The sequence below is a fragment of the Bufo bufo genome, chromosome 6, assembly GCF_905171765.1.
Source record: "Bufo bufo chromosome 6, aBufBuf1.1, whole genome shotgun sequence".
Classification (NCBI taxonomy): domain Eukaryota; kingdom Metazoa; phylum Chordata; class Amphibia; order Anura; family Bufonidae; genus Bufo; species Bufo bufo.
In genome coordinates this window covers 369,684,234-369,828,412 of record NC_053394.1, presented here as the reverse complement: position 1 = coordinate 369,828,412, position 144,179 = coordinate 369,684,234, and the positions used below count along the sequence as shown (strand labels likewise).

General features: G+C 46.0%; 2 protein-coding genes across 3 annotated transcripts; one reads left to right on the top strand and one right to left on the bottom strand.

Moving 5' to 3' along the window:
• Positions 1-25,027: 25,027 nt before the first annotated feature.
• Positions 25,028-83,584, bottom strand: GPS1 (G protein pathway suppressor 1). The gene is given in 16 exon segments (XM_040435856.1): positions 25,028-25,728; positions 27,064-27,198; positions 28,144-28,281; positions 42,794-42,874; positions 47,912-48,017; positions 48,103-48,197; positions 48,281-48,366; positions 62,044-62,104; positions 62,836-62,913; positions 64,530-64,592; positions 64,594-64,666; positions 65,096-65,260; positions 69,791-69,972; positions 77,784-77,876; positions 77,984-78,142; positions 83,508-83,584. Coding segments are annotated over 16 exon segments (1,623 nt in total). The 5' UTR covers positions 83,541-83,584; the 3' UTR covers positions 25,028-25,653.
• A 94-nt stretch (positions 83,585-83,678) lies between these two features.
• On the top strand, positions 83,679-98,729 carry RFNG (RFNG O-fucosylpeptide 3-beta-N-acetylglucosaminyltransferase). 2 transcript variants are annotated; one of them, XM_040436885.1, is made up of 9 exons: positions 83,679-83,867; positions 84,778-85,208; positions 90,040-90,088; positions 91,860-91,962; positions 93,895-94,048; positions 94,514-94,599; positions 94,684-94,849; positions 97,792-97,877; positions 98,396-98,729. In XM_040436885.1, the coding sequence occupies exons 2-9, from the start codon at positions 84,831-84,833 to the stop codon at positions 98,466-98,468; spliced, it is 1,095 nt and encodes a 364-aa protein (XP_040292819.1). In that variant the 5' UTR covers positions 83,679-83,867; positions 84,778-84,830; the 3' UTR covers positions 98,469-98,729. The 2 variants fall into 2 exon arrangements, with proteins under 2 accessions (XP_040292819.1, XP_040292820.1); XM_040436886.1 differs by having other exon boundaries at positions 83,679-83,887.
• The last annotated feature ends 45,450 nt before the right edge of the window (positions 98,730-144,179 follow it).

The window sequence follows — 144,179 nt, the reverse complement described above, 5'->3', positions numbered from 1 at the left end:
TTTATTTAAGCCACCTTCTTATCAGTAAGATAAGAATTGAGTTATGATGAGTGTGTAGGAGATCAGAGATAAGGAGCTGTCAGCTGAGCTGCCTGATGGAAAACATCATACAGATGTTGCTACAAGAGAATCTCAAGGCTGTACAGAGAAAGGGGCTCAACATTTTTAATAAAGGCAATTAAAAAAATTATTTTCTATCTATCTATCTTTATCCATCTACCTATCTTTATCTATCTATCTATATATCTATCTTTTCTATCTCATATCTATCTATCTATCTGTCTATCTATTTATCTATTTGTGGTGAAAGTATAGCTTATAATTTTACGCTTGAAGGGGTTTTCCGGTTTGCGTCAACACATGTAACATAATCATTTATGAAGGTCGCTGTAATTTTGCACTGCAGTTCTTTTACCTTTACTGTTCCTATCTCTTGCATCATACAAAGGAGACCCAAAATATCCAAGTTAGACTTACCATTTCTGATCTGTATCAGGGGTGCACACAAAGTCATGAGGTTAAACCCCCTTTGCTCTTTAGTCTCTGCAGACACCATTAGGAGGCAGCTTTAGAAATCCATCTGCAGGAGAGCTCCCTCTAGTGGTGGCAGTAAGCAGACACTTTTAATTATTTACATTTGATATTATTTTATTAAAGCATAGAGTTGGGTTAGGAAAGCAAGAAGAGTTGCTAACAAAGAGCAGAGACTGCTCTGAATGGCCACTATGTGATGCTACATTTCTCCTGTATCAGCCACTGAAAGTGTTTCCAGCATGGCAGCGTTATATCAATGCACTGTATGCTGGCGAATGTACGAGAACCTAATATTCATCTATAGCTCGAAGGAAGAACTGTGATTTTTATGTTTCTTGTAAATCTAGATAAACTGGAAGCCTCTTACTAAAGAGCAGACGTTTCTAGGTCTACTACAACCCCCACTCTCTTTCAAGTGCCAGAAGCTTTGGAAAACTAGAGATTTTGTAGTTAAAGTAATTTCTGATTTGAAATGGCGACAAAATACAGATGGGTGACGGTGACCCGTTTCCAGCCAGATGGTCCTTAGTCATGGATTCTGCTCATTTAAGCAGTTACATGCCAATTCTAATCAGTGTCTGCGCAGGAGGAGGTGAAGTATATGGCAAAGTATGTTGGCAAACAGAGTGTTCATGGAGCATTATCCCATCATCTGCGCAAACTAAATGATGTACACTTATGGTCTGGACTATACTCCAAAGCTGTAGTCACTGTTTTACAGACTTCATAGCTGAAATTGTGCAGCTTCTTGTTCAGTGTCTCTATAAAATGCTCTGTTAAGAAGTATATTCTTTACACCAGGCTATATTACTGATCCATCTGAAGACAAGTGTGTTGATGGTTTTCAATAACAGCCAGCCAAAATGTGAGTGCAGCTCTGGAGTAAAATACAGGATGCAACTCAGGATCAGTACAGGATTAGTGATGTAATGTATGTACACAGTGACTCCACCAGTAGAATAGTGAGTGCTGCTCTGGAGTATAATACAGGATGTAACTAGGATTAGTACAGGAGAAGTAATGTAATGTATGTACACAGTGACTCCACCAGCAGAATAGTGAGTGCAGCTCTGGAGTATAATACAGGATGTAACCCAGAATCAGTACAGGATAAGTAATGTAATGTATGTACACAGTGACACCACCAGTAGAATAGTGAGTGCTGCTCTGGAGTATAATACAGGATGTAACTCAGGATCAGTACAGGATAAGTAATGTAATGTATGTGCACAGTGACTGCACCAGCAGAATAGTGAGTGCAGCTCTGGAGTATAATACAGGATGTAACACATGATCAGTAGAGGGTAAGTGATGTAATGTATGTACACAGTGACTCCCCCAGCAGAATTGTGAGTGCAGCTCTGGAGTATAATACAGGATGTAACTCAGGATCAGTACAGGAGAAGTAATGTAATGTATGTACAGAGTGACTGCACCAGCAGAATAGTGAGTGCAGCTCTGGAGTATAATACAGGATGTAACTAGGATTAGTACAGGAGAAGTAATGTAATGTATGTACACAGTGACTGCACCAGCAGAACAACGAGTGCAGCTCTGGAGTATAATACAGGATGTAACTAGGATTAGTACAGGATAAGTAATGTAATGTATGTACACAGTGACTCCACCAGCAGAATAGTGAGTGCAGCTCTGGAGTATAATACAGGATGTAACTCAGGATCAATACAGGAGAAGTAATGTAATGTATGTGCACAGTGACTGCACCAGCAGAATAGTGAGTGCAGCTCTGGAGTATAATATAGGATGTAACACATGATCAGTAGAGGGTAAGTGATGTAATGTATGTACACAGTGACTCCCCCAGCAGAATAGTGAGTGCAGCTCTGGAGTATAATACAGGATGTAACTCAGGATCAGTACAGGAGAAGTAATGTAATGTATGTACACATTGACTGCACCAGCAGAATAGTGAGTGCAGCTCTGGAGTATAATACAGGATGTAACTCGGATTAGTACAGGATAAGCAATGATATATACATATACGGTGATTCCACCAGCAGAATAGTGACTGTTTCTCAACTTTATAGGTGCAATACGTCTATATATATATATAACCTGTAGAATTGTGCCCAGAAATAGCCATATTGTGTGAAAAGGTGTTTTTTATGATTACTACATAATTGTGCTCCATGTATAACGTGAATACACTCATATATCTTCATTAGGGCTCATGCACACGACCGTTGTTGTTTTGCAGTCCGTTTTTCAAGGATCCGTTGTTCCATATCTGAGTTTTTTTTCCTCTGATTTAAGTCCTCTTCCGCTCTGTTATTCCACAAAACATATCTGTATGGTTTGCGTATGCGATCCGTTTTATGAAACAGTAACTTATTAATCACCAAACACATGAGCAATATGGGCTGGGCATAGCATTTCTACAGTATGGATCAGAAAAATACGGATGACATACAGATGCGTTCCGTGTGCGTTCCGTATTTTTTGAGGACCCATTGACTTGAATGCGGCCTCGGACCATAATTTGCAGACAATAATAGGACATGCACTACTTTTTTGCAGAACGGAAATACGGAAACGGAATGCACACGGAGTACCTTCCGTTGTTTTTGCGGACCCATTGAAGTGAATGGTTCCGCATAAGGTCCGCAAAAAAAACAGAACGGAAGCGGAAATAAAATACGTTCGTGTGCATGAGCCCTTAAACATTCACATCTGGTCACTCACTAAGGCCGCCTGCATACAGCCTACAAGTCGGCATCCAGTAGCCACTGGCTCTATGATGAGCATAGTGCGAATGTATGTATAAACCTGGGCTGGCACTGGCTGGCTCCCATAGGGTGCTGTTCTGGGTGGCCCTCTGTATATTGGTCCAGGGCCAGAACAAGGGGCAGGTATACACACATAGAGCATGTATCAGCACATACTGTCCTGACCCTAGAACAGGAAGACCCCCTTATTCCATGGTGGAGCTCTTTAAAAGCAAGACAAGCCAAGCAGCTTTCCTGATGTCATCTTCCATTGAAACCTCCGAAGAATAAAAGTCACCAGGGACTTTTCATCCGTCACAATACCCCACTGAGGGAGAGCGTCCTATGCTCTTGTAGAAAAAGATGTCTGTTATGTAAGAAGTATGGGCAACACGGACAAATAACACCTCCTGCCGGGAGCCATTACATAACTACAGGGATAAAAGAGAACCCCGGCTCCCACAGCTGTTTAAAGACAGAAATACAAATTCCACATCCATCACGTCCAACTTTTTCTAAAAAGGTTCAGGTTGGAGCTCATGTATAGGGGTCAAGATGGACACTAGGACCTGTGACTGCTACGTGCAAGGTTGTGGGGTGGCGACAACTCATGACCCCATTCACTTCCATCATGTTGTGTGGCTGCACTGCTGCACAGTAATATTTGGTAACCCTTTGTGGCCCCAGCCTAAATTTCCAACCATGTAATGCACGGACGCGCAGCAGGATCCCTTAGGCCTCATGCACATAATTGTATTTAGTAGCCTGTTCCGATACACATTTTTTGCAGATTCCACACGGACACAGATTCCATGTGCTATCCGCACCCGTGTGTCCGTTACACAAATAATTGAACAAGTCATTCTTGTTGCAGAGAGGAATAGTCATTTGTAGTAATGGGAGTGAAAAAATGCAAATTGCACATGGAAGGCGTACGTATTTTGCGGACTGCAGTACAGACACAAACGTGTGCATGAGGCTTTATGGAGAGGATTCCTCATCTGGACATCCCTGTGTAACATCCATATGGACACCACCACCAGAAAGTCTAGAACAGGGATGCCCAACCTGCAGCCCTCCAGCTGTTGCAAAACTACAACTCCCAGCATGCCTGGATAGCCTAAAGCAGGGATGCCCAACCTGCAGCCCTCCGAGTCCAGCTGTTGCAAAACTACAACTCCCAGCATGCCTGGATAGCCTAAAGCAGGGATGCTCAACCTGCGGCCCTCCAACTGTTGCCCATCTAAGCATGCTGGGAGTTGTAGTTTTGCAACAGCTGGAGGGCCGCAGCTTGGGCATGCCTGGCCTAAAGTTATCAGGGCATGTTGGGAGCTGTAGTTTTGCAACAGCTGGAGGGCCACAGGTTGGGCATGCCTGGCCTAAAGTTATCAGGGCATGTTGGGAGTTGTAGCATTGAAACAGCTGGAGGGCCACAGGTTGGGCATCCCTGGTCTAGAATGGATACAATGGTAGCAGACTCTCAGCTGTGAGAAGTATTAGTTTTGTGAAGATTTTCAGCTTCCAGTATAATAAAGAACCTTTCTATTCACATACAGCAAGCAGAGACCTCATATCCATCTAAACATATATTTTTTGACAGATGGTGAAAAGCTCTGCACCAGTTTTATAAACAGAGCCCCCGCCATGTACAGCTGCTGAGTGAAATCAGTGGGCGCAGGGTATCTCAGCCGGTCAATGGCTTGGATACATTAGCTCCTCTTTTCATACTGTCCTGATGACACCAGCGGACCTGTCCCCAGGGAGGTTAGGTTCACGTGTACGCATTATTCCTACAATCAGAACGATTGTCACTACTGTCCCCATGATCCCTGCAATGGAGGCTGCTGATGGGAGGGGAGGCACTATGCATCCGTGTGCTGTCAGCATTCATATGTCTGTTCCGAGGCCCCACAAAAAAGGTGTCTATTTTGTGTACAAGAATAGGCATTGTTACAATGGGTCCGCAAAAAAAACAAAAAAACGGATGCACCACGTATGTCATCTGTATTTTTTGCAGATCCGCCTTTTGCAGACCACAAAATACATGCGGTCGTGTGAATGCATCCTAAACGTGAGACAATAGTGTGATGTGAACAGCCCCGAAGACAAAACTGTGCGGCCGTCAATGAGCAGACCCTTCCCGGCCACATAAATTTTACCTACAAAACCACACGGCCACTAACAATCAATTTAAAAACTGCGCCAAACATCATGCGGAGCGCATCATGGACGCTTGAGAGTCACTCCTTGAGGGCTCTACTCTCATCGATGTGAACACAACGCACCCTGAGTAAGGCCCCTTTCACACGGGCGAGATTTCCGCGCGGGTGCAATGCGTGACGTGAACGCCTTGCACACGCACTGAATACGGACCCATTTATTTCTATGGGGCTGTGCACATGAGCGGTGATTTTCACGCATCACTTGTGCGTTGCGTGAAAATCGCAGCATGCTCTATTTTGTGCGTTTTTCACGCAACGCAGGCCCTATAGAAGTGAATGGGGCTGCGTGAAAATTGCAAGCATCCGCAAGCAAATGCGGATGCGGTGCGATTTTCACACACGGTTGCTAGGAGACAATCGGGATGGGGACACGATCATTATTATTTTCGGTTATAACATGGTTATAAGGGAAAATAATAGCATTCTGAATACAGAATGCATAGTACAATAGCGCTGGAGGGGTTAAAAAAAATAAAAAAAAATTAAACTCACCTTAATCCACTTGTTCGCGCAGCCGGCATCTCTTCTATCTTCATCTTTGCTGTGCACAGGAAAAGGACCTGTGGTGACGTCACTGCGCTCATCACATGGTCCGTCACATGATCCATCACCATGGTAAAAAAAAAAGATCATGTGATGAGCGCAGTGACGTCATCAAAGGTCCTATTCCTCAAAGATGAAGGCAGAAGAGAAGCCGGCTGCGCGAACAAGTGGATTAAGGGGAGTTAAATTATTATTATTATTTTTTAACCCCTCCAGCCCTATTGTACTGTGCATTCTGTATTCAGAATGCTATTATTTTTCCTTATAACCATGTTATAAAAGGGAAAATAATACAATCTACACAACACCTAACCCAAACTAAACATGGGTACCAAACATGCCGATTTTTCTCACGCGCGTGCAAAACACATTTTCCCGTGACGCACACGCATCTTATCCGGGCCAAAAACATGACGCCCGTGTGAAAGAGGCCTAAGTATTAAATCTCTCGCTGGCTCCTGGGATTGGTCCAGCCCTGGTGACAACTCTTGCGTGAGCTGTAAGGCCCCTTTCACACGAGCGAGTTTTCCGCGCGGGTGCAATGCATGATGCGAACGCATTGCGGCCGCACTGAATCCGGACCCATTCATTTCAATGGGTCTGTGTACATGAGCGTTGTTTTTCATGCAAATCGCAGCACGTTCTATAATATATTTGCATATATGAAACCATCATTTTTCTCAGCAATGCAGGCACATATGAACATGGGACCAGCACAGGTGTCTTCAGCCGCCGAGCGCACATGTAACAGGTCAGCCAGTTGTGACTAAAGCCTCATTCACACGTCAGTGTTCTCTACGGACAGCACACGTCCCCATTAATGTGTGTATTCACACATCAGTCTTTTAGCACAGTCTGTAGGTCCATGTTTTTAGCACGGATGCATGCTCTATTTTGTCCATGTTCACGGATCCATCACGCCCATTTTAGTCTATGGGTTCGTGAAAACCACGGATGCCATCCGTGTTTCATGGATCATTAGGAAGAGATGCTTTAAAAATTATTTCTCATCTGTGTAGTGTCAGTGAAACACAGATGAGACACAGACAGCAAAAAACGGACACACACACCAAACACGGATCCATCACTGACCACCTTTTCACAGATTTTTGCATGGACACAGATGTCTGAATGAGGCTTAAGGGTGTTATATACATCGGAAAGACATCACAGGAGGTGTGTTTTTCTGTGCACTACTGGGGTCATTTATCAAACTGGTGTAAAGTAGAACTGGCTTAGTTACCCATAGCAACCAATCAGATTCCACCTTTCATTTTCCAAAGAAGCTGTGAAAAATGAAAGGAGGAATCCGATTGGTTGCTATGGGCAACTAAGGCTACTTTCACACCTGCGTTCAGGTGTCCGCTCGTGCGCTCCGTTTGAAGGCTCTCACGAGCGGTCCTGAACGCAGCCGTCCAGCCCTGATGCATTCTCAATGGAGGCGGATCCACTGAGAATGCATCCGCCTGCCAGCGTTCAGCCTCCGCTCCGCTCAGTGAGCGGACACCTGAACGCTGCTTGCAGCATTTTGGTGTCCGCCTGGCCGTGCGGAGGCAAACGGATCCGTCCAGACTTACAATGTAAGTCAATGGGGACGGATCCGTTTGAAGATGACACAGTATGGCTCAATTTTCAAACAGATCCGTCCCCCATTGACTTTCAATGTAAAGTCAAAACGGATCCGTTTGCATTATCATGAACAAAAAAAAAAAAAAAAAAAAAATATTTTTTTTTGTTCTTTATAATGCAAACGGATCCGTTCTGAACGGATGCAAGCGTTTGCATTATAGGAGCGGATCCGTCTGTGCAGATACCAGACGGATCCGCTCCTAACGGAAGTGTGAAAGTAGCCTAAGCCAGTTCTACTTTACACCAGCTTGATAAATCTCCCCCTACATGTTTGGCATACGTGGATTTTAGAACTATTCTTCAATAAAGGATTCCATTGTTTTATCCAGCGGCTGGAATGGACTTGTTTCGTCAGTTTGCAGGTCAGCCAGTGTCACAGATGCCCTTTAAATTAACCCTTTAGGGGAGATATGTCTAGTGTAAGGATGGAGAGGCCAGGGCACGACACAGGGTTTCATAGACAGAATATTCCAAAGTCAGGCTCCACCCCGAGGTCCTGCAGGAGACATTCACTCAGCGCGTCCATAAGAAATTCCTATCCTGACACGTAAAGAGTTAAACAGTCACAAGAAATTGTTACTAGACTTTTTCAACGGCTTTCAAGACGTGAAATGGCGCCTGTACCCGAAGCCGCTAAAAGGAGGAATCAACCAATAAACCTCTTGCACCACGGTTCTAAATCATTACAGTCAATTTCCCGTAGCAAGAAGAGTGAAAAGGCGCGATTGACTCGTGCCGCCAGGCGTTTCAGCTTCGGCTATTCACTCCATCTAAAACTCCACAAGGGATGGACTGAGGCGAAAACCGGAGCAAGCCATTGCAGGGATGGTAAATTTAGGCATGGTGTGAGGAGTACGGGGAGCGGGCGAGCGTACACACAAGCGCGCAACTCTGACACGGACGAGGCAACTGTGCGTATAACGTCTCCACGGTAACGAGCGCGGCGTCTAAAAATGTACAGAACAGACAGCAGGAGGTGATCGTTTGATGTGGAAACCAACTGGAAGCCCCAGAGGCTTATTTCTAAAGCGAGCAGAAAGGAGGGTTATTTTTACCTTTATCGCATCCATCTGGAGGGATTGTTACAGCAAATAGGAAGGTGCGCGAGGAGTGCCGCTAAGTTTCCGAAAGACTTAAAAGCCCCGATTGACTGCATTAGGGAATTGCAGTATTTGTATGTAACATTTATTGAGTTGGTTGCAGGCCGTGTTAAAGGAGTTATCCCATAAATCATTTTCATATCAGAAGTCCTGAATCACTCATTAATCCTTTCAGGACCAGGCCATTTTCTACTCCCAGCCTTCCCAAAGCAATAACTTTTTTATTTTTCCATTCACATAGCCATATCAGGGCTATTTTGGTCGAAGTTGTTGATTTACAGATGTATACAATATAGTGGGAAGTGGGAAGGGGGGGGGGGGGGCCTAAAAAAAACTTCAAATTGGATGAATTTATAAGGGAAAATAATAGCATTCTGAATACAGAATGCATAGTAAAATAGCGCTGGAGGGGTTAAATAAAAAAAAAAAAAAATTTAACTCACCTTAATCCACTTGTTCGCGCAGCCAGAAGAGAAGCCGGGCAACGCGAACAAGTGGATTAAGGTGAGTTAAATTATTTTCCTCCAGCCCTATTGTACTATGCGTTCTGTATTCAGAATGCTATTATTTTCCCTTATAACCATGTCCTAAGGAGAAATAATACAATCTACACTACAACTAACCCAAACCTGAACTTCTGTGAAGAAGTTCGGGTTTGGGTACCACAGTCGGTTTTTTATCACGCGCGTGCAAAACACATTGCACCGGCGCGATAAAAACTGAACATCGGAACGCAATCGCAGTCACAACTGACTGCAATTGCGTACCTACTCGTGCGGGTTTGCCGCAATGCACCGGGACGCATCCGGACCTAATCCGGACACGCTTGTCTGCAAGGGGCCTTAGGATTTGGAGTTATTTGAATACCCAGATATTTAACGGGTTCATTGCTCTTCTTAATTTCCAATGCTCCTGGTATAAAATTGTTCAGAGGATCAATCGGGACACAAGCCCATTTAGACCAATTTATTTTAAGACCGGCATGTTTACCGTACTGATCAAATACCTGGAAAATCTTTGTAAGTGATCTATGTGAACCTACATACAACATAATATCATCCGCATACAAAGCAATTTTTTCCTCGTGCGCACCAAACCTGAAACCCACGATTTCTTTATCTTGCCTAATCATATCCGCCAACGGCTCCAAAGCTATAGCAAAAAGCAGGGGGCACCCCTGTCTAACCCCCCTACCAATACCAATATTATCAGAATACTCGTTCGCTGCAATTCGTGGGTTCAAGCTGGGTGTTCACAAAATAGCACATAACATTATCGATTGTAGTTTTGCCTGACATAAATCCCATCTGATCCTCATGAACAAGTCCCGAGACCACACTTTTAAGTCTAGCTGCCAAGATCCTGGCCAAAATTTTATTGTCGGTATTAATTAGTTAGATGGGACGGTATGAGTCCGGAAGGGTTGGGTCTTTCCCCGGTTTTAGAATCAATGTAATTAGGGCTTCTCTCAATGAGTCTGGCAGCTTCCCTACCTTCCTCGAGTCCTCCCACATCTCCAGTAGTTTGGGGATTAGTATTTTTTTATATTGAGCATACACTTCGAACGGGATGCCGTCTATTCCTGGGGCCTTATTTTGGGTGATGCTAGACAGTATTTTATCCACTTCCAGGGCATTTAGGGGGGCCTCCAATTTTTCACTTTGCTCTTTTGTTAGCGTAGAGATAGTAGTAACCTCCAGAAAGTATTGTATTTGTATCGAGTTCTTATTTGTCTTACTATTATACATGTCTTGAAAGTATTCTTTAAGCAGTTCTATTTTAGCCGCTTGTTCAGTGGTTTTATGGCATAATTTATCTGCTAAACAGTGAATATATATATATATATATATTTTTATCTGGGTCCCCACCAAGGCCGCTAACTTTTTACCCGGTATATGTGCAAAAACATAATTATCCCTCACATAGTTTTCTTTCTGTTGTTGGGCCAGTAGAAGCCGCTCACCTTCCAATTTGGATTCTACCTCTATCCATTCCTTATAATTTTTATCTGTGGGGTTTCCAGTATACTTATTTTCATATCTTTCCGCCTCTTGTTCCATGTCCAGTATTCTTTTCCTTAGCCCTTTTTTATACCCTGCTGTGTATTTTGTGAAAATCCCTCTGATATATGCCTTTGCGGCCTCCCATACTACAGGGTGGGCCATTTATATGGATACACCTTAATAAAACGGGAATGGTTGGTGATATTAACTTCCTGTTTGTGGCACATTAGTATATGTGAGGGGGGAAACTTTTCAAGATGGGTGGTGACCATGGCGGCCATTTTGAATCCAACTTTTGTTTTTTCAATAGGAAGAGGGTCATTTAACACATGAAACTTATTGGGAATTTTACAAGAAAAACAATGGTGTGCTTGGTTTTAACGTAACTTTATTCTTTCATGAGTTATTTACAAGTTTCTGACCACTTATAAAAAGTGTTCAATGTGCTGCCCATTGTGTTGGATTGTCAATGCAACCCTCTTCTCCCACTCTTCACACACTGATAGCAACACCGCAGGAGAAATGCTAGCACAGGCTTCCAGTATCCGTAGTTTCAGGTGCTGCACATCTCGTATCTTCACAGCATAGACAAGCACCTTCAGATGACCCCAAAGATAAAAGTCTAAGGGGGTCAGATCGGGAGACCTTGGGGGCCATTCAACTGGCCCACGACGACCAATCCACTTTCCAGGAAACTGTTCATCTAGCTGGCACGTTCCCTGAGTTTTTCCAGCAAGATGGTGCACCACCACATTATGGGTGTCAGGTCCAAGCATTCCTAAATGAACAGTTTCCTGGAAAGTGGATTGGTCGTCGTGGGCCAGTTGAATGGCCCCCAAGGTCTCCCGATCTGACCCCCTTAGACTTTTATATCTTTGGGGTCATCTGAAGGCAATTGTCTATGCTGTGAAGATACGAGATGTGCAGCACCTGAAACTACGGATACTGGAAGCCTGTGCTAGCATTTCTCCTGCGGTGTTGCTATCAGTGTGTGAAGAGTGGGAGAAGAGGGTTGCATTGACAATCCAACACAATGGGCAGCACATTGAACACATTTTATAAGTGGTCAGAAACCACCATTGTTTTTCTTGTGAAATTCCCAATAAGTTTGATGTGTCACATGACCCTCTTCCTATTGAAAAAACAAAAGTTGGATTCAAAATGGCCGACTTCAAAATGGCCGCCATGGTCACCACCCATCTTGAAAAGTTTCCCCCCTCACCAACCATTCCCATTTTATTAAGGTATATCCATATAAATGGCCCACCCTGTATATTGGTTGCTGCTGAACCTTCATTCCAATCAAAAAACTCTGTTATCTCTTTCCAAACCTTTTCGTGTATGCCCATTATATTTATCCACCCAAAATTTATGTGCATCCCTCTACTTTTTTTTGTTTGTTTTTATATTTGTGATGATAGGGTTATGATCCGACTTCCCACGCTGTCAATATTTGACCTTTTCAATTTCGGACGATCCCCTATCATTAGTGAAAACTAAATCAATTTGTGATAAACTTTTATGAGTCTTTAAAAAACATGAATACTTTTTCAATTTCGGGTGCATTACCCTCCAGATATCTATCCAGCCCAATTCCTCTGTGATATTTTTTAATTTTGATCCCGTGCTAGCATTTTGAACGTTCCCAACTCTGCATCTATCCATTTTGCTCTCCATAACGTTATTGAAATCACCCACAACTACAAGTGGTTTATCCCCTACCTTAAGTAAAAAATTGTGAATTTTTTATAAAACCTCCAACTTGAAAGGTGGCGGTATATAGACATTTGCAATTACCCATGGTCTTCCTTCCAAGAGACAGTCGATCAAAACATATCGCCCCTCCCCATCTATGTCTAATTCCCCTATTTTAATATCCACATCCCGATATATTAATACACTCACCCCTCTGGCATATGATGAGTAGACTGAGTGAAAGGATCCACGATCTAGCCAGTCCATTTATCGTTTCACAAACTGTCGCAGGTAAAAATCTATGTATTGCATCAAAAACTGCCACTCTCTTTACACCCCTACTCAAACCCCTAATATTCCAAGATATAATTCTCATAGAAGGCTATTTATATATCTGCCCATCTCAAGAATGTACTTGGAAGGCCCGAAGGCCCCCGGGGGGAGAGAGAGAGGAGGAGAGAAGAGGAGACAGAGAGAGAAAAAGAAAAAAAGCCAAAAAAAAAAAAGCAGCACTTCGAAATTCCGACCCCCAAACCCCCCGCCCACCCCCTCTGTCCTCTGAATGAGCCAGAAAGTACAATCCTGGTTCTCTATGTTGGCATTACCCCCTCCCAGCCGATCCTATGCCCAGTACCCCTCAACTTCGCCTCCACTGTATCAAAAACCCAGTTTTTATTTTCCCATTCAACCCTCAGTTTGGCGGGGAACATCATTGAATAGTTAACATTATTTAAGCGTAAGGTTTTTTTCACCTCTATAAACCGACTTCTTTCTTTTGCCGTTTCTTTTGCATAATCAGGGAATAACATTACCGTTGCACCCGAATATTCCATTTGCCCTCTCCTCCTAGATCTACGCATTATCTCATCCTTATCCCTAACCGACAGTAGATTGAGGATTATAGGTCTTGGTCTCGCTCCCCGTGGGGGTTTCTTTGACGGGAGTCTATAGACTTGATCCACAAAGTTTTTATAATCCGAGATGTCCTGGCCCAGCTGTTCCTTCAGCCAAGTTTGTACAGGTGAGGTCTTGCCCCTCTGCGATCCCCAGACATCTCAGATTATGCCTCCTGGACTTATTTTCTAAATCCAGTACTCTGCTCTTCAGTTCCCTATTTTCCTCCTTCAGGGAGTCTTTTTCTACCCTAATTGTCTGTAAGAGATCCTCAGAGTCAGACGTTCTTTTCTCTATTTCTGTTAACCTTTCTTTATATTTTTGAACGTCCGCTCTGAGTAATCCCACTGACTCCCTGATATTTCCAGTCTGGAGAGAGAGAGGTCCTGTATTGCCAGGCTACATTTTTTTTTATTTCTTGGAATATGTCCGGCAAACTAGGAACCTGCTCCCCTTCCGTTGTCTCTTTTCCCTCCTCCCCCACCCTCACCTGTTGCCCTCCCCCATTTCCAGACAGGAAACTCACCTCAGTCACCTTCATTACAGAATTTTCCTCCAGGATAGATTCACCCTTTTGAGAGCGAGTCAGCTCCTCTTTTTTCTTTTTGGGGGGGCTACTTTGTACTCGCCTAGTGGTCAAAAGTAATTGCCTATTTTTTTTCAGTTTTTTTTTGTCATATGGGAAATTGAAGTGTTTCTCAACTTGGCCCTTAGCCCTTTACCCGCCCCCTGTCTAGCCATCCATAGAGTTTCCTCTTTCACTTAGTCCGTTATACTGCAAAGAACTTGATTGAAGATTGCGTTATTTTAGAGCTCGCACAGTTGATGGCCTAAAAATCATCAGCAATGACTCAATTGTTTTTTGAAAGTTTGTTGAATAAATTTGAGCCATCCGTTCATCCAATCATTGCGTATTCAACCACAGCTCAAAACAGTTAATACCATAAAGTCAGTGGCAGTCGCTCAGTTCATTTGTAAAGTTAGTTGGATTAGTTCAAACCCTCAAGTCATCCAACCATCCCCTGTTTACAATATATATAGCCTATGGAAAGGCTGTCATGCTTTTAATATTCACAGCAGAAATAGTTAAACATGGGGATCGGTAGGACTCGCTTCATTTGCAATATTAATCAAGTTAGTTCAGCCCTTCATTTCATCCAGCCACTTCACTTTGAGCCGTATACCCAGTGTCAGGCTCCAATACTTATAGTATTAGCAGCTCATACTGTTAGTATCATGCAACCAATAGCAATCACTTTTCATAGCTCTGCTAGTTTGGAAAGTTCTCCACCACCTTTCCGCAGACCTTCAGAGAGGGGGGGGGGGGGGCGCGCCACACAGATCCCACATACACTCACCTAAAGAATTATTAGGAACACCATACTAATACGGTGTTGGACCCCCTTTTGCCTTCAGAACTGCCTTAATTCTACGTGCCATTGATTCCACAAGGTGCTGATAGCATTCTTTAGAAATGTTGGCCCATATTGATAGGATAGCATCTTGCAGTTGATGGAGATTTGAGGGATGCACATCCAGGGCACGAAGCTCCTATTCCACCACATCCCAAAGATGCTCTATTGGGTTGAGATCTGGTGACTGTGGGGGCCATTTTAGTACAGTGAACTCATTGTCATGTTCAAGAAACCAATTTGAAATGATTCAAGCTATGTGACATGGTGCATTATCCTGCTGGAAGTAGCCAGAGGATGGATACATGTTCTCATTCTGTTTACGCCAAATTCGGACTCTACCATTTGAATGTCTCAACAGAAATCGAGACTCATCAGACCAGGCAACATTTTTCCAGTCTTCAACAGTCCAATTTTGGTGAGCTCATGCAAATTGTAGCCTCTTTTTCCTATTTGTAGTGGAGATGAGTGGTACCCGGTGGGGTCTTCTGCTGTTGTAGCCCATCCGCCTCAAGTGTTTGCGTGTTGTGGCTTCACAAATGCTTTGCTGCATACCTCGGTTGTAACGAGTGGTTATTTCAGTCAACGTTGCTCTTCTATCAGCTTGAATCAGTCAGCCCATTCTCCTCTGACCTCTAGCATCCACAAGGCATTTTTGCCCACAGGACTGCCGCATACTGGATGTTTTTCCCTTTTCACACCATTCTTTGTAAACCCTAGAAATGGTTGTGCGTGAAAATCCCAGTAACTGAGCAGATTGTGAAATACTTTGACCGGTCCGTCTGGCACCAACAACCATGCCACGTTCAAAATTGCTTAAATCACCTTTCTTTCCCATTCTGACATTCAGTTTGGAGTTCAGGAGATTGTCTTGACCAGGAGCACACCCCTAAATGCATTGAAGCAACTGCCATGTGATTGATTGACTAGATAATTGCATTAATGAGAAATAGAACAGTTGTTCCTAATAATTCTTTAGGTGAGTGTATGTGCCCTTTAGGATCCGTTCCATGGCCCCCTTCCGGCAGTCCCCAACCTGCTCCCTCTCTCCACTGCCGTCCCGGACCACCAAAAGCAGACCACAGGATCTCCAGGCAAAAAAGAGAGGCAGCAAACAACTCACATCCCGTTCGCAGGAGGAAGAGGCACTCACGAACCACCAGGTCGGCCCAGCAGCAGCGGCAAGGCAGGTCAGTAGTGCGGGCCAGACCGTCAGATGTTAAGCGGCGGTAAGTCGGGAGGTTTCCACAGCGTGTCCAGGCAGCATGCGGGGTGGGAGGGGAACCAACACAGCAGCAGGCCAGCCTCGTCAGGGACTCAACTTCTCATCTGGCTGGGAGGGAGGGAGGGAGGTGCGTGCGTCACCTACGTGCGCCCGCCCACATGCCTGTTCCAGTTGGCACCATACACCTTAAAGGGTTTCTATCACTTTGTATGACATAATTAGCTCTCAGACACTAGCGATCCGCTAGTGTCTGCTCTGGCCAACCATCCTAATATAACAGCTTTTGGGGCAGCCGTTTTGCTAAAAAAAATAACTTTTATAAATATGCTAATGAGCCTCTAGGTGCTATGTGGGCGTCATTAGCACCTAGAGGCTCCGTCTACCTTCATACACAGCCTATCTCCTGCTGAATGCGATCCTCCGTGTGACGTAACGGACGGATTCTCGCACATGCGCCGTGCGCGGCTGTATTCGGCGCATGCGCAGTGAATGTCTGACCGCTTCCCTGCTCAGACATCTCCACTGCGCCTGCGCCGATGACGTCATAGTGCTCCAAGGAACAGGCGCAGTGGAGATGTCTGAGCAGGAAAGCGGTCAGACATTCACTGCGCATGCGCCGAATACAGCCGCGCACGGCGCATGCGCGAGAATTCGTCCGTTGCGTCACACGGAGGATCGCATTCAGCAGGAGATGGGCGGGCTGGAGGGACGCGCTGGGCGGTGGCTGTGTATGAAGGTAGATGGAGCCTCTAGGTGCTAATGACGCCCACATAGCACCTAGAGGCTCATTAGCATATTTATAAAAGTTATTTTTTTAGCAAAACGGCTGCCCCAAAAGCTGTTATATTAGGATGGTTGGCCAGAGCAGACACTAGCGGATCGCTAGTGTCTGAGAGCTAATTATGTCATACGAAGTGATAGAAACCCTTTAAAGGGCGTCTGTCCCCCCCCCATTGTGCAATTTTCATTAGCCGACGTTAGCTATTTGCTAATGTCAGCTGAGTGCAATCATACATGTCCTACCTTTGTCTGTGGCTTATTTCTTGTAAAAATCATACTTTTATCATATGCAAATTTCTTCACTACCAGCAAGTTGGGCCTGTACTTCCTGGTAGCAGCCACATCTGCCGCTTCTAGACACGCCCCATCTCCTCTTGAAAGACAGGGCCAGCGAGCGCTCTCCTCCTCCCGTTGGCCCCGTCTGCTGCTGGATCCTCACGCCTGCGCCATAACGTTCCTCGATCGGCGGAGGCGTACTGAGTGAAGGACGTGCGCTTGCCAGCTCCTTCCTCAGTGCGCCTGCGCCAATAACGTCACACTACACCCGGAAGAGAAGACTGCCAGCATCAGCGATAATCGGCAGTCTTCTCTTCCGGGTGAAGTGTGACGTAATCGGCGCAGACGCACTGAGGAAGGAGCTGGCAAGCGCGCGTCCTTCACTCAGGACGCCTGCACCGATCGAGGAACGTTTCACATCTAAATGGCAAATATCCTTCAGATTTTTATGACTTTAAAGAGTCGCTGTACTCTCACAATTTTATTTAATAGAGAAAGGTGTGAATAACACGGCAGAGAGAAAGTGGGGCCGTGTCAGAGCTAGCTGAGATCCTAATAAAAGAACTGCTTCTACTTTGCTTCTGAAATCACAGGAGCCTCCTGTAAGTGTGATCTCCCCTTATCTGTTCAGTGAGATCTGGAGCTGAAAACAAACAGTGGAAAGTAAGGGAAAAGAAGTCACAGCAGTACAGTGCTGGAAGATTCCACATAAGGGAGCCTTCCCTGCTTGACATGTATCTAGCGGTGCAGCTGAAGGAGGGAATAATGAGGCTGAAAAAACTGAATTAGATTTACCGATAATTCAGTTTCCATGAAATCACCATGACTGCCACAAGGAGATTGACCCATGACCTCTGTGGGGGCAGGAAACAGAGAAGAGGTTAAATTGCCCCCTCCCACCTCCACACCTCAGTGTTCCAAAGATATCAAGTGGCAGAAGTGTATTAGTATTTACCAGTATTACTTCATACCAGGAAAAATAAAGGTGAAAACTTCATAAAAAGGGAGGGAATATATGGGCCGTCATGGTGATTTCATGGAAACTGAATTACCGGTAAGTCTAATTCCGGTTTTCCCATATCATCACCATGACGGCCACAAGGAGAGTTATAAAATTACTTCTTATGGATTATCAAAATTAGGGTTATTCACGTTAGAAAAAAGACGACTGAAGGGACATCTAATTACTATGTATAAATATATCAGGGGTCAGTACAGAGATCTATCCCATCATCTATTTATCCCCAGGACTGTGACTATGACGAGGGGACATCCTCTACGTCTGGAGGAAAGAAGGTTTGTACACAAACATAGAAAAGGATTCTTTACGGTAAGAGCAGTGAGACTATGGAACTCTCTGCCTGAGGAGGTGGTGATGGTGAGTACAATAAAGGAATTCAAGAGGGGCCTGGATGTATTTCTGGAGTGTAACAATATTACCGGATATAGCTACTAAAAAGTGGGGTCATTGATCCAGGGAGTTATTCTGATTGCCTGATTGGAGTCGGGAAGTAATTTTTTATTCCCCTAAAGTGAGGAAAATTGGCTTCTACCTCACAGTTTTTTTTTGCCTTCCTCTGGATCAACTTGCAGGATAACAGGCCGAACTGGATGGACAAATGTCTTTTTTCGGCCTTATGTACTATGTTACTATGTATGGGGGAGGGGCAACCGCCTGAAGAACCTTCCGACCAAATGAGAGGCCAGAGGTTCCAGATAAATCTAAACGGTAATGTTTCACAAATGTGTGAATGCTAGACCAGGAGGCAGCCCTGTATATATCGTCCAGGGAAGCCCCTGCTCTTTCAGCAAAAGTAGTGGATACAGCTCTGGTAGAATGTGCCCTAATATTGGAAGGAGGATCCAGATCTTGATTCCTATAGCATAGGGTAATGGTGTATTTTTATCCATCTTGCAATGGAGGATTTTGAGACCCTGGATCCCTTATTTTTTACAGCAAACTGGACAAGCAGGCTGTCAGACTTCCTGAAATCTTTAGTGGCCTCTAAGTATCTAAGGACTGTACGCCTAACTTTAAGGGAATGAAATTTATTTTCCTCCTGATCCTTAGGATTGTTGAAGAAAGATGGAAGAAAGATCTCTTGGCCTCTGTTGCGGTCTGAGGCTACCTTTGGCAGGAAACCTGGGTCTAATTTTAGCACAATCTTATCATCAGTGATGGAAAGGTATGGTTCACGAATAGAGAGAGCCTGAATCTCCCCTAATCTTTTACCGGAGGTAATTGCTATAAGAAAAGCGGTCTTGAATGAAAGTAATTTAATTGAACAGTTCTCCAACGGCTCAAACGGGGAACACATAAGGTTATTGAGTACTAGATTTAAGTCCCAGGTCGGGGTGCGAGATCTTAAGGTGGGTCTAAGTCTACGGGCAGCTCTTATAAACCGTTTAATCCATCTATGGTCTGCCAGGTCGGTATCAAAGAGGGCGCTTAATGCTGAAATCTGAACCTTTAAAGGTAGATGGAGAGAGACCTAGTTCAAGCCCATTTTGTATACACTCCTGAATCTTTTGAATGTTAGGCCCTTCAAGATTTGGATTCTTTTCACCTGACCATGAGCAGAACCTTTTCCAGATCTTCAAGTATATCGCAGATGTCACTTTTTTCCTGGAGCATCTCAAGGTGGCTATGACCTTGTCTGACAGGCCCTGAGACTTTAAGATGGAGACCTCAGGATCCAGGCCGTGAGTTTCAGGAATTCCGGATGAGGATGTAGTAAAGGACCTTGGTATAGGATGTCCCCTCTGAGTGGGAGTCTCACCGGGTCGTCTATTGCCAGTCTTAGGAGCGGAGCAAACCAACTCCTCTTGGGCCAGAACGGGGTGATCAATATCACTGTGGTTCTCCCTTCCAGAATCTTCTGAATGACCCTCGGGATGAGAGGCAATGGAGGGAATGCGTACGCTAGATCCCAACACCATTTCAGAGAGAAGGCATCTATTCTCCAGGGATGGTCTCCCGCATTTAGGGAGCAGAATGTTTGTAATTTCGTATTCTTTTTTGTTGCAAAAAGGTCCATTGTAGGAAGTCCCCAACTCTGGGTTAGCATGTTGAAGACCTCTTGATTCAGAGCCCACTCTGTGTGATCTATCTCTTGCCTGCTTAAAAAGTCCGCTTCTAGATTTTGGGATCCCTTTAGGTGCATTGCTGAGATGGATCTTAGCTCTTTCTCTGCAAAGGAGAAGATTTCCTCTGTGATATTCTGGAGTCTCCTTGATCGAGTACCTCCCTGGTGTTTCAGGTAGGAGACCACGGTCGTGTTGTCTGATAGGACCCTCACATGCTGTCTTCTTATCAGCTGCCTGGCTGAAAGTAGAGCTTCCCTTACCGCGTACAGTTCCCTGAAATTTGAGGATTGGACAGATATGAGATGCTTCCAAGTTCCCTGGAAGTAAGCTTTATCGACTTTCGCTCCCCATCCAGATTTGCTGGCATCCGTGAAGATCGTTATTGATGGCGATTTGATCCATGGAACCCCCTGGGAAAGATTCTTCTCCTTCGTCCACCATGAGAGAGAGACCTTTACTGACCCTGGAATCCAAAGCTTGGAATCTAGAGAGCCCTTCTTCTTGTTCTATTGGGACAATAGCCAGTTCTGTATCACCCGACAGTGAGCCTGCGCCCACTCGACTGAAGGTATACAGGAGGTTAGGAGGCCGAGAAGGCTCATCGCTTCTCTCACTGAGCATTTTTTCTGGTGTTGAAAGTGCCTCACCTTGCTTACCAGAGACTGGATCTTGATCTGTGGTAGGAAGGTCGACTGTGTTAGGGAGTCTAGTGTAACCCCTAGGAACTTCACCTTCGTGGATGGCACTAACATAGACTTGGGTTGGTTCACAATCCATCCTAGCTGTGACAGACGGGATAAAAATATTTCCAAGTCTGACAGTAGGAGCTCCTTTGAGTCTGCTATAATTAAGAAATCGTCCAGGTACGGCACTATATTTAACCCTTCTTGTCTGAGTGGAGCTATCATTTCTATCACCAGTTTGGTGAACAGCCTTGGTGCGGCTTAAATCCCGAAGGGTAGCGCTATGAATTGAAAATGGAGAATCTGATTGAAAGGGTCTAGGATCGCAAACCTTAGGTATCTCTGGTGATCTGGGTGAATGGGAACATGCAAGTAAGCGTCTTTCAGGTCGACCGAGCACATAAATGCTCCTAGCTTTATCAGAGGTACTATGGATTTCAGAGACTCCATTTTGAACTTCCTGTAAAGAATAAACTTGTTCAGTTGTTTCAGGTTTATAATAGTTCGAGAGTCTCCTTCCTTCTTTTTTACTAAAAATAGGGTTGAATAGTACCCCCGACCTCTTTGAGATGCGGGAACTGGGATTACTGCTCCCTTTTTCACCAGGTCTTGGACTCCCTGGAAAATATTCAGGTTGGAGGATCTGGCAGGCATCTTTGTTACGACAAATCTTGGAGGGGGGAGGGAGGTGAATTCGATCTTGTATCCTTGCCGAATGATATCCAAGGCCCAAGGATTTTTTGATATTAGCGCCCATGGACCTAGGAAATCCTTCAGTCTCCCCCCTACAATGGCGTCATTGTTTGTCTTCAAATTTAGATTGGGGCTTAAGAAGGAAACCTCTTCCTTTACCCCCCTTGGGATAAGCCCAGCGGCCTGACTTGCCTTTCCCCCTACCAGCCTTATTTTGTCCACCGTATGACCGAAAGGACTGGTACCTTCTAAAAGATCTTTCTTTAGGGAATCCTTTTTTTCTATCAGCCGCTTTCTCAAGTATCTTGTCTAGAACCGGCCCGAATACATATTCTCCTGAAAAGGGAATAGATACTAACTTCTGTTTAGAAATCCTATCACCCGACCAGGACTTTATCCATAAAGCCCGGCGAGCCGCATTGGAAAGTCCAGCCTCTTTAGCACAGAATCGAATAGATTCAGCCGACGCGTCCGCAAGGAATTCTGTAGCTGACTTAAGTAGCGGGATAGACTGCAGGATTTCTTCCCTAGAAGTCTTGTTACTTAGGTGATTTTCAAGCTCTCCTAGCCATAAATACATTGACCTAGCTACTGACGTTGCTGCAATGTTGGTCTTCATGTTATACATCGAGGCCTCCCAAGACTTTCTCAAAAGGGCATCTGCCTTCCGTTCCATAGCATCCCTTAATTGAGCAGCATCGTCAAAAGGCAGGGCAGTTTTTTTTGTTTACTTTCGCCACCTGCACGTCGATGTTAGGGGTCTCATCGAATAGTTTGGACTGAGAAGGGTCAAACAATAACCTATTTTTGAATTCCTTGGATATTCCAAGTCGTTTCTCTGGTTCTGACCACTCTTCCAGAATCATCTCTTTTATATTTTCGTTTATGGGGAAGACCTTAGATTTCTTCACTCTAAGGCCCCCAAACATTTTGTCCTGAATAGATAGAGACCTAGGGGGCTTCTTCAATCCCCATTGTCGCTCTGACTGCCTTTAATAAGTCACCCATTTCCTCCGAGGAAAAATCTAATTTTCTGTTGCTTTCATAGATCTCTCCCTCAGAGAGAGAGAGAGAAATCATCTTCCCATTGCATGGAAGTAGAAGCCTTATCATCAGCGTCATCAGATCCAGAGGAGGAAATGATCTTAGAACGCGGACGTTTGCGAGAGGGCTGGCCTTGGGAATCAGATGGAGCGGCTCTAGCGGCCCTAAGTTCTTCCTGAATCACGGATCTAATACTATCCATAAGGGAGGGTTGCTCCTGCTGGATCACATCAAAAATATATTCTTTACATAGCTTCTTTCCATATTCATCAGGTAATCTTTTAGCGCAAGAAATGCAGCGAGGAGGTTTTTTTTACCTTTTTTTGAGCCTCTTTAGCCTGAAATTAAATAAATATGGAATAGAAGCATCAGTAAATAAGCCCAGGTAGAAACTTCAACAGAATCAATAAGCGGACCCCCAAAGGGATACTTACAGGAGGCAATGAGGGAGCATCAGGCTCCATAGCAGTTTGCAGATCGGGACCTGACATACTCTGGAAGTAGGAACAGCATACACAGTACTTACAGACCTCAGATCAGCGTTCCATGGCCGTCCCGCCTTTTATTCAAACAGCTCTGCCTTCTGCGCTTTGCTTCCGGGTTGCGTCACATGACCGAACCCGGAAGTGACGTCACAGACGTCGGCGTGCGCACACGCCGGCTGCTACACAGCCCGACCCACCGGGGAGGAGGAGGAGGAAGTTGCGGCCCGGGAGCAGGCTCCAGACCAGCCAGAGCGAGCCCTCCCGATACCCCCCAGCCCAGCATAAGCACGCGGCAGCCGGCGGACTGAGGGAGCTCCGATGAGCTTCAGGTAAACCAGGAGACCGTCCTTGGACCCTCCTGGAGAAGAATAAAAAAAAAGGGTGTAGGAAACAATTCAATTTTCCATCTTCATCTCCCTGCCAGTCCGCAGGGAGACTCTTCTCGGACCCTGGCAACAGTGGGGACAGGAACACTGAGGTGTGGTGGTGGGAGGGGGCAATTTAACCTCTTCTCTGTTTCCTGCCCCCACAGAGGTCATGGGTCAATCTCCTCGTGGCCGTCATGGTGATGATATGGGAAAATTAATTAGGGAAGCCCAAAGAAGCACAGCCATTATACAACCTTTTTTTGAAAACTCAGGTACACTTTAAAGGGGTTATGTCAACATACAAACTTATACAGCCACAGGAAAGTGGGCAAGTATCTGAGCAGTGATGGTTCTACCACTGGGACCTCCACAATCATATGAACATAGTGCTAGGTCAAGCATGTGCTTTGCCATTTCTGGTATTCCCACAGAGAATGAATGGAGCAGCACAAACATGCTTGACCTGCCACTCCATTCATAGGAGGACATGGGAACCCCATTCTCGGGCAGATGCTAGGTGTACCATGACAGTGAGACAATCCCGGGTAGTCTAATCATATGCACAGGAGGCCATAATTGGTAGGAAAGTGGTCAGGAATTTGAAATATGTAATTGGATGAATGTTTTTTGTACTAGCCCGGCCTACTATGGCCCTATGGAACCCATAGACCGTGGCCCATGCTCAGCTCCCCCCATGACCCAGAATTTAGAGCCACACTGAGCAGCCACAACATAATAATGCATTTCATAGATTGTAAGCTCTTGCGAGCAGGGCCCCGACTCCTAGTGTTTCAGTTGCATATAAGCAAGTTACATTTGTTTTGTACATGAACCCTATGAATTTCTAAAGCACTGCGGAATATGGTGGTGCTATATAAATACATTTTTTTATTTATTTTATTATTTCTTCTGCAGGAGGCCTAGACATTCCTAATGTCCAATTAACCAAAGCACCTATAAATGTGCTATAGGCACCTATGTTTTTGTTAATGAATCACATTTTCTCCTTGAGCCCTCATGGTTCATAAAGGGTTGCCCAGGCTCTAAATACTGATGAACTACCCTTAGGTCATCAATATCAGATCGGTGGGGCTCTGACTCCCAGCACCGTATGAGCTGTATGAAGAGAATGTGAACTCTTAGGCCTCTTCCTAAGCCATGTGACGTCACTTACATCGGTCAAGTGAATGGGGCTGAGCTGCAATACCAATCACAGCTGCTATACAATGGCTGTGCTTGGTAAGCAGTGAGGAGCCCAGAGCGCCACGGGTTTCCCAAACAAATGATCAGCAAGGGGGACGGTAGTCAGACGCCCACTGATCTCATATTGATGACCTATCCTGAGGATAGGCCATCAATATGAAAATCCCAGAAAAAACCCTTTAACGGTGTGGCGCATAGAGCGCATCACTCAGTGCTGCACCCTCCACTACACAGTGTAGCTCCAGTGGAGACTTCTGGCACTGGAGCTACACCTGAACAGCTGGGGTGTGGGGTGTTGGACCACTGCCGGTCAGCTAGTGATGGCCTATCCTGAGGATAGGCCATTATTTAATAAAAGCTGGACAACCCCTTTAAAGTTAAATACTGAAGTAATAAACCCTGAAAAGCAAGTAAAACAGGTCACAGTGAGAAAAACGCAAAAACAGGAACATGTTTAATTCCAAACCAGAAGAAACAAGGAACTTGCAATGCTTTATGCTATGGGATTATAATGCAGTCATATGTCCTGTCTTCACAAAGGAAACATGGAAAGAGCCGGCATTTTGTCTGTAGATTGACTGCAGTGTTAATGTCTCTGGGGCTATGGGGGGGAAGGAGGGGGGCAGCCTGGTTCAGAACATGAGTCGGGTGAGAGGTGGATTTGGGAAGCCATATGTGGGGGGAGAAGTGAGCACCTGAGAACATGGTAGTGTCTAACATATAAGCTGCTGAATCCATAACATCCACAAAGAAGCCGATCCACCACCTACATCACAATGACTTTTGTTCTGCCCCTGTGCGGCCACTACCTCCAGACACAGCATTACATCACTACTCCTCTAATCCACCGAGAGAGAGCAAGGCGATCATGTCCAATAAACGGAGACCACTGAGACAAACCATGCAGCTCCTGTCAAGCTCTCACACAAACAAAGCTGAGGCAGCCTATGGGAAGGTAACGTAAGCAGGTGGTTAATGTCTCTGCAGTATTAGCTGATCGCTCTGCGTAGTTCTGTGCAGATGACAGGGCCGATGCAGAAGAGCGGGGTGGTCACATATTGGTGCTGAGTCGGGACTGACTGTTAGCTGGTGTCAGTTCTCCTTGGCTTCCTTCCCTGGGAGGAGACTAAATGGGAAGAGACAGAAGTCTGGTAAATGCGTGCCAATGGACCTACTAATAAATGCATCTAATACAAACAGGAGCACTCAAGGTAAACCCAATACACTTTGCTATGTCAACCATGCATGGGAGCTGAAATGGCAGCATTACTAGCGGTCCTCCAGCTTTACTAGACATCTAAGTAACTTACAAATAGCTCAAAGAAAAAAATTCTTAAAAGGGAACCTGTCTACAATCGCAGGCAGTATGAAATCCCAACAGGCTCCCTGTTGCATGTAGATAAGAGTCATGGGTCAGCCTGTCGCCCCGCTAAGCTTGAGAAGAGACAGATCAAGACAAGAGGGTAGAGAGGCTGCCCTCTTGACTCTTCTCTCCAATCCTGGCTCAGCTTCAAATCACGTTTTCTCTCCCATGCTGCAGCATTTCAGAATAAAACATAGTTGTTTGTTACAGGGAGTCTGGCGGTATTTCAAGCTACCCGTAAGCAGGACCAGCATGAAGCTCCTGGCAGGTTCCCTTTAAAGTGTACTTCATCTTTCTAAGAATTTCTGAAAATATAGAACCAAGCCAGAAGATCTCATTAGGGGGCTATGCACTACCACTGAAGCCTAAGGCCAGACTCCGACAAGCGTGATTTTCCGTTCTGACCTCTGCTCCTCGGACAGGATCAAACAGCATTATATCGATTTATAATGCTGTGTGTCCCTGCCAGACTTGTATCTACTGAATTACGGCATTATGTCAGAACCATTCAGAAGATCTGAGGTCTCCCAGGGACACACAGCACATCATTATAATGCCATGCATTCCTGTGAGAGGAGTAGAGGTCAGAATGGGAACTCATGCAGCCACGTGATTGAACTTGCTTGTCTGAAACTAACCTAAAAGCTACCATGGTTAACCAAGGACCTGGGCCAGAGACATCTTAAAGTGGATATCTAGGACTACAAAACTGATGGCCTATTATTAGTATAGGCCTGTGATGCTAACCTCCGGCACTCCAGCTGTGGTAAAACTACAACTCCCAAGATGCACACTTGCTTGGCTTGCATAGAAATAAATGGAGCATGCTGGAAGTCGTAGTTTCACCACAGCTGGAGTGCTGGAGGTTAGCCTTCACTGGTAGAGGCCATCAATATAAGTTTTTTGTGGGTCCGAGTCCCAGCAGCGAAGGCGCTGTGTCCCACTCATTGTTCATTGTGTTTGATAGTGCCTCATATTATGGCTCAGTTTTATTCACCTACTCCCAAATGATGGAACCTTGCCTATTGGCCAGCAATTTTCTGGTCCCGGGTAAACCCTTTAAGTCATATTTAGTCATACATTCTCAAACAGCCTTACCTTGACATGGATCTGGTTACGCAGGACAGCAGCTCGTAAAATCATTGCTTTAGCTCTTCTCTGAAACTCTCTCCCCATCTGTAATGACTTCTCAAATGTGGTGCTGCGCTGGTCAACGTCTCGTGCATATAAGATCTGCAGGTAAACAGGCAATGTCATAAAAGTGACGGCTGGAGATCCCAGAACTATGACTTTTAAGGCCCCTTTCATACGAGCAAGTTTTCCGTGCGGTGTCTGTGCATCACTTCTGCGTTGCGTTAAAATCGCAGCATATTTTATATTCTGCGTTTTTCACGCAGCCCTGGCCCCATAGAAGCGAATGGGGCTTCAGTGAAAAACGCATTGCATCCGGAAGCAAGTGCGGATGTGGTGCGTTTTTCACTGATGGTTGCCAAGAAATGTTGTTTGTAAACCTTTCGTTTTTTATCACGCGCATGAAAAACGAATCAAAGCGCATTGCACCCGTGCGGAAAAGACTGAACAACTGAACTTGCTTGCAAAATGGTGTGAGTTTCACTGAAGACATCCGGACCTAATCAGTCACGTTCGTGTGAAAGAGGCATAAGGCTTTGTTCCACAAAAAATACTTTACATTTTTCAAACCAACCCCTGGATCTGAATACTTTTGCAACTGCACGTAATTACAAATTTACTATAGCCTGAATTAATTCAATAAAACAAATCTGTATGGCGCCACCTACAGTTTTTTTTTCTTTATTTCTCTGTCCACCACTCTGAGGTGGTCGCACAGGCTCAGCTCCATTCTTCAACTGCCACCAGCCCCATCTATGGTCAGAACTGTGACACTTACTGGGAGAGAGCTGCTTCAGAAATGACACACCCACTGAGCTGTGACTGGGACACAGCTCAGCTGAAAAGATGCATCTCCTGAAACAGGACACGCCCCCTGAGCTGTCAGCCTGAAATAAATCTAGCAGAACAATTGGAGCAATAAATGTGGAGATCTCTGGATCCATGTGAGGTACAGGGCTGGTTCTAGCTGTGTTAGAAAGAGATTGCCATGTTCTATATTTTTAACAATAATCATGGGATAACCCCTTTAAGTTCCAGAGTGCCTACCTTGCTATGAGAATCAATGCGAGCATTTATTAAGCCTTCCAGGATGAGTTGAGTCAGTTCGTCCTCGAGCGCAGACACAGTTGTGTTAAACGCAGTCGCCATTTTGCACATGTCTGCCGATACATATGGACTGAAATACTGAAACATATATGAGAAATCAGTAAACAGGTCAGAGAAATACACTACAGAGCTATAAAAGCACTATAACGTGTGTGTAAATATATATATATATATATATACACACACACACACACACACACATATATACATACACACACACACCTCAGTCTGTCTTCCTTGACCTTCAAGGACCGGAACACGAAAAGGCCAAAAGTACTTGCCAGAAGATCGCTATTATATCAGTCATGTAATATCCTCCATCTAACAATCTCTGATTTCTTTTCTAGTGGGTCCTCAGAAGAATTCCGATACCTTATTTTGTAAATTTCTTTCTTTTTTTTTTTACTGTCTACAGGCCGGGCGATGTAGGTTACTTTATATACAAAAATATTTAGAGCACAGAAGACATTGTGCATTTTTGTACACAGAGTTTGATAATCCCCCACCTAGGAGGCCCCAAACATGTCAGATTATCAAAATGTTAAGGTTTAATACTACCGCAATGACAGAGATATGAGGATGACGAGCTGTAGAAATCTGTCATACCGCCTTCTTGTTTCAGACTGTCAGAACTGAGCTCCTTGTACAGAAATCAATATAAAGGCACATCATCTTCAATCCTCAAAGCAATCATGTACTCAGACAAGGCCGGACAGATCTCTCAGCTCCCCCCCCCCCTCCACTAATGCATTTCTATTGTTTCTCAGCAGCAGCATTTTAACCCATATACAGTGTATATAAAAAGTCTACCCACCCCTGTTAAAATGTCAGGTTTCTGTAATGTAAAAAAAATGAGACAAAGATAAATCATTTCAGAACTTTTTCCACCTTTAATGTGACCTAAAAACTGTACAACTCAATTGAAAAACAAACTGAAATATTTTAGGTAAAGGGAAGAAAAAATATAAAATAAAATATGTGGTTGCTTAAGTCTACACACCCTTAGGGCTCACGGGTACCGTTCCGTGGGCATTGCGCATCACGGATGCGGACCCATTCACTTAAATGGGTCCGCAAATCCTGATATGCGGAATGGTGCGGAACGGAACCCTACTGAAGCACTACAGGGTTTTCGTCCCGTACTTCCATTCCACAAAAAGATAGAACATCTATCTTTTTGCGATCCGCTGCGGCTGCCCCACGGACTGTGCTCGTGCAGAACAGCCCGCATTTTGCAGGCCGCAGCACGACCACGGGGCGCACACACCCGTGTGAAAGAGGCCTTAAACTAATACTTTGTTGAAGCACCTTTTGATTTTATTACAGCACTCAGTCTTTTTGGGTATGAGTATCACCATGGCACATTTTGACTTGGCAAGATTTGCCCTCTCTTCTTTGCAAAAACACTCCAAATCTGTCAGATTGCGAGGGCATCTCCTGTGCACAGGCCTCTTCAGATCACCCCACAGATTTTCAATCGGATTCAGGTCTGGGCTCTGGCTGGGCCATTCCAAAACTTTAATCTTCTTCTGGTGAAGACATTCCTTTGTTGATTTGGATGTATGCTTTGGGTTGTTGTCATGCTGAAAGATGAGTTCCTCTTCATGTTCAGCTTTCTAGCAGAAGCCTGAAGGTTTTGTGCCAATATTAACTGGTATTTGGAACGGTTCATAATTCCCTCTAGCTTAACTAAGGCCCGAGTTCCAGCTGAAGAAAAACAGCCCCTTGGCATGATGCTGCCACCACCATGCTTCACTGTGGGTATGGTGTTCATTTGGTGATGTGCAGTGTTGTTTTTGGGCCAAACATATCTTTTGGAATTATGGCCAAAAACTCCAACCTTGGTTTCATCAGACCATAACACCTTTCCCACATGCTTTTGGGAGACTTCAGATGTGTTTTTGCAAAATGTAGCCTGGCTTGGATGTTTTTCTTCGTAAGAAAAGGCTTTCGTCTTGCCACTCTACCCCATAGCCCAGACATATGACGAATACGGGAGATTGTTGTCACATGTAGCACACAGCCAGTACTTGCCAGATATTCCTGCAGCTCCTTTAATGTTGCTGTAGGCCGTTTGGTAGCCTCCCAGACCAGTTTTCTTCTCGTCTTTTCATCAATTTTGGAGGGACGTCCAGTTCTTGGTAATGTCACTGTTGTGCCATATTTTCTCCACTTGATGATAATGTCTTCACTGTGTTCCATGGTATATCTAATGCCTTGGAAATTCTTTTGTACCCTTTTCCTGACTGATACCTTTTAACAATGAGATCCCTCTGTTGCTTTGGAAGCTCTCTGTGGACCATGGCTTTTGCTGTGGGATGCGACTAAGAAAATTTCAGGAAAGACCAACTAGAGCAGCTGAACTTTATTTGGGGTTAATCAGAGGCACTTTAAATGATGGCAGGTGTATGCTGACTCCTATTTAACATGATTTTGAATGTGATTGCTTAACCACTTAAGGACCACAGGTTTATACCCCCCTAAAGACCAGGCCCTTTTTTACAAATCGGCACTACACTACTTTCACCGTTTATTGCTCGGTCATGCAACTTACCACCCAAATGAATTTTACCTCCTTTTCTTCTCACTAATAGAGCTTTCATTTGGTGGTATTTCATTGCTGCTGACATTTTTACTTTTTTGTTATTAATCGAAATTTAACGATTTTTTTGCAAAAAAATGACATTTTTCACTTTCAGTTGTAAAATTTTGCAAAAAAAAAACCGAGATCCATATATAAATTTTGCTCTAAATTTATTGTTCTACATGTCTTTGATAAAAAAAAAATATGTTTGGGTAAAAAAAAAAAAGGTTTGGGTAAAAGTTATAGCGTTTACAAACTATGGTACAAAAATGTGAATTTCCGCTTTTTGAAGCAGCTCTGACTTTCTGAGCACCTGTCATGTTTCCTGAGGTTCTACAATGCCCAGACAGTACAAACACCCCACAAATGACCCCATTTCGGAAAGTAGACACCCTAAGGTATTCGCTGATGGGCATAGTGAGTTCATAGAACTTTTTATTTTTTGTCACAAGTTAGCGGAAAATGATGATTTTTTATTTTTTTTCTTACAAAGTCTCATATTCCACTAACTTCTGACAAAAAATAAAAACTTCCATGAACTCACTATGCCCATCAGCGAATACCTTGGGATGTCTTCTTTCCAAAATGGGGTCACTTGTGGGGTAGTTATACTGCCCTGGCATTCTAGGGGCCCAAATGTGTGGTAAGGAGTTTGAAATCAAATTCTGTAAAAAATGGCTGGTGAAATCCAAAAGGTGCTCTTTGGAATGTGGGCCCCTTTGCCCACCTAGGCTGCAAAAAAGTGTCACACATGTGGTATCTCCGTATTCAGGAGAAGTTGGGGAATGTGTTTTGGGGTGTCATTTTACATATACCCATGCTGGGTGAGAGAAATATCTTGGCAAAAGACAACTTTGTATAAAAAAAATGGTAAAAGTTGTCTTTTGCCAAGATATTTCTCTCACCCAGCATGGGTATATGTAAAATGACACCCCAAAACACATTCCCCAACTTCTCCTGAATACGGAGATACCAGATGTGTGACACTTTTTTGCAGCCTAGGTGGGCAAAGGGGCCCATATTCCAAAGAGCACCTTTCGGATTTCACTGGTCATTTTTTACAGAATTTGATTTCAAACTCCTTACCACACATTTGGGCCCCTAGAATGCCAGGGCAGTATAACTACCCCACAAGTGACCCCATTTTGGAAAGAAGACACCCCAAGGTATTCGCTGATGGGCATAGTGAGTTCGTGGAAGTTTTTATTTTTTGTCACAAGTTAGTGGAATATGAGACTTTGTAAGAAAAAAAAAAAATAAAAAAAAAAAAAATCATCATTTTCCACTAACTTGTGACAAAAAAATAAAAAATTCTAGGAACTCGCCATGCCCCTCACGGAATACCTTGGGGTGTCTTCTTTCCAAAATGGGGTCACTTGTGGGGTAGTTATACTGCCCTGGCATTTTCCAGGGGCCCTAATGTGTGGTAAGTAGGTAAATGACCTGTGAAATCCTAAAGGTGCTCTTTGGAATATGGGCCCCTTTGCCCACCTAGGCTGCAAAAAAGTGTCACACATGTGGTATCGCCGTATTCAGGAGAAGTTGGGGAATGTGTTTTGGGGGGTCATTTTACATATACCCATGCTGGGTGAGAGAAATATCTTGGCAAAAGACAACTTTTCCCATTTTTTTATACAAAGTTGGCATTTGACCAAGATATTTATCTCACCCAGCATGGGTATATGTAAAATGACACCCCAAAACACATTCCCCAACTTCTCCTGAGTACGGCGATACCAGATGTGTGACACTTTTTTTGCAGCCTAGATGCGCAAAGGTGCCCAAATTCCTTTTGGGAGGGCATTTTTAGACATTTGGATACCAGACTTCTTCTCACGCTTTGGGGCCCCTAGAATGCCAGGGCAGTATAAATACCCCACATGTGACCCCATTTTGGAAAGAAGACACCCCAAGGTATTCAATGAGGGGCATGGCGAGTTCATATAAATTTTTTTTTTTGGCACAAGTTAGCGGAAATTGATATTTTTTATTTTTTTCTCACAAAGTCTCCCTTTCCGCTAACTTGGGACAAAAATTTCAATCTTTCATGGACTCAATATGCCCCTCACGGAATACCTGGGGGTGTCTTCTTTCCGAAATGGGGTCACATGTGGGGTATTTATACTGCCCTGGCATTCTAGGGGCCCTAAAGCGTGAGAAGAAGTCTGGAATATAAATGTCTAAAAAATTTTACGCATTTGTATTCCGTGAGGGGTATGGTGAGTTCATGTGAGATTTAATTTTTTGACACAAGTTAGTGGAATATGAGACTTTGTAAGAAAAAAATAATAATTTCCGCTAACTTGGGCCAAAAAAATGTCTGAATGGAGCCTAACAGGGGGGTGATCAATGACAGGGGGGTGATCAATGACAGGGGGGGGTGATCAATGACAGGGGGGTGATCAATGACAGGGGGGGTGATCAGGGAGTCTATATGGGGTGATCACCCCCCTGTCATTGATCACCCCCTATAAGGCTCCATTCAGATGTCCGTATGTGTTTTGCGGATCCGATCCATGTATCCGTGGATCCGTAAAAATCATACGGACATCTGAATGCAGCCTGACAGGGGGGGGTGATCAATGACAGGGGGGTAATCAATGACAGGGGGTGATCAGGGAGTCTATATGGGGTGATCACCACAGTCATTGATCATGCCCCTGTAAGGCTCCATTCAGACGTCCGTATGCGTTTTGCGGATCCGATCCATCTATCAGTGGATCCGTAAAAATCATGCGGACGTCTGAATGGAGCTTTACAGGGGTGTGATCAATGACAGGGGGGTAATCAATGACAGGGGGGTGATCAGGGAGTCTATATGGGGTGATCACCACAGTCATTGATCACGCCCCTGTAAGGCTCCATTCAGACGTCCGTGTGCGTTTTGCGGATCCGATCCATCTATCAGTGGATCCGTAAAAATCATGCGGACGTCTGAATGGAGCTTTACAGGGGTGTGATCAATGACAGGGGGGTAATCAATGACAGGGGGGTGATCAGGGAGTCTATATGGGGTGATCACCACAGTCATTGATCACGCCCCTGTAAGGCTCTATTCAGACGTCCGTGTGCGTTTTGCGGATCCGATCCATCTATCAGTGGATCCGTAAAAATCATGCGGACGTCTGAATGGAGCTTTACAGCGGTGTGATCAATGACAGGGGGGTAATCAATGACAGGGGGGTGATCAGGGAGTCTATATGGGGTGATCAGGGGCTAATAAGGGGTTAATAGGTGACGGGGGGGGGTGTAGTGTAGTGTAGTGGTGCTTGGTGCTACTTTACTGAGCTACCTGTGTCCTCTGGTGGTCGATCCAAACAAAGGGGACCACCAGAGGACCAGGTAGCAGGTATATTAGACGCTGTTATCAAAACAGCATCTAATATACCTGTTAGGGGTTAAAAAAAACACATCTCCAGCCTGCCAGCGAACGATCGCCGCTGGCAGGCTGGAGATCAACTCTCTTACCTTCCGTTCCTGTGAGCGCGCGCGCGCCTGTGTGCGCGCGTTCACAGGAAATCTCGGCTCACGCGAGATGACGCCTATTGGCGTTAGCGTAGCCTGGGGGAGCCGCCGCAATGACGCCTTTCGGCGTTAGCGTGGCGGCAAGCGGTTAAAGGGGTTGTCCGGGATCAAGATTATTTTTTTAAAACCAGTTAAATCACTATTAATAGTGGTTTGAAGGTCCCCTCAGATGTTTTTAGGTATTTGTACACATCAGCAGGGCTCCTACAGTCCCCCACTGATTGTTTACCTCTGTTTGTGTGCGGTAACTTTCTGCCTCGATGCTTTCTGGGTCCCAGCGCAGCATCGCGTTGTTTCGAGTGTGTGCCTGCTCCTCCGTGCAGCCACCCCCCCCTAATTCATATGCCGCCTCCTGCCGCAACTATTCCTCCGCCTTAGTCACGCCCCTAAATGCCTCCTTCCTTGCTATGAATGCGCCCTGCCCGGTGACATCACCGGACCAGAGGGGTGTGGCTTAGTGCAGTCTGTTGCCGCCTAGTTACTGCCCCTCCATGCGCTTGGAATAATTAGAGGCTGACTGTGACGTCACCGGGCTCCTTGCGAAGCGGAAGAAGAGGCTTCGCTATGCAGAAAGGGACCCGGTACGTCACTGACGGTGATAGAAACTGCACTTCCGGCTGAAAATTTGTGAAGTAAAAAAGGGCCATCAGAAATGTCTAGTAAGGGAAGGACAGGCATGAATGTAATATTTAGGGGACCATTGTACATGTACACCCATGTCCCCAATCCCGGACAACCCCTTTAATTCTGAACACAGCTACAGCCCCAGTTATAAGAGCGTGTGCACACTTATGCAACCACATTATTTTAGTTTTTTTTTTTTTTCTTCCCTCCACCTAAAAGATTTCAGTTTATTTTTCAATTGAGTTGTACAGTTTATAGGTCACATTAAAGGTGGAAAAAGTTCTGAAATGATTTATCTTTGTCTCATTTTTTTACATCACAGAAACCTGACATTTTAACAGGAGTGTGTAGACTTTCTATCCACTGTGTGTGTATGTATATATATGTGTGTGTGTGTGTGTGTGTGTGTATGTGTATATATACATACACACATATATACACATACATACACACACACATACACTGTTGATGCAGCTAAGATGTATATTTATATATACACACTAACTCGGCGGCAGCATGTGGGGGGCGTTATGTTGGAGCACATCTCCTAACTGGGTAAAAAAAAAAAAAAAAACAGTAGGACTGGATCTATAATGTCCTGGACATACCGAAGGCTGGTCAGTGTCCCCATCATGAATACCAGACGTGATTGGGCATAGTAACTAATGGCACCCCACTTGGTGTTTGTCCTGTATGTCTCCACACTAATCATGATGGCAGTAGGCGCTCCCTAGCGAACTCTGATGCGGCCATCATTAGTACCTAGGCAGAACCTGCTTTCATCACTGAACACTATTGTTTGCCATTGATAGCTACATCAGAGATCACTGGAGAGCTCACGGACGAGAAAAGGAGATTTTTGTGAAACTCACCTGTAAAATCTTTTTCTCGTAATTTCCATTGGGGGACACAGACCATGGGTATAGCTTAGAGATATTACTAGGAGGGACACTATGCAAAAAAAGAAGCTCCTCCTCCTCGGGCTATACCCACAGGCACCTCCAGGAGAACTTCAGTCGTTGCAAAAGCAGTAGGAGAAGGAGAACGGAAACAAAACACTATGGAAACCATCACACAGCACACCATAAGGCGTAAACCAAAAAAGGGGCGGGAGCTGTGTCCCCCAATGGAAATTACGAGAAAAAGATTTTACAGGTGAGTTTCACAAAAATCTCCTTTTCTCGTTCATTCCATTGGGGGACACAGACCATGGGACGTCCCAAAGCAGTCCATGGGGTGGGAAAAAAAGAACAAATCCAACACCGCCAGGAATAAACGTCCAGTAGTCAAACCGGAACCACAGCCTGCAATACCCTGCGCCCAAGAGCAGCATCAGCCGAGGCCAGAGAGTGTAACTGATAAAACTTTGTGAAAGTATGTAAGGACGACCAAGTGGCCGCCTTACACAACTGGGAAACGGATGCGCGATTGCGTCTAGCCCAGGAAGCTCCCACTGCCCTTGTGGAGTGAGCGGTAATCCGCGACGGCGGAACATGGCCACGAGCGCGATATGCCGCAGCAATAGCGGAACGGATCCACCGCGCCACGGTGACCTTGGAAGCCGCCAGGCCCTTACGGGACCCTTCAGGAATCACAAAGAGAGAGTCTGAATGCCGGAAGGAAGCGGTAGCCCCCAGGTACACCTTCAGGGCCCTGACGACGTCCAGGGAGTGGAGCGCATTCCTTGGGGTTCGCCGGAGAAGGACAAAAAGAGGGCAGGACAAGATCCTCGTTAAGGTGGAAGGGAGAAACCACCTTGGGCAAAAAAGAAGGCACCGGTCTGAGCACCACCTTATCCTGGTGAAAGACCAGAAAAGGTTCCCGGCAGGAAAGTGCGGCCAGCTCCGAAACTCGCCTGATGGAGGTTATGGCCACCAGAAAAAACTACCTTCCAGGTGAGTAAAACCAGAGAGACCTCCCTCAGAGGTTCAAAAGGCGCCGCCTGAAGGGCGCGCAGAACCAAGTTGAGATCCCAGGGGGGCAAGGGAGGCACATACGGGGGAACAGAATGCGCCACCCCCTGCAGGAAGGTTTTTACAGGTCTCAAAAAGGCAATGGACCTCTGAAAAAAGATAGCCAAAGCAGAAACCTGACCCTTCAAAGAACTGAGCGACAGACCCATGTCGAGGCCGGACTGGAGAAAGGACAGCACCACTGGGACAGAGAAACGCAGCTGCCGTGAATTCTGGTGGAAGAGCGGCCCCTGAGACAAGAGATCCTCTCTGTCGGGCAGAGGCCACGGAATGTCCGCCAACATACGAGCGACGCTGGAGAACCAGGCGCGGCGAGGCCAATCCGGAGCGACGAGAATGGTTGGTATCCCCTCCGCCTCGATCTTGCGCAGCACCTTTGGCAACAGAGGAATCGGAGGGAAGACGTAAAGGAGGCTGAACCGCTGCCATGGAAATACCAGCGCGTCCACCCCGCCCGCCCGTGGGTCTCGAGCGCGGGCAAGATACACCGGCACCTTGTGGTTGAGCCGGGAAGCCATCAAATCTACATCCGGACGGCCCCATCGGTGGCAGATGTCCTCGAACACCTCCGAATGGAGAGACCACTCTCCCGGATCCACCTTGGTGCGACTCAGAAAATCCGCCGTCCAATTGTCGACTCCCGGGATGTACACTGCCGACAATACTGGAACATGAGACTCCGCCCATAAGAGGATCCTCACTACTTCCCGCATTACTGCCCGACTGAGAGTCCCGCCCTGATGGTTGACATAAGCCACAGCCGTGGCATTGTCCGACTGAACCCGCACCGGGCGAGTCGCAAGGAGAGGAGTCCAATGGGAGAGGGAGTGGAAAATCGCCCTCAATTCCAAAACGTTTATCGGGAGACGGGATTCCTCCGTCGACCAGACACCCTGAACTGTGAGGTTCCGGAGAACACCTCCCCAACCGATGAGGCTGGCGTCGGTGGTGACTATCGTCCAGGAGAACGGAAGGAAGGACTTTCCTGACGATAGGTTCAGGGGAGACTGCCACCAAGGGAGAGACGCTCGAACTTGCCGGGACAGACGAACAGGAGTGTCTAGACCCCGAGGGTTCTTGTTCCAGAGGGCAAGGATCATCTGTTGTAGCGGACGAGTGTGAAATTGGGCGTACGGAATCGCCTCGAAAGAGGAGACCATAAGGCCCAGCACCCGCATGCACTCCCGAATGGTGGGACGTGGAGAGCGTAGAAGGAGCACCACTGCCAGACGAATCTGGGAAGCCTTGGAATCTGGAAGAAACACCCGAGAAATTGAGGTGTCCAAGATCATCCCCAGGAACGAGAGTCTCTGGGAGGGGTGCAAAGAGGACTTGGGGAGATTGATCAGCCATCCGAACCGTTCCAGGGATTGAACCGTGATTCGGACGCTGTCCTCGGCCTGTGGAAGAGACGGAGCTTTTATCAAGATGTCGTCTAAGTATGGTAACAAAGAGATGCCCCTGGTGCGAAGAAGCGCCATGAGAGGCGCCAGAATCTTCGTAAAAACTCGAGGGGCGGTTGCCAACCCAAAAGGTAGGGCGACGAACTGGTAATGACGCCCCCCTATGGCAAAGCGCAGAAAGCGATGGTGGGACTCTGCAATAGGGACGTGCAAGTAGGCGTCTTGAATGTCCACAGACGCGAGAAATTCTCCTGGAAGCAGAGAAGCAATAACGGAGCGAAGGGACTCCATGCGAAACTTCCGCACCCGTAGAAACTTGTTGAGAAGTTTTAGATCCAAGATTGGACGCACTGACCCCTCTTTCTTTGGAACAACGAACAGGTTTGAGTAAAAACCTGTCCCTTGCTCTTCTGGGGGTACGGGGGAAATGACACCACGGTCCAGAAGAGAGGAGACCGCAAAAAAGAGGTCCGAGGCCCTGGCTGGATCCCCCGGAACGCGAGAAGGGAAAAAACGTTCCGGCGGGCTGGACGCGAACTCCAACTTGTAGCCGGACGTCACCACTTCCAGAGCCCAGGCGTCCTGAACGTGAGCCCTCCAGACCTGTTGAAAGGAGAGCAGACGGCCCCCCACCACGAGGGATGGGGGCACTCCTTCATGCGGAGGGTTGCTTGGGAGCAGGAGGACGGGCTGACTGCGCCCGAGGCCGCCAAGAGGGCTGGGGCTTGAAGAAAGGCTTCTTGCGGGAGTCCTGGGATCCCCCTGCTGATGAGGACGACGGCGTCCTGGCAGTGGAGAAGCGACGAAAGGACTGGCCCCGGAAACCTGAAGGCTGAGACCGAAAGGGACGCTTGGTCCTGGGCTGGGGTAGATAAGTGCTCTTGCCCCCTGTTGCGGCAGAAATGAATTCATCTAGTTGAGCCCCAAAGAGCCTGGACCCTTCAAAGGGTACGGTTAGCGAGGGAACGCTTGGATGAGGCATCAGCATCCCACACCTTCAGCCAGACCTCCCTGCGCTGAATGACAGAGAGGGCCGAAATACGGGCAAAGAGGGAGCCGATGTCCATTGACGCCTCACAGAGATATTTAGACGCTTGAGACATCTGGATGATAAAATCCAGAGTATCTGCAGAGGCGTCCTGCTCTGACATATCCTGGTGGTGGCGCTGCAACCACGTTGTAAGGGCTCTGGCGACCCAAGCCGACGCAAAGGCCGGTCGCAGGGAAGCGCCCGCCAGCGAGAAGATGGACTTGGAAAGTGAATCCAAACGTCTGTCCACCGCATCCTGCAGAGAGGAACCGTCTAGGACGGGAAGGGCCGTGTTCTTGGCTAACCTGGCCACCGGAGGATCTACCTTAGGGGAAGAAGTCCACTTTTCCACTGTGTCAGCTGGAAAAGGATAAAGCGTATCCATACGCTTGGTGGCCGAAAATTTTTGATTAGGTCGATCCCAAGCTTTTGATAGGACCGCAGTGAATTCCTCATGAATAGGGAACACGGCGGACTCCTGTTTCTTGGGTGGAAAAAGGGAGAACTCCCGACTAGTGGAGGGGGGAGAATCCCCTTGTATATTAAAAGTGTCACGGACAGCTGCCACCAACTCGGTTACCATGGTGGAAAGCTTAGGCAGGGGTTCCCGCTCCGTGACTTCGTCCGATCCGGACAATTCCCCATCGGATTTGCGCTCCCTGCGAGGGGGAGAGTCAACCGGGCATGCCTCAAGGCGAGGGGGAGAAGCGGAGTCATCCGAGGAGGAATGCTGCCGCTCACGCTGCCTTTTAGAAGTCAGACGCCCTCTGTGAGAGTCACTGAGAGGGGATGGAGTGGTGGATGCCACTGGAGTAGTAGTCGCCATGCGCTCCATGAAGGACATGGCTGCCTTGGCAACTAAGGCCAGATCAGCTGCCGCATTAGACATGGCGGAGGCCCAGGCGGGTACCGCTGGATCCGCAGGGGCAGAGGGAGGACCGGGCTGAGCAAGAGAAGGAGGCTGATCCTGTCCAGGAGCAGGGCATGAGTCACAGGAACCAGTGACAGAAAAAGGCCTAAGGCATATTTTACATGACTCCAGTGGAGCCTGAGAGGAAGCCTTGGAAGGCTTAGGGGCCCCAGGTTTAGCATGATGGTATTCCAAAAAAAAAAAAAAAAGATTTCCTACCAGGTTGCTGCAATTCCTACCACCCAGGCAACAGCAGAAGTCTCCGGTCACCGAGAACTGAGGAGCTGCACGGCCGCAATCCAGCAGAGTCTCTGGCGTAGGGAGAGACAGAGCTGGACGCCGAGGCTCCGCCCCCTTGGACGCGTCATTGCGGCGTGAAATAAGCGCGCGCGCGCATTTCAAAATACACCCCTTCGCCAGATACGGCGCAACGGGGGTTAATATCGGGAGGAGCAGGCCGGCGGGAGCTGCAGAGAGCGCAGCGGCCATAAGATAAAATAAAATACACTCCTTCAGTGCCAAGATTGCCGCCGATGCGGCCATAGTCTGAGCTGCAGGCAGGTAGGGAAACGCAACCTGTTCCCAGAGTCAGTGGAATCACCAGCCCTCCCCAGAAGGCCCCCTCCCAACGGGAAAAAATGCCCCCAGCAGGTCCTTCTCTAGCTCACCTTAGGTCACAGAGTGCCAGACAGACGACATGAAGGGGTGGGGGGAGGCAGGGGGAAGGGAGGGAGATTGAAGCAGGCAATACTTATCTGCACAGCATGCTCCCTCGATGTCCAGACCAGCAGGGATTCACCTCTTCAGACGTCTGACTCCAATCAAGGAGAGCAGTGCTCTGGTGGAGGGTAGGCAGCAGGTGTCCCAGCAGCTGGTGGGATGCCAGAGCTAACATGTCGAGCCTGGATCCACTTTTCTTCTGTGGGGGAAAGGGAGGTAGCCAGGAACCTTCAGAAGACCGTGGCAGACCCTCCACAGGGGCCAGGAAAGCGCAATGCTGACCTGCGTCCCCATCTGAAACCAGAAAAAAAAATAACAAAACAGGAGAAGAATAAATGTCAACCTCCTTGAACGGACACTAAGCAAAGACTGGAGTTCTCCTGGAGGTGCCTGGGGGTATAGCCCGAGGAGGAGGAGCTTCTTTTTTTGCATAGTGTTCCTCCTAGTAATATCTCTAAGCTATACCCATGGTCTGTGTCCCCCAATGGAATGAACGAGAAAAGGCATTTCTATTATAGTGCCGGCCATGTGCGGTCCGCAAAATGTGGGCTGCACATGGCCGGTGTCCGTGTTTTGTAGATCCGCAATTTGCGGACATGTGAATGTACCCTAAGTGTCATGGTGTTGGGATGCCATTAGCTACAATGGCCTTTCCATCTGGTACTTGTGGAGGGAACACTGACCAGCCTTCAGCATCTCCAGGACATCATGGATCCAGTCCTACTGGCTTTTTTGACTCAGGAGACGTGGTGTTCTAACAAGATAACACTGCCCACACACTGCCCGCACTACACAACGTGCTCTTCAGGGTCTTCCCTGGCCAGCTAGATCACCAGATCTCTCTCATCGATAATGTCTGGGACTGGCAAGGGTGAAGGATCTCCCAAGTGCAGCCAACAACCAGCTTATCTGAACCACGGGTCCAAGTTGAAAGAGCTTGGAATGACAAACCACAGGAGGATATCTAGCAATGGAAGGACCATTACCATGTCAGAGTAAAGAAAGATGTCACCCAGTATTAATGTGACCCCACCTCAACCGCCCAGGTGATGTGTGTGTGTGTGTGTGTGTGTGTGTATAATATATAATATATAATATATATATACACACACGAACACTATATAATTGCAGTCACATTTCAGAACATGTACTCAACTTGCCTGTTAATAAAAATCAAATATACAAATCGGAATGGCTCTGGGATTGTAAAAAGAAGGAAAGACAATAGTATCTTCCTGTAAGTGAAGGTATTTGCACATTAGCTGCGGGAGCACATGTAGAGAAGAAGCCGGTCCTGAGAGCCCTGCATGTTCTTTCCATAATTGTTCATGTGAAGACTGCTTATCTTGGTTCCCGCAGCACAGCTGACCTGTCATCCCCTGATTGACCATTGGCCTACCATGGAAAATATATATATATTTTTTTAAACCAATCTATAGTGGAGCCTGATTGGTTCCTAGATGTTACCACATGGGAAAACATCAATTTTTATTTCTTAACTTATCAAAAACACAAAATTGGACACTAAAAGCAATTTAATTTTTTTTTTTTAAAAACATTGTCCGATGGTGAAGAGACTTTAAGACTAAATATAGCGGCGATAACCGTCAGCTTAAATTGAATCACTGAACTGCAGAGGACTGACATGGAATAACGACAAGGGTAGGGCAGACACAGGATGGCAGGAAGAGAAATACAAAGCCGCAGCAGGCGAGCTTAATGAGACATAACACAGGAGCAGGCACAGCAGGCAGCGGAAACCCAGCAGAGAGCATCACAACAGCAATCAACCTGAAAACCAGAGCAGTACGTGGAAGGTACCTGTATGAGGGCGCGGTTCCGGATCTGAGTGTATAGTGTCCGGACGTGAGGAGCCAGATACATGTCCAGAAGAAGGTTATCCTGAAGGGACATTATTTAACTTATGAGGTTATCCAGCAAGATCCACGCAGTAAAAACTAACTTCTATGGGGAAATTGGCATGAATAGGTAAACGGTGGTCCTGGGATGGGGACACACACCTATCAGGCTTTTATTTTACATATGGTGGATATGAATGACATATGGCAAGTAGACCTATGGGGCTGAACGTACAGCAGGATACGGCAGAGGGAGAGAAGCCGAGCTCTGTGATATATAGGCATTTAGATCATTTGGAACAGCATTTCTGTGCAACATGCAGAGTAACGCCTGACGGGACTCCTAGGAGAGACGGTGTCCCCCGCACAGGATGATTGACCACTCTCCCTGTGTTAGAAGGCTGCCAATCATCCTGTGTGGCTGGGGTAATCTGGACTCTCGTAGGAGTCCTGTCAGGGTTTACTCTGCTTTTTACTCCAAAATCCTGCTGCAAAACAAAGACATCCCTCTAGTATATCTTGCTGATAGTCCAGAATAAATCACCTGACAGCTTTGATTTAAAGGGGTTTTCTGGGACCTTAAAGGGTTTCTGTTACCTGAAAAATGGGTATTAAGCTAGCTGACATTAGCGATGTGCTAATGTCAGCTGAACATGACTATATTAGTGCCATCTCACTGCCTAAAGCCTTTTTTGAGAAAAACAAACTTTTATAATATGCTAATTAGCCTCTAGGAGCAGGTTCAAAAGCTTTAGGCAGTGAGATGGCACTAATATATAGGCTCCGTTTGCCCACCTCTTTTCACGTCCTTCTTCTCTTGATTGACAGGGCCAGGCAGCGCTGCTCTCCTCCTGCCGGCCATGTCTGCAGTGTAAATCTCGGCGCAGGCGCAGTGAGGGAAGGACGCTCTGTGGCTGCTGGCTTCCTCACTGCGCCTGCGCCGAATACTGAACGGCGCAAGATTTAGGCTAGGTCTACACGACGACATTTGTTGCGTGACGTTTTGTTGCACCAATGTCGCGCGACAATTTTTATAATGTCAGTCTATGGTGTCGCACTGCAACATGCTGCGACTGCGACGCAGAAAATCCATTTGAGATGGATTTTTCTGCAACTGTCGCGTCGCAGCATGTTGCATGTTGCAGTGAGACACAATATAAAGCCATTATAAAAATTGTTGCGCAACAAATGTTGCAGTGTAGTTGTGCCCTATCTGACGTGCGACAAACGTCGTCGTGTAGACCTAGCCTTACACTACAGACACAGAGAGCAGCGCTGCCCTGGCCCTGTCAATCAAGAGAAGGGCGTGAAAAGAGGTGGGCAAACGGAGCCTCTAGGAGCAGGTATTTGTGGCTTGGATGCGGACCCATTCACTTCAATGGGGCCGCAAAACATGCGGACAGCACTCTGTGTGCTGTCCGCATCTGTTGCTCCGTTCCGTGGTCCGCAAAAAAAAATATACCCTGTCCTATTCTTGTCCACGCTTTGCGGACAAGAATAGGCAGTTATATTAAAGGCTGTCCGTGCTGTTCGGCAAATTGAGGAACGCACACGGACGCCATCCGTGTTTTGCGGACCGCAAAACACACAACGGTCGTGTGCATGTAGCCTAAGACTGAGGTATCTTAACTTTCCTGAGGAAGAAAGTGTCCAATATACTTATCTCAAAGTTGTGTGGATCGAACCTGGTCGAGTGGCGCGGCTCTCTTTGGAAATCCTACTTCCACCGTCACGTCTATTAGTCAGAATACCGGGTTTCTGGTTTGGTCCATGTACAGGTACGTCAATTTGGCAGGCCACTGACCAGACCAGAAGCCTGCATGAGGTCATGTCTGTGGATGTAGGATTTCCGAAGAGAAGTTGTTTCTGGGTTCACGAGTAGCCGATCCACGCAACTTTGAGACAGAAAGTAAACTGGAAATGTTCTTCTGCAGGCAAGTTAGGATTAATTAAGATGGGTTGACGAGTCCTGCAAGGTCCCAGAAAACCTCCTTTAAGGCCTAATTCACAGCATTTCTGTAAAATAAAGAACCAAGAAGGCCCACTGTACAATTCATCACAGCAGAGGCAGAGTATTAATATAGATTTGTCTCTATATATTAATACTTAATATTATGTAGGTCTCCCACGTGCCACCAGCTCTGACCCACTGAGGCATGGACTGCGCAAAACGTCTTAAGGTGTCCTCTAGAATCTAGTACCAAGAAATTGGCAGCAGATCCTTTTAAAGGGGTTGTCCCACGAAAAATATTCTGCAGTTTTCAAACCAGCACCTCCATCTGAATACTTTTGTCATTGCATGCAATTAAAAATTTTGCATAGCTAAAAATGTATCTGTATAGCGCCATCTGCTGTTTGTTATTTTTCTTATTTCTCCGTCCACCTCTCTGAGGTGGACATACATGTTCAGTTCCACCCTTTAACTGCCTCCTGAGCTAAGGAGAGTGCTGCAGCAGAAAGGACACGCCCCTGAGCTGCCAGCTTGATATAACTGTAGCAAAACAAATGGAGCAATGAATAGGGAGATCTCTGGATCCATGTAGGTACAGGGCTGGCTCCAGACGCCTTTCTATCTCAGCTAGCAGTAACTTTTTTCAGCACTTTTTGCTACAGCAGCTCTTCTGTGGGACTGGACCAGATGGGCATAGCCTTCGCTCCCCACATCACCGAGCCTGGGGCGCCCAGGACACCAGTTCAGCGGTTGTTCTTCCTTGGACCACTTTTGGTAACCCCATTTAACAGAAGCCATTGTCACAAGTGAATTAATGTCACCTTTTTAATGTGATGGCTGATCTGTGTCTATGCTACCTGCATGTATCATTGGACAAATCAAACTTTATAAAAAAAAATACACTGCTCAAAAAAATAAAGGGAACACTTAAACAACACAATGTAACTCCAAGTCAATCACACTTCTGTGAAATCAAACTGTCCACTTAGGAAGCAACACTGAGGGACAATCAATTTCACATGCTGTTGTGCAAATGGGATAGACAACAGGTGGAAATTATAGGCAATTAGCAAGACACCCCCAATAAAAGAGTGGTTCTGCAGGTGGTGCCCACAGACCACTTCTCAGTTGCTATGCTTCCTGGCTGATGTTTTGGTCACTTTTGAATGCTGGCGGTGCTTTCACTCTAGCGGTAGCATGAGACGGAGTCTACAACCCACACAAGTGGCTCCGGTAGTGCAGCTTATCCAGGATGGCACATCAATGCGAGCTGTGGCAAGAAGGTTTGCTGTGTCTGTCAGCGTAGTGTCCAGAGCATGGAGGCGCTACCAGGAGACAGGCCAGTACATCAGGAGACGTGGAGGAGGCCGTAGGAGGGCAACAACCCAGCAGCAGGACCGCTACCCTCCGCCTTTGTGCAAGGAGGAGCACTGCCAGAGCCCTGCAAAATGACCTCCAGCAGGCCACAAATGTGCATGTGTCTGCTCAAACGGTCAGAAACAGACTCCATGAGGGTGATATGAGGGCCCGACGTCCACAGGTGGGGGTTGTGCTTACAGCCCAACACTGTGCAGGACGTTTGGCATTTGCCAGAGAACACCAAGATTGGCAAATTCGCCACTGGCGCCCTGTGCTCTTCACAGATGAAAGCAGGTTCACACTGAGCACATGTGACAGACGTGACAGAGTCTGGAGACGCCGTGGAGAACATTCTGCTGCCTGCAACATCCTCCAGCATGACCGGTTTGGCATTGGGTCAGTAATGGTGTGGGGTGGCATTTCTTTGGAGGGCCGCATAGCCCTCCATGTGCTCGCCAAAGGTAGCCTGACTGCCATTAGGTACCGAGATGAGATCCTCAGACCCCTTGTGAGACCATATGCTGGTGCGGTTGGCCCTGGGTTCCTCCTAATGCAAGACAATGCTAGACCTCATGTGGCTGGAGTGTGTCAGCAGTTCCTGCAAGACGAAGGCATTGATGCTATGGACTGGCCCGCCCATTCCCCAGACCTGAATCCAATTGAGCACATCTGGGACATCACGTCTCGCTCTATCCACCAACGTCACGTTGCACCACAGACTGTCCAGGAGTTGGCAGATGCTTTAGTCCAGGTCTGGGAGGAGATCCCTCAGGAGACCGTCCGCCACCTCATCAGGAGCATGCACAGGCGTTGTAGGGAGGTCATACAGGCACGTGGAGGCCACACACTACTGAGCCTCATTTTGACTTGTTTTAAGGACATTACATCAAAGTTGGATCAGCCTGTAGTGTGTTTTTCCACTTTAATTTTGAGTGTGACTCCAAATACAGACCTCCATGGGTTAAAAAATTTGATTTCCATTTTTTTATTTTTGTGTGATTTTGTTGTCAGCACATTCAACTATGTAAAGAACAAAGTATTTCAGAAGAATATTTAATTAATTCAGATCTAGGATGTGTTATTTTTGTGTTCCCTTTATTTTATTGAGCAGTGTAAATAAAAAAAAGTACCGCCTGAAAACTATATTGTTCTGAAGTGAGGATAATATGACAAGCAGGGACTTCAGTCTTTGTAGCCTATATGCCTTAATATATGCCCTTTTATATATATATATTTTTTGGCAACCCCCTCACTTTACCTGACCTGTAAAGAGAAGCTTACTCACCTAGTTCCGGGCGCTGGCTCTCCGGTCTCCTTCACTGTAAACGTCCGTTTTGACATAGCTGCAGCCAGTCACTAGACGCAAAGCAATCCGGTCTGCACCGTGGCCAGTGATTTGCTGTGGCATTGTCAAACCGGATGTTTACATCGAGGGAGCCCAGTGGAGCATCACATGCCTGGATGAGATGGAGCGGGGAGCCAGCGCCAGCATGCAGGGAAGTAAGCTTCCCCTTACAGGTCTTGCCAAGTGGGGCAGTTTACAAAGCCATCGCCCCACCCATTCTTGCACAACCCCTTTAAGGACAAGAGAAGAAGAAACAGGAATGGAGCTTTCCATTTTCTTGGGGCTATAACCAAATCATTCCAAAATACAAAAGAAACACTTCAAACTAGTCATCATCTTCTGTTATGCTCAAGTTCTTAAGTATCGAGAGTGTAAAAAACCACACAACAACAAAAATGACATTAACAGCTTGCCCTTCCACTCACCTTCATTTCATCCAACATCTTTAGACAGGACGCATACTTGGACTCATAGAATTTGAAGATTATATCGCGGACTTGAGGCTCCAGCTCCAGGAACAATTTGAATGAACTGAAGATAAAACACAATCGTATTTTGTAGTCAGACAATGGCGCTGCCCTCCCAGCCCTCACTCCACACGCCGCCCACCACTCACCTGCTAGAGATGACGTTCCTCTGAAGCTCCTGCCGATCAAAAGTGGCCAGGGCACAAAGCCCCCCGTATACCGCAACATTATTAGAGGAAAGAAGCTGCGGAGAGGAGGAGGAGGCAAAATGAGGAAAAACTGATGTGAAGGTATCATGAGGGTTTCAGGAATGAACCTGGAGCTTACCTCTGGAAAATCACAGTGATCAAACGATGCCAGCAGAAAGCATTTCGCCGCCTGCTTGTATTTCCGAGCAGCGAGTTCTGCCAACCCTGAAAAAACAACAAGTGATTTCAAGATCTCTGCCCCAAATAACATGACAAGACTACAGCAGCATACTGGGCAAGGAATTTTACTTTCTACCTTCCTTTGATGCCTAGAAATGCCAACCAACATAGCAATTCTGCTGCTGCCAGGCATCACAGCAGCATCTGCCAACTGCGCCTTGACAGAATACAGGCTGTTGCAAAACAGTACATTTACTCTGGTGATGGTGCCTGCAAGGCAAGGAATTCATATTATGCTGACCATACACATTAGATGAATGTCTGCCAAACTCTATGATTTCAGTGGGACTGTCGGACCATCTAATGTGAATAGGGGAGTCCTGACCCCCGTTGCCAAGAAAAAGAATGATCAGGCATGTTGGATTCCAACATACTTAATCCTTCATTCCCATGGGAGATGTCACCTCCAAAGGTGTCAGACAGCATCTTATTCCCCTATCATTATTAAGAACACGTCCAGTAGCCAAGCCCAGCATGCACATGTATGGCGGAAGGAATAGCCATTGAAGGTGTATGGCCATACTGGCCGATGGTTGTCAGGATTCTTCCCTGACTCCTCCAGGGTCAAAGTGTCACCAAGCTTTCAACAAACTTTGCATTAATCAATAGTACAGTGTGTGTACATGTAGAGTGACACTATTTCTGGCCGTTATATATCACTTGTTCCTGGCATTTTTTTGAACTTTTTCTCTGTGCTTGTGGAATATCTAGTTTGCATTTCTTTAAAGGGAACCTGTCACCAGGATTTTGTGCATAGAGCTGGGGACATGGGCTGCTAGATGGCCGCTAGCACATCTGCAATACCCAGTCCCCACAGCTCTCTGCTCTTTTATTGTGTTAAAAAACAGTTTTGATCCATATGCAAATGACCTGATATGAGTCCTGTATCCGGAGATGAGTCAAGCAGAAAGGAGCCCAGCACCGCCCCGCGTCCTCCAAATCTCCTCCTTGCTGGCTGACGTCACAGAGCTGGAGCGCCGAAATCTCGCGATGCGCGAGCTAGCGCATGCGTAGTTCGTTCCCTGTGCTGATGCCAGTACAGGGAATGAACATGATGCCGACACTGCGCATGCGCTAGCTTGCGCATTGCCAGATTTCGGCGCTCCAGCTCTGTGACGTCAGCCAGCAAGGAGGAGATTCGGCGGACGCGGGGCGGTGCTGGGCTCCTTTCCGCTTGACTCATCTCCGGATACAGGACTCATATCAGGTCATTTGCATATGGATCAAAACTGTTTTTAACACAATAAAAGCGCAGAGAGCTATGGGGACTGGGTATTGCAGATGTGCTAGTGGCCATCTAGCAGCCCATGTCCCAAGCTCTATGCACAAAATCCTGGTGACAGGTTTCCTTTAAGACATAGTGGGTGGAGACTAGCTGCCGTCCCTTGCACACAACGTAGAGGAGAATCTCCTTTCTAACTGTCTCACAGTCACTCAGAAGCAGCCCCAGGACAATGGATAATAAAGGACATTACAGAAGATGTATTGACCTGTATTACTGTGAATTAAAGGGACACTGACAGGCCCGATAAACATATTTAGTTATTCCTATGCAGTCATAGGTCTATTAAAAAGTGTATTACAATCACATAAGTGTACCCCCTGTCCGCATTTTAAACTGTGTAAAAACAACTTTATAATCATCTGTCAATCACCTTCCTTTATGCCCAAGGGGCGGTTTTTCACATCTCTTTATGCCCAAGGGGTGTTTTTACTCCTACCTTTGTGCCCAGCCGCGCCTCTACTGTTGCTTCCTAGCGCCGCCCAGCTCATTATTATTCACTGGCTGGGCGGCTTTTACAGTCCCCGATCCGACGCAGGCGCAGCAGGAGACGCTGGCATTGAATAAGGGACGCAGGCGCACTGCGAGTGAGGGTGCCGGGCAAGTTATCCGGCACACGCGCAGAAGGTACAAGTGAGTTCAATGCCAGGGTCTCCTGCTGCGCCTGCGTCGGCTCGGGAGGATCGGGGACTGTAAAAGCCGCCCAGCCAGTGAATAATACTGAGCTGGGCGGCGCTAGGAAGCGACAGTTGAGGCGCGGCTGGGCACAAAGGTAGGAGTAAAAACACCCCTTGGGCATAAAGAGATGTGAAAAACCGCCCCTTGGGCATAAAGGAAGGTGATTGACAGAGGATTATAAAGTTGTTTTTACACAGTTTAAAATGCGGACAGGGGGTACACTTATGTGATTGTAATACACTTTAATAGACCTATGACTGCATAGGAATAACTAAATATGTTTATCGGGCCTGTCAGTGTCCCTTTAAGCACTTCCTATGTAGACGTGCAGTCCGTTTGTGCCTGTCTCCTCAGCTCCTGCTCACTCCTCCCCCCTACCCTTTGCATAGTCTTGTATCGGCAAGTGCAATATGATCCTCCTGCATGGGAGGGGATGATCCATCTTGGACAGAAATAAAGGCATTTTTCAAAGTAAAAAGCAAGTAGTGAGTAGAGCACCGCTAATAAAAGATCTAGACATTTCTCTCTGATCAAACATATTACAAAGTTTCTTGTGGCCATTTCTTCCATTGACTTATGAAAAGTTAGTGACCATTTAAGGTTAACTCCATACCTTCTGCTTACCAAGATTAATAGTTGTGCAATGCCATAAGAGAAAACGACTTGCAGTATGTCTAAATCTCCAGATATTTTGGTCAGGGCTCTTCACTAGAATGACGGCTATGAATAAACATATTCTCTGTACGCCTTGATGTTTATGTCTGCATTGAGCCGACGGCACAGCATCACAGAGACAGCTAGGTCTTCTCCTTGGTAGCAGCAGAGCCACCAGCTGAGAGCTCTAATGCCAATGTAAGGGCAGTCAGCAGGTAGGTAAAAGCAAATGCTGCTCTAAGATGGAAGCTTTCATAGAAGAAACTGCACCTTTAAAGATAATTAGTAAATGACAGGGGAGATTTTTGATTTTACTACTGTAGAAATCACTGCTAACGAGCAACACGGGATAAAATGGCAAAAAAGATGAAAGAATTAGGAGAGGCTTAAAGAGAAACTTGGATGTTGTCTTTAAACCTAATGATACAAGTATGAATGTAAAATAGATCCAAGGGTTTTCCAAGACTTTTATACATCTGATGACCTATTTTCTGGATAGGTCATCAGTATCTGATCGGTGGGGGTCCGACACCCGGGATCCCCACCGATGAGCTGTTTCAGAAGGCACCAGCGCTCGCAGTAGCATCGCAGCCTTCTCCAGCTTTCCCTAGGCCAAGCACACATTCATCAATCACATGGCCTAGGTGCAGCTCGGCCTCATTGAAGTGAATGGGGCTGAGCTGAGATACCAAGCATAGCCACTATACAAGTGCAGGTGCCTTCTGAAACGGCTGATCAGCAGAGGTCCCAGGTGTCGGAGCCCCACCGATCAGATACTGATTGTTAACCCATCAGTATTAAAGTCTTGGAAAACCCTTTTAACTTTTTAGAGTTAAAAGGCAATCAGCAGAAACTTTCCTTGTCTCATAGGTTTAATGTCTTACTGCTTCTGTCAAAAAGATGCCGATCTCTCTGTAAGGCCTCATGCACACGACCGTGATTTCAGTCAGAGCCGCATTTTTTTTGCAGCTTGATTGCAGATCCATTCATTTCTATTGGGCCGCCAAAAATGCAGACAGAACAAGGATGTCATCCGTGTGCTGTCCGCATCAGTGTGGCTGTGCTGCAAATGACAGAACATGCCCTATTCTTGGCCTTTTTGTGTAAAAGAATAGGCATCTCTACAACAAGCCAGTGAAAAGTACGGGATGCACATGGACTGCATCCGTATTTTGCAGATTTTTGTATCTGCGGACTGCAAAACGGATATGGTCAAGCGCAGGAGGCCCTAGGCACATGAGATTTGTACACAGCCTCAGCACAAAAACTCATCCTTGATGCAGATGGGCGGGTAAAGTAAAATGGGGGATCGGGGGGAACCTCCTTCAAGTGACAGGTGTGGTTCCAGCCTGTGGATAAGGTCATGGATGTTTTTTTGCTGGAGGAACCCCTTTACACAATATTACAGTGCTAGTCCAATACTGTCCGTTTCGCATTTGGTCCCGTAAGATCAGTCTTTCCATCTAAATTTCTGTTCCTGCTTACATGAAGTAGCACACTGTTCCTGCAATGAGGGGCACGGTGGGCCACCCTGTGCAAAAACAAATCCAGCAAACCTACCTCTCCCTTCAGGCGATCATGCCACAAAATCTGCAAGCAACTGCTTCACTGAGAGTTTTGGTAGAACAAACATGGTGCTTCTCATACCACATAGTACAGGGTCATACAGTGCCAAAAATTGGGCCCTGCTCCTGAACTCCCATATATGCTGTATCTCAGTGGGACATCAAACTGCACATTCACAGAAGAAACCAGAGCGTCAGCCTCACATTTCTTCTGTGAATCCTGTAGCAAATAACATGGCAGCCAATGGCAAATCTGACATGTGTGAACATACCCAAAACATTCAGGACGTAAAATAATGAGATATGTGCTAGCTAATGTTGAGCGAATTGTGTTTTAAGTTGGGCGTCCAAATTATCGAAGAATACCGTTATGGATTCCGCGGTAACGGAATTCATAATGAGATTCTTCGATAGGCCGAACTTAAAACACAAGTTCGCTCAACACTAGTGCTAGCCAGATTACATTCCCCGGATAACGCAACATACGCACACTGAAAGCCTCATGTCATTTCCTCAGTACCAACAGACAAGCTTCGGCTGAATCCACACTTTGTAAGGAGGATTTCATTTAAAGACTTCAGGAAGGTAAGATCTGAGCGATAAGATGTACTGCAGAGATAGGAGCTGCAGCATTTAATGAGACCAGTCCTGGAGATGAATAGGAGGAGGACCGGGGAGGAGAGGACAGTAGCTAGCACATTCCAGACGTGTCCGTCATTATGGTGGCGGTGGGCGTTAATTCAAGTGTCACAAGGAGTGAGAACAAGCGAACACAATTCCTCTAAAGCCTCAGAGGCTCAGGAACATTGTGTAACTTGGACGATTCTCCTATCTTTTACTGATAGAACTCCTCAGAATTTGGAACTGCTAACTGAACATTGACAAAAAGCGCAAGAAACACGGTATAATAGCACGGCAGATGACCAAGCGCTTTTAAAGAGGGGGACCTGTCGCTATAAAAATGAGGATTATAGTTTAATGGGAAAAGATTCAGTAAAACTTGTATTTTATTTATTAAAATCTCTGCTATTTCTGAACTTAGTTACCCAAGTGGGTGTCTGAGAGCTCTCTATGTACACTGATGAGATGACCCACTTGGCTAGTGAGCTCGGAAAGAACTGAAATGCAAAATGTATGAATTACACATTTTGCTGAATCTTTTCCCAAAAAACTATAAATCAATCATCTCTGTCTCTATAACATGCTGCCTGCAGACTCCCAGCATTTTCAGTGTCAGGTTCTCTTTAAGCGGGTCACAGACATTCTGGTCCGACAACTATTGCCCCAGAACCCCAATACACATCTATGTTGGGCTTGGCTGAGCATGCATGTATTTTACGGTAAATGGGGAGCGGAAAGTAAGATGCTGACAGACACCTCTGGCCGCAGCGTGTCTCCACTGAAAGGATGGGGCATGTTAAAATAAACATTAATTCTGCGTCCCGGGTGTCAGACCCCCACTGATCAGGTCATCAGTATCTGAGGGTGAGGGTCCGACACCTGGGACCCCTGCCGATCAACTGTTTTAAAAGGCACCGGCACTTGCAGTAGCACCGCGGCCTTCTCAGCTCAGCGCTGTACATTGGAAAGTGGCTGTACTTGGTATTGCAGCTCATCTCCATTCACTTGAATGGGGTTGAGCTGCAACTACACCATGTGACTGGTGAATGCAACGTCATACGGCCTAGGAAAAGCTGGAGAAGGCCGGGGCACTACTGCGAGAGATGGTGCCTATTCAGACAGCTGATTGGCGGGGGTCCCAGGTGTCAGACTCCCACCAACCAGATACTGATGACCTATCCAGCAGATAAGTACAAGAAAATTTAGACTAGAACATTCCGAAGCAAGCATGATAATAAAAAGAAAATGGCTGCACACCGTTATATATACAAACAATAAAGCTAAGAAATGGGGGTCATTCAAAATAAGTGGTACAATACCGACTATAAATGAGTCAATGGAAGCTCTTAGCGCACATATTTGATCAAACGTGTGTCGGGCCCATCTACCAGGCGTCAAAGGTGGCTTCCGCAGATGGGTCCCTAACACTAGTATACTGCCTTTCTTTGGACTTACCTAAGCCCCATTGTGCCCGACTCACATTTGATCAAATACGTGCGCTAAGAGCTTCCATTGACTCCTTTATAGTCGGTATTGTACCACTTTTATTTAGAATGATCCGCATTCCTTAGCTCTATTGTTTGTATGTATAATGGTGTGCAGCTATTTTCTTTTTATAATTACTATCCAGCAGATAGGTCATCAGTAAAATAAAAAGGCAAGTCTCCAAAGTGGGCAAACCCTTTATTAGTGTCTCATCCTAGTCACAGTGGAGGATCCAAGCCTAACTAGAGAGGACCGGCCCGCTCTTCTGACATGTCTGCATCAATAAATACTTGCATTCTCCATAAAAAGGAGACTTTTGTATTACTTACCAGTAAAGTCTCTTTCTCGCTCTTCCTTGGGGGACACAGGAAACCATGGGTATAGCTCTGCTCCCTAGGAGGCGTGACACTAAGTGAAAGCTGTAAGCCCCTCCTCCATCAGCTATACCCTTCAGCCTGGAGAAGAGACTGCCAGTTGCGTGTCCAAGTAGTGAAAGATAACCACCAACCGGAAAAAAGAACTGTCGAGCCCCAACGGGGGCAACCAAGCCGGAACCACAACTGTAACCCAAATGAAGGGCGGGTGCTGTGTCCCCCAAGGAAGAGCGAGAAAGAGACTTTACTGGTAAGTAATACAAAAGTCTCCTTTTCTCGCCCATATTCCTTGGGGGACACAGGAAACCATGGGACGTTCCAGAGCAGTCCCAGAAGGGAGGGACCAGAACAAACTAGACCAACACCAGAGGCATCAATCAACTGCCGCCTGCAACACCAGACGGCCTAAAGCAGCGTCAGCCGACGCATGAGTATGCACCCTGTAGAACTTGGTAAAGGTGTGCAAGGAGGACCAAGTGGCCGCCTTGCAAATCTGCTCCGTAGAAGCCCGATTCCTCTGAGCCCAGGAAGCCCCGACCGCTCTAGTGGAGTGAGCGGTAACACCGAGGGGCAGAACCTTGCCCTTGGCGAGATAAGCCTCAGTAACAGCCATCTTGACAAAACGGGCGATAGCAACTTTGGATGCCGCCATCCCTCTGCGCGACCCCTCCGGAACCACAAAGAGCGAGTCAGTACGCCTGAAAGAGCTGGTTACCTCCAGGTAAACCTTGAGCGCCCTGACAACGTCCAGGCGATGAAGCTTCCTCTCCCGCGGGTGGGAAGGGGAAGGACACAAAGAGGGGAGAACGATGTCCTCGTTCAGATGAAAGGCGGAGACCACCTTAGGAAGGAAGGAAGGGACCGGACGAAGAACCACCTTGTCCTGGTGGAACACTAGGAAAGGTTCCAGATAGGAGAGTGCAGCCAATTCGGACAGCCTCCGAAGAGAGGCGACGGCTACAAGGAAAATAACCTTGCAGGACAGAAGTCGCAAGGAAACCGTCCGCAGAGGCTCGAAAGGAGAAGCCTGGAGCGCTGAGAGAACCAGGTTCAGGTCCCAGGGCGGTACCGGAGGGCGGTACGGGGGAACCGCGTGAGCCACGCCCTGAAGGAAGGTCTTGACAGGACCAAGGGGGGCCAGTGGGCGCTGAAACAAAATGGACAGCGCAGACACCTGACCCTTCAAAGAACTAAGGCCCAGACCTTGGGCAAGTCCGCTCTGCAGGAAGGACAAAACGGTGGGGAGAGAAAAGCGGAGCGGAGGAATCCCCAGATCGGCACAGAACCCCAAATAGGTCCTCCAGGTCCTATAATAGATCCTAGAAGAGGACGGCTTACGGGCGCGGATCATGGTGCGGACGACGTCCGCAGAAAAAACCCCTACGTGTCAGGACGGTGGTCTCAACAACCACGCCGTCAAACGTAGGGACCTTAAACGCGGGTGGAAGATTGGTCCCTGAGAGAGAAGATCTTCCCTGGCGGGCAGCGGCCAGGGCGCTTCTGCCAGGAGCAGCATGAGGTCGGCATACCAAGACTGGCGGGGCCAGTCCGGAGCGACCAGAATCACCGAGACGCCTTCCGCCGCGATCTTCCGAAGGACCTTGGGCAGGAGTGGGATGGGAGGGAATATGTATGGACGCGCGAAGCCTCGCCAAGGAAGAACGAGGGCGTCGGCTCCGCAGGCTCCCGGATCCCTGGCCCTGGACAGATAGGCGGGGACCTTGTGATTGAATTTGGAGGCCATGAGGTCAACGTCCGGTATGCCCCAACGAAGGCAAATGGCCTCGAACACCTCCGGGTGAAGAGACCACTCGCCGGGGTCGACGGTGGTGCGACTGAGGAAGTCCGCCGCCCAATTGTCCACCCCTGGAATAAAAATTGCAGATAGGGCCGGGACGTGGGCTTCCGCCCAAACGGAGAATGCTGGTGACCTCCCGCATTGCTGCAGCGCTGCGAGTGCCCCCCTGGTGGTTTATGTACGCCACGGCCGTGGCGTTGTCCGATTGCACACGAACTGGATGACCCTTCAGCAGATGAGTCCAGTGTCGCAGAGACAGAAGGGCCGCTCTCAGCTCCAGGACATTGATCGAGAGTTTGGACTCCGATGGAGACCAAATGCCCTGGACGGATCGGGGAGGAAACACGCCTCCCCAGCCCAAGAGACTGGCATCGGTTGTAACCACCAACCAGTTGAGCGGCAGAAAGGACCTGCCCAGAAAAGGGGACTGCAACCACCAGCGGAGAGATGACCGCACCGGAGGCGATAGATGGAAGGGATGATCCAGAGACTCCGGCGATTTGTCCCAGGCGGAGAGGATCGCCCGTTGGAGAGGGCGGGAGTGAAACTGCGCAAATGGGATCGCCTCGAAGCAGGCAACCATCTGCCCCAAGACCCGCATGCAGAAGCGGAAGGACGGTCGACGGTGGAGAAGGAGACCCCGAACCGCCCGACGGAGGATCAGTCGTTTTTCCGAGGGAAGACGTACCTCCGCCGCTCCCGTGTCTAAAAGCATTCCCAGGAAGACCAGTTGTCTGGAGGGAGGAAGGGAGGACTTGGGGAAGTTGATGACCCAACCGAATCTCGCCAGAGTCTCTAGAGTGAGATCCACGCTGGCAACCGCTTGAGAAAGGGACGGAGCCTTGATGAGGATATCGTCCAAGTACGGTAGCAGAAAAACACCCCTGGAACGGAGTAAGGCCAAAACCGGGGCCAGGACCTTGGTGAACACCCGGGGGGCTGTTGCCAGCCCAAAGGGAAGGGCGACAAACTGGAAGTGGAGGTCCCCCACGGCGAATCGGAGGAAGCGATGGTGACACCGGGCTACCGGAACATGGAGGTAGGCATCCTGTATATCGATGGAAGACATGAAATCTCCCTGCTCCAGGGAAGCCACCGCGGAACGGAGGGACTCCATCCGAAACCGTCGAAGGAGGAGAAAACGGTTGAGCTTTTTGAGGTCCAAAATGGGCCGCACCGAACCTCCCTTCTTGGGAACTACAAAGAGGTTCGAATAGAACCCTTGGAACCTTTCCTCTAGAGGAACGGGGGTAATCACCCCCCTGTCCAGTAAGGCTTGAACAGCCGCGGAGAACGCAGCCGCGCTTTTCGGGTCCCGCGGGGGCGGGAGCGAAAGAACCGATCTGGAGGGAAGGACGCAAATTCGATTTTGTATCCGGAGGACACAATTTCGAGAGCCCAGGCGTCGGAGACGTGAGCCATCCAGATGTCCCTGAAAAGGAGGAGCCGGCCCCCCACCCGGGTGGGTGGGGGCGCGCCTTCAGGCAGAGGACTGCTTTGCTGCGGGTGTGCGGGCAGCCTGCGGCCTGCGCCAGGAGGGCTGCGCCCGAAAAAACGGCTTCCTACGCTTATCCTGGGGAGGGGCCGAAGCGGCAGCTGCGGGGGGAGCCCCAGAGGTCCTGCGGGAGGACCGAAAACGAGACGCACCAGGGCGTCCGCGGGGGGGCGCCCCTGGCTTGGGGTTGAGGAAGATGGGTGCTTTTACCACCCGTGGCCTCCGAAATAAGCTCGTCTAGGCGGACCCCGGAAAGGCGGGAACCCGCAAACGGTAGCCCCGCCAAGGAACGTTTGGAGGCAGCGTCCGCTTTCCAAACCTTCAGCCAGAGCTCCCTCCTGACGGAAACTGCCAGGGCGGAGGGAGCGTGCAATAAGGGCTCCCGCATCAAGGGAGGCCTCACAAACAAAGTTCCCGGCCCGAATAATAAGCTGGGCCAAGGAACGTAGGTCCTGGATGGGGACGTCCGAGTCCAACTCCTGTTCCAGCTGCGCACCCCAAGCAGAGATTGCTTTACCTGCCCAAGCAGAGGCAAAAACCGGTCTGAGAGCAGAACCGGAGGCAGCAAAAATGCCCTTGGAAAGGGTCTCCATGCGACGGTCCTCCGCTGACTGAAGAGAGGACCCGTCGGGAACAGGGATGGCCGTGTTCTTTGACAGACGGGCCACAGGGGGGTCCACCTTGGGTGGGGACGACCAGGTGGCCACGACATCGGCTGGAAAAGGATAGCAAATGTCCAGCTTCTTGGGATTGACAAAACGGGCGTCCGGGCGAGCCCAAGCCTTAGACACCACGGAGGAGAAATCAGAGTGGATTGGAAAGACTTTTGAGGCCTGCCTGGGTCTGATAAAGGAGACGCTAGCTGCGTCAGAGCTAGGGGGGTCATCTTGCACCTTAAAGGTGTCACGAATATCAGAGATGAGTTGACCCATCGCTGAGGCTAGCTTGGACGGCAGGGCCGAGTCCATTTCCAAATCTGAAACCGCCAATTCACCTTCAGAGAGCGAATCCTTTGGAGAGGAGAGGCCCGTCTGAGTGCGCACGCGTGGCGGGGAGAGGGAGGCATCCGAGGAGGAGGCTCGCTCTACTCTAAGACGCTTCTGAGAGTGCCTAGCTCGGGAGGGGTCACTAAGAAAGGGTGAACCCGCTGCAGCGGCAGAAGCGGTGGACCCGGAGGGCGCGACAGTAAGAGTGGCGTCCTGCGGGGTAGGCGGCCTGTCTATTAGGCGGCCCACGACATGAGTGAGGCTTTCCACGGCCTGGGACAGGGATCTAGCCCAGTCAGGCGGGTCAGAGGAAGCAGGGAGCGACACAGCGGGCGACTGAGGCTGCGGTGGAGCTCGGCATGCAGGACAGTGCGGATCAGACTGCCCCCGGGGAAAGGGTTCCCTACAAGCAGTACAGGCATGGTACCAAGGCTTGGCGGCTGCAGAAGGGTCTGACATGGTGGAAAAAATGTTGCACTTAAAGTGGGAGACCCCAGGGCAAAAGCGGAACGGGGATTACACCCAAGCAACAGTACTGGTGGCACGGAGGGGGTTAACAGTCCTACCAGACCCGGATGATGCAAGCGGCAGCAGCAAGGGGAGCAGACTGAAGGAGGCTGTGGAGGAGAGGCAGCAGGCACGGAGATGAATAGCTTCAGGATCGGACGGCAGAGAGGATTCCACGCAGCACTATGAGATGTGGAGCCCGACGAAACCGGAAGTAGCGGAGCGCATGTAGGAAGCTCCGCCCCCCCCCTGCCGCGCTGAAGGAGAAGCAGAGCCGCGCGCAGCGCGGTAAAATGATTTTAACCCCCGAGGAGGATGAAGTGCCGGCCAAGATGAAATGGCGCCGTTCGCGCCAAGTAAGCGGCCCCCGCCGCGCCTGGATGTGGCAGACGGCCTCCTGCCTACAGCCGTCCCCTGAAGGCAGAGTCCGTGCCCTGCCGCTAAATAAAGGACTTGCCCAGACAAAGTCCCCCCCAAATGATACCCGGTAAGGTTGCCGGTCCGATATGCCCATGGGGAGGGGGGGGGGGGGGGGGGGGGGGGGGGGGGGGGGGGGGGGGGGGGGGGGGGGGGGGGGGGGGGGGGGGGGGGGGGGGGGGGGGGGGGGGGGGGGGGGGGGGGGGGGGGGGGGGGGGGGGGGGGGGGGGGGGGGGGGGGGGGGGGGGGGGGGGGGGGGGGGGGGGGGGGGGGGGGGGGGGGGGGGGTGGGGGGGGGAGTAGCAGGTGGGAGGAAGGAAGGGAGGCTGGAGCAGCCACTCTCACCATACGCTGTCTTCGCCCTGCATCCATCCAGCAGGGCGCCCCTTCAGCTACTGGCACCGTCAGTGGCAGGAAGCCGGGGGAGGGACTTGGCGTGCGGGCGACCCGTGAGCTGGCGGGACGCAGGGGAGCGAGGCTGCCCTGGTCCACCTTGTCTTTGTGGGGGAGGCGGCAGTGCGGAATTACCGGCACTGGCGCAACTCAACCCCGGGAGAAACCAGAGGGGTCTAAGTGCGCCTCTTGTTGTCCTGTAAGTAGAAAAAAAAAAATCGAATTAAAACACAAAAAAAACCGCAAAAAGAAAAAATTATAGGAAAACACCCTGCATACGAAAAGGGGGAGGAATATTTTGGGGGGGAGGGTGTCGGGCCTCCTTGGACACTAAGCCAAAACTGGCAGTCTCTTCTCCAGGCTGAAGGGTATAGCTGATGGAGGAGGGGCTTACAGCTTTCACTTAGTGTCACGCCTCCTAGGGAGCAGAGCTATACCCATGGTTTCCTGTGTCCCCCAAGGAATATGGGCGAGAAACAACAATTCTGAAGCATCGTTTCTTAGGCTACTTTCACACTTGCGTTGTTCTTTCCCGGCATAGAGTTCCGTCACAGGGGCTCTATACCGGAAAAGAACTGATCAGGTATGTCCCCATGCATTCTGAATGGAGAGTAATCCGTTCAGTTTGCATCAGGATGTCTTCAGTTCAGTCGTTTTGACTGATCAGGCAAAAGAGAAAACCGTAGCATGCTACGGTTTTATCTCCGGCTAAAAAAACTGAAGACTTGCCTGAACGCCGGATCCGGCATTTTTTCCCATAGGAATGTATTAGTGCCGGATCCGGCATTCAGAATACCGGAATGCCGGATCCGTCCTTCCGGTCTGCACATGCGCAGACTGAAAAGTAGGTGAAAAAATAAATGCCGGATCCGTTTTTGCCGGATGACACCGGAATGACGGATTCGGCATTTCAATGCATTTTTTCGACTGATCAGGCATTTTTAAGACTGATCAGGATCCTGATCAGTCTTACTAATGCCATCAGTTAGCATACATTTTGCCTGATCCGGCAGGCAGTTCCGGCGACGGAACTGCTTGCCGGATCTCTCTGCCGCAAGTGTGAAAGTAGCCTTAGAAATACGCCGTTCTTCTGGTGCCATCATCTTACTCCTACATACAGACTTCCATGAAAAGAAACTGCAGAAGTATTCATGAAGAATACAAGTATTTACTCAGACAGGCCAGTCAGGAGGAGATTTATCAAAACTGGTATAAAGGAAAACTGTCTTAGTTGCCTAGAGCAACCAATCGGATTGAGCCTTTCATTTTCCAAATGGGCTCTGAAAAATGAAAGGTGGAATGTGATTGGTTGCGATGGGCGACTAAGCCAGTTTTCCTTTGCACCCCCCCCCTCCCCTCCCCTCAGTGTTTATCGGCCCTTATTTCCAGTAGGTCTGTTAATACTAACCTGCAGCACACTTTAGTTTGGTTAGCACGGCCTGGGTCTGGTTGTCTCTTTCTCCTCGTTGCTGTGGAAGCCAAAAGAAACCTGAGTCAGACATGGGAAATGACTGGTCTACAGTGGACCCAACAGCTTGTAAAAATCCTCTTTAAAACATTGATGGCTGTCGCTCTTTTGAGAGCTGGGAAAAAAGCTGTGATTACTGTATATTTTAATTGGTCTTCTTGACAGAAGCAGAGAACAGCTAGAAAGAGTTATGACGGCTCAGACTGCAAAGAGTGCGCTTGTAGTCTGTTACCATGGAGATGCACCATCTGAACAGGACCTGTAGAGACAAAGTGGTAGGAAACCTCCGCACCTATTGCAAAGTTCCTTCACTTTTCATTTCGCAAGCATTGACAGAATAAGGCAATTTTTGAGAATGCAGACATTGCCTTTAATGTTATACATAGATTACCAATTCAAGGGCTTGTCTCATTAGTCATAACCCTATTCAGAATCAGGTCCCCTGGGCAAACCGCTGATCGTCCTGGGTCCCATCCCTGGCAACCCAATCAAACAAGTGATTTTGCCTGGGAAAGCAGCAACTGCTGCAGGGGAAATGTAGTAGTACATGGCGGCCATTCAGAGAAATGGCTGTCCTTGTAAAGAAAAGACAGCTTGAGTCCGCCAGAACTGGAGTCCCTCATACATAGCAGCTGCTCTCCACTGGCTCTAGTGGGGCACATGGGCCTTGGTGACCTTCATGAGACAACCCCATTGAGTTTCTCTCTGAATGTATGCAGCTAAAAGGCTCACCTCAGCAATTTCAGGAGTTGACTCGGCTTTACTGACATAGCTGAGAACATGAGACCAGTTCTGGAGATACACACTGACCTGTGGAGACATGGAAGAGACAAGAACATAAACAGTAAGAAAAGACATAATGGCACTACCCTCAGATGACCCTCCTCCAACTAGGGAGGGACAGGAAGAATAAATGTGACCCTCCTCCAGCTCCTCCTCAGTGTCTTACTGGATCCGGACATCCTAGAGCAGGGGTCAGCAACCTCCGGCACTCCAGCTGTTGTGAAACTACAACAACCAGCATGCTCCATTCACTTTCTATGGGAGTTCTGAGAACAGCCAAGCAAGTGTGCATGCTGGGATTTGTAGTTTCACCACAGCTGGAGTGCCGAAGGTTGCTGATCTCTGTCCTAGAGAGTTGACACCACCACACACTATCTTATATGTCTAACCTCTAATAAATCCATAAACAATTCTAAATCTATTTTGTTTCGGGTAGGCATTTATGCTGTGCCGTCAAAAAGAAATGATGGATAAGTGTAATACCATTTTTCCTATCGTCCTCTACGACAGCACTACATTGAGATATACCAGATAGATGACTTCGGGTAGGACCACAGCCTGCAGTCCTGCCTCCAAATTACATCAATTCTATGATGTTTCACAAAGGTATGTGAACTAGCCCACATGGCTGGCCAGCAAATCTGTTCCATAGAAGCCTCTGCTCTCTCTGCAGGATTCTGAAATAGCCCTCAATTTCTCTGGCCTATCCTATCCATGACCCTATAGGCTTCATAAATTGCTAATCTGATCCACCGAGCCTATGAGCTTTTTTTTTTATATTGTCTTTTTTTATTAACATTTTGCAAATTTAACAGACATAACATACATACCCCATAGCTCTCCTGAATCTCACCTACCCTTTCAGCTGAAACAATAGCCACTAAAAATATAGTTTTAACCCCGTAGTGACCGACCTGTCGTGGGCCTTAATAATCAAGCAATTTAAATTGTCGACGTCCTAGAGCTAATTTTATTCTATGGGCCAGTAGGATTACAGCGATAACAAATATATATATATAGTTTTTTAGGTTTTGCTACTTTTGCACAATAAAACCCCCTTTTTTTAAATAAAGAAAACCTTTTTGCATTGCCGCATCCATGAAGACTTGATTTATGTGGGGACGACTTTTAGTTTTCTTTGGTAAAATTTTGGGGTATAGAAAACATTGAAGGTTTTTTTTCAATCCGGTTTTTATTTATTTTTTGGGGGCGAATATGCAACAAGCAGAAAATCTGCCTTTTTCATCAGATAAGTTCATAGTTGCCGGGCAGCTTTGATTAATTCTTTTGTGTCATATGATGAAAAAAAGGTATTTTTTGTATTCCGAGTCAGAAGAATTGTCTGACCAGGGAGACAATATGGCCCCATAGTGGTCTTTTACTGCAGGAATACAAACAGTCAAATGCTGTGGTGCTGGTGATCCTCTCTCCACCTGGAAGGGACAGGAAGACACTGAGGATGAGCTGGAGGAGGGTCAAATTTATTCTTCCTGTCCCTACCTGGTTGGAGGAGGGTCAGCTCAGCAGTGCCGTCATGGAGGACGATAGGAAAAGACAACAGCCAGACAAGCTCTAGGAAAGTAACTCTAAGGTGTCAGCATGTGGTGGTGACAACAGCAGGTACGATGATGGTAGATCTTCACCTTGATGACATTCAAGCACATGTTGATGACGTGCTTAGCACTGGTGCAGTAGTCTCTAGCGCGGGGAATAGCATTTCAGTGCATTGCTCAGGTCTCCACAATCCAGATAATGATCCCCCAAATCATCATGGCCTCTCCTGTAAAAACATGATAATTCAATAAAAAGCATCTTTCAGTAGCTACCTACCTCTTGCCTTTAATAGTAGTTAAAGGGGTTCTCCGAGCTACAGATATTGATGACCTATTCTCATGATAGGTCATCAGTATCAGGTGGGTGGAGGGTCTAACACCTGGCATCCCCACCGATCAGCTGTTTTGGGCTGCCGCTGCTCTGGCCACTATAGAGAGAGAGCTCTATACACCGTGCCGGGGGACTTTAGCTCAGGTCCCATTCAAGTGAATGGCAGCTGGGCTTCAGTACGCCAGTTCCAGAAACTACACAGTGTACACAGAGGCTGAGGATAGGTTATCAGTATCTGAAACCCAGAGAACCCCTTTAATGGCCGTGCTCCCTCACTGATCTACCTCAACGTCTTTCTCTATGTTATTAGAAGACTTCTTGGTACCTGATGCTTTCTTTGATGGAATTCCCTTTGTAATTCTTCAGGTCCGTGTCCAATTTTTCCAGTTTCAGAAGTGCTTTTTTACGAGTTGCCTCCACCCAGGCTGTGTCCAGTGGCGGAGGGTCCAGAGAGCCTTCGGGCAAAGCATCGGGTGCATTTTGCAGCTCCCTGTACAAATACAACGCGTCAGTGGTCTGGAGAGAGGAGGATAGCATGGGTGGATTCAGAGTGGAAGGTGAAAGTCAACAAAGGGGGCAGAACATGCAGCTAGAGGGTTAGAGTACGACAACAACAGAGATTATAGATAGAGGACAAAGGTAAAGAAATGCAGCAGAATCAGAAGAGCAGGTATTACAGGAGGTGGAAGTGATCCCCTTAGTGACCACCAATACACCTTTTTACGGTGGTCCACTAAGGGTCTTGGGCTGGGCTGCCGTCTTTCCACAGTGGCCCAGTCGAAGTGCCTGCAATGGGTGGCCTGTGCAGCAGAGAGAGGGGTCTCAGCTCTCTCATGAATAGCGACCACAGCATCTAAACCGTTACAGAAGGAGCTGACTCCCATTGGGGTGCCAACGTCCTGGCATGGTAGCCCAGGCCAGGCCTGCCTTCAGTGTATTTCTAGCAGGCTGTGCCTTTCTGGCGCAGCCTGCTGGTGGATGTCAGTATAGCACTAACAGAATAATACAGTGCATTGTATAAGCAATGCAATGTATTATAGAAGCAAAGAAAAGGTCGTCTAACAAAGTCCCCTTGTGGGACTAATAAATAGTTAAAAAAAAAAAAAAAGTTTTATTAAATAAAAAAATACACGTTAAAAATAAAAATACACCTTTTCTCAATTGAAAAAAATTGATAAAATAAAATTTCCTCCAACATATTTAGTATTGGCACATCTGTAACAATCTGCACTACACAATTATCATATCATTTATACCATACAATGAATGCCGTAAAAAACTATGCCAGAACTGCTTTTTTTTTTGCTTATTCACCACCAAAATATAAACATAAAAAGTGATCAAAAAGTGTTATGTTTAGGGGTGCACCGAAATGAAAATTCTGGTCCGAAACCGAAAATTCAGGATGCCCTTGACCGAAAACCGAAACCGAAACTGCCTTTTTGCCCAAATACTTTTAAAATACTTTTTTTTTAATGATTTTATTAATAATTCTTTTTCATGAATGAAATTCATCTGTGGGTGGCGCTGTTATGGAGAGGGGGATCTGTGGGTGGCGCTGTTATGGAGGGGGGGATCTGTGGGTGGCGCTGTTATGGAGAGGGGGATCTGTGGGTGGCGCTGTTATGGAGAGGGGGATCTGTGGGTGGCGCTGTTATGGAGAGGGGGATCTGTGGGTGGCGCTGTTATGGAGAGGGGGATCTGTGGGTGGCGCTGTTATGGAGAGGGGGATCTGTGGGTGGCGCTGTTATGGAGAGGGGGATCTGTGGGTGGCGCTGTTATGGGAGAGGGGGATCTGTGGGTGGCGCTGTTATGGAGAGGGGGATCTGTGGGTGGCGCTGTTATGGAGAGGGGGATCTGTGGGTGGCGCTGTTATGGAGAGGGGGATCTGTGGGTGGCGCTGTTATGGAGAGGGGGATCTGTGGGTGGCGCTGTTATAGAGAGGGGGATCTGTGGGTGGCGCTGTTATAGAGAGGGGGATCTGTGGGTGCGCTGTTATGGAGAGGGGGATCTGTGGGTGGCGCTGTTATGGAGAGGGGGATCTGTGGGTGGCTCTGTTATGGAGAGGGGGATCTGTGGGTGGCGCTGTTATGGAGAGGGGGATCTGTGGGTGGCGCTGTTATGGAGAGGGGGATCTGTGCACTGTTATGGAAAGGGGATATGTGCACTGTTATGGGCATAACAGTGCACAGATCCCTTTCCCCATAACAGTGCACAGATCCCCCCTCCCCATAGCAGTGCCATAGACCGATCCCCCTACCCATAACAGCCCCGGCCCTGCTGCTCACAGCAGACTAATCACTCACTGCATCTTTATTTTACCTTACAATCGTGACGCTCCAGTAACAACTCTGCAGGCAGAGCGGAGGGCGGCGTAACGTCACTTACTCACGTGACGCACCTGCTCCGCCCACTTTATGAATGAAGGAGGCGGAGCAGGCGCGTCACGTGAGTAAGTGACGTTACGCCGGCCTCCGCTCTGCCTGCAGAGTTGTTAGTTACTGGAGCCTCACGATTGTAAGGTAAAATAAAGATGCAGTGACAAAGTAAACCGCCCGCCCGGCGCCCGCCCGCAGATGGTGGGTGACAAATCCCACACCCCATATTTTCGGCCGATATGTAACAATATCGGCCGAAGTGGATTAGGTGCATTTTCGGCTGCCGGAATTTCGGTGCACCCCTAGTTATGTTCCCTAAAATCTAATTGTGAGAGGTACATACCTTATGGTAATAAAAGGTTAAGGAACAAGAAAAAACAATGTGGATAAATAGAAATGTAAAGAAAGCAATAAATGACAAAAAGAAAGCATTTAAATCACTAAAACTAATATGTAAAAAACAAAAAAGCAGCCAAACTAGAGACCGAGAGATTAATTGCCAAGAGAGCAAAACTAACCCTAAATGTTCTTCAATTATATAAATGGTAAAAAGTATAAAGCTGAGGTGTCGGCCCTCTACAGAATAATGAGGGGGGAGTTTGCAGAGAGCGGTCGAGGAGAAAGCAAAGCTATCAAATAAACTGTCAGATGAAATGCAGAATGTAAAAGTAAATTCCCCATTAAAAGTGCCCTGTCTGATTAAAATAGACAAATCGCCAGGACCAGATGGCATACACCCCTGTATCCTAAGATAATTAAGTAATGTTATAGCCAGACCCTTATTTCTGATATTTAAGTACTCTATACTGACAGGGGGTGTTCCACAGGATTGGTGAGTAGCAAATGTGGTGACAATATTAAAAAAAAAGTAAAAAAACAGAGCCCGGAAACTATAGGCCGGTAAGTTTAACATCTGTCGTGGGTAAACTGTTTGAAGGTTTTCTAAGAGATGCTATCTTGGAGCACCTCAATGAAAATAAGCAAATAACGCCATATTAGCATGGCTTCATGAGGGATCAGTCATGTCAAACTAATTTAATCAGTTTCTATGCGGTCTTCTCCAAAGCATTTGACACTGTACCGCATGAAAGGTTTGTATATAAAATGAGAATGCTTGGACTGGGAGAAAACGTCTGTATGTGGGTAAGTAATTGGCTCAGTGACAGAAAACAGAGGGTGGTTATTAACGGTACACACTCAGATTGGGTCACTGTCACTAGCAGAGTACCTCAGGGGTCAGTATTGGGCCCTATTCTCTTCAATATATTTATTAATGATCTTGTAGAAGGCTTGCATAGTAAAATATACATTTTTGCAAATGACACTAAACTGTGTAAAGTAATTAACACGGAGGAGGGCAGTATACTGCTACAAATGGATCTGGATAGATTGGAGGCTTGGGCAGATAAGAGGCAGATGAGGTTTAACACTGACAAATGTAAGGTTATGCACATGGGAAGGAATAATGCAAGTCACCCGTACATACTAAATGGTAAAACACTGGGTAACACTGACATGGAAAAGGACCTAGGAATTTTAGTGAACAGTAAACTAAGCTGCAAAAAACAGTGTCAGGCAGCTGCTGCCAAGGCCAATAAGATAATGGGTTGCATCAAAAGGGGCATAGATGCCCGTGATGAGAACATAGTGCAACCACTTTACACATCACTAGTCAGACCACACATGGAGTACTGTGTACAGTTCTGGGCTCCTGTGAACAAGGCAGACATAGAGCTGGAGAGGGTCCAGAGGAGGGCAACTAAAGTAATAACTGGAATGGGGCAACTACAGTACCCTGAAAGATGATCAAAATTAGGGTTATTCACTTTAGATAAACGACTGAGGGGAGATCTAATTACTATGTATAAATATATCAGGGGTCAGTACAGAGATCTATCCCATCAGCTATTTATCCCTAGGACTGTGACTGTGACGAGGGGACATCCTCTGCGTCTGGAGGAAAGAAGGTTTGTACACAAACATAGAAGAGGATTCTTTACGGTAAGAGCAGTGAGACTATGGAACTCTCTGCCTGAGGAGGTGGTGATGGTGAGTACAATAAAGGAGTTCAAGAGGGGCCTGGATGTATTTCTGGAGTGTAATATTACAGGCTATAGCTACTAGAGATAGGTCGTTTATTATAGTTATTTTTTTTTTGCCTTCCTCTGGATCAACTTGAAGGATAACAGGCCGAACTGGATGGACAGATGTCTTTTTTCGGCCTTATAAACTATGTTACTATGTTACCAATGAAAAGTACAAGTTGTCCCTCAAAAATAAAGCCCTCAGACATCTCAATAGAAAGAAAAAAAAAAATGCATGGGTCTTGGGATCCGGCAATGCAAAAACGTAATTTAAAAAAAAAAAATATTTAAAAATTGTGCAAAAATGTAAAAAAAATTAAAAAATAAATAAAAATTATGACCCAGAGAATAAAGTTATGTTATTTATGTACCTCAAAAAAACAAGCCCTTATACAACTACATTGACTTAAAAAAAATAAGTTATAGCCGATGGAAGGCAACAATGAAAAATTTTATTTTTTTAATTGGTTATTAAGGCCCAAAACAGGCTGGTCACTAAGTAGATATAAGGGAGGAATAGGAGGATTGCAGAAATGAGCACAAGCATTTCTCAGTCACCTGGATGCCTCTGTCAACTTCCGATGAATCTCCTCATACACATCAACATTAAAAGTCCTCTGTACAAACGATAGCGCCATCTTTAGAGCTTCAACCCGCAGCTGAGGGCATCGGTCAGCAATAAACTGCAGCCTCTCAATACGCATGAGGCCACTGTAGCTAGAAGCGTACTGCTCCAGATCCTGAAAAGATGGAAAAACAGACATAAGGGGCAACTGTGGAAAACCCCTAACCTGGGCTCAGGGGTTAGCACATGCATCATTTTCACACCATAACTTTTTTTTTTTTCCTCTCTTTTTTTTGCTTATTACATACAGTTCATCAAAAATCATTGTCTCATTTCTTTTTACAATGTACATATCACAATACATAGCCACCCAACTGCCCACCCCTCCCCGATGCTTAGCCCTCCCCTGGGAGAGAGGAGAAAAAAATAAAATAAAAATTTAAAATTGTTCTCCGCCCTTCCCTCTCTTTCCGTCCCCACCTCCCCACCCCAGCCATATTATCCCACAGCAAGGTATCTAGATGTAGCCCCCTCCGATGCCACAGTTCCCTTGTCATGTTCCAAACTTTAGTCCAAAGCTCAAAGAATGGAATTTTACCAGGTTGTTGCTGTGACAAAATGTCCGCTTCTACCACTTGAAAAAAGCTACAATTTGCCAAGTTTTTATTGATCCCTGCTATCATGGTCTTGTATCTATGTGTCTTACTCCAAGTTATCATATTTTTAATCTGGCCAGAGATGAAATACAGTTCTAAATCCGGAACTGATAATCCACCCTCTGTCTCATGAATACTCAATGTTTGTGCTCTTACTCTCGTTTTTTTACCTCGCCATATCAGGTCCGCTATTAAAGTAGCTATTTTTCAAAATATTTTCTTGGGAATTATTACCGGCGCATTCCAGAAAATGTAATTCAAGGAGGGTAATATATACATCTTCACCAAAGAATCGAGACATGTAGTTTTTTCCAAACTTCTATTTTCTTACGGATCTCCTGTAATTTAGGGAGCACATTCAACTGTACAACTGTACATAATCTCTGGGATTAGTTGTTATCTGGATACCCAAGTATTTGACCGGTTCTTGCCTCTCTCTGATTTCCAGCAATCCTGGTACAAAACCGTTCAGGGGATCAATCGGGACACAGGCCGATTTGGACCAGTTTATATTCAGTCCAACATAGTTACTATAGTCATCAAATACCTGAAAAATCTTCGTAAGTGAGCTACGAGACCCTACAAACAACATAATATCGTCTGCGTATAAGGCAATTTTTTCCTCATGGGCCCCAAACCTAAAGCCCACAATTTCTTTATCTTGCCTAATCACATCAGCTAAGGTCTCCATAACTATAGCAAATAGCAGGGGGATAACGGGCATTCCTGCCTAACCCCCCTGCCAATACATACTTTATCAGAATATTCACCATTAATATTACCCTTGTTATTGTACCCTCAGTGTATAATAAACTTAACCCAAGATAGGCCTCTTTCACACTTGCGTTGTTGGGATCCGGCGTGCACTTCCGTTGCTGGAGGTGCCCGCCGGATCCGGAAAAACGCAAGTGTACTGAAAGCATTTGAAGACGGAGCAGTCTTCAAAATGCTTTCAGTGTTCCTATGGCAGCCAGGACGCTATTAAAGTCCTGGTTGCCATAGTAGGAGCGGGGAGCGGTATACTTACAGTCCGTGCGGCTCCCGGGGCGCTCCAGAATGACGTCAGAGCGCCCCATGCGCATGGATGACGTGATCCATTTGATCACGTGATCCATGCGCTTGGGGCGCCCTGACGTCACTCTGGAGCGCCCGGGGAGCCGCACGGACGGTAAGTATGCTGCTCCCCCGCTCCCCGCTACACTTTACAATGGCTTCTAGGACTTTAGCGTCCCGGCAGCCATGGTAACCACTCTGAAAAAGCTAAATGTCGGGTCCGGCAATGCGCCGAAACGACGTTTAGCTTAAGGCCGGATCCGGATAAATGCCTTTCAATGGGCATTAATCCCGGATCCGGCCTTGCGGCAAGTCTTCAGGATTTTTGGCCGGAGCAAAAAGCGCAGCATGCTGCGGTATTTTCTCCGGCCAAAAAACTTTCCGGTCCGGAACTGAAGACATCCTGAACGGATTTCTCTCCATTCAGAATGCATTAGGATAAAACTGATCAGGATTCTTCCGGCATAGAGTCCCGACGACGGAACTCTATGCCGGAAGACAAGAACGCAGGTGTGAAAGAGCCCTACGAAGTTGTCTCCAAAGCCCATTCTCTTCAATGTAGCGAATAGAAAAGGCCATTCAAATCGTATCAAAAGCTTTAGAAGCATTAATAGTTATAATCATGCGTTCACCACAATTTGTGGGCTCCAGCTGGGTACCCATGAAGTATCTAATTATGTTGTCAGTTGTAGTTTTTCCTGCCATAAAGCCCGATTGATCCTCATGAACGATCCCAGGAATCACCCTCCCAAGTCTATTTGCTAGAATCCTTTCTAGAATTGTATTATCGGTGTTGATTAATGAAATGGGACGGTATGAGTCCAGGGAGGCTGGATCTTTTCCAGGTTTTAAAATTAGTGTTATCAGAGCTTCTCTCAAAGTGTCTGGGAGCTTTCCTAATTCCCTCGAAACTGCCCACATTCTGAGCATTTTTGGGATTAATACTTCTTTGTATTGGGCATACACTTCAAACGGGATGCCATCTATTCCTGGGGTCTTGTTCTTAGTTATCTTTAATAGTATTGCTTCCACCTCTGCAGAGTCTAGAGGAGCTTCCAGACTTTCCCTTTGATCACGGGTTAACATGGCAATATTGATTTTCCCTAAGAACTGTTGTAAGTCCGCCGGGCTCTTATTTATCTTGCTCCTATACATATCTTCAAAATATTCCTTAATCAGGTCTATTTTAGCTGTTTGTTCAACTATTTTATGACCTAATTTGTCTGTCAAGCAATGAATATAGTTGTTGTTTTTTGTCTGGGTTGCCGCCAGGATAGCTAACTTTTTACCGGTATGTGTGCGTAGATATAGTTGTCCCTGACATAATTTTCTTTTTGTTGTTCCGCCAATAAAAGTAAGTCGCTTTCCAGCTTAGCCGCTTTATCTACCCAGTCTTTATAGTTTTGTGCAGTGGGGTTATCAATATATTTTTCTTCTAGTTCTCCCACCTCAGTTTCTAATTCCGTTATTTTTTTTCTTATTCCCTTCTTATATATTATCCTATATTTAGTGATTATCCCTCTTAAAAAAGGCCTTCGCGGCCTCCCATACCACACTATTTTCCGCTGAACCCTCATTAATCTCAAAATACTCTCTAATCTCTCAAAATCTTATCGTGAATGCCCATTATATTTATCCACCCAATACTTATATTCATCCCTCTATTTATTTTATTTTTTTTGTTTTTATATTTATAAGAATAGAGTTGTGATCCGAGATCCCTCGTTGTCCATATGTAACCTGTTCAATGTCCTGTGCACCTTTATTATCCGTGAAAACTAAGTCAATCCGTGATGAGCTCCTGTGGGTTTTTGAAAAACATGACTATCTTTTTAACTTTGGGTGCATTTCCCTCCAGATGTCGATCCAACCCAATTCTGCTGTAATATCTTTTAATCTTGAACCAGTGTTGATTTTTTGCCAATTGTCTACTCTACATCTATCCAATTTACTATCCATTACGTTATTGAAATCTCCTATAACTAAAAGTGGTTTAGCCCCCACTTTAAGCACAAACTCATTTATTTTTAGTAGGACATCTGTTTTGAAGGGTGGTGGTATATATACATTTGCTATTATCCATGCTCTACCTTCCAAGATACAGTCCATAAAGACATAGCGACCTTCTCTGTCTATAGCGGTTTTTACTATTTTAATGTCTATGTTTCGATGAATTAGTATACTCACTCCTCTCGCATATGATGAATAAACCGAGTGGAAGGCATGCTGCATCCATGGCCTCTTCACCCCGATTAGAGTCTCAACTGTCAGATGGGTTTCTTGGAGACAAATCATAGCAGGGAGAAACCTATGTATTGCATCAAAGACTGCCACTCTCTTTATTCCCCTGCTCAAGCCCCTAATATTCCATGAAATTAATCTCATAAAACTTCATAAGTGTTAGCCATCCCCTACCTGGCTGCAGCTGAAGGCCCAGGGGCCGGGGGAGAGGAGGCGAAGAGGAGAGAAGCAGCGGCGAAGGAAAGAAAAAAACCCCAAAAAAACTTGACCTTCCCTCCCAGGGTTGAGCGCCACAACGGGTTACAAACCCCTCCCTCCCTATTGTGAATAACCCAGGCTAACATACGAACCCGGCTCTCCCACTTGGCATTACTCCCTCCTGACTGAGGCCCAATCCCATGTTGCACCTCAAATCTTTATTTTTTCTCTAATCCATACCCCCGCCGCCTCTGCAGATTCAAAAAAACTGCTTTTATTCTCCCATTCAACTCTCAGCTTAGCCAGGAACAACATTGAATATTTTACATTATTTAAACGTAACGTTTTTTTTTACGTCTATAAGTTGACTTTTTTCTCTTGCTGTTTCCTTTGCATAATCGGAGAATAACATTATTGTAGTGCCTGCGTATTCCAACATCCCTTTTTTCCTTGACCTGCGTAGTACCTCCTCCTTATCCCTAACCGATAAAAAACTAATTATTATTGGTCGCGGTCTTGTACCAGGTATCCTAGTCGGCAATCTGTGGGCACGTTCTACAAAATTTTCATAATCTGAAATATCCTACCCCAGTTGTTCCCTTAGCCAAGTTTGTATTAAGCCAGGGAGATCTTGTCCCTCCACCACCTCCGGGAACCCCACGCATCTCAGATTGGCCCTCCTGGCCCTATTTTCCAGATCTAATAATTTATTTTTAAGTTCCCTGTTTTCCGCTTCTAAACCCCTTTTTTCTTTCACCATTGTCTGCAGAAGATCTTCTGAGTCCGATGTTCTCTTCTCTACTTCGATCAGCCTGTCTTTATATTTTTGTAAGTCCGCCCTAAGGAGCCCCACCTCCTCCTTAACATTCCCAGTCTGGAGAGAGGGGTCCTGTATTGCCCCATTGCATTTTTTTTATTTCTAGAAATATGTCCTGCAAGCTGGGCAACTGCTCGTCTTTGGTAGATGTAGTAGTCTCCACATCTTTTGTTTGTTTGTTGCCGCTCTCCCCAGACTGGGGATCCCCAACGGGCGGTTTCGCAAAAGCTTTCTCTATCGAGCAGGGAGAGCCCCCCTCCTGAGCTTGAGATGTTTCCTCCTTCTTCCTCCTAGGGGGGGCTAATCTGTCCACTTATATTGGTCAGTGGTTGTTGTTTAGATCTCTCTACTCTCTTGAACATTGGGGATATTGAGGTGTTTAATTCTGGTTGGTCTCTCCCTTTTTTCCTGCACCCTGTCTAGACATTTTTTTAACCCCCCCCCCTCTTCCTCTTTACATTACTAGTTCCCTTCAGTATAAATATGCAATTAATTAGCTAGCTTTTAAATAAAGTTCATAAAAAACACTGTGACCCTAACTACTCCCTAAGCAATGCCCTTAAACCAGAATCAAAACAGTTAAAATAGTCAGGGGAACTCAAGTTCATACAAGGTGCTATTAGTACTATTAGTAGAACCCAAAAAAAACAACATACAAATATTCCTGTATAGAAGGTCCCTGTAAAGTCAATTAATGTAGTTCAAGAAGCTCGAGTTCATCCAAAGTGCTGTTAGTAGAGGGGAGGGAGCCATACATTTATGCTTATATGGGAGGACACATCCAGATCTGCTAGTATAATTAGAGAAACTCACGTTCCTCCAAAGATCGGTTAGTGGGGGAACATAAAGTCATGCAATTATGCTTAAAAAAGGGGAACAGTGAGAGGAGAAGACAACAAAAGAAAAAGGGGATCCAAATCGTCAAGTCTTCAGAAGGTTCCGATGACAATAAACAAGTCCAGCATAGGGGAGATGAAAGACAAAAAGAAAAGCCTCCAGAGTTTATAAGCTTACAAAAGCCCAGAAAAATAAATAAATTGAGCTATGCTGATAACATAAGAAGGATACACCAAGTGTCAATGAATATCTAGCTTTAGCACTTTAAAGACGGCCGTTTCACTCCATTCTCTGCAATTCCTGCAGGGGCCCAATATTAGGAATACCAGGCTAGCATCCCCTCTAGTCTGGGAATTAAGGAATTAGATTTTGGATTGCTATGCCGCTGATTCACTTGTTTTGCTGCCCCTTACCGTCGAGCCTCCGCCTTCTGCCTCCAAGTTAATGGTGCAGGCTTGACTTCCACTCGTAAACTTCAGGGGAGAGGGAAGTCCACCAACCGGTTCCCAGGTTAACACTTAGAGATCTCATTAAAGGCAACCTCGAACCCCCTCAAGTATCCCCCTTAGGGCTCTTTCACACTTGCGTTCTTGTCTTCCGGCATAGAGTTCCGTCGTCGGGGCTCTATGCCGGAAGAATCCTGATCAGGATTATCCTAATGCATTCTGAATGGAGAGAAATCCGTTCAGGATGCATCAGGATGTCTTCAGTTCCGGAACGGAACGTTTTTTGGCCGGAGAAAATACCGCAGCATGCTGCGCTTTTTGCTCCGGCCAAAAATCCGGAACACTTGCCGCAAGGCCGGATCCGGAATTAATGCCCATTGAAAGGCATTGATCCGGATCCGGCCTTAAGCTAAACGTCGTTTCGGCGCATTGCCGGAGCCGACATTTAGCTTTTTCAGAGTGGTTACCATGGCTGCCGGGACGCTAAAGTCCTGGCAGCCATGGTAAAGTGTAGCGGGGAGCGGGGGAGCAGCATACTTACCGTCCGTGCGGCTCCCCGGGCGCTCCAGAGTGACGTCAGGGCGCCCCAAGCGCATGGATCATGTGATCGCATGGCACGTCATAGATGCGCATGGGGCGCTCTGACGTCACTCTGGAGCGCCCGGGGAGCCGCACGGACGGTAAGTATGCTGCTCCCCCGCTCCCCAATACTACTATGGCAACCAGGACTTTAATAGCGTCCTGGGTGCCATAGTAACACTGAACGCATTTGGAAGACGGTTCCGTCTTCAAATGCTTTCAGTACACTTGCGTTTTTCCGGATCCGGCGTGTAATTCCGGCAAGTGGAGTACACGCCGGATCCGGACAACGCAAGTGTGAAAGAGGCCTTAAAACAACTTGCCTCACCGGGGTTCAGGAGCTGAACATCCTGCAGATTCCGATTTGGCGCTGTGCTAGGAGCTGCCCGTCTCACCTTATACCCGTACTCATCAGAAGAGTGGAGGAGGGAGGGCGGAGGCCCGCTTTCAGGATGGAGTCGTGATCCTTGTAGTAGCGTTGTCCGAAGTGCTCCGGTCCCACACTCCTTCCAGGGCAAGCGGCGTCTCACATGGCAGAAGTCCAACTGGGGCTCAACTGCTTAGTTATCACGGCATTAAGCAGAGCGGCCACATAGCGTACACTTTAGGGAGTCAGCCGGTCCACAGCAGAAGCGGCGTCTCACATGGGCCGGGATCTCACCATTCAAGAGGGAGGTGCGCACGCCCCAGCTATGTGTATCCGCACACATGCTCCACCTCTGATGTCTGAGGTTTCACACCATAACTTTAATAACCATATCATCTTTCTCTTCCAAGAGTCCAGCTCAGTGCTGCCGGCAGAATCAGTCTCCTTCCCCCTCTGGAAGCTGACAATACAGTCTCTTCCTGCTTCCCCTGTGTGAGTCTCCTCATGTATTATGTCTACTACATGGGACCTGCTCCTTCCCTGATGAGCAGGAAAAAGCTATTACTATTGGGAGACCTGGCTTTGGGGAGAGGGACTGAGCAAGTGCGACCACCAGCAGCACACAGCTCAGTGAATGGAAGTGCACACTCTGAACACTAGGTGGCACCATACTATGCAAGTAATAAATGTTTACTGGATCATTGCAAATGGCAAATAGTCCTAATTTCTTCCGATCTATACAATTAATCCAATATTAATGGTGAGGCTGTTCACAGGCAGACGGACACTTACCAGAGTAGGGTTTTCCACCACATAATTGATGTCTGGGACATTCTGTTGGTCGTCCTGGGGGTCAGCATCAATCTGCATGGGCTCCACGGCTCCCTGGAAAAACAGTACAGAATTATGAGGCAATGTTATGTGTGAGTAGAAAAGACACATCTGCACACAGCCGTACTGCGGTGGTCCTGAAGCCTGTCCCTCCCTGATACCTCAAACATGTGGCTGGACTGGCCGGGGCTCAGGATCCATTCTCCGGAAGCACCCGACATGTAGAGATCTGTCCCTGACAAAGTTGAGGAGCTTGAACTGGAGCTGTTCTTTAGTCTGTCCTGACTGTCTGAACTCCTCGGCCCTGACATAGCGCTCACCTGCTGGAAGCAAACACAGCTGTCACACAAACTAGTGAAGGTAAGGCATACATAGAGCGCAGGGCTGGACAATAGCCGCACACTACAGGAGCCCTGTTAAGGGAGTCTTCTAAAGAATAACATAAAATGTCCGGGAGTCCAGGCTATTATCTAATTGATCACAACTGTGCTGTTAAAGCTAAACGCTGTGACCGCAAGATGGGGTGATGTAAAGAAGGGAGCAAGAAAAAGAGTGAGAGAGAAGCTGAGATTCTACAGGGTGTTCTCACTACAGCTGCTTTAAGGAGGGAAATAGGTCATTGCCAGCGATTGTCTTGACCAATAAAACAATTAAGCTGCTTTCATCTCATCAACCCATAAGGGGCATCTGTCAGCAGTTTTGTACCTATGACACTGGCTGACCTGTTACATGTGCGCTTGGCAGCTGAAGACATCTGTGTTGGTCCCAAGTTCATATGTGTCCGCATTGCTGAGAAAAACTAGTTTTTAATCTATGCAAATGAACCTCTAGGAGCAATTGGGGCGTTGCCGTTACACCTACAGGCTCAGCTCTCTCTGCAACTGCTGCGTCCTCTCCACTTTGATTGACAGGGCCAGACATTGTAAATGTTATCACACCTGGCCATGTCAATCAAAGTGCAGAGGCCGCATCAGTTGCAGAGAGAGCAGAGCCTCTAAGTGTAACGGCAACGCCCCCGTTGCTCCTAGAGGCTCATTCGCATATAAAAAAAAACCCCATCATTTTTCTCAGCAGTCAGCAATGCGGGCACATATGAACATGGGACCAACACAGATGCCTTCAGCTGCCGAGGGCACATGTAACAGGTCAGCCGGTGTCATAGGTAGAAATCTGCTGACAGATGGCCATTATCAGGCATGATACACTGCAATACATTTGTATTGCAGTGTATTATACTAGTGATTGAGTCCCCTAATAGTGATTTACCCCAGATGGATCTTCAAAAAATGTAAAAAAAAATAAACAAGTAAATAGAATTTATATGTTTAAAAAAAATAAATAATAAATGCATTATTATGTAAATAAAGACCAGATAATTGGCAGCAATCTAATCTGATTATCACTTTATTCAAAAGAGGTTGTCCCTTTGAAGTCATCCCGATTTCTGCTTAGCACCTCCATCCCCACTGCTTCCGGTACCAGCCTGGCCGGAAGTGTGATGTGCCAACGCCCCGCACGTCAGCACTGGCAGCCAATCAGTGACCTCATAGCTGATGTGAGCAGGCACCACACGTGACAGCTGAGGCAATTCATAGCTCAGCAGCGGTGACACGCAGCACATCACACTTCCAGCAAGGCTTCCTGGGCCATGAGAGAAGATGTTTTTTTTTTTATTTTATATTTAAACAGCATGCCCAGCCACCCCAATTTTTTTCCAGGGTCCAGACAACCCTGTTAAGGATGCGGATGCGTTCAGTGAAAAATGCGCGATTTCGCAATCATGTACATTCAGGGTTTTTTGCATTCCCGTTCAGTTTTTATCGCACGGGTGAAATGCGATTTATTGCTTTTTGCACGCGCGGGATAAAAACCGGAATGTTTACAAACAACATCTCTTAGCAACCATCCATAAAAAAGCGCATCGCATCCGCACTTGCTTGCAGATGTGATTTTCACGCAGCTCCATTCACTTCTATGGGGCCTGCGTTGCGTGAAAATCTCAGAATATAGAACATGCTGCGTTGTTCACGCAACGCAAAAGTGATGCATGGAAAAACATCGCTCCTGTACACATAAATAGGTCCGTATTCCGTGCGGGCGCATCACGCATTGCACCCGCGTGGAATACTCGCTCATCTGCAAGGGGCCTAACTCTCATGGTGAACACCTTAAAAAAATTAAAAACTACAGATTTGCTATTTATAAAAAAAAAAAAAAAAAAAAAGTGGTCTTTAAAGGGCTATTCCGGTTGTTTCAAGTTAGTGATAACTATTAGATTGTGGGGTCCTAGCATTGGGACCCCCACCAATCATTAGGGCCTTGTACACCCTGTGGCCCCCCTGAAATGAACGGAGTGGCCGGTCGCACATGCTCGCAACCGCTCCATTAATTTCTATGGGAATTCCGGAGATAGGACCCCCACCAATCTAATAGTTATCCTGCAGATAGGGGATAAGGTAAAACAACTGGAATATCCCTTTAAGGGGCTTGCACTTACTGTGGGTTATTCACATCTCAGCTATGAAAGTGTTTGTGGTGGGACGACCCCCTTAAAGGAGTTTTCTGAAGCCGTTTGGTGGGGGGTGTAGCGTATTGGATCCCCATCAATCTTTAAAGGGGTTTTCCTGAAAATTAAGATTTTTAAGCAAGTGCTTGCAGCCTGCCCCCTGAAACAGAAGATCCATGCATACGTGCTCCGCGTGGCTGCGGTCCTCTGCGCAGCCGCCATCTTCTGCTCCCCACCGCTGCGGTCCTCTGCGCAGCCGCCATCTTCTGCTCCCCGCCGCTGCGGTCCTCTGCGCAGCCGCCATCTACTGCTCCCCGCCGCTGCTGTCCTCTGCGCAGCCGCCATCTTCTGCTCCCCGCCGCTGCGGTCCTCTGCGCAGCCGCCATCTTCTGCTCCCCGCCGCTGCGGTCCTCTGCGCAGCCACCATCTTCTGCTCCCCGCCGCTGCGGTCCTCTGCGCAGCCGCCATCTTCTGCTCCCCGCCGCTGCGGTCCTCTCCGCAGCCGCCATCTTCTGCTCCCCGCCGCTGTGGTCCTCTCTGCAGCCGCCATCTTCTGCTCCCCGCCGCTGCGGTCCTCTGCGCAGCCGCCATCTACCGCTCCCTGCACTGTTTACATATGGCAGTGCATGGTCACATGTGCGCCTCCAGCCAATGACTGGCTTCAGTGCTGACATGGTCACATCATTTGTTGAAGCCAGTCATTGGTTGGAGCGGAGCATGTGACCATGCCCATGCACTGCCAGATGTAAACAATGCGGAGACCAGAAGATGGAGACAGGAGGGCAACACAGAGGACTGGAGTAGCATGGGACAGGTAAGTATGAATTGTCAGGGGGCAGGCTGCAGGCACTTGCTTAAAAATCTTAATTTCCGGACAACCCCTTTAAAGATTGGTGGGTATCCAATACACTGCACCCCCAGCAAACCGCTGTTTGTCCATAACAGTGGACGTACCCAGGAGTGAACACCGCTGTGTCATCACTGCAACAAACGGCTGATCTTTGGAGGTGTCGGACCCCCACCGATCTGATATTGCTGACATATCTGGAATATAGGTCATCAATATCTAAGGCCTCGTTCACAGGCTGCGGATGCGTTCAGTGAAACTCGCACCATGTTGCAAGCGAGTTCAGTCAGTTTTGTTTGCGATTGCTTTCAGTTTTTCCGCACGGATGCGTTTTTTCACTGAAGCCCCATTCACTTCTATGGGGCCAGGGCTGCGTGAAAAACGCAGAATATAGAACATGCTGCGATTTTCACGCAACGCAGAACTGATGCGTGAAAAAAAAAAATTGAAATTAACGGGTCAGGACTCAGTGCGGGTGCTATGCACAAAAACCAGGAGTTAGAAGCACTCGGCTGTTTTCCTCACTGGCGAAGACAGAAATGAAGATGGCATCAACCAAGTCCATGGAGCCATCTACCGCCCAACTTCACCATAGCGTAGAAACAACGGACCGCTTCTAGTGATTGGTGGGGTCACTTGGACCTGCACCCCTGATATGTCTCCATGGCATACGGAAAGTGTAGTAACTCTTTAAGGAGCTCATTTACCACCTGACACTGAGGTAGACACCCAATTGGGGGCTTAAAAGTGTAAACCTCTTCTGTTAGGACCTGGTCCCTTTCCTCACTTTTAGGCCTCATGCACACCACACATACATGTCGCCATTTTCTTTCATGTCTGGACAAGAATACGACATGTTCTCTCTTTTTTGCTGGAACAGAAATATAGATGCAGATAGCATTTTTCGAATGCCCCATTGAAATGAATGGTTCCGCATCTGATCCGCAAAAAAATATGGTCGTGTGCATGAGGCCTAAAAGTGAGGCAAGCTGCCAGCACTGTAGAAAGTGACCAGGCCCCATTTAAAGCTGTTCTGTATGTCACCTCTGTAGTCTGGTGACAGGATCCGCTTTAGGAAATAGTCCAGGGAGCACGGGCAGGAATATGCGCTCCTGCCCGTACTGAGCGCTGCTGATGCCCATTGGCAAAAAGTGAAGTAAAAATAGAACATTCATTAATAAAGTATATTAGAGTTCGTTTTATTAGGGCATTAGAGAGCACATATTAAAAGTCTAGATAAAGGTTTAGTTACTCTTTAAATGTCTGCGATTGAGGGTTATCGCCAAACACAGACATTAGCCACCGCCATCTTTAAAGACCCGACGGCAGCTGTACAGGTACAGCAGTGGTCAGGAAATGGTTACAGGGGTTTTCCAACATTTATAGGGCTCACGCACACGACCATTGTCAGCCGTTTGCGGACCCATTTAAGTGATGCGGTGCACAATCTGTAAGGAGGCACGGAACCCACGGAAGCACTCCGTTTTCTGTCCGCGCCTCCACACTGAAAAAAATATAGAACAGGTTCTATTTTTTTTTGCGATAAAGACGGATCACGGACCTATTCAAGGTGAATGGGTCTACGTCCGTCTGCGGCAGCCGCACAGATAGTGCCCATGCATTGGGGAGCACAATTTGCAGTCCCCAATGCATGGAACAGGCAGCACATGTTTGTGTGCATGAGCCCCTATACTGATGGCCTCTCCTCTGATCGTCGTACATACGTATTACTGCAGACAAGGAATCCAGATTGCATCCTGACAGCGGGGTGACGGGAGGCAGTACTACTTAGGTATCATGGCAGAGTCCCTTTAAAGGGGTTGTCCACCATAATACCCTAACCAAAGAATAGGTGGTATCTGATCACTGGAATTCCCAGCGATACACGCAGGGAGTCGTAGTCGGACAACCGCTGACGCTCCGCAGGCTGCTGGGCCCTGACCTATACTGTACAGCGGGAATGCGTTCTTAACACCGCCAGCCCCTTTAAATCCCACCAAATGAATAGCACGATAGCATTGCTACGTGATATCTTCTGTCACAGAGCCCAGAAAGAATATTTCTATTCACAAGCAGAGATCTTGAAAACGGTTAATGAATTGAACCAGGAAGAATACTGGAAAGTTACAGAACTATGCCCCCCCCCCCCCCCCCTCACCACAAAGTCAACAACAATCACACGCAACGATATCGACAATCGATTGTCCGCCCTGCTCTATGTACTACAGTGACAGGTCAGTGAGGGACATGCCCGTTCCACCACCCGGACTGGCACGTGCCACCACCCGGACAGCGTGACGGACCCCTCCACACACGCAGGGCGGCCTCTGACCTGCAGGTTGAACACTTGCACTGGGAGAGGCATCTTCCCCTCGCTTTCCGTTGCTCCTGCCCGGACCCTCGAACCACTTCCGGGTTACGCACATTACGCTTCCGGCGCAGTCTGTCAAGAGGCGAGCGTCTTGACGTCATCTCGTCGCGAACTTAGAGTCCAGTAGGCGAGTAGAGCGCAGAGGTCACGTGACGGGAGCGGTGTCTTTTTTTTATTTTATTTTTTTGAGGCTCCACCGCTCCAGGTGACGTCATCACTCGTACACCGCCAGCTCTGCTCGGCTGCTTGTACCGGGCCCCCCGAGGCTTACCGTTATGCCGCTGTGCACAGTGTGAGGCTGGCTGTGTTTGGGGGACAGAGGTACGGCTGCTCTGACCTGGGTAACTACTTGACGCAGAACATGTCTGTAACTAGAGTGTGAGGGGCATGTATTTAGACGTGTCCCGGGCTTCAAACAACACTGGGGCGACTCAAAGAAGAACTCTCTTGGCAACCAATCACAGCGCAGCTTTTATTGGTTAAGTGCAGAATAGAACATGAACGCTGCCCTGTGATTGGTTGATTGTTATTCTTTACGCAATTGCATAAATCTCTGTGTCTGGGCGAAGTTCACACCTTGAGGATTTCTCTGCATCAGAGCCGTGAGACTAACGAGTGTTTTTATTTTATTTTATTTTTTTATGTATTTCTAGGTGACTACAAGAAACAATTATTAGATTGCTTCTCTCTTACATTGCAATTCATTGCAGATTTGCTATGTTCTTATGGAGCGCTGACACCCGCAGACCTCCATGGGAACTGCAACGGCAATATCGTGGCAATCGGGGGAGCCGTTCAGGCCCCTAGGAGCAAAGCCGCCTCAGATGCCATGGTCACAACAGACCTTAGCATCTAAGGGGTTAACTGTCTGCAATCGGGGGTTTATCGCCAAATGCAGCCATTAGCCACCGCCATCTTTAAAGACCCGACTGCCACTGTACATGTACGGCAGTGGTCGGGAAATGGTTAAAGCTGGTAAGCTGATCGCCGGGGATCCAGCTCCTCCAACCAGCGGTGACCTGTTATTGGCCGGGGGGCGCTGCAGGCACATCCACATTACTTTGGAGGGAAAATAATGTCTTACGGCCCCCATTGAAGTAGAGCCCGTCAGAACCAGAGCATTTAAAGGGGTTGTCCCTTACTTTATAAAGCAGTGGGGGTGTAATAGGTTCTGACAAGTTTCCTTTAAAAAAGGAATATGAATAACCTTTTTTTTTTTTTTTCACTTTAGTATTTGCAATGCCGGAGCTGGCGTACATGGGCCCGTCCCCAGAGGGCTGAAGAATGAAGATCTCCTGTATCGGGCTGACTAAGTTCTGTTTCCTGCTCTCCGTGTCTGTATGTCTTGTGTTTTTCCTCTTTATTCCATGGATGAAGTACGGTTCCCTGATCCCTCAGCCCTTCCTTGCCTGTAACGTCACCTGTAGCAGCAGATACTTGGAGTCTCAGCTGGATGTTGTCAGACTTTCTCTGAGCGGCCACGACCAAAGGGACGTTCTCCAGCGATGGAAGAACTACAGGGTCAGCCTCAAAGACACCGATTACCTCAAGGAACCTCTACGAATTGAAGATGTATTTATTGCAGTAAAGACCACCCGGAAATATCACAGAAATCGCTTAGAGCTTCTCCTGCAAACCTGGATCTCCCAGGCTAAGGAGCAGGTGAGGGACAAAAAGTGCATGTACGGATTCAGCAAAGATGTGTTTCAGAACTTTGAGTTGTCCATTCATGTGAAGTCTCTTAAAGGGAACCTATGGTGTCTGATCTGCCGGCAGCTTCTGAGCAGATTGAATCAGTGTAAGTTATCCTCACACATTGGTGGCATATTGGTAGGATATGCCACCAATGTCAGATGTGGCTCCCACCTAAGGGACCCGCACCTATCTCTACAACAAGCCCCCAAAGTGATCGAGAGCACGCTGCACGTGAGCAGCAATGCTCTCCATTCGCTTCTATGGGCGTTCCAAAAATAGCTAAGCAAGCAAGGCCATTTCTCCACTCACTGCTATGGGACTGCCGTAAATAGCCCAGCCAACACTAGGCTTTTTTCGGAACTCTGTGCGGTCTCCTTCACTTTGGAGGCTCCGTTCCAGAGATAAATTCAGGTCCCAGAGGTGCACCTATCTGACACTGGTGACATATCCTAGCGCCACCAATGTCTGAGTTGAGACAACCCCTTTATAGGCAATGTGTCATCAGAAAATGACCTATTGTTTAAATCACATTTTCATATTTAAAATATTTTTTTTAATTATTATTTTTTCCTGTCAATATCTATATTTAAACCAAAACCATAATTCCTGCGGTTTTCGCACTGGCCACTAAGCCTAATAGGCGCCACTTCTTGGTCTATAGAGATCGCTTTATTGCAGTTACCTGCTTATCTGTCATTCTAATCCTGCCTGTAATGTTATCACCCATGTGTATAGATAAGAAGACATCATCACAATAGGTGATTGTCAGAGCTTATCTATTCTTGTACAATGACCTCTGCACAGGTCACAGAGCCTAGAAGACTCTCCCATAGAAGTCACTGAGGCCCCCCCTGACCATTGTGTCTGTGGTTCATGTGGCAGGCGTAAAGCAATTTTCTTAATGCTGTATAAATGCTGTTAAGAACAGATTGCCGCCCCCATAATCATGTTCAGAAAATAGACAAAAAATGTCTGAAATCAGGAAAAAAAAATTTAGAAAAAATGTGTCACTATCTGGTTTTTACTGTTGGATAAAATTTTTGGTGACACTTTTCCTTTAAGATCTTGGCTTATTCTGGGTGTAGAAGTCCAGTGGGTGGTCCTATCGGTGATTGACTTCTATGTCTCTATGCAGAGTCATACAGGGAAGACAATCAATCGCCGATAGGACCGTCCACTGGACTCCTATGCCTAGAAAGAGCAGAAATACAAATGAATGAAAGCTTATACTGAATATTTTCCCATAAAGCTGTAGATCAATCTGCTCAGCCCCTCCTGCTCTATAATATAGGACTGCATGCATAATCCGACAGGTTTCCATTTTGTTCGGCTCTTTAACCCCTTAGGGACACAGCCTTATTTCACCTTAAGGACCAGGCCATTTTTTGCAAATCTGACCAGTGTCACTTTAAGTGGTGATCACTTTAAAACGCTTTGACTTATCCAGGCCATTCCAAGATAGTTTTTTTCGTCACATATTGTACTTCATGACACTGGTAAAATGAAGTCAAAAAAATGTATTTTTATTTATAAAAAAATACCAAATTTACCAAACATTTGTAAAAAATTGCACATTTCCAAGTTTCAATTTCTTTACTTTTATAATGCATAGTAATACCTCCAAAAATAGTTATTACTTTACATTCCCCATATGTCTACTTCATGTTTGGATCATTTTGGGAATGATATTTTATTTTTTGAGGATGTTACAAGGCTTAGAAGTTTAGAAGCAAATCTTGAAATTTTTCAGAAATTTGAAAAAATCCAATTTTTAGGGACCAGTTCAGGTCTGAAGTCACTTTGCGAGGCTTACATAATAGAAACCACCCAAAAATGACCCCATTCTAGAAACTACACCCCTCAAGGTATTCAAAACTGATTTTACAAACTTTGTTAACCCTTTAGGCGTTGCACAAGAGTTATTGGCAAATGGGGATGAAATTTGAGAATTTCATTTTTTTGCCAAATTTTCCATTTTAACCAATTTTTTCCACTAACAAAGCAAGGGTTAATAGCCAAACGAGACTATATCTTTATTGCCCTGACTCTGCCGTTTACAGAAACACCCCATATGTGGCCGTACACTACTGTACGGCCACACAGCGGGGTGTAGAGGGAAAGGTGCGCCGTTTGGTTTTTGGAGGGCTGATTTTTATGGACTGGTTTATTTACACCGTGTCCTGTTTCAACCCCCCTGATGCCCCCCTGGAGTAGAAACTCCCTAAAAGTGACCCCATTTTGGAAACTACGGGATAAGGTGGCGGTTTTGTTGGGACTATTTTTAGGGTACATATGATTTTTGGTTGCTCTATATTACATTTTTGTGAGGCAAGGTTACCAAAAATTTTTATTCTGAAATTTCATCTCCATTTGCATTAACTGTTGAGGAACACCTAAAGGGTTAATAAAGTTTGTATAATCAGTTTTGAATACCTTGAGGGGTGTAGTTTCTTAGATGGGGTCACTTTTAGGGAGTTTCTACTCTAGGGGTGCATCAGGGGGGCTTCAAAAGGGACATGGTGTCAATAAAAAAGGTAATCAAAATCGGCCTTCCAGAAACCATGTCGGTCCTTTCCTTTTGCGCCCTGCCTTTTACTGATACAGCAGTTTACGACCACAAAGGTGGCGTTTCTGTAAACTGCAGTATCAGGGTAATAAATACTATGTTTTGTTTGGTTGTTAACCCTTGCTTTGTTACCGGAAAAAACTAATTGAAATGGAAAAGTGCCAAAAATAGCTGTTTTGGCACCGTTTTAAAATTAAAAAAAATTTGACTGTGTTAATCTTGGGGGTTAGGTCATGGGGTATTTTTATAGAGGAGATTCTTACGGACGCGGCGATACCTAATAAGTCTATTTTTTTTGTATCTAAAGTCTAAGAGTTATATATATTTTTTTTTTTGGGCGATTATCTTATGTGGGGGCTCATTTTTTGCGGGATGAGAGGACGGTTTTATTTTGGGGGCTATATGACTTTTTGATCGCTTGCTATTAAACTTTTTGTTATGTAAGGTGACAAAAAAATTCATTTTTTGCACCGTTTTCTTTTTTTTTTTTCTTTTGGACCGTGTTAATCTGGGGGGTTGGGTCATGGGGTATTTTTATAGAGGAGATTCTTACCGACGCGGAGATGCTTAAGTTGTATACTTTTTTAAAATGATTTTAGTTTTTTACAATTTTTTTTTTTTTTTTTGGGTGTCTCAAGTCTGAGAACCAGTTTTTTTTTATCCGATGTCCGTGCTAAATTGGGATATAAATTTAGTACTCCATGGAAGTGTGATACTCCCTTAAGCAACCAATAATGCAGAGGCCCGGATGATCGGGGCACGTGTCACATTGAGTAGTGGTGTCCTTCTGTATCCCCCTCCTGTGACACACTCTGCACCTTTTTTGGGTCTGTCCCTTCTTTCCAGTATGGGGGACCACACCTGGAAAGTGGAAATCTGGATTCCTGGTTTACCTACAAAATCAGGAATCACGGGCTCAAATCGCTCTGGGGTACACCAGACAAGTTCACCGGCAGGGGGTTCCGGTGGATTTAACTGGTGGGCCGGAAAACTAGTACGAGCCCCAGAGCTGCTCGCACTAGGGTGGGCCACAGGGTCCCTAACATGGCGGTCCCCTTGCTCCGCCTGGCGGCGTCTCCGCATCATCGCTAGATGATGAGGAGGACGCGGATGACAACAGGAAAGTGGGGTCATCCTCGTCCTCACTGGGACTCTTGGAGTCGGAGGCAAGCTGGGCGTATGCCTCCTTGGCCGAGGACGTCCGGCGGGCCATAGGGGAGTGTGTGTGTGTGTGTGTGCGTGCGTGTAAATCTTTATTCAGTGTGCGTGTGTGTGTGTGGGGCACTGGTGTTCATGTACTCACCCTAAGCCTAACAGACAAAAAAGGGGAAAAAAAAGGGAAAACAAATTCAAAACCGCTGATCAACCGTCCGAAGTTGATCAGCGGTGGGGTGTGCGATGTGCTTACAGTGGCTGGAGGCTAAGAGTGCCCGCCACACTCAGCGTACGCACAAAAATCTGCCTGCGCCCCAAAAAAGTTGGGGGGGCGGGCAGGGGGGCAAGCAGCAGCACCCCTGGGGGGTCTAGGGTCACACAACTGTGCTGTGGACCCCAGACACTCTACTTAGGGTGATGCAAGAAAACTTTTTTTTACCACTAACTTTCCTTTTATTTTCCCTGCCTAGCCCAACCTTTCCCTATACTTTCCCTAATTACCTGCTGATAAAGATGAGGGATGCTGGGGCACAGATCGGGTCCTGGGGGCAAGGATGGGTGCTGGGGCACAGATGGGGTGATGCTCCACACGTGCAGGCAGCGCTCCTCTCTCCTCGGGCTCCGGACACAAAAGGAGGAGGAGAGGAGCGCTGCTATCATTTGAATCTCCCGCCGGCCCGCCCTCCTACCAATCAGAGGCGATCCTGAGAGGTGATGTCACCATCACCACTCAGGATCGCAGGATGGTGCTTGGTGGGGTAAAATCACACCACTGATCACCATCCTGTTCCGGGTTATCGGGTCCTCAGAGACCCGAATAACCCGGAAACGCAGAAAACCGCAGGTCTGAATTGACCTGCGGTTTTCTGCGATCGCCAACATGGGGGGGTCACAAGGACCCCCCCGGCGCATCTAGCCAAGGTGCCTGCTCAATGATTTGAGCAGGCACCGGGTTCCGATCACCGCCCGCCGGTACGTCATGTGTCCTTAATAGGTTAAAGGGGTTGTATTACCAAGTGGGATAAACTATTGTTTAGTGTCAAGTCCAGATTACAATATTTTCTCATGTCCTTACAGACCTTCATATTCACGGATTGGGAAGACCAGGAGCTGCGTCAGAAAGCGGGTAAGACTATGGATGAGGATGATGAACCTTGTGAACATCCCATTCGTACATGTGCGTACACATTCTAAAACCAGCAACTTTATAACTGGTAGGGGCCATCGTTCCAGACAAAGATGGTGTAATAGGAAGGTTCACACTATAACATTCATGGCATGTTCATAGGTTGTGCACTAAGGAGGTTTTCAGCTCATAAAGTGGTGGCAGATCTCTACAATAGTCCATCACCTTATAATCAGTGGGGGTACACTTCTCGGAGAAGACTTTCCACCAGGAGGTTTCATATCCATTCGTAAAAAGACCCGAGGAACCAAAGCGTTTTTTTTTTCCCCATGAACATTTAACATATAAGTAAACAGTAAATGTTTGATCAGCGGGGGCCCATTTACAGATCCAGAGACTGCGTGCCCGTGGTCTTCCATTTGAAGTCACCATCTCTTCTCTGCAAACAGGAGACACGACAGGTGGGGTCCAAGCAGACAGCTCTCTTTGACGACATTTTAAAAGGCTTTTCCCATTTTGTTAACTGATGGTATATCACTAGTATATGCCACTACTTTATGCTAGGAAGGGGGGGGTTGACCTCTGGGACCCCCTCTGCTCCTGGGTGGGGAGGGGATGCAGCATCACCTTCACTGTCACATGCACAATGACCCCTGGCTGCCTCTTCCATGCAGGGAACTGAAGCCCAGTTGACGGTGTCCGTTTCAGTTCCTTGCACATCTGGGTAGATAGGAACACAGCTGTGCAGGGAGAAGCAGTCTTTCATTCTCCAGATCAGTGGAGGTCTTTGAGGTTGGACCCTCACTGATAACAAAGTGATTGAATATTGTAGAGATTTGCATAACCTATGAATATGCCATGAATTGTATTCCTATTAGATTTTCTTTGTCTGGAAAGATGGGATCCTACTAAATCTAAGCATTAATGTGGTCCTTTATTAAGACTGGTGTTTTAGATGTCAGTCTTAAAGGGAACCTGTCACCGGGATTTTGTGTATAGAGCTTAGGACATGGGTTGCTAGATGGCCGCTAGCACATCCGCAATACCCAGTCCCCATAGCTCTGTGTGCTTTTATTGTGTATAAAAACCGATTTGATAGATATGCAAATTAACCTGAGATGAGTCAGAGCTTGAAAATATGACTCTTCTCTGGTCACACAAGTAAGATATGACTTATGTTAATTTGCATATGTATCAAATCGTTTTTTTTTTTACACAATAAAAGCACACAGAGCTATGGGGACTGGGTATTGTGGATGTGCTAGCGGCCATCTAGCAACCCATGTCCTCAGCTCTATACAAAAAAATCAAGGTGACAGGTTCCCTTTAATAACCCCTGCTCTGGCGGTGGATCTGCCGAAGTTATGTAGTGGCGCCAGCCTCTACATAACTTCGGAGCATCCACCACCCGTCTAAATCTTTGCCAGCTCCCTTGCTGGCGTAGATTTAGAACATTTTCTATGCCTAAAACAGACAGAGAAAAAGATAAATGAGACCTTTGCGCTGCAATCTGCAACAGATATACATCAGAAAACTGGCATATATCTGTTAGTAAATGACTCCCTAAGTCTTGGCATCTACCGATCCCAGACAAACAGCCAAATGGTGTAGCATGCCCCAGAGAATGTCTTTCGTTGTGCCTGCGGCTTTGTGCTTTCCACCATTCCAGCAGACACATGACATGATGGTCTCTGGCTTATGTGTGACTTCTCAGCCAAGGTTTGTATCGGCCATGCATCACACAGGTGACCTTCTCTTCTGTCTTTTGCAGGGAATCAAATGGTGAACACCAACTGTTCTGCAGTTCACACTCGCCAAGCTCTGTGTTGTAAGATGGCCGTGGAGTATGACAAGTTTGTGTTGTCCTCCAAAAAGTAAGAAGTAGTATGGATACAGTGCATGCAGCTCCAACCACTAATCCTATTTCATGATTTTGATGATTTCATTTTGGAGAATCCGAGAATGTGGTCACTTGTACCTACAGAAGATGACTACATCGCCTCTATATCTCACATTAGGGTGCCAGTACACGAATTAAGGTTGACGTATCTGGTGTCTGAAACCATTAAAGGGAATCTGTCACCTATTTTGAGCATATAAAACTGTTAACATAGCAATGTGCAATAAAGTACCTTTATTCCGAAATCCCGCGCAGCCGCAGTATCGCTGACTGCCTGCACCTGTACGATGCTCCTGGGTCCTGAGGCAACAGCGCTCTGATTACCTCACTGGGCTCGGCGCATGCCCAGTGACACTATTGAGGCTGTTGCCCTCAGGAGCCGGAGTATCGGACAGGCGCAGGCGGTCAGCGATACTGCGGCTGCGCGAGATTTCGGAGGCCAAGAAAGGAGGACGCAAGGATGGTGGGGTGAATAAATTACATGACGTAGTGGAGGGGGTGGCGCTGTTTGGCAAGGATGTGGGAGTAAATGTATTTCTTAGGAGGCGGGCTGGGCGCTGCAGGGGGGCGTTACTGGGCACTAGAGGAGAGGAATAACGCCCCTCTGGGCACCTTGAAGCTTAATGTGCATATCAGAAAAAACGCTTTTTGATCTAAATAAAAAGTTGAATAAAAGAAAGAAGACACATGCTGGAATGAAGGTACTTTATTATTAGGTGACCGATTCCCTTTAATTTCCACCTCCATTTAAAGGGGTTTTCTGGTTTCAAGAGGAAACCAGGCAGCACGTGGGATCCACCTGCAGTAAAGAAGTGATCACTACCTACCTTACAGATCCCGCACCGCTATTGCGGTTTTCTCAGCTGGTCTCTTTACCTGGCTGCAGCCGTGACGTCATGTCGACTACACATAACTGCTGCAGCCATTCCATGATTTAAAGGAAATCTGGATCATTTAGGCCATCATTTTATAAATGATGGCCTATAGTCAGGAGAGACCATCACTATCTGATCGGTCATCAGACACCCTGCACGCTGTGATTGAGTAATGGACAGAGCTGGTAATTGTAGTGCTGGTCCCAATCACTTTAATAGGAGGTGCGCTACAGTTACCAGCTCTGTCTATTACAAAATGGACGGAGTTGTTCACTTCCAGCACCAGAGCTACTGCTGAACAGCAGACCCACAGGGGTGTGGGGTGTCAAACCTCTGCCGATCAGGTGGTGTAAAATCTTGGAAAACCCCTTTAATTGGTTGTTCCTGGTATTGCCTTCCAGCTTTTCAGGATTTTGTAAACTTTGGATGACAATTGCTGTGCAGGCCGTACTGGTGATCATTTGGTTGTTATCTGGTACATATAATTTAATTGTCCTTTTTCTGAACACAGGCTCATGACCTGAGACAGATGAAGCTATGCAGAAGTGTAGTACTAGAAGACCCAATCCAAAGAATGGGAAAAAGCATCCTCTCAACTCTGGCTAATAGAAGAGGAGGGGTAGAAAGTGGGGCAGCCCCTTTTAAAGAGGACCTTGATGTCCTCCTCAAACTGCATACCTTTGCAGCTGCATCTTCCCCGACTCCGGCTGCTTTTGCTGTTGTGAGTGCCCGAGATCAATTAGTTAGGTGGACGTCCCCACTGCTTAGTGTCCAGGGAGATTCAGCAACTGACTGCCTGACAGTTCACTGGTCTTAGGGATGAAAACTAACAACATCGATGGCGGACATATTGGGGAGGTCTTGAAAAATGCAGCTGCAAAGGTCCACAGTCAGTTGCAGTTCTATGAGGAGATGATGGGTTGTCTTTAGTTGACATGAGAGGATGACTTGACTTTAATTTCTTTTGGCGAGTTTTATTTTGGGATTAATGTATAGGAGATAAATAATCTCCCCATTCTCTCTTCTTCCAGGTGGTTCTGTCATTTGGATGATGACAATTATCTAAACTTGAGAGCTCTGCTAAATCTTCTCTCTGCCTTCCCTCACAACGCTGACATTTACGTGGGAAGGCCAAGTCTAGATCATCCAGTCGAGATCTTGGACAGAGTGAAAGGAGATGGTTCAGTAAGTATAATTAATAAGTTATGTAGCACTAAACGGGTTGTCTGAAACTTTTTAAATTGATGGCCTGCCCTTGGACACATCTCCAGTATGTGGGCAGAGGAGATCCGATACCTAAGCCCCCATCAACTGAGTACTACAGCTCGGCCCTTTTATGTGCATGTCATCAGCAGGAAGTGGATAGGAATTCGATGTAGCCTCCAGCAAACACTAATCGGATGCATCATTTTCACTCTTGGTTTGTCCAGCTCTGACTTCAGAGCTGCTGGAAGGGCGTAGCTATAGGAGGCCTAGGAGCCTGAGGCAGCCTAAATAGCCCTCTGCTAAATTAGTAGACACCAGTATTATAGAAAGTACATGGCAGGAGGGGGAGCCCTGTCAAAGGTCTTGAATGGGCCCCAGGATCTTTAAGTTACATGTCTGCAGTAGTTCTCTTATGCTGTGACGTTGTCATGTGTTGATTTAAAGACATCTCTGAAGTTCTGGTTTGCCACTGGAGGTGCGGGCTTCTGTATTAGCCGAGGACTTGCCCTGAAGATGAGTCCCTGGGCAAGGTGAGTGGCTTGAGCTTGTCTGTCCATCTTGGCTGCTGTTCCTCAAAAACGATTGGCCTCCCTAATTCGTCCTCTTGCCTTTAGTATGGGGAACTTCATGAGCACCGCAGAGAAGGTTCGTCTACCGGACGATTGCACCATTGGGTACATCATTGAAGGGATGCTGGATGGGAAATTACAGCACAGTAACCTGTTCCATTCACACCTGGAAAACTTACAGAGGCTTCCACAGAGCTCATTGCTTCAGCAGGTACGTACTTTTTTTTGGCTTGATTTAATTCTAGGTCTCTTGTGTTTTTCCCAATCCCAACCCCCTCCTCCATATTAATTCTATGCCAACTATTATGGCATACCATTGAGATGATTTGGCGCTAGCTTATAGAGCTCCACTCTAATAACCAGTGATAATCCGCTTCAGCGGGCTGCACGCTAACACAAACTTGCACATTGTCAAATACAGGCGGTTACTATATTAGTCATAGTCTAAGTAAAAAATACTGTACTGTGGAAACCTTTAAAAGGTGGCCTGTCACTAAGGCTGGGTTCACATCACATTTTTGGCACCCGTTTGATGTATACTTTGGGGGGAAAAAAGGGATACAAAAGGGTAGCACAGCACACTTTTGTATCCTGCAGAATCCGGTAAAGAAAAGCATGTAAATGTTAATGGTCTCTATGGTTAACGGATGTCACTGTATTGCATCAGTCTGAGGCATCGGTTTACGTACGCGTTTTTTTGTATACGTTAAACGGATGGCAAAAATTCATGTGAACCCAGCCTTTGACAGAAATCTTTTACATTAGAGTTTCTATAAGATGCCAAAACATGTGTTACCTTGGCTAAATTGAAGCATCAGCTGAAGTTGCCCTCTCAAGTTGCATTTGCACTGCTGAAAGCTACAGCTAGATGGCGATATGAGATGTAGTGTAGTCATGTAGCTTGCACCCACAGCACCCAGTGACAAACGGGCCAGATGCAATATGGCAGTGATGTACTGGGGCAGTGTAACTCTGCTTCAAAGCCCCATGATATCATGAGAGGGACCAGCCAGAACATCCAGAAGGTCTTCCACGCTGCAGCAGTGATGCTGGCACTTCTGTACGAACCCCTCTGCTGGGCTGGACAGACTGATTAGTGCTGATATACTATAGTGTATTTTACAGCTCGTCATTCTGCAGCCAAGCAGTGGTGCCAATCTTTGCGTCCCTTAGATGGTAGAAACATTGGGTTATTAAAACTGTCGATTGTGTGAAGTGACTGCATAGGTATGTAGTCAGGGGCAAGAACGCCATCAGGTTTGTGTTTCATGGTTGCTTCTACTTGTGACCCCGTTTGCTTTCATTAGCTGTGATGAAGGCAGCTCTACGCTGCCATCTTTGGTTGTGTAACATGAGTAGAGATCAGCGAAATTTCATATTTGAAATTCGTTCACGCTTCGTTTGGTGGTAAAAGCAGATTTGCGTTATGGATTCCGTTACCACGGACCATAACGCAATTCTTTGACGGAATGCCTTTAGAGGCAATCCGTTATTCATTCTGTCATAATGGAAGTCTATGGGCTGCATAACGGATCCGTCCCGTTTCCGTTATGCAGGGGAGTCCTCTCCTGATCCTGAGTCCTCTCCTGCATAACTGAAACAGGATGGATCTGTTATGCAGCCCATAGACTTCTATTATGACAGAATGAGTAACGGAATACCTCTAAAGGCATTCCGTCATAGCATTGCATTATGGTCCGTGGTAACGGAATCCATAACGCAATTATGCTTTTACCACCAAACGAAGCGTAACATGAAATTCGCTCATCTCTAAACTTGAGTCATGGCCAACATCACCATGTAGCCCTAGCCTTAATAGGCATCTGTCAGCAGATTTGTATCTATGACACCAGCTGACTTCTTACATGTGCACTTGGCAGCTGACGGTATCTGTGGTGGTCTCATGTCCATATGTGCCCGCATTGCTGAGAAATTCTTTTCAATATATGCAAATGAGCCTCTAGGAGCAATGGGGCGTTACTGTTACACCTAGAGGCTCTTCTCGCTCTGCAGTTGTCACACTCTCTCCACTTTAATGGCCAGGTAGTAAAAATATCATCACGCCTAGCCTGTTAAAGTGGAGAGGGTGCAGCAGTTGCAGAGAGAGCAGAGTCTCTAGGTGTAACCACAACGCCCCCGTTGCTCCTAAAGGCTCATTTGCATATATTGAAACACTTCCTTTTTCTCAGCAATGCGGGCACATATGAACATGAGACCAACACAGATGTCTTCAGCTGCCAAGTAACAGGTCAGCCAGTTTCATAGGTACAAATCTGCTGAGAGATGCCCTTTTAAGGCAACTCCTGTCCATATATCCTACTAAGGCCTCATGCACACGACCGTGCAGTGGGCCCGACCCATTCAACTTGAATGGGTCCGTGGTATGTCCGCACTGCAAAAAAATATGACAGAAAGAATCACCACTGAAGCACTCCGTAGTGCTTCCGGTGTTCTGTTCCATGACTCCGTTCCGCATCTCCGTAATTGTGGACCCATTCAAAGGAATGGGTCCGCATCCGTGATGCAGGGTGCACACGGCTGACGACCGTGGATTGCCGACCCGCTGTTTGCGGCCTCCAATACGACCAAGGCCGCGTGCATGCGGCCTAAGGCACATGGATCTCATAGATGAGAGTCCCCACTCGGAGATCCTATCCTTTGAGCCATAATAGGGAGCAGTACTATAAAAGTGGCCCTTTGAACCTACATTACTGTAAATGGGAAGTACAACTTGTCCTACTAAAAGAAGAACTTACGTAGTTTATGCAACAATGAAAAAAAATGATAAATTCCAGAATGTGACCTGGGAGTCAGTCACCAGGAAATTCACTGATAAATCAGGCACCGTGCTTTGCAGGGCTAGCTCAGCTGATTGCAATGATAGCTTTCTCTTAGTGATCCATTGCTGGTGGTGTAGGAGCTGCCAATCTTTACACAGCAGGAAGGTGACAGGAAGTAGTTACACCCCTGAATGTACAAGACCTCCCTGAAACATTTTCTCCAATATAATTAATCAGCTCATCTCCAAAAATATTCCATCGGGGATCCCATGCTGTCGCATTCTGTAATCTAGACGGAGCCACACACTTGGTGTCCAAGGCTTCTTTGTATAAGGAGCCCTTCAGATCAAGACTGGATTTATTTCCTTTTTAGGTGACTCTAAGCTATGGTGGTCCTGAAAACAGAAGGAATGTGGTGCGTATAGCTGGATCCTTCAGCCTGGAACAAGATCCCACTCGGTAAGTCATGTCCCAGTGTAAGCAGTTAACTTGCACTTTTGTTAAAGGGAGTTTTTCAGCTATTTTCACTGCTAAACTGCTGACACCACTACTTTGGGCTGGGGAAAGCAGAACAAACCTCCCTTTTGTGGAGCTTTTATTATCAGGAGTAGTGTGAATATTAAGTTTTATTCAGCCAGATTCTGTTCCTGCAAGTGCTCAGGTTGGGGCTTCACAGCTTGTCCCCTCTGTTATGAGTGACAGCTGTAGCACCCAACAAGGAGACTACTACAGCTAGGGTTGTAAAGCAGCGCAATACAGAGAGCACTTCACAGTGAAGCTCCACCTCCAGTGCGCTTGTAGGGGCAGAATAAAATTTCATATTCACACTTCTCCAGATGATAAAAGCTCTACAAAAGGTATGTTTCTCCTGCTTTACAAGCCTTTACTTGCCTAGTGCTGTCAGCAGTTTAGCATGGTCAAGAGGGCTGACAGACTCTTTTTTAACGTGCGTGACTAATATTTCACCTTTCCTGCAGGTTCAAATCTATCCATTGCCTGTTTTATCCTGACACAAGCTGGTGTCCTAACCAGAAGCCTTCATCACATTGAAATGATCCCCCAGCCTGAACTACCACTGTGAATTGATAGACAGCTTCGCTAGCTTCAAGACCATGCAAGTGCTGACCCACACTCCCAGGAAAGAGCGGGCTCCTTCCATGTCTTCCCATTTTCTGCACTGCGTAAAGAAAAAAAAACAAATCCTCTCATTTATTATTATTATTTGGTGTTCACTTGAATGTTCTCTGGTGTTCCCTGGTATCATCCATTTTGAGCAGACTGCTGCGTTTATGGCTTATTCAGACGGCCGTATGCTGCCTGCAAAAATTAGGCTTTTTTTTTTTTTTTTTTCGGACAGTGCAGCTTATCTGCAAAAAAACTGATTGCATTCCACATTTTAGCGGACCCCCTAGACTCTAATGGGGCTATGTCCTGATTTTCACTGGCAAGTATACATGTTTTACTTGTCTTGCGGAGCCGTAGAATGGAAGAAAAGGGCCCCATAAAAGTGAATAGGTCTGCATCTAATCCGCAAAAATGGATCCACATTTTTGCGGACAGCATACGGCCGTCTGAATGAGCCCTTAATCAGATTACTCCAGAAAGGTTCTTCCCACAAGATCACCACATCCTTATCTAAAATATTTCTATTTATTAGAGCAGAAGAAAGTAGCCTGATTTATTTTATTTTTTTTCTCTCTCCTCTTTCAGATCTTTTCCCTGCTTTGCTGACAAATATTAGAGTTTTAATTGGTGATATATGGTCATGCTGAGTCCACAAGAGGTTCTCTTTGCATCAGCTCAGAGAGGCTTCACTATTTAGATAGCTCCTAATTGGTCAGGTAGGACAACGCCTTGTATATCCCGACAGAAGCATTCTTATACATAAAGCCTGGTCATAGGAAATACATGTGTTATGTGTATCCGTATGTGATGTGTGGAGTTGAAGGGGTTGTCTAGCAGGGAAAATATTTGTCAACTCATCTCCCTGATCTCCCATTGTTCCAGTTCCACCACTAACAGGTCATCACTACAAGGATCATAATTCTGCCAACTTTAATGGGTTGTTCTGTTTCAGGAGCCTGAAATAAAAAATAGACAATTACTTATCTAGAAGATCCCGCTCTAGTTGACCCGGCATGCAGTGAGGACACCATGATGACCACACTTGACCGCTGCAGCCAATGACTTGCCTCAGCAGTGGTTGGCTACAGTGATCACATTTTGTTGACGTGACGTCAACGCCGCAGAATTCTGGTTAACAGAGGCCGGAGGGGCGTACAAGGGCAGAGGTGCAGGATCTGCTAGGTTAGTAATGGTTTAGGTTCTATTTCAGGTGCACCCTGTGCTTTGTCCCATTTTTCCTGAAACTGTACATCCATTTTAACCACTGCTGTACTGACCAAACTGGCGAGAAAATGCTTGGGCAGCATAGGGCACGCTACACAAATTCACCCGTATAGTTCACTCTATGGTCGAACCACCGTTTTTTATTTTTCCTTTCCTTTTCCCCCCCCCCTTTTTTCCTTCCCCCCCCCCCCCCCCCCTTTGCTTCTTTCTCGCTGATATGAGGTTTTTCCAAAAAGTGAGCTTTATGACCCTTTATATGTCTGCTCAAGAACATAAGTTAAATGAATTTAGTGAAAGGGCCGCGTCTTCATCGTTTACCAGGCAGAGCTCTGTGCGCCTGTGAACAGACTGAGCTGTAATACCAGGCACAGAGCACTGCGGTACAACAGTGAAGTGGACATGACGCTCACCACATGATTAAGGCCTTTCCAAACAGCTGATCAAATGGGGTGCCGTGAGTTGGACCCTCACAAGGCCATCTAATATATACTGGTGGGTAAGAACCAAAAAACCCCTTTAAAGGGCTTTCCCATTATAGTGTTTTGTGACATGTCCCATAGCTGGGGGTCCAGCTTCAAAGACCCTCAGAAGCAGCAGTTTTAGTCCTGATTGTTTCCGCAGGGCCATCCATGAGCAGTTCTCACTTTTTGCAGTTTCATCGGGGGGCGGCTTTACTTGGCAGTGTTTTCATAACTGATCGCTGGGATTCAAACCTTCCCATTCTCAGAAACCTGGGAGACCCAGTAGCTAAACCCCCGTCAGTGTTTTAGAATATGTAGAACTGACGTATCCTAAAGCTCTATCGTGGGGCAACTTTCTCTTTTCCCCTGGGTACATATTCTATACACTTGTCGAGATCCGCCTTTGATTATATTTTCTTTCACTACTATACTTTGGAGGATGATTTGACTTTTTTTTTTTTTTGCCACCTACTATTTGTATTGTAATTTATTAAAGCTTGTCATCTCTACAGCGATCATTGTGAATAAAGATGTATATATTTTTTTTCTTTTTGTCTGAAGTTTTTCTCATTTTTAAAAAGAGAGTAAACCATTAGCTTTCTATTCAATGACAGCAAGTAAAGAACAACATACAATGTATGTTGTACGTAGTAGAACTAACACTGGTGCTTTACGTATAGTAGTGATCCCCAAACAGTGGCTCGTACTGAAAATGGCACCAGGGTCAAAGCCATATTATTGCCCTTTAACACCAGGGTAAGTACATTGTCATATATCTTCTATATGAAAGAATCTTCATATAAAAGAGAGGATAAAAAAAAATATATAAAAATTATATTATCCTTCAGGCGGACATAAACACACCTCTGAGTTCTTTTTATCAAGTATCTTAATTTGATTTGTGCAATCAGTGAAACATTGTATATGCAAAAATATATACCGGTAATCGTTCATTATAAAACAAAGAATATAAAATCAATACAATTGCAAAACAAGTGATGACGTTACAAAATAACACCCAAAATGTACCAAGAGAAACTTGGGATCTTCTGTTTATCAAACAGGCTATAGCAATAAAACACGGATATACAGAAAAATAACTGTTATCCCTTGACTCTGTTTTCCTTTGACCAATCAAAAATATATGATATTAATATGATAAAATATTCAGCTCGGCAATCGGACTAAGGAAAATAACTTTCCAAGGGTTTAGTCCTCTTTTCAAATAATGTCAGATCTTCCATTAACAATATGCATCTTTGCTAAGAGAATAATCAGCATTATGGAGGCGCCTAAAACGATATATTCCCACAGTATGGGAACTCTTGGCTATATACCGAGAGAAATATCTTATTAATATCACGAGTAGTAAACAAAATATACGTTACCGGGTAAAAGGTAGACAGAGTTCGGATGGGATCAGTTCTGAAGAACTTTCCTAGTAATCCAAAAAGAATAATCCAAGTTTCTTCTGGTAAAGTTTTTCTTATGAATGGATGGATGAATCAATGGATATATGGATCTTTACGGCTCTTTTGGATCTATATGGATCTCCCTTGCTACTCCGCACACGAGTAATTATTCCCCCCCTTATCTAAGAATCATCCCCTTTAGATTAGGGATTCCCAATCAGGTAAAGTAGGTGTATTCGCATGCTAATAACACCATGATGTCATATCAACTCCTAATATGGTATAGAACAAAAAATGAAATAATATAATATTGTCCATCTGCCTCCAGATGGCACTGCGGTACTGTAGATGAACATCACAACTTTTAAGCATTAAAATTAAATATCTAATACGTTCTCATGACCTCGTTGACCTTTTAACATCCATCATTGAAGAAGGTCTTTTCCTGACACTTTTAATTACCTATATCCTGGACTTGTTGGAGTTGGCTGTCTTCTCCTATCTTTTTGAAATATATAGGTTGACTTGATGAAAATTTTATATAGCGGCTTTGATGCTTGGCATCGGAACTTGTACATTTCACTTAACTACATCCATGAATAACTATTGTTTTGAAATAATTGGATTTTTGAAAAGAGTAGATGTTAACAAACTTACTTCAATGTTTCTGTACCTTCTACAATACCTTCTAAATGATAAACACATGGTATAACATATATATAAATCGATACATTGTTACACATAGATAACACATTATATGAATTATTGATTAACATATGTTGTAAACTAAATATACTATACCGATATATATATATATATATATATATATATATATATATATATAATTATGAATATATAAATTGAACCTCATACAGCATGTGTGCCTCAAGGATATGAATCCTTATCAAGTCATTGCTTATCCATTAAATAACCTTGTTCCCTTCAGACAGACATGTCTTAGGAAGTTGGCTTACTCCTTACAGATGTTTCCATATCTTTAGCAATAACTTTTAAATACAATGTCCGTTTATGTTCACAATTATTTTTATATAAACTGAACTTGCCATGAACTTATCTTGGCTTCCTCAGCCACATAATAGAACTTTGGTTCAGGCTGATTTTATTCTTAAAGGCAATGAGATGAGCATACATTTTGATTATAATGTCATTAGATAATATTGTATACGTATGAAAATGCACAACAACATGCCTCGGCAATATCCTTTTAAAAGACTTTTGTTTTGTTTTTTTGGGGGGGGGGGGGGGGCAGCTGATGTACTGCTGTTATATTTAGCAAGAGCCTCACTGGTACACTCAAATTTCAGTCTCTGTGCAAAATCTCTGATTTACGTACAGATTTTGATGCGGATTTGTCACAGATTTCACCCTCTGTATTGCAAAGGGTGAAATCTGCAGCAAAAATGAATGTACTGCAGTGGATTTGTATGGCGATGCATTTGTTTCAGTCTAGGTCCACAATTGGGGGGGGGGGGGGGGGTCTAATATTATCTGGCTACGCCGGCCTCTAACACAGATGTGACCAATACCCTAAAGTAGAAGCTTCAATAATCCGTAGCACTCGCCAGTAGTTGATGTAAAATGGTGATTTATTCACTCAGACAGCTAGATTATAGCGACGTTTCGACCATGGTTGGTCTTTATCAAGCAATGAAGTCCCATATCCCAGAGTGCCTTAAATAGTGTACAGAAGTGGGTACATTGGTGGGTGTGTACAGTCGTGGCCAAAAGTTTTGAGAATTAGATAAATATTGGAAATTGGAAAAGTTGCTGCTTAAGTTTTTATAATGGCAATTTGCATATACTCCAGAATGTTATGAAGAGTGATCAGATGAATTGCATAGTCCTTCTTTGCCATGAAAATTAACTTAATCCCAAAAAAACCTTTCCACTGCATTTCATTGCTGTCATAAAAGGACCTGCTGAGATCATTTCAGTAATCGTCTTGTTAACTCAGGTGAGAATGTTGACGAGCACAACGCTGGAGATCATTATGTCAGGCTGATTGGGTTAAAATGGCAGACTTGACATGTTAAAAGGAGGGTGATGCTTGAAATCATTGTTCTTCCATTCTTAACCATGGTGACCTGCAAAGAAACGCGTGCAGCCATCATTGCGTTGCATAAAAATGGCTTCACAGGCAAGGATGTTGTGGCTACTAAGATTGCACCTCAATCAACAATTTATAGGATCATCAAGAACTTCAAGGAAAGAGGTTCAATTCTTGTTAAGAAGGCTTCAGGGCGTCCAAGAAAGTCCAGCAAGCGCCAGGATCGTCTTTTAAAGAGGATTCAGCTGCGGGATCGTAGTGCCACCAGTGCAGAGCTTGCTCAGAAATGGCAGCAGGCAGGTGTGAGCGCATCTGCACGCACAGTGAGGCGAAGACTTTTGGAAGATGGCCTGGTGTCAAGAAGGCCAGCAAAGAAGCCACTTCTCTCCAAAAAAAACATCAGGGACAGATTGATCTTCTGCAGGAAGTATGGTGAATGGACTGCTGAGGACTGGGGCAAAGTCATATTCTCCAATGAAGCCTCTTTCCGATTGTTTGGGGCATCTGGAAAAAGGCTTGTCCGGAGAAGAAAAGGTGAGCGCTACCATCAGTCCTGTGTCATGCCAACAGTAAAGCATCCTGAGACCATTCATGTGTGGGGTTGCTTCTCATCCAAGGGAGTGGGCTCACTCACAATTTTGCCCGAAAACACAGCTATGAATAAAGAATGGTACCAAAACACCCTCCAACAGCAACTTCTTCCAACAATCCAACAACAGTTTGGTGAAGAACAATGCATTTTCCAGCACGATGGAGCACCGTGCCATAAGGCAAAAGTGATAACTAAGTGGCTCGGGGACCAAAACGTTGACATTTTGGGTCCATGGCCTGGAAACTCCCCAGATCTTAATCCCATTGAGAACTTGTGATCAATCCTCAAGAGGCGGGTAGACAAACAAAAACCCACTAATTCTGACAAACTCCAAGAAGTGGATATGAAAGAATGGGTTGCTTTCAGTCAGGAATTGGGCCAGAAGTTGATTTAGAGCATGCCCAGTCGAATTGCAGAGGTCCTGAAAAAGAAGGGCCAACACTGCAAATACTCACTCTTTGCCTAAATGTCATGTAATTGTCGATAAAAGCCTTTGAAACGTATGAAGTACGTGTAATTATATTTCACTACATCACTGAAACAAAGATCTAAAAGCAGTTTAGCAGCAAACTTTGTGAAAACTAATATTTGTGTCATTCTCAAAACTTTTGGCCACGACTGTACAGTCCCTCCTCCCAAGTGGGAGTATACTTATGTCTGCACATAACATGATTCAAGTAAAGAAAAGATCAGAATAACATCAAGATGATATGCCTCAGAATACAAGTGGTGATTAAAACCATACATTCCATTATACCTTATTAGAGATGATGATCCCTGTGAAGGCTGCGCAATCTATGCTAGTCTCAGTGAAGCGCCAAATACCGGCGTTCCCGTCTCCTCATCGCGCATGCGTCAGCGCCCTATCACAGCTAATAGGCAGCAGAGGCATTACATGGCGTCGGCCAATTAGAAAAAAGGCCATCCGTGACGTCAGCGGTTGCCGACCCCGGAGCCAATAGAAAAAAGGAGGCCTATTATGACGTCAGCTGTTGCCGCGTGGGGAGGAGATTACTCCTCTTCTCAGCACGGCCTGTAAGCTGGCAAGTCACGTATACCCTCCGGTCATCAGGGAGACGGGGACGCTTCCTTAACCAAGAGGGAAGCAGTCCGTCTCGTCTGTCGGTCGGAGAGCTGGGTAGGCCGACAGCCATTTAACAGCAGGGGGAGTACCAGTCAAAACTTCCATGCCATATTATATAGAGGCCATTAAAGGGCTATTACGGACCAACAGTCTCTAGCTAGAGACCCACAAGAAAAAAAAACGGTCCTTCCAGGCAGGGCCGGATTAACGTAGGGGCTGATGGAGCTGCAGCTCCAGGCCCCTACCATAAAATAGGCCCATCTGCCAGCCAAAAGGCCGTCGGGAGGGTTAAAAGTCCTTTGTTGTACACAGCGCAGCGTCACACAGCACACAGTCAATGCAGAGACGCTCACCTCACGCTGGCAGCAGGGAGCCTGAGGGAGGGACTCGGGAGGAGCGTAATATGATCCTAGAGTGGAAGCTGCTTCTGCCAGCCCCTCCCCTCCCCGCCCACCAACCAATCAGAGCTGAGGCAAGGCAAGCACTTCACAGGTCCTGTAAGGGAACTGCACAGTGTAAAGTGTAGTTCCCAGGTTAGAACAGTGCATCTGCCAGGACCTGTGATGACATCATCTTCAGCATCACAGGTCCTGCAGAATCTAGCAAAGGAACTGCACCAAAAATGGTGTAGTTCCTAGGTTTCAAAGGTACATCTGCCAGGACCTGTGATGACATCATCACAGGTCCTTCAACCCCTAACAGCAAGTATTTGAAGTTCACAATCAGCTCTGCATTGATCCATACAGACTGGAATGGAGTGGTAAGAGGAGGTCCTCCACTTCTCATCATTTACCCCCCCTCCATGCCCTGTTTTTACTCATTGCTCACTCATGTATAATACTTCAGACAGGTACAGTGACCACAACCTCATGTACTTCACACACACAGTGACTATAATGCATAACTGACCACATATTTCTATAAACACTGCACCTACAGTATTATACCTTGTATGTCTCACATATATATATATATATATATATATATATATATATGCACACACACACACACACACACACTCTGCATATATTAAACAGTATTATAGATGCAATATGTACAGATATATAATATATATTGCAGTGTACTGATATGTGAGGTACAAGGTATAATATATGCAGTGTGTATAGATATATTGTATATACAGCAGTGTACTGATATGTTAGGTACGAGGTATAATAGATGGTGTGTACAGGTATATTGTATATACAGCATTGGATTGATATGTGAGGTACGAGCTGTAATTTATACCTCATATATCAGTACACTGCTGTATATACTATATACCTGAACACACTGCATATATTATACCTCGTACCTCACATATCAGTACACTGCTGTATACACTATACATCTGTACACACTGTATCTATTATGCCTCTTTTGTGTGCCAGGCCTGTTTTGTAATCCCAATCCGGCCCTGATGCATAAATTATAAAACAGCAGCAAACATAGTTCATGGAACAAAGAGAGAGACCTGGAATGGGTAGTAGGAGGGGCTATAAAAGGGGAATGGGGGCCCAATTTAGATTCTTGCTATGGGGCCCAGTGATTTCTATGTACACCTTTGACAGGAGCAGAGAGATAAGAGAAGTGACAGATGACACAGAGTTTAGATTACAGGTTGAATTAACCCTTTAGGATCAAATTGGCTTCTCAGGAGATAAATATGTTAAAGGCATCTCATTCAGTAGCTATATAACTAAGGCTACTTTCACACTAGCGTTCGGGTGTCCGCTCGTGCGCACCGTTTGAAGGGGCTCACGAGCGGCCCCGAACGCATCCGTCTGGCCCCAATGCATTCTCAGTGGAGGCGGATCCACTGAGAATGCATCCGCCTGCCAGCGTTCAGCCTCCGCTCCGCTCAGTGAGCGGACACCTGAACGCTGCTTGCAGCGTTCGGGTGTCCGCCTGGCCGTGCGGAGGCGAGCGGATCCGTCCAGACTTACAGTGTAAGTCAATGGGGGCGGATCCGCTTGAAGATGACACAATATGGCTCAATCTTCAAGCGGATCCGTTCCCCATTGACTTTCAATGTAAAGTCTGAACGGATCCGCTCAGGCTACTTTCACACTTAGAAAATTTTCTAAGTTTTAATGCAGACGCATCCGTTCTGAACGGATGCGAACGTCTGCATTATCGGAGCGGATCCGTCTGATGAAACATCAGACGGATCCGCTCCGAACGCTAGTGTGAAAGTAGCCTTAGGGTGGGTTCACATCTCCTTTATGGATTCCATTAAGTGGGGACTGTGGGGACTATTTTATTATCAGCCAGTGACTGTGTTACTGTAATACTGTTATCAGTTCAGCACATAGTTTTCCCTGTGCGTGCATTCACATTTCACTTCACTTGGTTCGTTGTACTACTGTCAGTGTCAGACTGTTGTCCCTGTGGGTAACCATGCACAACAGACAACAATGCACACCACAGTGACAGCTCCTGAGTCCTGTCCTGAGTACTCCTGTCCGGCGTCAGCCTCAGCTTCCCTTCACTATCACTATAATCAATCACTCTTCCTGATCCTGACTCACTCATTAGAGAGCTGAAGAGCCGACTGAGTCAGCAGCAGCAAGTGAATCGAATGGATAGCATCTGCGCATGCGCACCGGCACCTAGAGTCTTCAGTTCACTTGCGAGTCAGCTCAGCAGTCAGTGACTCACCAAGTGAACCAAAGATCCGATTCATGAATCGGTTCATTTGAATGAGCTGATTCAAATGAACCGATTCATCTGAAAGATCCGAACTTCCTATCACTACTGAGGTCATATCCGGCGGGCCGCGGCATTACAGGAACAGCACCAGCTGCTCTGACGTCCTGCCGCCGGATATACGTCACAGGATATCCGGCGGCAGGACGTCAGAGCAGCTGGTGCGGTTCCTGTAATGCCGGCCCGCCGGATATGACCTCAGTGCGCCCGCGGTTATCCCTCCTGCACGCTGCGCTGTGTACAACCTACTCAGCAGTTTCGACCAGCACACGGCCCACAGCGCTCAGCCACACCAGCCCGTGAGACAGCAGGAGCTTCTGGAGCAGGGCAGGTATCAGATAAACTCATCCAGTTGGAAGGGAGGGCAATCATAGTGCTGTTCTGATTTATGGACACAGCTCTCAGCATGCTTAGCCAGCCTTCTATCTGGCTGTTTCTGAGCCTGTGGACTGTGACTCTCAAGAAGCACAGCCAGATAGAAGGCTGGCTAAGCATGCTGAGAGCTGTGTCCATAAATCAGAACAGCACTATGGAAATTACTGACTGGCTAAGCATGCTGAGAGCTCAGTCTAAATAACATAACACATTAAAGAAATTACTGTTTCTAGCTGCTAGTCCACAGTCCACAGTCCACAGCAGCTAGAAACAGTAATTTCTTTAAAGGGATTCTGTCACCAGGTTTGACCCCTGTCAGCTAAAAATATGCTGATGTTCAGGGCGTCTTCACGATTCCTAATGTGGGCTTATAAATGTCATCTGTGGGCTTATTTAGCTAAAAAACAGCTTTTACTAACCTGTCAGTCAAACAAATAAGGTGCCCAAAGGAATGTTAATGGGTGCAAGATGCCCGCCGCACCCACCGCCGTTCGTGCCCAGCGCCGCCTTTCCGGACTTCTGCACCGCCTCCTAATCCTCTGTGCCGCCTCTCGCTCTCCCTCCCTCCCCCCTCCTTCTGCTGTAAGATCTCGCGCTTGCGCACAGGGCTCTGCCTGATGCGCCCGTGCAGACTTCTCCATTTGGCTTCTTACAGCGAAGTGCGCATGCGCCGGCACTTCGCTCAACCCCTGTATGCGCAAGATCTTACAGCAGGAGGAGGGGGGAGGGAGGGAGAGCGAGAGGCTGCACAGAGGATTAGGAGGCGGCGCAGAAGTCCGCAAAGGCGGCGCTGGGCACGAACGGCGGCGGGTGCGGCCGACACCTTGCATTCATTAACATCCCCTTGGGCACCTTATTTGTTTGACTGACAGGTTAGTAAAAGCTGTTTTTTAGCTAAATAAGCCCACAGATGACATTTATAAGCCCACATTAGGAATCGTGAAGACGCCCTGTACATCAGCATATTTTTAGCTGACGGGTGAAACCTGGTGACAGAATCCCTTTAATGTGGTATGTTATTTAGACACAGCTCTCAGCATGCTTAGCCAGCCTTCTATCTGACTGGCTAAGCATACTGAGTGCTGTGTCCATAAATCATAACACAGCTCTATGAAAATTACTGTTTCTAGCTGCTGTTGTCCACAGTCCACAGCAGCTAGAAAACAGTAATCTTCATAGTCATGTTAAATGATCACTATAGTGTCAGGAAAACAAAGCGGTTTTCCTGACACTATAGTGCCCTGAGGGTGCCCCACCCGTGGTCCCCCTCCATGTTGCCAAGATAGAAGCCAAATGAAGGGGTAGTTGCAGGAACAAAATACTTTAATGGTATCGATAAAATATATATGTAATTAAGACACTGAGTGCAGTTCCATAAAAAGGCCCAGCAAAATCCTCAGCACCAGGCCCATGATGCTCTTAATCCGGCCCTGCTTCCAGGGTGACAATCGGCAGCAGCCAGTTGAACACGCGAGTGAGGTGACTATGTTCACATTCGCTCCGCCCCATGGAACTGGCCACATCTCCTATCCATATTACTGGACGTGTGCCACGTTATTTTGGGGGATCGTGGACACAAAAAGATGACCCTCGGTTGATCATGACAACCAGCCGTAGGGTCAAGGGTATGTCCACTCACACATTCATTCAAAACACACCTCTCTAGGCAGGAGTTAACGGACTCACCCCCTATATCCTTGTATTGGACACCTAATTCCCCTCCAAATTTCAAGTTGTGGCTGATGAGTGATGCCACGGATGCATCAACCGGAGGCGGGCCGGGACATGCGTAGAGTGCGCAGGACCCCACAGGGAGCCATCATCTGTAGGATCAGACAAAAATCAATGTGTTAAACTGCTCATACCACCATAACCAATTAAAACATATCGCAACAAAAATGTGGGCACAAAACTTAAGATACAGTATTTAAATGCTCATATACACTGAATGAAGAGGTACGATACTAGGACCTACAAATCAAGTGAAGACCCCCAAATTAAAGTCTCTATTGAGACCCCTGGGCTCCAGGGTGTCTAGCCTATGTATCCATTTCAATTCTAAACGTTTCAACAGGGTCTTCCGATCACCTCCTCGTTGGGGTTGTCTGATCCCATCAATAATTTGGAACCTCAGCTGTGAGATGTTATGTCCAGCTTTGAAAAATGTTTCCGGGACAGGGAAGTCCAAAGCAAGTTTGCGGATTTTAGATTTATGTTGTGTCAGTCTCTTTTTGACTTCTTGCATCGTCTCACCCACATATAAAAGTCCACACGACAAGGCGATATACCGAGGTATCACCGAGTTGGCGTCTGATCTCCTGCTCATACCTAACAGTGTCCATAATCACTATTGCTTCCCCTTTATCAGCGGGTTTAATAGTGATATCATTCCTGTTACTTAATCTCAGTAACGTGTCATTTTTGGTTCTAGAAAGATTAGACCTAAATCTCAGTTGTGAAGACTGCTCACTCAACCTAAACATATCGTTCCCAACTTCCTTAGTCCCTTCCACAGTATCATTTGTTGCGTTTTCTGCCCAAAAAACTTTTAATCTCAGGCGTCTGAAAAATGCGAACAAGTCAAATTCATAATTGAACCAATCTACCTGTGCGGTAGGGCAATAGGAGAGTCCCCTGTTCAGTATAGCAAGTTCAGAGTCAGAAAAGGTAAATGAAGAAATATTTACCACTAATGATTCATTCTTGGTTTATTCAGGGAGATTTCTTTGGATCTGCTGGTCTGTTCTGAGTGAATAAATCACCATTTTACATCAACTACTGCGGATTATTGAAGCTTCTGGATGAGTTGGGACCCCCAGCCAGGATACCTATCTGCTTGCACCACCCGGCTTGAAGCCTGTTTACTGGTCCGTACCCAAGTATGTGGGATAAGTAGTGCTGCCAATCCCTGAGGTTTTCAATACCCTAAAGTGGCAGTAGTACGAACCTATTTATAATACTATTGTTTATATTAATATATGTTTGTATATTAGTAATGGTTAATGATCTATTTCCAATATTTTTCATATAGCTTAAGGTCCCTTTTAGATGGGACAATTCAGCAGGCGATTGTCAGATGGGAAGCATTCCTTCCCGGCAATCCCATGCAGTGATCTCTTCTACAGTATGAGTGGGGAGTGATCGCTAATACCATTGTTCGTCCCTATACATAATCCTTGTTTGCCGACAGCACCATCTGCAACGATTTAGGTGCCCGCACAAACGATCCAATTACCCGACGGGTTATAGGCAGCATCTTTATGCCGCCAGATAATCACTAACGAGCATTCCTATGAAGGCTCATTAGCGATTTTATCTTTCGGATTCTTGGCCAGTGTAAAGGGCCCTTTAGGTGTGCCTTCTCTCCTTAGAAGGAGCCTAGCCTCCTCCCATGTAAACCCCTCAGGTCTTATCTGCTGTCTCTGAGCACAGTAATTTTTTCTACTGGATACCCAAAATCTAGCGAAGGCTTTTAATTATCCTCACTCCACCTCTGCTCTGCCTTTTTATATTTTCAAAATGAATTATTTATTCTTGGCTGTTCTCCGTGGGATCGAGTGATAGAGGTAGGAAGTCAGGGCAGCATGTAAGTTCTCAGGTCCATCTGGTCAGAGGACCAGGATGTTGGCCAAGGGGAAGCTCCACAATCCACATTTAGGGCACTTAAGGGCCTTCAAAGTGGAGAAACCGTCCCATTTAACAGGCTTAATAACTATTATATTTCCCTGTGACAGTGGCAAGTAAAGTTTTTTTCAAAAAAAAAATAGATATGTCTTACCCACACAATTTACAGACTGATTAACTATTATAATTCCCTGTCACTGGTACAAAGGACTAGCATTGCACCAACAAAAATGCCAACAAGTCACCCTCAGACCGAACAGCATGATTAAGTATGGTATTTCTGTCTCACTGGTACACAGGAGCTGTATTACACCCATCAATAATGCCTATAGGTCACCAGCACTTTTTAAAAATAATAAAGGCCAACACTCTCCCTGCATCCAGCAGCATCCTGTCCCTACACTAGTTGGTGCAGAATGCCGGCGCACCATGTCATCCAGCATTTATGCATGCATTTATGCATGCATGGTAACATGGTGCGCTGGCCAATCACAGCCATGCCAATACTAGGCTTCCAAGTGCCCACAGCTTAAACGCTTGTTTATTGGATGCGCTGAAGCCTTTCAACAAGCTTTATTTAAACTACGAACAACGAACCCAGACACGGACTTTGGTGTCAAAATCCGTGTTCGGGTTCAGCACCCGGACACCAAAATGTCTGGTATAGTCCCGAACGTGGCAGTCCAGGTTCGCTTATCACTAGTAGGGAACCTGTTGTTAAAAATGTGAATCCCACCCCTGCTTTTCTCACCAAACCCGGTGCCTACTTCTCACCTTTCCTCACTGCCTACAATAGATTGATACTTGACATTACAGGAAGAAGGTATAAGAGAGGTATAAGAACTACAACTCCCAGCATGTCTAGACTGTTATTATATGATAGAGGTCATTACAGGAGCAGGAGGTATAAGAGGAGACAACTATAACTCCCAGCAGTTACCTGGTTGTTACACTGAATCCATGCTTCTTGACTTTCTTCTCGTCCACACAAAGCTTGGTCCTTACATGTCACAGGATGTCATTACAGGTCCTTCACCACCTCTTTGCCTTACCACTGCTAAGCTCTGCCCCTCCAGCACTGATCACATGAAGGTGATGTAATCACAGGTCCTTCATTACCACTTCTACTCTCCACTGCTGAGCTCTGCTCATCCTGCACTGATCACATGATGGTGATGTAATCACAGGTCCTTCATTACCACTTCTACTCTCCACTGCTGAGCTCTGCTCATCCTGCACTGATCACATGATGGTGATGTAATCACAGGTCCTTCATTACCACTTCTACTCTCCACTGCTGAGTTCTGCTCATCCTGCACTGATCACATGATGGTGACGTCCACAGATCCTTCATCTCTTGCTAAATGCTGTTATCAGAGTTCTCTTACTAGGGGAGAGGTGGGCATAGCGGGAGATGCAGTCCACTGCAGGTTCAGCTGTATAAAACCGTGACTGTCTTGCCACATCTGGGACGGTTGGGACCTATGGCCAATAAGGTTGGGACTACATGACGACAAGTATTGCACAACCAAATCTCAGAAAAGTAGCTAAAACAACTTGTTGTTGTGCGACTTGCATGATGGTCAATGCAGCTTCTGAACAAAAATCCAAGTCTTGTTTTTTCACCAGTCACGTCACGGTAGGTCACATTGCGACTCCACACAATCTTCGTATCGTGTGACATGTTATTATGTCGCCCCAGCCTAAAACTTAAAGGGCATCTGTCAGCAGATTTCTACCTATGTAACTGGCTGACCTGTTGCATGTGCGCTTGGCAGCTGAAGGCATCTGTGTTGGGTTTTTTCTATCTGAGAAGACATTTATAGCACACTAGCTGAAGAATTTAATCTATTTAATTTAATGTTTGTGTCGTTGAAAAATATATCAACACTATATACTATAACAGTGACATCTACAGCACCCCGCCCCCCAAAACAGTGACCTCCACAGCCCCCCACCCCTTAACACTGATCCTCCCACAGTGCCCCGCCCCTTAAAATTGGACCTCCACAGCAGCCCACCCCCTTAACTTTGACCTTTATAATAGCCTTCCCCTTTAACAGTGACTTTCACAGCATACCACCCCCTTGACAGTGACCTCCACAGGGGCCCGCCCCCTTAACAGTAGCCTTTACTGGATCGGGGGCGTGTCCTTTTGAACAGCTCACTCTAAGACAGCAGCACTGTGCTGTCTGAGTGTAAGGTGCAGGCAGTGGCGTAGCTATCAGGGAAGCAGCTGCTTCAGGGCCCAAGCTCAGAAGGGGCCCGGGAGCAGTCACTGTACTTCATCACCCCGGGCCCCTGTCAAAGCAGCTGACTTCTCCTGCACCAGGTCCAGAGTCCTGCACTTACACCTCTGTCACTGACCTGACATCAGTGACATTGCTCCACCTCTCCCTCTCCTCAATTCTGATGATGGACAGTGACCAGCATCAGGACGGTCCGATGCGGGCGGAGCTAGAATAGCCCCGCCCCCTTTCCTACCCGCGATTCCTGCAGCCTGAACCTTCCATGCCCAGCATGCTGAACATCAGTTGGATTGCCACAACTGCGCCAGTGATATGAGTAGCAGGGGAACTGCGATTATATTCAGCTTTCCCAGACTGTGCACATGTGACCTGCAGTACAGTAGGAAAGCTGGGTGAATTATATCATGAGATGTCATCCAGCTTCCCTGCTATCCTGCATGGCACAAGTGCAGAGGCATTAGAGTATGGGGGAGAGGCACAGTAGGAAAGCTGGGTGTCTATATATGTGTGCGTCCATGTATGTGGTGACTGTGTGCATGAATGCATCCATGTATGTGGAGAGTGTGTGTATGAGTGTGTCTATGTATGTGGTGAGCGCATGTATGAGTGCGTCTATGTACAGTACAGATCAAAAGTTTGGACACACCTTCTCATTCAAAGAGTTTTCCTTATTTTCATGACTATGAAAATTGTAGATTCACACGGAAGGCATCAAAACTATGAATTAACACATGTGGAATTATATACATAACAAACAAGTGTGAAACAACTAAAAATATGTCATATTCTAGGTTCTTCAAAGTAGCCACCTTTTGCTTTGATTACTGCTTTGCACACTCTTGGCATTCTCTTGATGAGCTTCAAGAGGTAGTCCCCTGAAATGGTTTTCGCTTCACAGGTGTGCCCTGTCAGGTTTAATAATTGGGGTTTCTTGCCTTATAAATGGGGTTGGGACCATCAGTTGCGTTGAGGAGAAGTCAGGTGGATACACAGCTGATAGTCCTTCTGAATAGCAAAAAAATATGGGTGGACAGCACTCCTAAGTAGTGATGTGTCGGGTGCTCGTCTCCAGGAGGGGTGGTAAAAACCCCTAGTAAAGCAACTTGTAGAAATCCAGAAAAATAAAAAAAATGGAGACAGCACGTCCAAAAAAGGTGCAAAAGGTGGAATTTATTCCGGGTGCAACGTTTCGGCTATGTTAGCCTTTTTCAAGCATGCATATACATCCAAATGGTGGGGATTATATACCCACATACAAATACATGTGAGGGGGAGTGACCTGTGGTGCAATTAATTTTATTGACATCAGCAGTTTGGGATAACATACCTTGTACCATAATGTGCATGTGAGGTTGGGCGGGTAGCCTGTAGTATTGGAGCCGTTCATCTCGCCATGAGGGACGCCAACGGAAGTTTGATACAGGTGAAACGCATCTGCGTGTCAAAAGCGGGCTGCCGGAGTCGTCACTTCCGGTGTCGAGCCCTCGTGGAACGCATTTGCTTTCCAAAGCCGCACATCCGGTCAGGTAACTTCCGGATGTGGGTGCCTGTCATGTGTGGACCGCATTTGCGTTCCACCTGACTCTTCCGGTTGCGTAAGATACAGAATCAATAGTGTGCTCTGCTGGTAATGCAGTATAACTATATTTGCGCACAAAGTAGGTGTTGCGGCGCACTAAGTGGAGGGGATAATGGAAAAATAAAGATAGTTTTCCATGGCACTCAATGCGGATCGTAAGCTCCAATCCGCTCCAATACTGTATGGCGCGCATGCGCAATGTTATAGAGTGCAATATCTATAATGTGTCTAGATGCAGGATCAAGGGTGGGCGTATGCGCAATGGAACAAGCCTGTAAATATGCATATTTTTAAGTATACCTGAGCATAACTTATGTGCCCCGCTCATGCACAGCAATAAAATCCTGCGTGTGCCCCATCCACCTGCGAATTGAATTTTGATTGTGTCCCGGGGCTCCATCCCCGTGTGGCACTCATAAAATGCACAAACATAAACGGATAAATTTCTTTGGATACTGTTGCATAATGAATACGTATAGTCAGATGCTGTGATCTGATATGACATGGCATGTACATAATTCTGTATAATGAGGCAATATATGTGAAACTACATATTCTATGGGTTTCTTACCCTACCCACGTATAATGGTGAAGTGAAATAAGGGGGGTGAGCATGTGTAGAGTCCAAAAGTCCCAATGTAAGTGTATCAGGAAAAGAACCTTAAAGATAAAAACAAAAGTTAAGCGCAGAGAAATCCAATGGTGCTTATACACCTAAGAAAATTAAATACATGTTATTTAGAGGAAGGGGGTTATGGCAAAGTCAATGTTCATGCCCTTCGGTGTTAAAGTGTCCAACTTGTCTATCCACTTGAGTTCACACTTTTTCAAGAGTTTTTCTCGGTCGCCACCTCTTCTTTGCCTTGGTATGTGGTCTATGATACGGAAACGTAATTGGCTGATATTGTGTTTGGCCTCCACGAAATGCCTTGGAACTGGTTGTTCCACATTCTTTTTCCTGATGGTGGATTTATGCTTCGTAATCCGTTCCCTGCATTCCATAGTGGTTTCTCCTACATAGAGTAGACCACATGGACACTGTAGGGTGTAAATGACATATGACGACTGACAGGTTAGAAAGTGTCTGATATCATACTGTTTGCCTGTTCTGGGATGAGAGAAGTGTGGGCCTTTCATCATGGCATTGCAGTTGCTGCAATTGAGACATGGGTAGCAACCCTTCTTCTGGGGTGCCAAGAAGGTCTGCGTCAGACCCCCTAAGGGACCTATATCAGATTTGATAAGAAAATCTTTAAGGTTTTTTGGTCTCTTAAAAGCCATGATTATACTGCCCTGGCATTTTAGGGGCCCTAATGCGTGAGAAGTAGTTTGAAATCCAAATGTGTAAAAAATGCCCTGTGAAATCCTTGAGGTGCTCTTTAGAATTTGGGCCCCTTTGGGCACCTAGGCTGCACAAAAGTATCACACATGTGGTATCGCCGTACTCAGGAGAAGTAGGGCAATGTGTTTTGGGGTGTCTTTTTACATATACCCATGCTGGGTGAGAGAAATATCTCTCTAAAAGACAACTTTTCCCATTTTTTTTATACAAAGTTGTCATTTGACAGAGATATTTATCTCACCCAGCATGGGTATATGTAAAAAGACACCCCCAAAACACATTGCCCTACTTCTCCTGAGTATGGCGATACCACATGTGTGACACTTTTTTGCCGCCTAGGTGGGCAAAGGGGCCCAAATTCTAAAGAGCACCTTTAGGATTTCAAAGGGCATTTGGATTTCAAACTACTTCTCACGCATTAGGGCCCCTAAAATGCCAGGGCAGTATAACTACCCCACAAGTGACCCCATTTTGGAAAGAAGACACCCCAAGGTATTTCGTGATGGTCATAGTGAGTTCATGAAAGTTTTTATTTTTTGTCACAAGTTAGTGGAATATGAGACTTTGTAAGAAAAAAAAAAAACTCATCATTTTCCGTTAACTTGTGCCAAAAAAATAATAATTCTAGGAACTCGCCATGCCCCTCACGGAATACCTTGGGGTGTCTTCTTTCCAAAATGGGGTCACTTGTGGGGTAGTTATACTGCCCTGGCATTTTAGGGGCCCTAATGCGTGAGAAGTAGTTTGAAATCCAAATGTGTTAAAAATGCCCTGTGAAATCCTAAAGGTGCTCTTTAGAATTTGGGCCCCTTTGCCCACCTAGGCTGCAAAAAAGTGTCACACATGTTGTATCTCCGTACTCAGAAGAAGTAGGGCAATGTGTTTTGGGGTGTATTTTTACATATACCCATGCTGGGTGAGAGAAATATTTCTCTAAAATTCTACTTTTCCCATTTTTTTTTATACAAAGTTGTCAATTTAGAGAGATATTTCTCTCACCCAGCATGGGTATATGTAAAAAGACACCCCAAAACACATTGCCCTACTTCTCCTGAGTACGGCGATACCACATGTGTGACACTTTTTTGCAGCCTAGGTGGGCAAAGGGGCCCAAATTCCTTTTAGGAGGGCATTTTTAGACATTTGGATTCCAGACTTCTTCTCACGCTTTAGGGCCCCTAAAATGCCAGGGCAGTATAAATACCCCACATGTGTCCCCATTTTGGAAAGAAGACACCCCAAGGTATTCCATGAGGGGCATGGCGAGTTCATAGAAGATTTTATTTTTTGGCACAAGTTAGCGGAATTTGATTTTTATTTTTTGTTCTCACAAAGTCTCCCTTTCCGCTAACTTGGGCCAAAAATTTCAATCTTTCATGGACTCAATATGCCCCTCAGCGAATACCTTGGGGTGTCTTCTTTCCAAAATGGGGTAATTTGTGGGGTGTTTGTACTGCCCTGGCATTTGAGGGTCTCCACAATCATTACATGTATGGCCATCATTAGGAGTTTCTGCTATTCTCCTTATATTGAGCATACGGGTAATGAGATTTTTTTTTTTTCGTTCAGCCTCTGGGCTGAAAGAAAAAATGAACAGCACAGATTTCTTCATTCGCATCGATCAATGTGGATGAAAAATCTCTGCCAAAAAGAAAAAAGGAGGGGAAAGGCGTCTGCCAGGACATAGGAGCTCCGCCCAACATCCATACCCACTTAGCTCGTATGCCCTGGCAAACCAGATTTCTCCACTCACATCAATCGATGTGGATGAATAAATCATTGCCGGGATTTTTTTATTTTTTTATATACAAAGTGTTTGCCAAAGCATATGAACACCGCACCTCAGCTCATATGCCTCGGCAAACGTATCTTTTTTTTACTGCAGAGGAGAAATCTCGTCTTGCAGCGCCGCATACACTGACTTTTGTGTAATCTGACAGCAGCGCAATGCTTCTGTCAGAATGCACATCAGTGCTGCAGCTGGTTCATCGGTTGGTCTACCTAGTACAGGCATCTCAAACTCGCGGCCCTCCAGCTGTTGTAAAACTACAACTCCCACAATGCCCTGCTGTAGGCTGATACCTGTAGGCTGTCCGGGCATGCTGGGAGTTGTAGTTTTGCAACAGCTGGAGGGCCGCAAGTTTGAGATGCCTGACCTAGAAGGTAAAAAAAAAAAAAAACAGGCCGCAACTCAATAAATTTATTAACATTAACTTTATATAACATTTGAACGGAACATTAACTTTTATAAACTTTATTTAACTTTTTGAACAGAACATTAACTTTGTTGCTTACCGGTGATTTTTTTTTTGATTTTTTTTACCTTTAGAGGACAAACCTCTCCTTCCCCATGGGAAAATGTGCAAAGCGCAAATTGCCCAGTGATGTGGTGAAGTACATTATGCACTTTGTCCCAGGTGAAAGGAGAGGTTTGCAGCAGCTGTGAGTGAAAGGGCCCTAATAGCCCTGTGTGCCTGTCCTGTGTAACGCAATCCCTATGCTAAGTGTACCTGTATGTGGTACTTCTGGAAACACTCCCCTAAGCATAGGGCAGGGTGGTCAGGGCAGTCAGGACAGAAATAGCGGGTGTCACGCCTTATTCCACTCCTGCTACAGACACAACATCTTTTTCGGGGTGATGCTTGGGTTGAGGTACCACAAACGACACTGGGGAAATGTCGCTCGTGTAGATGGCTCACTACACTGGTGGATGGGGCCACGGAACCTCCTGGATACAGGAGGTTCTCGATGATCTCTTACTGAAATTTGAGGAAGGATTCTGTTCTCCCAGCCTTACTGTAGAGAACAAAACTATTATATGCAGCCAATTGAATCAAATATACAGACACCTTCTTATACCAGCGTCTGGTGCGTCGGGAAACTAAATAAGGAGCCAACATCTGGTCATTGAAGTCCACCCCTCCCATGAGCAAATTATAGTCGTGGACTGAGAGGGGCTTTTCAATGACACTGGTTGCCCGTTCTATTTGTATTGTTGTGTCTGCGTGAATGGAGGAGAGCATGTAAACGTCACGCTTGTCTCTCCATTTCACCGCGAGCAGTTCTTCGTTACACAAGGCAGCCCTCTCCCCCCATGCAAGACGGGCGGTAACGAGCCGTTGGGGGAAGCCCCGGCGACTAGGTCGCGCGGTGCCACAGCAGCCAATCTGTTCTAGGAACAAATGCCTGAAGAGGGGCACACTTGTGTAAAAATTATCCACATAAAGATGGTACCCCTTGCCAAATAAGGGTGACACCAAGTCCCAAACTGTCTTCCCACTGCTCCCCAGGTAGTCAGGGCAACCGACCGGCTCCAGGGTCTGATTTTTACCCTCATAGACACTAAATTTGTGCGTATAGCCTGTGGCCCTTTCACAGAGCTTATACAATTTGACCCCATACAGGGTGCGCTTGCTTGGGATGTATTGTTTGAAGCCAAGGCGCCCGGTAAAATGTATAAGGGACTCGTCTATGCAGATGTTTTGCTCAGGGGTATACAAATCTGCAAATTTGGTGTTAAGGTGGTCTATGAGGGGCCGAATTTTGTGGAGTCGGTCAAAAGCTGGGTGGCCTCTGGGACGAGAGGTGCTGTTGTCGCTAAAGTGCAGGAAACGCAGGATGGTCTCAAATCGTGTCCTGGACATGGCAGCAGAGAACATGGGCATGTGATGAATTGGGTTTGTGGACCAATATGACCGCAATTCATGCTTTTTTGTTAGGCCCATGTTGAGGAGAAGGCCCAGAATTTTTTTTTATTCGGAAACTTGGATGGGTTTCCACCGGAAAGACTGGGCATAAAAGCTTCCCGGGTTGGCGGCTATAAATTGAGTGGCATACCAATTTGTTCCTGCCACGACTAAGTCCTAGAGCTCCACAGTCAAGAACAGCTCAAAAAATCCCAGTGCCGAACCGATCTGGGCTGTCTCAACCCGAACTCCAGACTGGGCGGTGAAAGGGGGAACTACTGGTGCAGCTGAAGTTGGGGGATGCCAATCAGGGTTTGCCAGCACCTCAGGGACTCTAGGGGCTCTACGGGCCTGTCTGTGCGGTGGCTGCGACGGAGGAACTAATGCACGTGCCACCGTACCAGCTTCAACTGCCTTTTCTGGTGCTCGCCACTTCACCATGTTGTACGGCAGTGCTGGTACTAGGTCCAGGAAGGGCTGCGCTGCTGGTGTATGCCTCACCACGTAATCCGACAGCGCCAGCCCCACTCTGCTGCCCTTGAAGCGGATCCTGCGCAACCTGTGGTCTAGTAACACGGGGCCGGGTACGCCTGGTGGTATCAGGGACCTCAACCTCCTCGTCCGAACTTTGGGTCAGACTGCCACTGCTTCCTACAGGTTCGTATTCTGACCCGCTGGATTCGTCAGATGAGGGTTCCCATTCCTCATCCGACTGGGTCAGAAGCCTGTAGGCCTCTTCAGAAGAATACCCCCTGTTTGACATTTGGACTACTAAATTTAGGGGGTATTCCCTGAGACTACCCAAGAAAAAAAGCAAGCCTGTCTTACAAATGGGAGGCTAGCGAAGTACCGGAAGCCGCTGCGATTGATAAAAAATATCAAAACTGATTTTTTTATCGCCGCAGCGCTTGTGAAGTGATTGTGCAGTGATCAAAAAAAGAAAAAAATTTTGTCACTGCGGCGGGGCGGGCGTGGGTGAACGCACGTGTGGGCGACCGATCAGGCCTGATCGGGCAAACACTGCGTTTTGGGTGGAGGGCGAACTAAGGTGACACTAATACTATTATAGATCTGACTGTGATCAGTTCTGATCACTTACAGATCCAATAAAGTACCAAATTATTTTTTTCACTAATCGCTAATCAGCGAATCAGTGACTGCGGTGCGGTGGGCTGGGCGCTAACCGACGCTAACTACCTAACCAAGGGGCCTAAACTATCTTAAACCTAACCGTCAATACTAGTGAAAAGAAAAAAGTGACAGTTTACACTGATCACTTTTTTCCCTTTAACTAGGTGATTGACAGGGGCGATCAAGGGGTTAATTGGGGTGATGGGGGGTGATCTGGGGCTAAGTGTACTGTTGGTGTGTACTTACAGTGATGTGTGCTCCTCTGCTGGGACCAACCGACGAAAAGGACCAGCAGAGGAGCAGAGAAGCCATTTAACACATTATATTTATAAATATAATGTGTTAACTGGCTTCTGATTCGTTTTTTGAAAATCACCAGCCTGCCAGCAACGATCATTGGCTGGCAGGCTGGTGACGAACTTGTCCTCTAACTTTTGCCGGCCCGCGATGCGCATGCGCTGGCCGGCTGTGACTGTAATCTCGCGTCTCGCGGGATGACGCGCCCGCGCGTGAAGGAGGAATGAATCAGCCGCCTCCGGACCGCAATCCTGCGTTAGGCGGTTCGGAGGCGGTTAGGAGGCATTTCGTTTTGCATTCCGTCATAATAGAAGTCTATGGGCAGCATAACGGATCCGTCTAGTTTCTGTTATGCAGGAGTCCTGTCCTCAAGGTTCAGGAACACTAGACACAGGTAACAACATTTTTTATACCATCCATCATTCTAGAAGTGAAAACCATTTAAGGGCTCATGCACACGACCGCAAAAATACGGATGATCCATGTGAAGCTTTTGGCAAGGTTTTGTACTCGCTTCCATTGATCAAAGCACAGATTTCCGTCTTTAAAATTTCCAGGTGGAACAGGAATGGACCCAAGCTTCTGGGTAAGCAGGGTAGACACTGGAACAAGTGGTCTTGGGTTGATTATGGCAGATGCTTCTGCCAAGAAGGTGGTTAGAATCTTGTGGGTAAGTCTTGTGGAGTTCAAGTCCATAAACATAGAGTCCACTATTTTTCGTGTGATGCCTATCATTCTCTCCCATGAGCCGCCCATGTGGGAAGAATGAGGAGGATTGAAAATCTAAAAGTTTTTGGATTGGCCTAGAGTTGAGTTGCAACTCTCTACAGGCTCCAACGAAATTAGTTCCACAGTCAGACCTCAGTGTCTTGACTGGTCCTCTGATGGCAAGAAATCGTCTTAAGAGCATTGATAAAGCTTGAGGCATGCATAGATTCTATCACTTCAATGTGTACTGCACGCACTCTCATGCAAGTGAACAGCACTGCCCATCGTTTACTATTTGCTTGGCCACCTTGAGTTCTGCGGGCCCAAAGACATCCAATCCAACATGAGAGAAAGGTGGGTTAGTACTTAATCTGTCAGCTGGCAAATCTGACATTAACTGTTGCTGATGTTCACCTCTTAATTTACGGCACTTTTGTCTTTTTGATCCAAAGGCCAGCAGCTCTTATGGCAACTTCAGTAAAGTGTCTACCTTGGTACTTAACCCTTTCATGGTAGTGCCATATGAGCAAAGTGGTGATATGGCAGCAAGCAGGTATTATGAGAGGATTCTGTTCTTGTTTTTCTCCCAATTCAGCCTTGTTTAAATGTTCACCAACTCTTAACATGTCATCATTGTCAATTAATGGGTTCAGGGTAGCAATTGGACTGTTTCTCTTGTCACAGATACATTTAATTTCAGAGCCAAAGACATCCTGTTATACACTGCGTATTATGATCATTTCACCTTTATTTTATATAGCACTACTATATTCTGCAGCACTTTACAGACATTATCATCCAACTGTCCCCAATGGGGCTCACAATCTAAGGTCCCTATCAGTATGTCTTTGGAGTGTGGGAGGAAACTGGAGTACCCAGAGGAAACCCACGGAGAACATACAAACTCCATGCAGATGTTGCCCTTGGTCGGATTCGAACCTAGGACCCCAGCGCTGCCAGTGCTAACCGCTGAGCCACCTTTAACAATGTCATTTGCAGAAAGAGGCTTTTGACATGCGTGCCAACCTTGACATTGAACATCCATGGGCTGTGTGTGAAAGCAGTGTACGATATGAACTAACCTTGCGATGGTGCATACAAGCCTTATCCACTTGGAAAAAACGTTCAAAGCGCTGACAGCCCAAGTCGAGTCTTTGTTCAGTTCCGGTGGCGAGGGTTGTAACTTCAGGACGAATCTCTGGATCCTTATCAGGTTCTAGAAGACCGAAGACGTCAACCGTGGTCTCTTCTGTGTGATCCAGCAGGAATTCAGGACCTGTTAACCAGGAAGAATTTGCAAATACACTTGCAGACACTGGCCTAGTAGCATGATCTACAGGATTAATTTCAGATGGGACATAATGCCATTGTTCAGGTTTAGATGATTTCCTGATTCTTTCTACACGGTTACTGACGTAGACATAGAAACGTTTAGTCTGGTTGTATATGTAGCCCAGAACAACCTTACTGTCTGGTACCTCCTGACGAAGCCTACGTGGCGAAACACATGTCGAGGTTGAGGCATTTGGGGATCCATTGTCACCGCGAGCAATATGGGTATGTAATGTGAGACTAATGTGTTGTTTGTACTGGCGGAACCATTCATTATGTAGCTGTCATTAGTCATCAGTTATATCATTATATAGCCGCAGTCTGATACCTTATCTGAGTCTTAGATTGAGGAAGATGCAAGGATATTTTGGATGGTCATGTTAGATGTTTGATGTGGTATTGTCATCACTATCCATTACTTATTCCACTGTCATCCGACTTTATTATTGTGGCAACTGTGGCTGCTCAAGGTGCAATTCCCCTCAAGTGCGATTCTCCGCATTGTTGAGCCCTATTTTAGAGGCTTGTTTCTTCATATCCTATCCCTTTTTGATTAACAGTGAAATTTTTTGTTCGATGTTACCACTAACAGAACACCACGCTTGGTAAATGGCTTGTCTGTAGAGCTGACTTGAAAGCTGAAAGTGTCCTTTAATAAGTCCCACCGTAGGCCCAGACTTCTCTGTATAGGTGGCGTGTCCATTCCCAGATTTAAGTCCTTAAACCCTGTGGCATGATCGCCAGGTTGAAAGGCTTTAATAACAGCAACACTATTTGAGGCAATTTTGTGTAGTCTGAGGTTAGCCTCAGAAAGCATACCTTGTGTCCTTTGGAGCAGGTCTATGGCCATCGTCAACATAAAAGTCTCTCTCAACTAAGTGTCGAGCATCCGCGCCATACTACATTTCTCCATCAATGGCAGTCCTTCGTAAACCGTATGTTGTAACAGCGGGTGAGGGACTATTTCCGAAAACATGTACTTTCATGCGGTATTCAATAATCTTATTGTCCATGTTGTTGTTAAGGTGCCACAGAAACCTTAGAAAGTTCCTATGGTCTTCGCATACAATGAAGCAATTAAACATCTGTTCAATATCAGCAGTTATGGCAACTGGTTCTCTTCTAAATCTCATAAGTACGCCTACAAGGTTGTTGGTTACATTCGGGCCAGTGAGAACATTGTTTAGGGATACCCCTTGATGCTTGGCACTGGAGTCAAATACTATCCTGATTTGTTTTGGCTTTCGTGGATGATACACTCTGAAGAAAGGCAGATACCAGCACTCATCGTGTCTTTGAAGTGGTGGCGCTGGTTTGGCGTGATCATTGTCAAAGATCCTTTTCATAAAGGCGCTGAAATGGTCCTTCATTTCAGGCCTGTTCCTTAGTGTTCGTTGAAGTCAGCTGAATCTGGATAATGCCTGTTCACGATTGGTTGGGAGTTTGGCCCTTGTAGCACGAAGAGGTAATGGTGCAACCCAGCTGTTAGATTTATCCTGAAAGAATTCCTTATCCATTATTTTGATGAATTCTCTGTCTTCAACTGACAAGGCTATTTTGTTGTCCTCACTTGTAGTACAAAACACTGTGGTACCTATGTTGTCATCAGAAAGGACAGGAGTAACATCAGGTACTTGGATGATGTCAAGAAGCTTCTCCTTTACTTCATAATGGTTAGGGCACTGTTTGAAGTGGCATGCACGTCCGTTTCCTAACACGTAAGTCTTAAAGGAGTGGATCTCAGATGACGTAAACATCCTGTCAAAGCATACATCACCCACTATTACCCAGCCTAGGTCAAGTCTTTGTGCATAAGGGGCATCGTCAGGCCCATCGCACTGATCGCGTACTTTATGTACTCTGAGAATGTCCCTTCCTAACAGGACTAAGATTTCAGCACTCTTGTCCATTGCAGGATTCTCATCAACAAAGTGCCTTAAATGAGGATGTTGATACGCAGCTTCTGGAGTGGGAATCTCCTCCCTTTCGTCTGGTATCTGGTCGCACTCAACTAACATTGGTAGGGGTATGCCCTCTCCCTCGTTGATATGAGAGACCATGAATCCATTAACCCTTCTGCCGAAGGTCTCTACACAACCAGAACAGGTTCTGAGAGTATATGGTGTTGCGTGACCCTCTATGCCAAAGATCTCAAAGAATTTAGGCTTAACCAGGGATCTGTTGCTCTGTTCATCTATTATGGCATACATCCTAGCAGCTTTCTCAGGATGACTCTTTGGGTATATCTTTACTAGGCATATCTTGGCACAGCATTTGTGGTCCTTGCCTTCTCCACAGACTTCTGTACATGAAGAAGAGACATTATCTTTGGTTGGAGCATGACCTTGTTGCTCCCCGCCATGATTTGAGACGGAAGTGGAGGTAGGAAGCTGCTGTGGGTTGTCTGGAAGTGGAGTAGGATACATGGCTGTAACATGTCTGTTGCTACCGCATTCTGTGCACTTGATGACAACTTTACAGTCTTTAGCAAAATGGCTATAAGAAGCACAGCACTAGTAGCATATGCCAAGTTTCCGGAGAATCTCCCTGCGCTCTTGTGAAGCCTTTGCCCTAAGCCCACGACATTTCTTAAGAGGGTGAGGCTTCTTGTGAATAGGACACTGACGATTAGGGTCTTTATCTCTGTCATCCACAACGCCCTGATCAGTAGGTGAGGTTACGACGGGTGAGATGTCTGTCCTTTTAACAGATATTGCACTGTTTAAGTCTCTACGTTTAGCTGCTGTGTTATCATACCTTGATGATGGTGAGGATGAAGCAGGCAGGTTGGATTCACTGGAGCTGAAGCTGGGATCGTTTCTCATCCAGGCTTGATGGAGAATGGAGGAAAGGATACATTATAGTCTCTTTGTATCTTGAGCCGTGTTGTGCCCATTTCTCTTGTGGGCCGTAGCCTGTATGGCAGTTTAGACACCACTGGGTTGACACCATGAACGGTGTCCAGGAAACTTAGTCCAGGTAGACGTGGGTCAGTCTTTGCCAACTCTACCTCCATGAGGAGTTCACTTAGATCTTGGAGCTTGCGATAGTCTTTGTTCCCATATTTTTGGGAAGTTTTGCAGTCTCTTGAATAGAGCGCTTTCTATGGCTTCAGAGCTACCATAGGCTTGCTCAAGTCCTGCCCATGCAGCAACAAGACCTGCATCTGGGTGGTCAACATGTACTGTTCTAAGTCTTTTAACACGACCTGCAGATTCTGGTCCCAGCCACTTTATGAGCAAATCAAGTTCTTTCTTAGCAGAAAGGTTGTGATCAGCAATAGTAGCCTTGAAGGTTGATCTTCAGGCCCTGTAGCTCTCTGGACAGTCGTCAAACCTTGAGAGGCTGGTGTTAATGAGCTCACGGCGTACCATGTATCTGGCAAAGTCATTCATGTCTGGTCTCTCACTCCTTGGTGTCAAAGTAACTTGTGGAACCCCTTGGATGTGAAAGTTCTCTGGTGATGTAGGGTGAGGTTTACCAGGGTAAAATGATGTTGCATGAGCGTTTAACTGTGGTGTCGTTTCTAAGGATTGTGCTGGCTTTGGTTTGAGCTGCGGCTTATCACCGGAAGTTACCTTGTTGTTGACATGAGTTGATCCGGTTTGCTGCATAGATGTACTTGCGTTGTAGACTTGAATAGTGATGAGCGGGAGGTGCCATATTCGATTTCACGATATTTTGCGAATATTCCATTGAAGATTCGTCTAATATTCGTCGAAATCGAATATTCGTCATTATTCTATTTATCGCGATTAATATGCAATTTAATTATTCGTGTATTGCAATTTTTAACTGTATAAGGCAACTTTCCTATTGGTTTGCTAATGGTATGTGCATTTTACGAATATTCGCTATATTGCTATATATTCTTGTCTTAGAATATGACGAATATTCTAAAAAACAAAGTTATAGCAATATAGCGAATATTCGTAAAATACACATATAGACTGCAATTTCACTAATATAGCGCTATAATCTTTTTTTTTTATAGTCAAATTTTTTTTGTCTCTTTCTGAACTTCAGGTTTTGAAAAAATTCACCCTATAAAAAAAATACTATAGCACTATATTAGCTAAATTGCAGTCTATATGTGTATTTTACGAATATTCGCTATATTGCTATATATTCTTGTCTTAGAATATGACGAATATTCTAAAAAACGAAGTTATAGCAATATAGCGAATATATTCGTTATTTAGAATATATTTAATTTTTTTTCCAATGTGTACTGTTATTCCACTTTGGCATACTCCTCCCCGACAAGCGTCCCCGTCACCATGGGAACGCCTGTGGGTTAGAATATACCATCGGATCTTAGTTTTCCCGATCTCAGGGAAAACTCAGAAACAATGGTATTTTCTAACCCACAGGCCTTCCCATGGTGACGGGGACGCTTTGGAGTATGCCAAAGTTGATTAACAGTGCACTTAAAAAAAAAAAAATTCTAAATAACGAATATTTTCGATATATAGCTATATATTAGTTTTTTTCAAATATGGGTGCAATAATCGAAATCGTGATTTCGATTTTTTTAATTTTTTTATTTTTCGAAAGAAGGTTCGGAGGATGGATAAGAGGAACTGTCTAATAAAGAAAGATATAGTTGCTTTCCATGAAAAAATTTAAAAATAACCAGAAAGGACAGTTATTGTTAAAAATGTTGTAAATTGTTATTGTTAAAATGTTATTAAAAATATTTATCTGCCACAGACTCGATGTGCCCGATCTTGAAAGTTCTAGCAGTCGGAGGAACGCGTCGTGTCGTATGTAGATAATTTTGTACTTCTTTTTCTTGTTGTTTAAAAAAATTATTATTTATTGAAACAAACATTTTAGAAAGTTAAATAGTGTAATTTTTTTCATGTTAGCCCATTCCTGCTGCACACATACAACATTATGCTGTCAGAGGTGTCTTGGTTTATTTTTGGTGTTGTCCTGGTCTGGTAGGGGCCCATTATTGGGAACAAATTCCTGCTGCACACTTCGAACATGCTGCTGGCTGTCGTGCTGAGTTAGGCCGAGCTATGTGTAGCCCTTATACTGGACCTTTAACATCTACCTGCTGATGATGATGATGATGAAGTCTGTCCTGACCCTGATGATTTATGTGTTGGCCTTATACTCCACTATTACCAATACTTGCTGTTGTAGGTCCTGACACTGCTGAGTTATGTAGGCCTTATACTCCACCGTTACCGATAATTGCTGTTGTAGGTCCTGACACTGCTGAGTTATGTGTGGGCCGTATACTACAGTGTTACCATGTACCTAATACTGTCTGTTCTGCTGTCTGTCCTGATCCTGGAATAAAGGGGTCTTACAACAAACGTAGAAAATTATACCGTAACATTACAATAAAAAAAACAAAAGCACACGTTATCAAACTGAAAAAATGTATTTCTAACAAAAATAAGAAAACAAGCCTCTAGGGCAACTTTTTTAGCTCCAGTAATATTTGGTCCATTTTTTGCAATTGGAGAAGGTGTTTTTCCTCCTTTTCCCGAACCTTCATATTGACACGATGCTGCAGGTTTTTAGTTCAACAACATCATAAATAAATTATTTTTTGCTGTCCTCTAAGTGCTTTATGCACTTGTTCACTACTGGAATAAAAACAAAAAAAATAATAATTTCAATTAGGGTTACTTACAAGACAATTAGTGCATTGTGTGTAGTATGTGTTTAAACACTGCCTATTTACATCTAAATACAACTATAGATATTTACGTTAATTATATTTTGGTTTTCTTATTGATAGTTTGGATATTATTATAATGTTATTTATTTGGTTAGTTAATAGTTTTTCGGTAGTTTACAGAGTATGTCACATTTTTTTATTTTCCTATTACACTAGTTTCTGTTGTCCCCTCATTGTTGCCATTTTTAACCACTTCACGGCCGGCCATTAAGAGTAGGCCTTAGTGGGACGGACGTGACTTGATGCAGAGGGACAGTCTATTACGGACCAACAGACACCCTGCCCTCAGGCATAAACGTTTGTGAACCGGGGTGCAAATGCAGCTCAGCTAAACAGGCAGCCATGTTAACTAAGGGCTGCTATTTTTCAGATTCATTACACATGTGCATTACAGCTCCGGAGATGCAGGGTGGTGGGGGGATCGTGGGGGGTGTAGACCACCTCTTCCTCCTCTTTTGGAGATGGGGGGGGGGGCAGAATCTGGTGGCTGTGAAGGTCCGGCCTCCTCCTTTGTTGCCTCTGTCTCGCCAACATCTTGGGGGGAAGTGGCCTCCACATTTTCTCCCTCTTCCTACTCCTCACACTCTTCCTCCATGGGCACCTCCTCTGTTTTTTTTGTGGCGGACGGAGGGAACGGGTTGACCTGTAATAATGACACAATGTTAAGAATTTATACAAACAACTCATAAATCATAACAAAGGTAAAGATCAAGAAATGGATGAATCTGCATGGGATTATAAATTATACCAATAGTGGATTTGCCTCATTTTGTTGGTAAAAAAAAAAGTTATAGATGGGAGAACTAGTCTAAGTTACAAGGTAGGATGAGGTAACATGGGATTTGTTAGGAAGGTGCCCTATAGGGTATTGTGACTGGGTAATTGACGTTTAGGGAAACCAAACAACAGTTCGGAAATTAGATAAGGGGTTATTGGATGGTGTTATGTTGGGTATATAATTTTTTGTGGCTGCCAGCGTTAGACTGTCTGCCAAGCCGCATTTTGAAGATCTGCTGCCAACCCGCCCTCCCTCCCTGTTGATTTAGTTGTCACGGTAACTTTATAATTAGAAGGAGGCTAAAAGTCTCCCCTTTAACTGTGACTTTCACGGTGAATGCCCCTTTAACAGTGACTTTGATTGTGACCGCCCCTTTATCAGTGACTTTCACGGTGACCGGCCCTTTAACAGTGACTTTCACGGTGATCGGCCCTTTAACAGTGACTTTCACGGTGACCGCCCCTTTAACAGTGAACTCCACAGCGCCCGTCAGTTGGCAGTTAGGATTTAAGTGGAAGGCTGGCAGGCTTGTATTGTATAATACAGGTCATTTTTTGGGAATATCTCGGGAACGGTACTTCGTAGAGAGCCGAGACCCCCGCAAGATTTCTTTCCAGGTAGCATGGGATGTGTATACCAAGTTTCGATGGTTGTGTTTTTTAGTTTTTGCAGAACATACACACATACATACATACATACATCTATATATATATATATAGTATCCAAAGAATGAGGCAGCACTCCAGGTAAATAGAAAAAAGTGGATCCTTTATTCCCCTCTGTGCAACGTTTCAACCGTCTCAATGCGGTCTTTCTCAAGCTTGAGAAAGACCGCATTGAGACGGTTGAAACGTTGCACAGAGGGGAATAAAGGATCCACTTTTTTCTATTTACCTGGAGTGCTGCCTCATTCTTTGGATACTATACTCATCTATAGCCGTTTGAGCCTGCGGCTGGGAGGATTTGCACCCATGGTCTCTGGACTTGTGCTGCTGTGACTTTTTTACTTTTTCTTTTTTTATATATATATATATATATATATATATACATACACTCACCTAAAGAATTATTAGGAACACCTGTTCTATTTCTCATTAATGCAATTATCTAGTCAACCAATCACATGGCAGTTGCTTCAATGCATTTAGGGGTGTGGTCCTGGTCAAGACAATCTCCTGAACTCCAAACTGAATGTCAGAATGGGAAAGAAAGGTGATTTAAGCAATTTTGAGCGTGGCATGGTTGTTGGTGCCAGAGGGGCTAGTCTGAGTATTTCACAATCTGCTCAGTTACTGGGATTTTCACGCACAACCATTTCTAGGGTTTACAATGAAAGTGGTGTGAAAAGGGAAAAACATCCAGTATGCGGCAGTCCTGTGGGCAAAAATGCCTTGTGGATGCTAGAGGTCAGAGGAGAATGGGCCGACTGATTCAAGCTGATAGAAGAGCAATGTTGACTGAAATAACCACTCGTTACAACCGAGGTATGCAGCAAAGCATTTGTGAAGCCACAACACGCACAACCTCGAGGCGGATGGGCTACAACAGCAGAAGACCCCACCGGGTACCACTCATCTCCACTACAAATAGGAAAAAGAGGCTACAATTTGCACGAGCTTACCAAAATTGCACTGTTGAAGACTGGAAAAATGTTGCCTGGTCTGATGAGTCTCGATTTCTGTTGAGACATTCAAATGGTAGAGTCCGAATTTGGCGTAAACAGAATGAGAACATGTATCCATCCTCTGATGGCTACTTCCAGCAGGATAATGCACCATGTCACAAAGCTCGAATCATTTCAAATTGGTTTCTTGAACATGACAATGAGTTCACTGTACTAAAATGGCCCCCACAGTCACCAGATCTCAACCCAATAGAGCATCTTTGGGATGTGGTGGAACGGGAACTTCGTGCCCTGGATGTGCATCCCTCAAATCTCCATCAACTGCAAGATGCTATCCTATCAATATGGGCCAACATTTCTAAAGAATGCTATCAGCACCTTGTTGAATCAATGCCACGTAGAATTAAGGCAGTTCTGAAGGCAAAAGGGGGTCCAACACCATATTAGTATGGTGTTCCTAATAATTCTTTAGGTGAGTGTATATACATTAAATGTCCCCAGGCAAGGATGGACTGGTTCCAGTTGGATCTGGACTTACACCACCTCTTCAGAACTTTGAAACTGAGGGTGTGACTCCAGACCCATGGGAGTACATGATGGGGATAGTAGTCCACAGCCAAACCTGACCTTGAAACAATTTTATTTATTTGTAAAGAGTGATTTTACACCTGTGATAAACTCGCATGCTCTTGAGAAGTTTATGGAGTCAGTTAAAAGGGATATTGTACAACTTAAAGAGAATGTATGTGGTCATTTTTTGACACAACCGAATGTTACCAAAGCTGAAATGGATGCATTGGAGAGGTTGTCCAGAAACCACGATCTCACCATTAAACCCACCGACAAGGGGTGTGCGATCGTGGTGATGGACACCCCCAAATACTTCCATGAGATAGATAAACAATTGTCTGCTAATGATACGTATGAGGCGTTGTCGAGGGATCCCAAGTTCGAGATTATGAAAATCATTAAGGAGAAAGTTAATATGGCCTTAAAGGAAGGCATAATAGATACACAATTGGCACAGTTTCTGGTAGTAAAGACTCCAGTGACTCCTCTGATATACGTTCTTCCAAAAATCCACAAAAGCCTGATTGACCCCCCTGGTCGCCCGATTATTTCGGGCAGGGGATCAATCTTGTCCAATATTGCAATTTTTTTGGATAGAGCTTTGAGGCAATTTGCGGTGGAAGCGAGGTCGTATGTCAGAGATACTGGAGACTTTTTACAGAAGGTCGCAAAGATTTCAGTTACAGAGGATGTGATATTGGCGTCCCTTGATATTGTCTCGTTGTATACATCAATAGGGCATGAACAGGGACTGGAAGCGGTACGGGATATGTTACAATATTCCCAATATATAGAACAAGCGAGGAGGTTTTTGCTGGACATGCTGGAGATCACGTTGTGGCATAATTATTTTGCTTTTCAGGACAGGTACTACGTGCAGAGGGTGGGCGCTGCGATGGGATCCAACGTCGCGCCCACTTATACAAATATTTTTGTGTGAGCATTGGAGGAACGGGTCATCTATGTCTCTCCCCACTTCAACAATGTGCTTGGGTGATGGAGATACATAGATGATGTGTTCATTGTTTGGAAGGGTACAAGTGATGTGCTACATGCATTCCACGACTTTTTGAACAATATGGATATAACATAAAATTTACGTTAACAGCCTCTAGTGAACGGGTGCAATTCTTAGACACGCAGGTATATGTGGATAATGGGAGCCTACATACAGATTTAAATATTAAAGTGACAGATAAAAACACGATTTTGCATTTTTCAAGTGGACATCCACGAAAAACGATCAGGTCATTACCTTACGGCCAAATGTTGAGGGTAAAAAGAATTGTAGACAATGAGGAACATGCGGAAGGTGCCTTAAAAAAACTGGAAAACTCATTTGAAAAAAGAGGTTACACAAAAAAGGTTATTCAGGAGAATAGGATTAAAGCGGACCAAATAACCCGTGATACCTTGTTAAATGTTAAAACGAAAGTAAATATGGAGAGCATACCATTTGTAATGACATTTAATGAGTTAAGTACAGCGGTGGAACGTATTGTACGTTCACATTGGGGTGCATTGAGGAGCGGATTCCCTGCGATTTCGGCCTTCTCTGCACCGCCTTTGATGTCGTACAAACGTTCCAGAAACATCAAAGACGGGATTGTTAGAACAGAGTTAGAGGGGCATAAAAAACAAGTGCAGCAGACTTTATTTAAAACTAAGAGGACAGGTTGTTACCCATGTCTGCGATGCGTGAATTGCAAGTATCTACAGAAGGGTAGGGAATTCGCACATCCGCAGACGCGGGAACGATTTGAGATTAAAGAATACTTTACTTGTGATTCGTCGTGGGTAGTATACGTATTATGGTGCCCATGTCACTTACTCTATGTAGGGGAGACTACGTGTGATATCAAGGCGAGATTAAATAATCATCTACAGTCTATCAGAGATAAAAGGAAAGATCTTCCTGTGGCTAAACATTTCTCGGAGAAGCAGCATAGGGAGCAGGATCTGAGATTTATTATCTTAGAAAGAGTTAATGTGTTGAAAAGAGGAGGGGATAGACTCACTCTTTTGAAGAAATGCGAAATGCCTCCTGTCGATTAACCTTTTAATCCCCTTTCTACTAGCATTCAATTATTTGCTATGGGGATGAAGTGGTGAGATCGGTTATTTACAGTTCTGTATAGTACTTTCTATGGTTCAGTTCAGCACCTCTGTTTTTTTAATTATTCATAATGGGGCAAATTTGGACTGGCGATCAGTTTACAGTACTTTATGCGGCACTTCTGTAATGGAATAAGCCTTGCCACCTACAGTACTCCTATCTCCACAGCGAAACTTTGATATTTACTGTATAGCGCACGGGAACTAACTAACTGACTGTAGTTCCATGCGCCATCTGGTGTTCACAAACCAACATTGCACCCTGAATTTTCTTAATGGCTATATACGCGATTCGGGTTTGCTAATTGAATTGGAAATTGCTTTGCGCTGCCGCGATTCTGAAGGGAGCGCTAGCAATGCTATATCTGTAACTGACAAATTATTATTTTTTTACCTGTATAGTAGGTATAGCAGTGGTAAATCACACCCAAAAATTTATGAATATCACCCGAAAAATGTAACAGACAAACTAGTGAAATTACATAAAATACGTACAAATAAAAAAAATATTGATTTATGAGGTGGAGTTCCATATGGAGTAGAAGTTTGAGAAGGCGGTGGACGTAGCGGTGTAGGTGGACGAGGTAGCCAACACTGGTTTTTGGTTTTAATTTAATTTTTTTATTAGGGTACACTGCAAAAGAGTGTGAAATATCCAAAATACAAGAATGAGCAATTGCGCTGCAGTATAACAATGGCTGGTTAGTGCCGGTATACATGTCTATTCTGCACAAGGTACGGACAAGTCCTGTGGGATCCATGCCTGGTTCATTTTAATGAACGTGAGCTTGTCCACATTGGCTGTGGACAGGCGGCTGCGCTTGTCTGTGATGTTGCCCCCTGCCGTGCTAAACACACGTTTAGATAATACACTGGCTGCAGGGCAGGCCAGCACCTCCAAGGCGTAAAGGGTAAGCTCAGGCCATGTGCCCAATTTGGAGACCCAGAAGTTGAAGGGGGCAGACCCATCATTCAGTATGTGTAGGCGTGTGCACACATACTGCTCCACCATGTTGGTGAAATGCTGCCTCCTGCTAAGACGTTCCATATCAGCTGGTGGTGCTGGTTGTTGTGGCATGCTGACAAAGCTTTTCCACATTTCGGCCATGCTAACCCTGCCTTCTGAGGTACTGGCGGTGCCCCAGCTGCGTTGGCGACCCCTTCCTCTGCCTTCGCCTTGTGCTTCCACTGTGCCCCCGCTGTCAGGTGGGAATGCCACCAGCAGCACGTCTACCAGCGTGCGCTTGTACTCGCGCATCTTACTCTTACATCATCGCCAGGACCGTTTTTTCAAGGAGGCATAGAAGTGGGATACTAACGCTGAGAACAGCGTTATCTGCGCTGGCCATGTTGGTGGAGTTGGTGGTCGAAACAGCGCAACAAGGAACACAGGTCTCGCATGGAGGCCCAGTCATTGGTGGTGAAGTGGTGATGTTCCGCAGAGTGACTCACCCATGCGTGCTGCAGCTGAAGCTCCACTATCGCCTGCTTTCTCACACAGTCTCTGCCAGCATGTGCAAGGTTCCACCTTGTGGGCACGTCGCATATGAGGCGGTGAGCGGGAAGGCCGAAGTTACACAGCAGCGCTGACAGGCGAGCAGAAGCAGGATGAGAACACCGAAAGCGCGCACAGATGGCCCGCACTTTATGCAGCAGCTCTGACATATCGGGGTAATTTTTAAGGAATCTCTGCACCACCAAATTCAGCACATGCGCCAGGCAAGGGATGTGCATCAAACCGGCTAGTCCCAGAACTGCTACGAGATTTCGCCCATTATCGCACACCACGAGGCCGGGCTTGAGGCTCACTGGCACAAACCACTCATCGGTCTGTTGTTCAAGGCTCATCCACAGCTCCTGCGCGGTGTGGGGTTTGTCCCCCAAACAGATAAGTTTTAAAACTGTCTGCAGTCATTTACCCCTGGCTGTGCTGAAGTTGGTGGTGAAGGTGTTACGCTGACCAGACGAGGAGCCGGTAGAGGAGGAAGCAACAGGAGGCAAACTGAAGCGCCCTGCAATCCTCGGTGGTGGAAGGACATGCGCCAAACTGCTATCTGCCTCAGGCCCAGCCGCCACTGCATTTACCAAGTGTGCTGTTATGGAGATATAACGTCCCTGACTGTGCTTACTGGTCCACGTATCCGTAGTCAGGTGCACCTTGCCACAGATTGCGTTGCGCAGTGGACACCTGATTTTGTCCTATACTTGGTTGTGCAGGGAAGGGATGGCTCGCCTGGAAAAGTAGTGGCGGCTGGGCACGACGTACTGTGGGACAGCTACCACCATAAGGCTTTTAAAACTCTCCGTCTCTACCAGACGGAATACCAGCATTTCAAAAGCCAGTAATTTAGAAATGCTGGCATTCAGGGCTAGGGATCGCGGGTGGGTAGGGGGGTACTTCCTCTTCCTCTCCAGTGTTTGGGAGATGGAGAGCTGAACGCTTCCGTGGGACATTGTGGAGATGCTTGGTGACCCAGGTGGTGATGTTGCTGGCAGATCCTCTGTTTGTGAGGTGGCAGGTGGCACTGTCACTCCAGAGGTGGATGAAGAGGCCGAGACTGCAGCAGAAGAGGAAGCAGGGGGAGCCAGAGACCTTTCTTTGTTTTTGAGGTGTCTACTCCCCTGCAGCTCGTGCTTAGCACTTAAATGCCTGGTCATGCAGGTTGTGCTCAGGTTGAGAACGTTTATGCCTCGATTCAGGCTCTGATTGCACAGCGTGCAAACCACTCGTGTCTTGTCGTCAGCACATTGTCTGAAGAAGTGCCACACCAGGGAACTCCTTGGAGCTGGCTTTGGTGTGCTCGGTCCCTTGCTGCGGTGGGCAGTAGCAGGCGTACTGTCTAGAGGATGGCCGCTCCGCTTTTGCACCCTGCTCCCTCTTCTGCTGTGCTGGTGGCTCTGTGCGACCTTCACCTCTTCCTCCGAACTACATAGGTCACTCGCATGACCTTGATTCCATGTGGGGTCGAGGACCTCATCGTCCTCCACATCATCTTCCACCCAGTCTTAACCCCTGCCCTCCTTGTCAGTCTGCACACTTTAGAAAGCCACAGCAGTTGGCACCTGTGTTTTGTCATCATCCGAGACGTGCTGCGATGGTTCTCCCATGTACTCATCTTGAAAGATAAGTGGTTAGGCATCGGTGCACTCAATCTCTTCCACTTCTGGGGCAGGGCTAGGTGGATGGCCCTGGGAAACCCTGCTAACAGAGTCATCAAAAAGCAGAAGAGACTGCTGCATGACTTGGGGCTCAGACTGCTTGGCTGATTTGCAAGGGGGTGAGGTGAAAGACTGATGGACATCGCCTGCAGGTGCCAACTATGATCTTTCAGCAGGAGACTGGGTGGGAGACAATGTGAAGGAACTGGAGGCACTGTCAGCAACCCAATCTACTATCGCCTGTACTTGTTCAGGCCTCACCATTCGTAGAGCCGCATTAGGCCCGACCAAATACCGCTGTAGGTTCTGACGCCTACTCGCACCTGAGGAAGGGGTTTCACTTGTGCATGTAGCTGGCAGAGATTGACCACGTCCTCTCCCTACAACAGGAGCTCCACCAGCAGCACCACGACCTGGGCCACGTCCCTTATTTGACGCTCTCCTCATATTTCTCAAATTTAGGATCTTGCCCTAAATGGGTGTTTTATTAATAGTAGAATAGAACCACAGTATGTAAAGGGTGTGTCTCACACGCCCTGATCCAGACTAGGCCGCAATTAAAGATATGTGCTCAAAATGGGTGTTTGTTTAATAACTGAATAGAACCACAGTATGTAAAGGATGTATCTCACATGCTCTGATCCAGACTAGGCCGCAATTAAAGATTTGTGCCCAAAATGGCTGTATTTCAAATAACTGAATAGAACCACAGTATGTAAAGAGTGTATCTCACAATGACATATAAAGCAAAGGCTGCAAAATAAACTTTTTTGCCCAAAACGGGTGTTTGTTTAATAACTGAATATGACTGCAGTATATAACCCTTGAATTTCACACGTGCTGATGTTGCAAGGCCAGAAAAATTGTGTATTTTGCCCAAAAAAGGGTGTTTTATTAATAGAAGAATATAACCACAGTATCTAAATGGTGTATCTCACACCGACTGATCCAGACTAGGCTTCAATTAAATTTGTTTGCCCAAAATGGCTGTATTTTAAATAACTGAATAGAACCACAGTATGTAAAGGCTGTATCTCACACGTACTGATCCAGACTAGGCCGCAATTTAAGTTTTTCGCCCAAACTGGGTGTTTGTTTAATAACTGAATATGACAGCAGTATATAACCCTTTAATTCCACACATGCTGATGCTGCAAGGGCTGTAAAATTGGGTATTTTGACAAAAAAGTGTGTTTTTAAAAACCCAGAAAATTATGGCTGTATTTCTAGATTAAATTGCACACTGACTAATCCAGATGTTGGATATTGCCAAAAAAAGTAGTTTTTTTACAAAATGAATATGAAAGCTGTATATAACCCTTGAATTTCACACGTGCTGATGCTGCAAGGGCTGTAAAAATGTGGATTTCGCCAAAAAAGGGTGTTTTTTAAAAACCCAGAAAATTATGGCTGTATTTCTAGCTTAAATTGCACACTGACTAATCCAGATGTTGTATATTGCCAAAAAAGTGTTTTTTTTTACTAAAAGAATATGAAAGCTGTATTTATATAACCATTGAATTTCAAACGTGCTGATGCTGCAAGGGCTGTAAAATTGGGTATTTTGGCAAAAAAGTGTGTTTTTAAAAACTCAGAAAATTATGGCTGTATTTCTAGCTTAAATTGCACACTGACTAATCCAGATGGGGTATATTGCCCAAAAAGTTTTTTTTTTTTAGTAACAGAATATGAAAGCTGTATATATTAAACTTGAATTTCACACGTGCAGATCTGTAATATAGTGGATTTTGCCAAAAAAGGGTGTTTTTAAAAACCCAGAAAATTATGGCTGTATTTCTAGCTTAAATTGCACACTGACTAATCCAGATGTTGTATATTGCCAAAAAAGTTAGTTTTTTTTACTAAAAGAATATGAAAGCTGTATTTATATAACCCTTGAATTTCAAACGTGCTGATGCTGCAAGGGCTGTAAAATTGGGTATTTTGGCAAAAAAGTGTGTTTTTAAAAACCCAGAAAATGATGGCTGTATTTCTAGCTTAAATTGCACACTGACTAATCCAGATATTGGATATTGCCAAAAAAGTGTGTTTTTTTACTAACTCAATATGAAATCTGTATATAACCCTTGAATTTCACACGTGCTGATGCTGCAAGGCCTGTAAAATTGGGTATTTTGGCAAAAAAGTGTGTTTTTAAAAACCCAGAAAATTATGGCTGTATTTCTAGCTTAAATTGCACACTGACTAATCCTGCAGATGCACCAGATGTTGTATATTGCCAAAAAAGGGTGATTTTTTAAAACCAGATTATTAGTGCAGTATTTCAAGCTTGGCTTTGAATGTCACAAAAGCTCAGATGCAGTGCTGGTCCACTGAGCTTGCATAAAATGGCCGCCGCCGCCTCCCACCTAACTAACAGATGTTATTTGTTATTTTTTTCTGTCACTGGGCTCGAGGCAGGGTAAAAATATTGTGCCCTGCACCCACACAACTAAATGTTTGTAGCTCGCTGAGTTAGATTCCAGTTCTGAACAAAGATTCTCTCCTATTCTCTCCCTGAAATCACCAGCTGCAACCTCTCCCTACACTAGTAACAGCAGAGTGACGTGCAGCGCTATGTGACTCAAGCTTATATAGAGGCTGGGTCACATGCTGTACTGGCCAATCACAGCCATGCCATTAGTAGGCATGGCTGTGATGGCTTCTAAGGTCAGACAGTTAAACGCTTGTTGATTGGCTGCTCTGCAGCCTTTCAAAAAGCGCTAAGAAATCGCCAAACACCGAACCCGAACTTTTACTGAAATGTTCGGGTTCAGGTCCGGGGTCCAAAAATCCTAAAGTTCTGTACGAACCCGAACTTTACAGTTCGGGTTCTCTAAACCCTAGTGCTATTGCTATATACCTACTTCCACCAAATACTGATTGAGGTCTGAGATACACCTGCTTCCACAAAATACTGATTGAGGGGTGCCATATATCTGTTTCCGCCAAATACTGATTAAGGGGTGCCATATACCTGTTTCCGTCAAATACTGATTGAGGGGTGCCATATACCTTCTTCCACAAAGTACTCATTGAGGGGTGCTATTGCTATATACCTTCTTCCACAAAATACTGATTGAGGGCTGCGATACACCTGCTTCCACAAAATACTGATTGAGGGGTGCTATATACCTGTTTCCGCCAAATACCGATTGAGGGGTGCTATATACCTGTTTCCGCCAAAAACTGATTGAGGGGTGCCATATACCTTCTTCCACAAAATACTCATTGAGGGGTGCTATTGCTATATACCTTCTTCCACAAAATACTGATTGAGGGCTGCGATACACCTGCTTCCACAAAATACAGATTGAGGGGTGCCATATACCTGTTTCCACCAAATACTGATTGAGGGGTGCTATATACCTGTTTCCGCCAAATACTGATTGAGGGGTGCCATATACCTTCTTCCACAAAATACTGGTGCACCTGCTCGACCCCTACCATCCCTGTGGAACGGTCTGCCTCTATCTAAAGTCCCCTGCTCTATGCCCTACCGCGGATTAGCACCGCTGCACAGTCACAGTTCTGGAGTTATCTGAGAAGAGGTCTGTGATGTCGTCTTCTACCACGAGGTGGATGCTTGTCTTGTCCAATGCGTGGTGGCCTGTGTCCCCTGGCTCCTGAATCGATCACTTGCTTTTCTCAGCGCGTGGCTTGCTTCTCTCTCTGGGTTACAGCTGCAGCACTTCAGTTAAGAGTCTATCTTGATCTGTCTCAAACACAGCCAGCTTTTCAGGACTCCATCAGTCAGGCCCCATGTCCCATCACTAGTCTTTACTTGGCTCCTAACATGGCAGCCATCTTCACAGCTCCCCAAGACACGCACCCGGCCTCCAAAACCCGAGAACTCCTGGCTCCTCCTCCTCCTGTGTCTCACAAAATCCTCAGCTTCCTCTTACTCAGAGCCACAGCGACCTCTAGTGGTGGGAATAAATCATCACAGTCTGTGTAACCCTACAATTCCAGGGGCTGGCCCTTACACCTGGAAGCCAAGAATCACACCGGTCCTGCACTGCTTTCAGCTCTGCAGTCACAGGCCGATCAGTGGCTAACCCCGCTCAATTTGACAGTAAAGTGGTGTGCAACAACAGTGCCAATCTGCTGAGCGCGCTGAAACATGGCAAAATGACACACGTGCCGTGCATGGCACACATCGTGAACTTAGTCGTGCAGCGAATCGTTGCCAAATACCTTGGGGTCCAGGACGTCTTGCAGCAGGCCAGGAAAATCTCTGCCCATTTTAGAAGATCTTACACGGCCATGGCTCGCCTTGCTGACGTTCAGCGGTGACCCCACTTGCCCGTCAGACGTCTGATTTGTGACTGCCCGACTGTTTTGCCTGATAAAAGTGTTGCTAACACTACTACAGATTGGGGGATTTCAACAATCAGCACGGGGAAGAATCAGGGAACAGCGCAAGGCACGTCTGCCGTGTCCTCAACGAATCCCAAATTCCCAGTGGAAACCCCCCTAATTTTATAAGCAAATATGATTTCATAAACTCGTGATTGGGCATGTAAGCGTGTGATCATATTCACTTGATCATGCGCAGAGAGAAAAGTCTTATTATGAGAAAAGTCTTATGAGAAAAATGTGTGTTACACATGATTATTATATGTTAACAATGCCTACGGGTTAGATAAGATTATACAACAGTGAGCGGGGCCAGTGCATTAGAATACAGGGACTGCACCGGTCTCGCTGTCATTCCTAATCCAGATGCCAGCCCGCAGCCCCTCCTCCCTCTCAGTTGATACATCCGGCGACCGCGCTGTGCGGCAGATCCCCATTTATAACAGTGTCATCCACAGATCCCCCCCATAACAATGTGTCATCCACAGATCCCCCATAATAGTGTCATCCACAGACTACCATTAGTACAAAACCCACCAAAAGCACACCTTTTGGTTAAAAATATTTTTTTTCCTATTTTCCTCCTCAAAAACCTAGGTGCGTCTTATGGGCAGGTGCATCTTATAGGGCGAAAAATAGGGTATTTATCCTGTGACCGCCTAATTTTTTATTTTATTTTTTGAGGACAAGCTCCTTGCCTCTTACCATGAAGTTTTCCATTGCATTGAAAAATCTAAAACCTATGTCTAGATGTGCAACATTGGAAATCTGCAACAGGCAGCAGAAATGCTAGTTGCACCCATGTTATAGATAAGGGTTCATGCACATAAGCGTAATGGCTCACTGGCTGTGTGCCCTCAGTTTGTGGATGTGGACTCAACTTGAATGGTTCCACAATTCCCAACATACAGCCAAAGATAGAACATAGAAGGGGTGTAGACGCCCCGAAACGCGTCTGGTGACTGGAAGAAAAGCGCCTACCTAACCGACTGGACCTTGATTAAAGATATTGCATGGCCATGCGATAAGGAATTCCACTAATACGAATACCGCTCCAGGATACAGGATACAACTACAGGTGCCACCAACGAATTATTATTCCTACCAGCCGAATTTCATGATCCCGCGATACAGTGACGTCAGCAACCCGAGATTTGCGATGTGAGACGCCGTAGCAGCCGGCATCACTCGCTCCTCGTGGAAGGACGGCTTAGCGTGGAACAATTTGGAATAAGGTAGGAACTTGAACTGTGCATTAAGTGGCGTGAAACCTATAGTCCTGGGCGGTTATATCCAATTAATCGTGGAGAGACTTTTCTATTGAAATATATATTTACATGCACGAGGAGACTTGAATACCATTTTGGAGTCATAGGTACTTCTCTCCGGGACATTCTAATTGCCGACTGCGGTTTGCGGTATTACCACTACCAATAGTGGTTCATCTACTGCATAAT

What these genes read in the sequence shown, in the direction of transcription:
- RFNG (XM_040436885.1), top strand. Translation starts at nt 84,831, where the DNA reads ATGAAGATCTCCTGTATCGGGCTGACTAAGTTCTGTTTCCTGCTCTCC. An exon ending in AAGATGAGTCCCTGGGCAAG is followed by an intron (nt 94,600 to 94,683) that starts GTGAGTGGCTTG and finishes TCTTGCCTTTAG; the next exon opens with TATGGGGAACTTCATGAGCA. An exon ending in AGAGCTCATTGCTTCAGCAG is followed by an intron (nt 94,850 to 97,791) that starts GTACGTACTTTT and finishes TTTCCTTTTTAG; the next exon opens with GTGACTCTAAGCTATGGTGG.